At 38.5% G+C, this 144,179-nt stretch overlaps 1 protein-coding gene and 1 long non-coding RNA gene across 3 annotated transcripts; both read left to right on the top strand.

The window, feature by feature from the left end:
• The first annotated feature begins 35,112 nt into the window (after positions 1-35,112).
• On the top strand, positions 35,113-43,610 carry AMIGO2 (adhesion molecule with Ig like domain 2). Its single transcript, XM_039726999.1, has 2 exons — positions 35,113-35,252; positions 41,865-43,610. The coding sequence occupies exon 2, from the start codon at positions 41,938-41,940 to the stop codon at positions 43,501-43,503; it is 1,566 nt and encodes a 521-aa protein (XP_039582933.1). The 5' UTR covers positions 35,113-35,252; positions 41,865-41,937; the 3' UTR covers positions 43,504-43,610.
• A 754-nt stretch (positions 43,611-44,364) lies between these two features.
• LOC120510803 lies at positions 44,365-129,830 on the top strand. Of its 2 annotated transcripts, XR_005629592.1 has the most exons (6): positions 44,365-44,407; positions 66,939-67,104; positions 78,023-78,132; positions 118,005-118,042; positions 119,123-119,262; positions 129,142-129,830. It is a non-coding gene; the product is annotated as an uncharacterized LOC120510803 (long non-coding RNA). The 2 variants fall into 2 exon arrangements; XR_005629593.1 differs by lacking the exon at positions 119,123-119,262.
• The last annotated feature ends 14,349 nt before the right edge of the window (positions 129,831-144,179 follow it).

The following is a 144,179-nucleotide window of genomic DNA, read 5'->3' as shown; positions in this document are numbered from 1 at the left end:
AAGGACAGGGACCCATAATGCAGAGGCTACAACCAGTAAATCCTAACAAGAATGCCAGTATGATCTGAAGTGCTGCTGCAAAGTTCTTCAAAACCAGATCAGCCCATTCAGGCACCACAATAACAAAACCACAGCGACATGTGAAATGGCATGTCAGTCTCAATGTGTTATATCCCTTTTAGTCACTTCACTCCATGCTGTAGCCTAGGCCATCACAAAAGTATCTTTGAAATCCTGAGATTTTCCCTATCTTGTGAGAAAATAATAAAGCTCTTTCTTCTTAAAAATGTACATTTGATTCATTCGAAAAGATGACAATCTGAGATCTTGTCAGCAGTTTTCTTGCACCTAATTTCTGTAATAAAACAGAAACTTGTAGTAGATTTAATCTCAAAAAGTTTCTTAAGAAACAGAGGTTTTGTTTTTCAGGGGAACATATACGGGATATAAGGCTCTCCAGCAAGAGATATCTCACATATTTTTGAAGCTATAATCAATAAAGCCATATTTTGTTCCCAAAGGATTGTATGAAAATTATTTTTCTCTCTGTAATTCAGCACAGAATGACACACATTCAAATTCTGATGAAAGCCTTTATTAAGTGATCATCTCAAATTTATTAAAAGTTTGGGTTCAAAAGTTCACATGCCTGAGGATTTGCTGCATTTTTTTCCTGCCATCTTTAGGGTGCACTAATTTTAAGAATAATTAGCAAATTACTGGAAGCTCAGCATGTGTACAAAAAACCATGGGAGTTTATTCTCCAGAATATTTAGAAGTAACTTATTAATTCTTGATTCTGATCCAAACAGATTCTGTAAGAAGTATTTTATTGTGGATATTTATAATTTGCAGTCTGACAGTGCTTAGAAATTCCAATCAAGGACCAAGTTTTATTTATGTCATTGGAATGCAGCCCCTGCCCTCAGGATCTAGACTTCTCATTTAAAAGGCCAAGTAATAATATTATGTCCATGCAGTTTCAACCAATTTTAAGAAATAAATCAGTTCATTAAGCGGTGAAAGATTGCGCACACTTCTTACTCTTTTACTGGAAAGCACAATGTCTTCTACATGTCAGAAATAATTCATGGCATTGTATAACCTAAATAATGTCCTGCCTTTTTCCCATTAAATTAAATTGTAGAGCTTTTTTCCAGGCAACAGCAGAAACAGGACCTTTGTGAGTTTTAATTAGCTTAAATTGTCCAGTTGTCTTCTTAAACAGACAGCAGATCATCTAGATACCTATAGTGTCACTAAATAGCATTTGTATTTAACAGAGCATGAAAAGACGAGACACTTTCTACTGCTAGTCATTGCATTTCTGCAGTTGTACCTTTAGTGAAATATTAGACAGCATTTTGTGAAGTACTGTGTTTTGCTGACAATTGTAAGTTTTTCTGCCCATCAGCAGAAAAATTCAGAGACTGCATTGTCAAGCTTATGCGACATATCTGTATGGAGCTGGAGGCCTTGTCCATATTCATCTATTTCCCATCATACACAAATTTAAATACATCAGAAATGCATGTCTTCAAGTGCATGCCTACTTAGATATCATAAAGATGTGTGGAAAGTAACAGAATAGCCTCAATTATCAATTATGATAAAACTCAGTGCAGCTCTTGGGACCAGCTCAACCACATGCCACAGTATGAAATGCAGTTTCCTCGGTCTACTGTCTCTAGTTCAGGTACATGACTGTTATCTAAAACTAAAAAGTGGGGGGAAAATCCCAATATTTGTCCTTTTTAGCTATTATAAAAGGAAAGAATTGGTTTAAAATAGGATTTCTACTATTTAAAAACCCTCTTTATCTTTCCAGATTTAGTACAAAGAAGCAGCCTACACAAGGAACAGCAATTATCACAAAACACACTAAATAAATATGCACAATAAGAGCAGTTTAGGATGGATACAGTAATTGTCTCACAATATAGTCTGGTAAAAAATCTGATGTAGAGTGGATTTGAATGTATAGGAAAGGGTGAACTTTAAAAATGAAAAAAAAAAGAGATATGTTGAGAGGGGTAAGGTGGAGTTGACAATTGCTGTAGTAAGGAAAGAGGGACTATGCATCCTTTACAGGCAACAGTAGAAAAGATGAGTTAAAAGAGAAATGAGAAAATGAGTTTCACATTGTCTTCAATACAACATTTCAAATCAGTATAAAAGAGGCCTCCTTCCAGTAAAAAAGTTAATCACAGAATTAAGTACCACAATTTTTTTCTATTCCTATTGCTGTCAGTGGCAGACTAGCCATTGCCTTGTTGAACTGTGACTTTTTGCGATCTAACTGTGCCAGTTCAGAAAGCTTAAGCTACAGAGTACACCATCACAGGAGAACTCTGACATTTACTTCTTTTTAATACTGTTCTGCTACATACAGCTCACAGCTCTGCCCTGATGCCACCGAGCAAATCCATTTATATGCAAGTCTTATCACATTTACACAATAGCAAGACAACTTTCAAAGTTTAATTATTTTTGTCAGTTTACAATATGAAGCTTTCCAGTTAGTTTTTATTTCTTAATTTCTGGTGAATCCTGAACCCTCACAAGGGCCTTAATAGCATTTTTGTCCTTAGTTGCTTGTTTTGTCCAGCATCTTTTCACTTCTCTGCCACCATTCACAACATTACATGAGATGTATTGATGTTGTCATAATTCCAGTTATACCCACTCTGCAGAGTTTATGATTATCTTTCAAAGAAGTATAGTGTGATTTGAGACATCATTTGATAAGCTGGTAGGTGATTGACTTTAAAATTCCAAAGGGACCCAGCTGACTCTCCTACTTTAGGCTAAGATTTAGGCAGCTCCAAAAAACTCACAGCTGAGCGAGCATCCTCACTTTCCTCCAGCATGTTCTTCTGAAGTAGAACACCCTTGTTGAAGCCACCTCTTCTATAGTTTATGCTACTGTAGCACACTCTCAGTGTTCCTGGAGTGCATCCAGTTAGTGGCCTAAGTTCAGCTGATGCACAGCCACTCTCTCAGCTCAGGTGACCCAGTTGCCTATAAATGTGTTGATGTTAGTAACAGGCTCTTGCTTGACATACCCACAAAACAATAGTCTTCTCAAAGATATCATGCAGAAGCTACCACACAGTAAAAGTTGATGCACTCACATTCATTGCTGCTACAGAACAGGTTTTCACCCTAAAATAAATAATATTCCCCAGACACAGTGAAAGACCGAATTGTTTAAAATGTATTACTCCCTCCATAAATAAACAACAAGAGTCCTTTACATGACAAGACTAATACAATACTATTTTGCTTCTAGGTATGCCTGGTATCTCAGCATATGAAGCATCTCCAACAGTCCTTGCCCTAAATATATGTTTGAAAGAGAGAAAGATCCATGAGCAAAGTTTGTCAATAAATTTTGGGTTTTGTTTCTCACTGTTGTAGTTCATGTACACGACGACAGACCAACAAGTTGACAAGATAGTTCTGAAGGAACATCAACTATTTCTCCCTTCTAAGTTTATTGTATGTCTCGGTCAATTTAAGAATTATTATCCTGTTTAATTTTCTTCCTATCTGCTATAAACACACATAAATATTTAGTTTAAACAAGCATCTTCAAAGTGTCTCCTGGCAATTAGCAACAGGCCCTTCCCATACAAATACAGCTGGATGTTTTGAAATCAAGCATGATGAACTGTGAAAGTACAAACCAAAAAATGTTAGCTGCACATTCTCACAAAGCTGCATTTTTGAGGCAGTATTTCTACCCTCTGAAATATGAACTGTTTACACTGCAATGACTCTGGCAAAATGTGCACTCCTTGGTGGATGGCTGAATGCTCTCCAATGATGATTACAGGAGGAGATCTTAATATTCAGCCTGCTAGAAAAGAAGAACTCTGAAGGGTGAGGGGGTGAAAGATGAAAGGTAAAAGCAATTGTACTATTTTAGCTGTCTACAAGTGTTCATCAGGGCTCATTGTGATCTGTGGTGTTCATGACGAGTTCAGTCACTGGCGCCAGGACATTGCTTCATCCTGCCCATAAGCAGGTACTCACCTTTGGTCAGATGGATTTGTTCAACTGGTTGAACACCAGTTGACTGTATGTGATCAGTGTTATGTATACATCTGCATCATCAATCTCCTTGAAAGCACATTGGCATATTTGCAATTGATTTAAGGAGAACCAGAATCAGCAATTTTCAGGAAAAAGTAATTACTACTATGGAAACTTCCTTAACTGCTTTTTAGAAAAGAACATTTTTAAAAGGACATTAAATAATTAAAATCAAAGCATGGGTACTAAAGAAGTGAGATTATTTTACATTCACTGCATCAATAGTAGAAATAATTGCTTCTAAGCTTTGAGATACACCAAACACAAACTTTTTTTTTACACGTTAAACCACCAGAAGTTATCATTCCTGATTCTTTGGCTTTTTTTAACTGCACAGAAGAAATTTATGAGGAAATAATGACTGGACATAATTTTTTACCTCAACAAAGTTTATAAAATTCCTTTGACAATTGCACAGTATAATGATGCATAAAAAAAGTCATGATTAAGCAGACTGACTTAGGACAAGTTACATAACAGATGTTTTAGCTAGAGAAGCATATTTATTATACATCTGACAAGCTTCTGTCTCTACAGATCAGTACTTGCTTTCAAAGCCACAGAAAAATGATGTCTTAGTATGCAAACTGAGTAAGAAAAGAAAATTCTATATTTTGAAAAAAAATGTTCACTACATCATTTCAGCTGTCAGAGAACAACTGCAATTTAAAAACATAACAAATTGAAAGTATTTTTACTCTTCGGATACTATTAGCATCACATGTGGGTAAGTAACAGAAGCATAGTTTGTCATTGCACTGAAATATATATTTGCAAACAAGTTCTGTGGCCATTCCAGAGCCTTCCTTCTGATCAGGAATGTGCTGAGAGTTGCATGTGATCCTGGGAAGCAGCTGAGTCAACTCTGAAACAGGTCTGTCGATTACCAGTGAATTTTAAAATGTTGCATGACCATAACCACAGTGTTTGTTGGTTTAACTTAAGGCTGTTTTCCATGACACCAGGAGGCTGCTCCCACCAATGCTCCCCATACTGGATAGCAGGAGGAGGAAATCCACAATGTTTGCTTTCTAGAAATGTCAGCCCCAAACACTGGAGCCACACAGGTCTTAACTTTGTGTCTCAGCTTTAAGCCGGTTCTCCAGTTCTTTTGCACCCAAAGAGGAAAGCCCAGTGACATCAAGGCTGCATAAAAGACTGAAGTAGAAAACTCTTTATTTTCTCTGTCTATCTTACTGCTATGAAGCTCCCTACAAAAGATTTCAATGGATCACGTGTGGAAGGTTGGGAAAATCATAAAAATCTGAACCTAGCAAATAGAAATTGTAAATATTTACATTTATTATACTATAAAGGAGCAAAAGTTATTTTGTTCAACTGGAATCCACCCAATTATTGAACCATGGCATGTCTACTTAAATAATTGTTATCTTGATAATAAACATTGATATTAAAAGACATCCAAAAGAATGAACTTATATAAAGTTGCTAATGCCAACCATTAGATAATGTTAAGAGGATTTTAGCAAATGGAAGAGATGATTTCTGAATATGTCCAATATTAATACTCAGGATTTAATACCTACAACTTGTTCAATAAAAAATATATCATTTTTCAAATAATTACAGGCTTTATTATTGACTAGTTTTAGCTTTCCTTAACTGCAATCAGGAAAAGATCGGAGTGTGTATCTGGTTTTCTTTCAGGTTTGTTTTTTTTTAATGTTATTATTTAATAATTCAGCTGAGATGGCTTGAAATTAGATTTAACTAAAATTACATTGAAGTGGAACAATCATAAAACAGTATTAAAAAAAAGAGTTATGCCTGTTGATTTTCCTTTTATAAATCAGTTAAAGAGCCTATTGAAATTAAGGAGCAACTGAAAGTACCTCTGGCATAAATCGTCTCTGCTGACTTTAAATGGGGACCATAAACTTACCCCATTAGTATAGACTATCGTTGGTACAATGGGGATTAAAACAGGGAACCGAAAAGGGTGAAAGATGAAGGGGCCCCTTCTCTACAGATCATGGCAAACACAGTCATCAGTTCTTCTAACAGAAAATTAATTCCACCTCATTAACAATTACATTATATGTTTAGAAGGAAATCAAATATTGACTAAATTCACTTAAAGCAAGTTTCAACCACTCCCTTTCTTTAGTCATTTCAACAGCAGGCAGACATGGTGTCCTTGTTCATCAGCTACTGGAGTGTGTGCTTACAAAAGCCTGGTCTCGGTACCAGTCGCATTTTTCTTGTCTTTATCACAGCATGTTGGATTCAACTTCTAAGTGCACATTTTAAATGGTTTTTGTTTTTTGTTTTAATTTCCTGATTGCTTTTTTTTAAAAGCATCTTGTAAATATTTAGCCATGAGAAGCAGTTGTCATAAAAGTGCAACACATTACTGTGTAGTTGACTGAGGATATTTCCTCACTATTTCAGCGCAGCAAATTGTCAAACCAGTCTTGTTGGGATGAACAATTCTCCCTGACTCCCTGGGGTTTGTTACAGTGAAGCAAGACTGCACTGTGAAAGTACTGACAGATTCTTTCTATGCAATTAAAATAATGGAAACAAAGTGAAAGAACATCACAGGAAGCACTGTGTTCTCCAGAGAGCATCCCACAGCATGTCCTGTAGATGTCTGGTGGCCCACAGAGCACAGCTGAGGAGCTGCAGGAAGAGAGGTAGTTTTGTAATGAGCCTGCTTTACTTGCAAGTGACTTATATGTGCACTTCAAAGTACTTTTTGCTACCACATATTTTATGTCCTGTACAAAAGTGAGACAGACTTTTCTTCAGTTAAAATTTAACACTGAATAATACTTGTAGAATCACCATAATCCCTATGTTTTTCACATTCTACCAACCTACAAAATCACTTCACAACATTTTAGGACTAACCAGCCATGTAAAGAAGAATCATACTGATTTTTCTCAGATCAGGATAATAAACTGAGAAACTACAATAATTATAAAAGCATTATAATTACAATAGTAGCATTAATATTGATTGAAATATTATCAGACCTAGCAGTATTAAAACTGTTATTTTAATATGTCTTTATTAAATTTCCTTTCTTATTTAAAAGTTATCTTTTAGACTATACAGCTTCATTATCTGATTTACTTCTTTATCAAAATAAAAAATGAAGTTGGTTGCATTGCTCTTTAATTCACATTGAATAATTTTGCACACACAGTCAATTCACTGATGAATATGTTATGCACTTTTCTGATTATGGATATAAAAAAGATACAATTTATGTGCCATATTATGTAGGAGAGATAAAAGGAGTAGTTAGGCACAAAGTAAAGGCAGGAACTGTCTGTCTCAGATATGGGATCACTCACCACTCTTTAGATAGGCTTCATGGTGTACATTTGTTTGAACATTATTTTCCAAAGGGCACCCAAAACTGTTTTTGTTTGCTAAAGAAACCACCCTTAAATTTAGAACAATTTTGAAGAACACTGAGAAATCTGATGTTTTATGAGAGTTGTTTTTTCTCTTACAGATAAATGCCATACGTTTGAAATTCATGCTCTCTTTACTACACTCTGCCCTAAATGCAAGTCGGCAATTTATTTGCATTCTCAGATAATGTCCAGAAATAACTGGACTATCAGAAGAACTACTGATAAGGAAAGCTCTATACAATTTTTTTTTTTGTAAGTCACACATACAAAGGTCATTGAAATATTTTTAAAAGCCAAAAAAATATAATCCAATAAATAAGCATAGGAAAGTGGCCATCAGAAGCTAGTGAAAATACTTTATTTCTTTTTACTTTTTCTTGACAAATTAAAATAACAGACTACCTCAAATTACTTTGTTCTTAAATAGGACAGGAATATTAGTGTGGGTATTTTTATTTTATTTTAGTTCTTTAAGTATCAGTCATTTTTCCATATTTATCATCACAGGCATTTATATGGTGTGGATAATGCCTTAATGCAGTATCAAGTTGGAAACTTAAATGGATTTCCCATGAGTGCACAATACAAATCTCACTAAAATAAATGTACAGATCACAGTGAACATTGAATCAGACTCACGGCGAATAACCTAAAGCACACTAACTTCATTCATTACTATGCAAACCCTTTTATCATGTACATCTACATGTACAACTTTATAACTTCCAAAATATAGAAAAATGGTTATATCTTTATTATTATTATTTTTAGCAACATATGTTGCTAAATATTGCATGAAATCAAATTATTCATGCTATTCAAGGGAGCGTAATGAAACCATCCACCTTCAGGAAGAACTACTTTCCAATTACAAAAATAAATAAATAGAGAAATCATTAAAATAAGCTACACAAAAATGTTTGCTTTTAAACACAGTAAAATTAGACTGTTCTACCTTTTTCATTCAAAGTTGTTTTCCCAGCTGTGCCCTTAACTGTGTTTATGTTGTATTTATTTTAGTAGAAGAACAATTAATTTTTTTCGGAAACAGTACAACAAACAGTTTAGGCTTAAAAGATCTCCCCAGGGCTTTTGTTTAAAAAAAAACGCAGAAAGTTACAACTACAGGACCCATGAGCATACCAAAATAGTCTGAGTGTGGTGCCCCTGATACAGGGATCGTGAAGTTTAAATTGAGGAAGTTTAGAAAACATCAGATATATACACATGTGACAGAGATACGTCTGTTGAATCATAGCCCTTTAACAGACAGATTCTAACAGGATCTGAAAACTGATCATAAGCTAAATTCAGTTTTAGAATACAGGCATTCTTAATAAGAAGAATAATTTTAAAGAAACAAAATTATTTTTTGAATATTTTGCATTATTTTATTTTAGAGCAATAAGATTAAATAAGGTACTATTTTAAAAGAAAAATATGGGGATAATTAACATCTTTTAGTCTCTATTTTTATTATTTTATTTTTAGCATGACAGAAAAAATCATTTCCTTTCAGCCGCCTAAAAAGTAGCAGTGTAGTTTAAGTCTAGCCTCATTTCTTAAGTTCTCTTTATTGTTATCATCACCTTCACAAGAAGGTTCATCTTCCCTCTTCTGAAGAAAAATCACTTTTACTTCCAAAGAAAGCTGCTGTGCAATCCTCTAATATCAATAGCCAACATTCTGCAACCTGCAACCCCCTGCATAAAAAGTCAAGTAGTTTACATCTGTCAAAGCCAATTTAAACCTTTCCAAGGTATTTGGCCATTCTGATTTTACCCATCGACTTAGACTGTGGTTCCCTCTTGTATGTTGGGCACCAACTGCATCCAGAAGCTGTGACATCAAATGGCTGCCAAGGAGGAGTGGCAGCATGGGAGCACTGGCCATTCCATGGGCTCGGTTCTGTCACTGGATATCGTGCCATGACTGGTGTTTGGGGATGTGGGCCATAGAGTATAAATTATTCCACAGTTTGAAAAAACAGTCTTCCTGATCTTGCTCTTTCAGTTCAGAGCAATACAACTGTACCAGGCAGCAAGATTTTCCACAGTGTTAGAAACAATAGTACACATTGAGGAATAATGTAATTGTCTTTTTTTTCAAATTTTAGTTTTCTTCTTTGAGATGAGACCCAGCTGTCATATCTTAAGTTCTAATAAGAGTGCCAAGAATCTTCATGTTATCCAGTCAAAGCCAGATAATGAACTCCTCAGGAAAAATAACCTATTAAAAATGCCAATAAATAAATAATAAAAAGCTAATAAAAATCTGGCACTTCCCAACATACAGTTTTCACAGATAACTTTATCCAATTCAACTTTTTATTCCTGAAGCCTTTAGGATGAAATACTGATCCAGGAAGGCTTGTGACTGTGAGAGGCTGAAAAATGAAGATGTTTGTAATATCACAGACAATGAAACCACTGATCAGCATGAGCAAGAACATATATAAAAGAGAAAAGCAATGAGCTGCAGAATACAGCATGAGGCAGCTTTTCAGACACTGTTATGATCTCCAAAAGGACAGTTTAGCATGGTAGAAGTTCACTGAATGGTAGAAATACAATATCTCCAAAGTAATGACATCAAAATAATTTCTCTGTTTTCATGTAAAACAGAAAAATTAAATTAAGTGGATAAAAATTGTCTCAAAGACTATATCAAAAGAGTTCAGCTAGCAAATCTTTCCTCAGGGCTGCAGAAGAGATGAAATAATTGTCATTCAGTCTATGTTAACTGTGCACAGTGCTGCACAGAAGTTGAAAAAATGATGACACTTTCATCTAGTTTTACAATTAATGATTAACAGAGATTAGGAAATGTCACTGTATAAGACAAAGAAAACTTCTTCCATAGGCAGTTTTATTCTTTAGAAATTCCTCTTCCTAAATGGGAATCATCTGGAGCTCTTTCACCTTGGACAGTCAAGGCAGAGAAGAAGGTAGGTATAAATCCAAACCTTACCACTGATGTCCTGAGCCAAATGCTCCAAAGTGTTAAAAATCTAGAAATAGTCAAGTCCACCCTATTTCCAGCCTAAGGACAATATAGGTTTGCTTTATTCATCTGTTGGGAAGACAAATATTTAGGTGAAAGGTCTGCCTTTTATAAAAGCACACCTGCATGGGAAGGGATTGAAAGTCATTCTTACACTGTCAGTCAACACCCTTACCAAATGGTCATGTGCCATTTTCCCTAAGCTGACAAGCTCTCACAACAAACACTGTCTTCCTCAAGGGAAAACCAGACAGCAAAACCATACAATCATACTGTGGTCACTTGAAATAAATTTTAAAAAGGGAACATGTACAAATTCAGTAAGGATGGATAGGTTCTTGTTACTTTATGAGAAATCTTATTTGTTATAGATATATTTTTAAGAATATTAAGAGTTTATTTAAAGAATATTATTCAAGCTTGCTTATTTCTCTATTTGTTCAATTATAGAACAGGCCATAAGTATTTACAGACAGAAACACTGAAAACAACCAGTTCCTGGCAGACAAGATATGACTGAACATACTGCATGAAGAGTGGCAATATTAATCTTCACTGTTTAATACAGCAACCCAAAAAGGCCATCTGTTTGTCATTTGCAAATGTTTCATAAAACCTACTGAAGCATGTGGATGGCTTGTTGGGACTCTGATAAGAGACTGGAAAAAAGTGCCACATGTATTAATTAAATTCATTTCTAATTGCTTATCCTTTAGGAAATAAACAATACTGTTTCTGCTGAACATGAAACAAAAATGTTTAAAGATGCAGATGGGTGTATGGGCACAATCAGCTGCTTACAGAACACTTTGTAGAAATTTGAGCTTCACAAGTGAATCCCTTATGCAATTATTTGTTCTCCCTGTTCATGGTTTACATTCATTAAAAAAAAAACCAAAAAAAACCAAAAGATAAAAAACCTCACCAAGAAGAAAACAAACAAACCATCAAACCAAAAATAGGGGAAAAATACTGAAGAGAAAAAAAATGTTACTTGGTATGAATACCATGAATAAATCATTATTGGTGAAAGACAAAACAGACAGAAAGCTTTACAAAAAAATAACATTTTACTAAGCAAGACCAGCCTGATTCTTCCAGTCTGACTCATCATTTGGGCTTGATGAGGAGCAGCAGATCAAAACACACAATAGGGCTTCACTGCGATAACTAATGAAAAGGGAAGTACTCAGAATGAAAAACTAAATCAAGCCAATGGGTGGGCCAGTGTTCATGAGTCACATTAGCTCTTTGCTCCCCACAATTGTTTGCTGAACAAATTTCAGGTCTGCATAAATAGGAGAAACTATATAAAGACACTTGTGGTCCTAATCCAAAATGTATTATTTTTCTCTTGAACTCTGAGTCTTTGTCATTTCTATTATACTTATTCTATTATACTTATTCTATTTTACAGGCAACTAGCTCCCTTTCAGTGAATAAGGTTGGGTAATTAGCAGTGCTGTCAAATTCATGTCTACCAGGGACTTTAATTACCATAGAGGAGGCCTAGTTTCTTTAGTGGGCAACCAGGTTTGTGACACACTGTTGTGATCCAGGTTTTCTAATACTTCATTGTCAGGTTCTTATTATAGAAAGAAAAGTGCTCCTAAACTTGATATCTTAACTGATTTCTGTTGCATTGATTTCTATTTCTTTTTAAGAGTATCACAGTACCTCTCTATTTGAATAAATGTGGTCAAAACATTGCCCAACCTGTCTTATTACCTCATTTCTGAAAGAATGAGTCTCCCTACATTAGATAGCTTCTTCCATGGCCAGACAGATCTTTAGCCAACTAATTGTGATAAAACATCTAGAAGACATACCAGAGACTTTCTCTCCCACATTATTCAGCACCACTTCTGTCTGACAACCCCATTCACAGCATGTCTGGCTCAAACCCCAAAGCAGACATATTTTTTCAATTAATTGATGACTGTCCACAATATGTTTTCCACAGTTTTGATCTCGTCTCTCATTAGCAGAATGGAGCTTGATTAGCTTTTGATCCAGAGAAGCATGGTTTAGTCTGTTACATTTTCAAACAGGATCCATTATTAAAAACAGTCTTGCAGAATACTATCTGTGTGGAAGATTATATTTCACAGTTCTGGCAAAAGGCTTAGACACTGCCTGGCAATTACATTTCTGCAGCACTCTCACATAGACGTAAACTATTTTAGAGGTGATTAAGAGTATGTATATGTGATTACATTAAGGTGCTTCACCTGTTCCTGCTGATCAGATTATCAGTGATCCTTAAAAGAATATGTGCATGTTCTTAGTTGATCCAATGGCAAGGTAAAGTACATGATTTTATAAGTTCCACTATGTCAGATACTTTTAAAAATTCATGTGAAGTACCCAAAACTACATTCAGTCTTTCCCAAGTACAAATACCCAAAACCCCCACAGTAAACCACTTGCTTCTAAGTTACTACCCACAGCACATTGACTAATTCCTTTCCAGTTTAATTTAGAGATTTCCAACCCCTAAGCTCATCACAGACGCTATGTACAACTATTTTGGATAATTCCCAGAAACAGATTAAAAGACATGGCCCAGTCTAGGATTAAGCCAGTGTGTTTAAATACAGTTTAAAGCGATTTCAGGCTGTAAACCTCCACGGCTGAGCTATGTCATAATTCTGGCCAACAGGAAGGCAAAAGATCCCGTAACCCCACAGAATTTGATGGCTACTGATGTCCTGTTAACAGAGGTCTACCTCTCTGACAATTTTAAAGCTTTCTAATGTAAAAAGGTTTCTTGAAAATCATTTGTGAGATGAAATTATAATCTATTTTTCCACCTGATTCATTCCTCCTGGCATTTTCCTAAACAAATAGAAATGTGCTTTAGAGACCCACAGGGCATAATATTATAAACTACAATAAGTTTCAAGGAAAAAATAATGTCCTCTTGATCAAAACCAATAATTAAAGCATCTTTATCAGAAGCTGAGACAGTATGCATGCAATGTAAATAGTCTAAAGCATAGTAAGATGAGCAGTGTTGAAATGTATGATATTTTTACTTTCAGCTCATTGAAGTCTTCCATTGCTATTAATAGAATTGAGAAAAAGATCTATTTGATTGCCCCTACACTAGACAAGGAAGCCTGAATATTCATTACATACACAGCAATTTTTGTAATACATGATAGACATTGCCTAACAACTACCCAAATTCTAAAATAAATTAAAGTCTACACTAGTATGTTTTCAGAGTCTACATCAATGTGGATGCTGTATTACTATGAAAATAAGATTTTCATTCTAAAGATTAAATTTCACCATTTCTGCTCCTAACCATGCCTCTGTTCACTAAGGAAAAAAAAAAAAAAGAAAAAAAAAAAAAAAAAAAAAGTTATCAGGTGATAAGCCTTGACTAAATTTTTCCAAGAAAGATTAGAAAACTAGGAAAGCTGTTTTTCTTGTGGGAGACAGTATTTTAGCTAAGCATCTCATTCAATCTGAATAACTTTTCCAAATCTTTTAACTTGCATGTTTTTTCACCCTTGATAACATTTTCTGTTGCAAATGAGATAGAATTCTGTCAGTATTCTCCTCCTGTTTTCCTAAAGCCTGGGGCACTGAAATCTTTTAGGAGACCCATTGTCTTTCACTGTCTTTCTTTTCCTCTATAAAGGAACAAACTCTTTCTGCTGATACAAAGACACTTTCAACAAAAGCATTATTTTACCTATGATCAATATCATATTAAAATGTTTTGCTGACAAGAAATTTAGCTGCTTTTCCCATCCCAGTTTAGTATCAGAAAGATGGGTGAAGAAAGCTTCAGCTTGCAGATGGGAAAATCTTCATTTTTAGCTCCTACTTTTCCCTAGGGGGCCCTACCTGGAATAACTTCATCTCCACATTCTCCCTCAAAATTGGCTTTACAGCCCTGGTTGCCAGCTTTTTCATATTGCATCTGATTTCCCATGTCTTCCCTTTGTCTCCATTCCCATGTTCATTCTTCATTCCCAAGTTCATAGCTCTGACTCCAGCCCAAACTATTTCACTCCAGCTCAGAGTGGATCTGCTGGTCATGCTTCTTCTGAGGCAGCCCAGAAAATATTTGGCCTTCTGGGCACGTTATCAGGTCACGTTGAGCTTTTTGTCCCCAGACACTCACAAGGCCTTCTCCCAGGGCTGATTTCAATCCTTTCTCCTCACAGCCTGTTTCTGGGATTGCCCCATCTGAGGTGGAGGGTTCTCCCTACAGGGTGTGCAAAGGACAGAGAGACCAGGGCAGAAGAAACCCTGCCATAATCCCTGTATAATGGAGAATTTCTAATAAATTGTTAAAGGAACCTTTACAGATTGCTTTGCAGAAGCTTCCTTCTCTGGAAGGATACAAATGTAAACATTTTTTCAGAAAGAGTTAATGGAAACTTTTTAATACTTTCATTGTCTTCGCATAGAGCTACTGCAATTCATGCTACAATCAGTATAGAGCTTTGGGCAACTACCAGCTGCTGATTTCTGTGTCAGGTAATCTATTAGTGCCCAGTAGCAAACAGCATTTCTATCACAAATTCAGTGGAATTGCAAAAGCAGTGCTGATAATTATCAATGATAAACATATTGAGCCATAGAGTCCTACTTTATGTTCAGTCAAGCGTCTCTGATGCAGCAACAAATTCATTCTCCCCAGTGGTTCATGAACTGTATACAGAATAATAAATACCACAAAAGAATGCCAAGGTCTCTATTTAAATAACACAAAAGAATGCCAAGGTCTCTACTCAGGAAATTATTTACAAAGATGCTGCAGATGCTGTGGTGGCAAAAAGTCAGGCTGTGTACATATGCAGTTGGATTTTCTTGCACTGCCTTTGAAGTACTCCCTTGTGTAATCCTATTTTCAAGATCTTTGATAATTATATCCTTGCTCAGTACCTTTTACATATAGTTGAACATATACTCAGTGAAAAAGAAGTCTTTCACAATGTTTCTCCTGATTCAGCCAACAGCACAACCTGTCTGTCTCTGAGTTTTAGAGCTGTAGATATTTGGGTCCAAACTCACTTCACCAAATACTCACATGTTCAAAGAGACATGTGGCCACATAATCCTGCAGACTGGTTCCTAACATGTTTTAGCTTTACTTCTGGGCTTGTCTGCATAAGCTAGAAGGGGTAGGACTGAGAACAAGTATCAAATATTCTCCATCATGTAAGGATGAGTTTCCCTCTAACTTCTTTCTCCATCAGCAGGTGCTGATGAGGCACAGGTCCACATTCTAGAGTATGTATCCATTGCTTCAGGTTCCACTTCAAGGCTCAGAGAATGAATTTTTTCTGAAATTCAAGCCAATCTCACAGCCTAATTTTACTCTGTACCTCTATATCTTATTTTCCAGGGGGGTGCTCTCATTCTTGTCTAAGTCCCCAGAAATTCAGTTTAGCTCACTTACACAGTGGCCTTTGGAAGCAGCAGACTTTTATTCCACTGGGTTAGTCTGCTAATGGTTTGGGAAGTAATCCAGCTTCCAAAGGACAAGCACTAGATCCAGCTGTGGGGAAACAGCAGAGATGTATAGGAGGAGAGGTAATGAAGGAGGGACATGACCATCTCTGTACAAGCAACTAATAGGAAAGTTGGTGATAGATTCTTTACCTTAAGGTGTTTTTCATTTTCCTCTTGCAACTTTGACCTCTTTTGGAAATAAGTGAGAAGGTATAATAAAGCCTCCTTCCCCACAATCTTTTAGCTTAGTATAGAACCAACACAGAAGAAATAAAGTTTTGGATTTTTTTTTAAATCTTGGTTGGGTTTTTTTTGGGTTTTTGCTTTGGATGGGGGTTTTTTGCTTGTGTTGGAGTTTGGGTTTTTTGTATTTTTTCAGAATAGATGGTTCACTCTGCTATTTGTCTTTAATATGTTATTTTGTGCCTACCTAAAACACAGCTGATCCACAGACCACAAATATTGTTTAATAATAATATGCTTTTGGAAGCAATGATGGGGAAACAGTGTTGACATACGTGAATTAATTGAATCCTGTTTATTTTTTTTCTGAAGCACATTCATGGCTTTCCTCTCAGTTCTTACTGCAAAATATAGCACTAATTGAAATTTAATAATAGTCACAAATCTCTGTGTTAATAATAGGTATATTGGGAAGATTATTAATTGTTACTTGGAAGATACTTGCTAGCAATTCTCTATCAATGTAATATATGTTGTTTACAGCCAAATTTCAGGTGGTAGATTAATTCAACCTGCTGAGAACACTGCTGAGATGTGGAAAACCTTAGAAAAAAAGACTCCTACACAAAAGAAACTGCAAAATTTTGAAGCTGTACAGCAGTTTTCAAAGAGGTAGGTCAAGGAAATGCATGCCATTATTCCAGATACAAAGTACTAAATTAAATGCCTAAAAACAGAAGATGAAAACAGTGCTATGCCCCTATTACCCATCAGTCATACCAACCATAACAAATGGTAGTCATTGAAGTAGTACAAGTTTGTAGAAATTTCAAAGAAAGATGGAATATATTGGCTAATTGTCTCGAACAGAAAGTGATTGAAATTAGAAACATTTTTTTTTTGAGGACATTGTCTTTTTGCCCATGAATCAGATTATTTGGTTGACAAATGAAAAGTCAAGAAAGCAATAAATCTTGTCTTCTTCTTTCAGCTCAGAAAGAAAAATGAGATGGAGAGGATCTATTAAGTCTAAATCTTTGAAAGACTTGGCCTTCTGATTCAGTTCAGCTATTAAGTACTGCGAGAATTTCTTCAATGCAACAGAGTAATATAGGCACCTGATATTTTTATTGCTTTTATTAAGGAAGTGAAACAGGTTTCTAATTCAATAGAAAGGAATCTGGTTTTTTTGTCTAAGTGGGTCTTAATTTACAATCAAACGCTGCTTGCCATAACTTCTAACATGCAAATTAATTACTTAGTAATCAGTAAATATATTGTTTACATTTTTCCATATTGAAAACACATAATAAACAATTACAAATAATTGTAACACTGTAGGAGTTGTTCACCTGAAAGAGATTTTATCTTTTGTACCTCAAGATGAATCTCCAACTGTAAAGGTTAAATTTACTTGAAAGTCATTATTCAAATGAGTTTTATTGTGAATGCCATTATACAAAAACTAATTGAAATATAAATATGTGAAAAACATAAAAAATATGGTTTTGGGGTTTTATTTTTTAGTTTAAATATTTATGGGTTTTTTATTATTAGTTTAAATAACGATTTGTGATCACTGAATTATGTCACTTAAATTAAATTTTATTAACAGGCAGAGGGCAGACAAAGGCTTAAGTGTGTATGGTGATACAGGGAACTTATCACTAGACCAGATCTGAAAATTAAACAAGCAGTTTTCTCTGATAATCCAAATATTGAACGGCTGTTATGTAAATATTAGATGAGATCTATACATTATCTTCGAATAATAAAATCAAATTTACAAACATATAAAATAATTAAGAAACTGTGGTTTCATTTCCAGTTGCAGTTATGACTAAAACATATAAAGAGACAAATCCATTATTCCTTTAGTTACAGATCAGTTGAAATGTGCCCTACAATCTTTGTGATTTCAATGTCAGTAACCTACCAGAAGTTACAGTTTGTTGGAGATTAAATCAGTGACTTCAACCATAGCCTTATTCTAATTACACAAATAATGTAAGCAGTAAAGCCCAGGATTACACTTCTTCCTAAAAGTAAGCAATTTTCTGTTCTAATTCTGTTTTGAGCTAAGCTTGAATCAAACTATATACATGTTAGTCATATCCAGGATAAACACACAATTTCACAATCAAAAGAATTTTTTGCAATTGCATGTTCTGCTCTTTTTCAGACTTTGTTTCAGGAATGTTTATTATTCTTAAGCAAAGCTAGATCAATTTTGACCTAATCATAAAACAGAAATAGCTTTTTTGTTTATTACATGCAGAAGAACTTTTTGTTCCTACTCAAACATACTCAGCCTTGAAGCTAAATTTCCTAAGCAGAGATGGCTTACTGAGTGATGTGTTGGCATGATGTAGGAGAAAACCATTATGATGGACTTTGACAAGGACTTTTGTCAAGGTCATGCTAAATTCTTAGCAGCTTGGCAGGTCTTCATGTTCCATGCCTCTCTGTAAAATGCCTACGTCAAAGACATAACTGAAGCCAAAAACTCAAAAAGAAACCATACCAAATCAAGGTGAGAAAAAGCAGCGGTTGCTATAGATAGGATGAGTAAATATTGAAATAAACTGTCATGGAAAATGGTGGGAACCTAATTTTTTACTATTGATAAATTGTGTTTGAATACCTTGCTGGAGAACACACATTAAAAATAATTGTAATTGGCAGGGTACCCATGTGGATCTCTCTGCCTACTGGCACAGACAGCAGAAAAAGTCATTGCAGCCCCTTCTTTCCTTGAAGTGTATGGCGTAAAGAAATAGTTAAGAATTGAGAGTTACAGAAATAGTCCTGCTCCTGGTTCTCCCCCTCTTAAGTGAAATGATTTTCATTTACGTCACCATATTTTATCAGGCATTATGCGCCTGTCTGTATTCTTGGAAATTTAGTACTGATTGATGATAATTTTGCTGGTAACAAATATTAGTCTTAAATTTGGGAAATTAACATTTGGTTAGTAGATATTTAAAAGGAAATCAAGTCTTTCAGAAATAGTGTTTACCTTGAAATGAAGAGGAGGCCTGTTGTTTTCATTTCAGTGCAAAGCTCATTTAATTTAGTTAAATACTCATTTCACTCCAGAACAGAGACACCACAGCAAAACCTACTCAGGAAGGAGATGGTATTAGGGTTTTTCCATAATTAGGCTTTGTTTTCTAAAGTCTTCACCTCTTAATAGACATAAATATAATTAGATCACTTTATTAACCTTCAAGGAAAGAGCTGGCTACTCTTTCCATGAAGAAACCATGTGTTCATGGTTCTAAAACCCTTTTAGAAGTTATAGCTCCCACATCAAAATAGAAGCAACTGTTAGACAAATCTCTGTGAAAAATTGCATGGGAAAAGGCAACAAACACGTATACATCCAGGTTTTCCATTTAATTGATGTTATTTAGAATGTCTGCCATTATCCATTTCTGTTCCTAAAACATTAAATCTGTGAAACTAAAATAGTCATAGGACACACCTTCACAAATATTTTGCAAATCCGTGCATAAACACTGATAAATGAGCTGAGCAACATCACTATGATACTGCTCTTCAACACTCAAAAGGAACAAATACAGAGCAGTGCAAATCCAACCACTGTCACCTTTAGGTTGGATGTGACATACACACACATGATCAGAGTCCAAGAAGAAAAAAGTTTTTATTCTGTGTGTTCTCCAGCTTATATACCCTTAACAAAGCATGATCTTAAGTCATTAACTACATCACAATGACTTATTATATTCATTGGTACAAAGCAATTAGCGTCAATAAAATTGGAAAAAGTTTTACAGAAATTTAATAAGGCACATATACACATCTACTTATGCACATAGTCTAGCTTGCAAAATTTTTCATGTACCTTTTCTAATCTGTTTCCATGCTGACGGCCTTATCTTCTTCCTTGCTATGGATAGACTCAAAAATCATCAATTGTCATTTATTCTATTAACTCAGCTTTGCTTGCAGGCCAGATATCAAGCCCCTCCATAAACCACATTTAAGAAAAATTGAAAGATCAATTATTTCCTCATCCGTTCATCTCAAAATGCTGGAAGAGATCCAAAACTACACTGAATGGTCCCAGGATGTCTGGCACAAATCACCAAACAAAGCACTTTGTCCTCTAAATGCCCACAAGCAATTTTGTCACAAAAACAATTCCTTTGCAGTTCTTTCTTTATGACTGAACTGTGAAGAGTTGAGGCCATTGCTCCAGTCCAGGGTGCTCAAGTTTTTCACTTCATCTTTCGAGACCCTTTTTCTCTTCCGCAGGAGTAGTTGTCTCTGAGAGTGTTTTTACCTTGAAAAATTACCTGTTGCCCACGGGGAGGGCACATCCTTCTGCCAGACTTGAACCTTACAGGACTCCAAAGGGACTTTCCTGGCTTTGCATAAGTCTTCTGAAGGTTGCATAAGTCTTCTGAAGGTTATCTGGAGAACTATCAGTTCTTTAAGAAAAGGACTTAAAAAATGAAAACATACAATCTGATGCTATTTAATAACAATTATTTCACCACCAGAAATTATCAATCAGTCATTCAGTCATACATGTTTTTTCACTACTGACAAAAAGGAGGGTTTAGGTTTTAAGTACCGATGCAGTATATAAATATCATTGTGAATTAAGTGTATTAAGTGTTGGAGCACACCACATACTAATCAGCTTGAAATGAGTGCATTGGTCCCAGGTCAAACACAAACTCCCTACAAGCATAACTGTGTATCCACAGAAGTCCAGCAAAGCTTCAGATCCGATTTCAGAGTTCAGAAGAACATGAGCCTGTATTTAACCATAATGGATAGCTTACTGTAAAGCATCACTTTTATGTTAAAAAGTATCAAGTTCTTTCAACAAAGGAATTAGTGAGGCTTTTAATCTTATGGATCTTGCAGTGCTGCATTTCCCCTTGTCGTGGTGGCTCCAGTTTCTCTGCCTGTGACGAACTTCTTCTGCCTGTTACAGAGTCACCCACCTGCCTGAACAAGCCCTCACCATCCACACCCTCCAAGCCCAGCACTGGAGCTGGTTCCCAGCTGTGCTGTGCTGAGCTGCTGAGCAGCATTCACCAGGAGTCTGGCCAGCAACAGGCCAAACAGAGCAGGCAATTCACAGGTTTATTCCCAGGGAAGTTTTCCTTACTCAGCTGCAATAGGAACTATATCTAAGTAACCTAATAACGAAAGGTCTGTTCATCTGAGAAAATGTTATTAACACTGAACAGTAGAGTAAAACTTTGTTCTCATGGAACAGAGATACACAAACACAGAGGCAGAATTACTGAATAGCCTTCACTGCCTTGGAAAACCTGAAGAAAGATTCTGTGCTAATGAAACCCACATAAAGAACTACGTATTCACCACCTTACACTTTCAAGGAGAAGCCTAACAGCACAGTTTTTTTGCTAACTTCTTTTTCTCCATTTGTAGATGAATGGGAAAATAAGTAAAAATCACAAATAAAAACCAAGGCTGCTATTCCATACAACAGCTGACTATGCTGCCAATCCCACATGCCAGATGCTATACTGCCATGACCAATTCTGGTGCTGACATAAATATTGTCCATACTTGTAAATTTAAATTATTTTTGGATGTAAGACATATGCACTTTTTTTAACTTAGAAAGCTTAGACATACAATTTAAAACAAGCCATTACTGTTAATCAGAATATTGTTCCAGATTTTCAAACATTGTTAATTAATTTGTATAACAGGGATAGAGACAAAACTTGCTTTTTCCTTTTTTTTTTCTTTCCTTTTTGCAATGCTCTTAAAAAATCTTACCTAACTAACTGTATTACGTGATGTGCTGGGGTGGATGTCAGGATCAATTGTAAAGTTTGTTTCCCTGAGAAACTTGAGTTCTGCCAAGTTAAATCTTCAGGCTGAGTGGGGTGTCCATTAGGAGCAGTTGGTGGCTCATGCAGAGACAGGCTTAGCTGAATAAAAGCTTGGTTTCCAGTAAGATCTCCTTCCCATTAGATTAGAAACTGGTAAACCAGGAAAAAGGACAGAAGGCAGAAGAAAAAGTACATTTCTGCATGCAGCAAAGATGAGGGAAATACAGCAGAGATCTCTGTAACTCCAGACAGATGCTGCAGGCTACCCGTACACCTCATTTTATACAAGTCTCACAGAAAATCACTGTCAGAAAGCTCACAAAAAACTGCCATCCACTGCCAATATTTACACTGAAATCAACAATTTTACCCAATGTTACTAGGCAGTGTTGAGTGATTCAGAGGTTTTCCACTTATGACACAGCTTGTCAGTTATATCTGCCTGAGAAAGAGGCTCAAAGTTTTCTCTACTTGGACAAGCTGAAGTGGGACATGGGAAAGCATTGCTCAGAGAGGCTGGAACTAGGCAAGACTCTGAGAAACCTGATCTGACTTCACAGTTGGATTCACTTTTAGCAGGGAGGCTGGACCAGATGATTTCCAACAGTTTCTTCCCATCTAAACTCTACGATTACCTGATTTTTGGATAAAACTTGGGTTTTAGTAGTTTAGAGTTTAGTTCATAAGTTTTCTATGTGCAGTTAATCTATTTCCTACTATTCTTTTCCAATACCACTTTTCTCCCATACCCACCTCTAAACACTCCTCTTCCCTACTGTCAGAGAAGGATCTCCCTTCTCCCAGCCATTCTGTCCCCAGAAGTGATCCTTAAAAAAAAAAAACAAAAAGGAGATGGACTCCCAGTTTAGATGTCAGGTTCAAGACCAAAGAACAGTTTTTTCCCCGTTGTTCCATCCTAGCCTGGGGCATTTCCAGTGGCAGGCAGAATATTTAAAGGTATATTGTGTATTAATCTGCAAAACATAATTATTCAAGGATTTACAAATTGACTACTTCCTCACAAATTCTTGCAAAATGAGATGCTAGGAAAAATGCATCATGAATGTTAACACAGGAAACACAGGTTGTTCATTTTTCCTTTTCTCCCTAGACATATTTCAGAGCATTTAGAAATGTCTGAATGCCTGACAGTTCCTAATCAAGCACAAACTGAGGCAAATAGACAGTATGGGATGTTTTTGCTCCAACTGTGAAATATTTACAAGACTAGAAGCAACCAAAACCTGAAACCTACAATGAGAATTACTCAGTTACCTCAACAAAAAAAGGTGTTACCACCAATTGCAAAATTAATCCCCTGGTCATCTCTTAAAAATTGATATTACAAACCAACAAACTAGAGCATAAACTTACACGACAACATACCTGCTCTCTAACTTCCAAGTATCTATTAGCCATGTACTGTCAGTCCAAATTAAACCCAAAATCAAGTGTGGCTAAAATAAAATTTTGTCATGCCTTCATCTAAATAAAAGCTCTGAACAGAAATGGCAGTCTCAAACGCAGTGGTTTGGCTCAGGAGATGTTAGCTGTTACATTAATTTTGCCAAATATACCAAACAATGTGAGCTTCTATTTCCTTCAAAAACAACTGAACTATTTCTCCATAGTTGTGGCAGGGGTCAGAAAAACGTGAGAAAAGCAGATGACTGCTGGATCTCACCACCACAGGTGAATAGGCAAGGTTGGAGAATAGGATGAGTATTGGCTACATCTTTCCAGTTTCCCAGCCAAAAGATATATGGTGATACAAAGATCAAATAATCCTGCAGCTACTGAGGGCACTAATTAAAAAAAGGAATAAAGAGCACAGATGACCTGACATAGATGACCAGTAAAACTATTCATGCATACTGTCTGAGAACATGCTTTGATGTTTGGCTGGGTGCAAGCCACGTGTCACATCAAAAAACCCATAAACAAGAAAAAAATAAAAGAAGCTGTGTGCGTACAGACTGTTCAAGTTGAAATAGGCAGCAGTGGCTGAAGATGAAGAAAACAAAGTTGTTCTAATATAAAAAAAAAACAACCTGACGCTCAAAACTTACCAAAAAGGAGCTAGTACTTAAAACAGACTCAGATTCTTACTTGGGTCTTAATCTTACCATTGTCTCCACTCACACTAATGTTTGCAAGATCCGACTGGACACAAGCATGAATACAGAAATCAGTTCTAGGAAATGAAGAGAGAAATGTATTAATGGATTTATGTGAGGCCAAGAATAATCACAGAAGGTTCACAAATTGTTACTTCCTTGCAGCTTCTTCCAATGTGTATAATCATTATTATTGTATCGATGCCAAAAAACAGGGAGCTATATTTAAACTCCAAAGAAGGTATCTGGAGTTCAAAATGCTAATCATATTTACACAGAAAGGGAAGGAAACCTCATAATAATGTACATATGAATTTTATTGACTTATTTGTGTTCATTAAAAGCAGATGTTCTCTGTAGCCAAAAAAAAAACAACACAGGAACTTACCAGAAGAGAAAAGCAGACACGGTTGGTTAAAGCATGGCAGATATTTTACCCCACCATGTGTTGTTTTTCAAGCTTCTAGCAGTCAGATGGCTGATGGAAAATAAGCACAGTCATTTGTGAGGGCACAGGGAGTTATCAAATAATAAAGGCTTTGTCTGATAAAAACTGATTGGTTCTTGTGGCAAAAGAGCAGAATTCCTTCCAAAGGTTAGAATGGAATTTTTTTTTCACTGCTTGGAGTGTAGGTTTCCCATTTAAAATATTTTATTTACTAATGCAAATAAAATTTTGGGCTTTTTTTCTATATCCTTGAACACTGTAGTTCATATGGTAATAAACTTACAGAAAATCAGCCGAAGGCAGATCTGACATTCTGACATCTGCTTTATAAATCTCTTCCTTCTGGTTACTTGCTGACAAGAATGATAGAGATAAGTAGGTCCTGGGAAAAAAAATTTTAAAAAAACCAAAAAACAAAAAAAAAAAAAAAAAAAAAAAAAAAAAAAAAAAACAATACCAAAAAAACCCGAAGTCATTTGGATGCCATGATGACCTTAGCCTCAGATTTTGTATTTTAAATCTCTGGTAGATCTGAAAATTCTTATTAAAAAAAATATAGCCCAAGAGAGGAAAAAGTAAGAACAGTTCAAAGAACTGATACGGGGATGAATTTACCTCAATAAATAATAAATGGAGGTATGTCCTTTCTCTCCCACATATTTAAAGCTTTCTGAATTGAGCCAGTCAGAAGATGTCATTTACCAGATTTACCCAATTTTAACTTCAGCAATACCTACCAACATGATTCTGTTCAGTCTCACCAATTAAGTCAACCATAAATGAGGCTATAGTGGCTATTAAGTGAAAGTACTGGCTGAAATCAATTATACCATATGTACCTAACCATTAACAAAGCTGACTGCACTCCCCCACTCTTAAAGGCACTAATGGCAGAGCCAATGTACAGTATCTCCCACTTTTCCTTCTTCAGGGGCTGGGCACTGTAATTCCATCTCAGCTGTTTTCTTTCTAACATGGTGTCTCAAGGAAAGGAGGCTTGAGCAGACAGACTGTCTGTCGCTGTAGCTGTCTGTCTCCCCAGGGACTTCAAGTTTCAGCCAAACTTACAGAGGAACAGAAGTCTCATAATGTTAGACCAACAAGCTTCATAAAAATAATCACAGGATAAAGGAGAAGTAACAAGAAAATGTTCTGACTGTGGAAAGAAGAACCAAGGAAGTGAATGTGAGCTTTTTAGCTTTACTGGAGATTCCATCTGGACAGGATACCCAGCAGATGCTCTATTCATATGAAAATCTTCAATAGGAGTTTGTAATCAAGGGAAAATACAAAGATTGAAAAAAAAATTTCTTGTTTCAGGATTTGCAATAAATTATTTCTTTTTCAGAACATTGAAATGAGAATAGAAATAAACAGGGAGACAGAGAGGGTAAGTCTTTACCACATGCTCTCTCATGCTCCCAAACATTTCTCCTTTACTTAATGTTACTGGAGGTGGTGATTAACGTCATGGATTGTGGAAGCTTCTTATTTCAGCATAATGGTTTTTTTCCACAAATAAAAAGATGCTTCTCTCTTTCATTTATTGGGTAATCATTTTTCAAAATACTCTTTTCCCCACCTTAAAATCAGTTTCAAGTTCTAGACCTGTCAATTTGTTTTCAGATACATTTGAGGTTCAAAGTATAAGCTGTCTTGAAATACTTTCAGATTATTTTGAGTATATTACTTTTTCTCAGTTCTCCATTTTTCAAGACCCATGTGCTCAGATGCTATCAGCCATCCAGGTGTTTTGGAAATGTATCCCTCTTAGAAAAGACCACAACCTCAACTGAGTACATTGACAAGAATGCATATGTTCTTGAATTTACTTTCAATAAAAATGTATTCATTTATATACCAGCATTAACCACTATTTTGAAACTGGGATATGATCAAAGCCATAATTAAGTCTCATAACTTTTATCAGATCATATGCCTCAAAACATAGCCAAATTAAAACAAAAAAAAAAGCAAACAAAAAAAAACCAACAACAAAAACCACATTGTTTTTTAAATTAGTATTTCCCTTCTTACAAATATTAGGGTTTAAAGGGGACTCTCAGGCACCCCTTACTATGAACTTAGCTTAAAACAGATGCTGATTCTGACTTCTACCTCTGCACAAGACATAAGCAAGACTGAGACAGCAGGACAGGGAATTCTAATTTCTGCAAACACGAGTTTACTTCAGAGAAAACTGCATCAAACACCACCACAATAATTTCTGTCCTGAAACTGAAAGAAGAAAGGTTCTATGCAAAATCTGAAATGGGTCAGAAGCATGCTCCATGTGAGGGGTCACCCCAGCATTCCCAAAGGTGCCACACACAAGCAGGCAGTACATGGTTATTATGGAGATGCATATGGAAATACATTATGGAGTTGCTGCAGTGGACTGTGTTGGTTTATGGTGGTAACAAAAAGAATAAGCAGCATAATGAACATGAGTCTGCATACAAACAAACCTTACAGTCACCCTGCCTGCTTTCAAGATGCTTGGTAATGAATGATGGGGAATGTGTCCTTTTATTTTCAGATGATATATTGCCTAAAGAAATAAGCACAGAAGCTGCCTTCATGTCCAGGATTTTAGTGACAGTTCTGAACAGACTTTTCTTTATATCCTTTTTTTCCAAAAGTAACTAATATTAATGGATGGTTGTGCTCATCCCCATTATTACTGAAGGAAAGAGCAGTTTTACCTTGGATCACTATGGATCATAAAATCCTTTACAAAGAAAGCATTGTTCACCGAAGTAATACACATTTTTATTTCTTTCCTGCTTAGTTGTCCTTTGTTATTTGTCAGCCATTTGTTAAAAGCTAGCAGTAAAACATCTGATTTAAACAGGACACGGGCTGGGCAAAGGTGTCATAATGGTTAGGAGATTTGGTTTCTTCTTTTATAAAATATAAAAATTAAACATTGGTTCTACATCTCCTAAAGAGCATTTCTGTTGACTTGCAGCCATAACTCACAGTCATAAGGAGTTACAGATCTTTAACTCCCTTTTGAAGGAATTTGTGTCAGAAAGTGCCTGTCTTTTTCAGACATGTAGCTACACCCCCACACGCCCCCTGAGCAAACTCAAGCACTGATGTACTAGATCTGTGTCTTTGTGTCAGCCCGGAGAGCCCTGTGGCACTGTGATCTGAAGTTCCACACACTGATCTCAGAATGGAGACCCACAGCTCACACCTCAGGGAGAAGGAGATGCAGAAGGCTGTACAGATCTCCTAGATGGACTTTTAAATTGCTTTTATGTTTTTCTTCTTTTTTTTTTCTTTGCAAGGTACTACCTCCTGTGCTTTCTACCACTCTGTAATTCCAGTGATGTTTAAGACTGACCACTCATGATCTGCCTTTTTCAGCATGTGGGGTCTTGGAATGAGACAGAAAATGTGCAGAAAAGCACCATGAAAAGTATGAGGGGGAGCAGGACGTAGGAGCCAATTAAATGAGTCACACACTCAATATAAGATACTTCAAGAACCTTCTCAATCTCCTACTAGTGCTGCATAGGCACAAAATGGGCTTGAACTATAACTCCAGATAAATACAGCCACTCAAGTGCTGTATCCATGAGCAATTAAAGGCAAGAGTGAGGTTGTGCATCTTCCTTTATCTCGTGACTGATACTGCAAATCTAGAGTATTCACAAATACTTTATATATTGCTGTGGGGTAGTATCCATGTTTCATTAGAAAATCTACTTGCATTTTCTCTCTTTAGACAATATTTTACAGTTACTGTAGGACGTCACTACATTCCATTATAATGCAAAATGAATCTGGTGTTCTAAAAAGATTTCCTGCTTTATTTTGGATGTATGAGAGAGATATAGTGTTCCAAGAAATAAGTAATGCCTGAGGGCATGCAAAATCACCTTTTAAAGTCCATTACCCAGGTTTATTTGCATGAAGAACTGCATTTTAAAGGTTAAGTTACCTGTAATCATAGAAAAGCTACTATACTGCTTGAAAATAGACTGCTCAAGGCCATGACAAATTACTTTCCCAAATGTCCTTACTTTTAAAGGCTCAATTCAGTGAACCAATAATTTACTGTTAATTTGTAACATTTTCTCAAGTTCTGCCTACGGAATAGAAAATGAAAATAAATTATCCCGTAGTGCTTAACAATGCCTTCCTTGCATATAAATATGCTCCAAAGATTTGAATACTGCCTAACAAGGTCTTGGGGTGTTTTTGAGATCTGCAAATTCAAAGACTTACAGACCCTAAAAGTCCACAAGACACACAAAGCCACTGACACCTCAATTTTTTCAGACTTTGATTTCAAGAGCAAATCTATCTCAAAATAAGAAATCACCTCAGAATATTCTCTTTTTTTTATTATTATTCAATGTATGAAGCACACTTTTGGATGGAGAATGTCTCTGTTTAAGCTCTTTCAATGTTTTAGAAATTATCCAGGACATAAACTGCATGTTCAGTAAGTTATACACAAACTTCATGGTGCCAGCACACAGCAAGTAAAGTAAAGCAATTTGATAAACAGAGATATTTAAGATGTATCTGATGATATTTTTACCATCTTTGGTCATATGAAATCCTTGAAAAAACAAAGACATCAGGGAGGACTGCAAGTAACAGCAAATCTGCCAAACTGAGGAACCAATATTTTGAGTACTAAAGAGGCATTTGAGTGTAGAAAGGGCCAGAAGTTAGGGCTATATCAACCAATAAAAGTAGTATAAATATTTTATTCTGAAATATACACACTGCTAATGAGAAGCTCTACTTAACATTAGCCATTCTTACTCCCTTTTCAACAGTACTTACCAGCTGATTGCAATTCTAGAATAGAATAGAGGATAGAACGAGAAAAGATGGCACTGGTAGACAGGTAATGTCTTCAAAGATCCCCCCGGAGATCTGCAGAGCTGTGAAAGTGAAAACAGGGAGTAACAAAATATGTCTGGGTGACAGGAAGTCGGTTCTGAATGCCTAAATATGGAGAGTGAGGAACCACTTGTACAGGTTTGGACAGAGTACAATCTTCTCACATCCCCACACTGGTCTAAAGAATCATTTTATTTGTCCTTAGCGTAATAAATATAATTCATGCCATGTGGGAGTTAAAGAAAAAAAAAAAGAAGAAGAAGAAAAGAGTCTGATTCCTTGGAGACTGAGCAGCCTGGTGAGTAGTGTCCTGGTAGAACAGAAGAGTTGTTCTCAGGGTCTCAGTTATTCTCAGCTTCAAACTGGTTGGAAAGCAGAGCCAAAAGGAATCATGGAATGGTTAAGGCTGGAAAAGACCTCAAAAATCATGGAGTCCAACCTTTGACCAACACCACCAAGAAAACTAAACTATAGCACTGAGTGCCATCTCCAGTCTCTTTGAACACTTCTAAGGTTCACAATTCCACTCCCTTCCTGGGTGATGTTTAACTACTCTTTCAGGGAAGAAATTACTCCTTATGTCCAACCTGAACCTCCCCTGGTGCAGCTTGAGGCCATGTCCTCTCATCCTGTCACTGGCTGCCTGGTAGAAGAGATGAGCCCCCACCTCCCCACCTGGCTACAAACTCCTTTCAGATGATTATAGAGAGTGACAAGGTCTCCCCCAAGCCTCCTTTTTTCCATGCTAAACAATCCCAGTTCCCTCACCCACTTCTCATATCATGTACTCTCTAGACCCTTCACCAGCCTCATTGCCCTTCTCTGGACTCACTCCAGCACCTCAATGTTGTTCTTGAAGGGAGGAGCTCAAAACTGGACACAGGACTTGAGGCGTGGCCTCACCAAAGCCAAGTTTAGAGGGGCAATCACTGCCCTGGTCCTTCTGGACACGCTATTTCTGTTGCAAGCCAGGATACCATTGGCCTTCTTGGCCACCTGGACACACACTGGCTCATGTTCAGCCACTGTTACCAGCACCTCCAGGTCCTTTGTCACTGGGCCACTTTCTAGTCACTTTGCCCCAGGATGTAGCATTACAGGGAGTTGTTGTGACCCAAGTCAGGAACTTTCCTTCCAAACACTCCAGAAATTTCCTAGACTGCTTCCTCTCCACTGTGTTGAGTTTCCAGCAGATATCAGGCAGGTTAAAGTCTCCCAGAAGAACAAGGGCTGATGACTGTAAAGTGTCAGCCAGCTGAAGAGAAGATTTCATTCACCTCTTCATCCTGGTTGCATGGTCTATCCCAGAAGAACAAGGGCTGATGACTGTAAAGTGTCAGCCAGCTGAAGAGATTTCATTCATCTCTTCATCCTGGTTGCATGGTCTGTGACAGACTCCCACCAGGATGTCTGCCTTGGTAGCCTTTCCCCCTGATCCTTACCCATAGAAACTCAACCTTATCATCATCATTTTTGGTGGTTTCACTTTGGCTGGATGCCAGGTACCCACCACGCCACTCGATCATTCCCCCTTCCCAACTGAACAGGGTGACAAAATGAGATTGAAAACAATTCATAGAATAATACAAGGCAATTTACTAGAAAAAAAGCAAAAGTTTACATGCATATGAACAAAGAAAAAAAAAAAACCAACATTTTTTTTCTTACTTCTCACCAGCAAGCGTGACAAAATGAGATTGAAAACAATTCATAGAATAATACAAGGCAATTTACTAGAACAAAAGCAAAAGTTTGCATGCATATGAACAAAGAAAAAAAACCAACAATTTTTTTCTCTACTTCTCACCAGCAAGAAATGTCAGGCCACTACCCAGGAAGCAGGGCTGCAGGACATGTAGCAATTGCTCAGGAAAGCAAACACTGCAAATAATGACAGTCCCCCCTCTTCCTCCTCCTTTTATTAGCTTTTACACCTGAGCTGACACCGTATGGTATGGAATATCCCTTCAGTTGAGTCAGCTGGCCTAGTTGTGTCCCCTCCCAGGATCTTGCCCACTTCCAGCCTACTCATGGAGCAGGGAGATCCTGAGAGACTTGACTGGTGCTGTGCCGGAGCTCCTCAGCTGTAGCCAAAGCACTGGTGTGTTATCAACCCCTTTCTAGCTACCACAGCAAAGAGCAGCACTGTGAGGACTGCTGGGGTTAAAATTAACTCCATCTCAGCCAGATCCAATAACTATCCTAAGAGGGACTGCAACTCTCAGGTGACAGTTTTCTCTTATCATCTGATAAGAGCCTTAAAACACCTATCTGCCACAGCCATCCCTGCCAGCCTGCTTTTTGTTCTCTCCATCCCCTGAGGCACTGCAGATTCCCAGAGTCACACAGACAGAGCAGAGGACATGCTCTGCTTCAGGGCATGCCAAAAGTGTTAGAGCCTTGACAAGACCAAGCATGTGTGCTTGTGTTCCACAGTGAAGTCTAGACAGGATCCATGGCCCACGTGTTTGCTGCTAAGGGTGTGGCCCACTAGCTGTTGTCCAACTGTTTGGTGTGGACTTTACTGAAAATATTTGTGCCAGCTGAGGGAAAAGGACTCCCTTCAGGTACTCACAAATCTGTGTTTAAGTCCTTGCGCAACTTGCATGCCTGTCTTCTTCTGGGGGCTGAGTTCATGCAGAGGGACTGCAGGCCACCTCTTTCAGCTCACTGAAGTACCCTAACCCTCAGACTGCACTTATACTGCAAGAGAATTAATTCAGGATGGAGAGAGGGGAATCAAAAAAAGGGAATATGACTCTCTGACCCTTATTACTGTGTGATATCCAATGGCTATAATGTATGTAACCAGGACTTAAACTGGAAATCTTTATTCCTGCATGAGCACTACCACAGAGAAATCATGCCCTTGCCAGAAGCAGAGTGTAAGAGTAGAAGAGGATATTCCTTTCTTTCAGTACCCCCTCCTAGTTAATCTCTAGCCCAGTAATTACCTTGCTTGTTGATGAAGGTATTGTAAACTCCCTGTAGCCAAATGGCTTTTGAAAAAGTCTTTTAATGATAAATTTTATTATATAACTGTAATAAATTTGCTGGTTTAATAAAGAAACTTAATATTGAAGATACTAGAGGCATTTCTGTATTCGTGGGGGCTTTCAAGATCACATGGTAAATAGTGTTATTAAAAGACCTTATCAAGCCCCATCAGTCTGTCTGGCACTGCACAGGATGTGAAAGCAAGCACTGAAAAGCTTCCACTCCAACAGACAGTTCAGTGCAGGGGCAGGGAAACACAGGCAGGATCCTGATGGAATGGAAGGAGCAGACAGCTATCAGCAATTCTCTGCAATAAGAATCTCTATTGGTGAAGCCAGAAACCTTACATTTGTACGGATTATCAAAAGAGGTTTCACACCCTAATTAATGTACTGTCAGTTTCACACAGCTTGTGCCCATGTTTGATCAACAAAGACTTTGGAGAGGTACTGTTTTCACATCAGTGCTATTTGGTAGAGGAAATATAAATACCAATTGTTCTCATCCAAATTAGAATTTGAAAAGCAATCTTCCTTATAATTTAGTATGTACAAGTGACAGAAGTACCTTTATGTTGTGAAATATCACAAAGAATTAGATTGCATCATGCCATGTTCAAATTTGTCAGCGTTCAGTGGGAATGAAGAATTGCTGGGCTCACAACCAGTTCTTTCCAGACTTACAAGAATCCTGTGGTTCTGAACTCCTTTCAGACTGTTCAATACATTCCTTGATCATGATTTCTCTGCAATGTCTGCTTATTGGCAGATGACCTCTCTGTAAGCTGAGCAACTCATGAAAGGATGATCACAACTCTCATCAATTTTTTGAGCATCTGGGCCCTGAGATCTCCAATATAAAAAGCAGATCCCAGACAGCATTAATGAGAAAAAAATAAAATTGGAAATCAAAATTCTAATTGCTTTAAGTATTGGACTTCACTTTGATCTGGATCCTGCCTTCCCCAGAGCAATTATTACTAAGTCCAGATCTCATGGCTGAATCTAAATAACTTAGCTACAAGCAGAAGCACCTACCAGTCCTCCACACTTACTGAGGCATGAACAAGGTGCAATAAAAATCCTTAGTATTTTATTACCTCAATCAAAGTGTGCACAAACCTCAGAAATGGACAGTTTCTCCACATGGTAACACAGAAGGAATTTTCTTCCATAAGTCTTTAGGAAGAATTCAGGCTCAATATTTTCAGTTTTGAAAGCAGAGGAAGGAAGACTACAAAAGTGATTACCCTCTTCCTCAGACTGTATTGGTAATGTGATCAACTTAAATTTCACCCCGTATTTTGTAGTATGAAGGTCATCAGGAAAGTTTAATGGTTTAGTATAAATGAAGACAACATGCTTCTTTAAACAAATGAATATGCCAGCAGAGAAACAAATCAGCGTTCAATCGATAACCTCAAGATGAAAATTACTTCAGTATACAGCCTAACTGCATAGAAATTCAGCACAAAATAAGAACAATTAATAAAAAGCTGCTTTTATATGATAAGGTAGTGCTCCAAAAGTCTTTTAAATCAATAGCAGTACCACCTATATCTCACCAGGCTTTGATCTATATTGAATCAGATGTTTAACATATACCTTGTATTGTACTAAAGAATTTTAGTTTGCCTGTGGGGTGAATTCTAGGACAAAGAGCCTTTTAGCTTTATATGTAGCCACAAACCCTCATATTAAAAACCGCTTTGCTATGTGCCCTTAAAAGAAAAGTGTGATTGGCAGAAGCTTTAATATGCAAGCCTATTTGCTGGGAACTGTATGTCTGGATGACAATAAATCCACAATGTCTGTTATTTGCTAAAGTTGCCTGTGTTCAGTTTCAGTCTCTAAATGTAGGGTACTCTAAATTATGATGGAGATGTCGTGAGAAACTTGGCCGGGGGAGGTTAAAATTGGTGTGAAATAGAAGTAAATGTGTTCTTTTACTTTCAGCTGCAGCTTTGCCTCTTCATGATCTGGTCACACTTCTCAATTTGATTTGCAGCAGTTCTCCCCCAGATTCCATGGTCAGGAGAATCCCTCTACATGGCAATTAATTTTAGATAACGCCTTTTATCGTTTGATAGACTCCTCTGCTCTCAAAGCTTAGTTTACTGCGGAGCTTCCGTGGGGTTTGACCATTTAATTAACGGGAGGACGATTTCTAAGAGCTAGCACGACGCCTTTTACAATTATCCGCGCCTTAGGAACACCCCGCGGCTCCATCTCCGCACTCGGGGAGTTTCAATGCGTTTCTAACGAGGAGCCGTGTCTTCGGCTGCGCCCCCCCGCAAAAGGGGCTTCCCCGGGCCTCTGTCCCCCCGCAAGGCAGCCGACGAGCGGGCCGGGCTGGGCTGGGCTGGGCTAGGCTGGGCCGGGCCGGGCTGGGTGCAGCGCAGGGGCACAGCCCANGGCAGCCGCTGCGCTCCGCCCCCGGGGCACCGACGGCTCCGTCCCGCTGCCGCGGCCGGGCGTCGGGGCGAGCGGCGTGCGGTCGGGTCGGGTGCTGCGCGGCTGGGGAGAGCGGGAGGGCGTAGGCAGGAGGGGATAAAAACGCGCTGTGTCGCCGCTGTGACTGGGAGTCTCCCGCCTTCCCTGCTCACCCGCCGAGCTCGGGCCTCAGCTCCATTCCCGGGGGCAGCGGGCCAGCACTGCCTGCGTCCGCGGGGGAGCGCAGCGGAGCCGCTGCCGCGCTCCCGGCGTCCCGCAACTTCCCCGGAGCGCAGCGGAGCGCAGCATGCGGGGCAGGGGCTGGAGGCGGCGGCGGGGCCGGCATCGCGCTCCCCGGACATGAAGCGGCCATCGGAAGCTCCAGGTAACGCTGCCCGGCGGGGTGGCGGAGCAGACATCCCCCCGGGAGCCGGGCTATGACGGGGGCCAGCGTCCGGAGGGGCGGGAGTCGGGGCTGAGAGGGAGGCGAGCGCAGCCCGGCAGCGGGCGGGGGAGAGCCGGTCCCTGCCTCCGCACGGAACGGCGGCAGTGGCCGCGCCCGCCCGGGGAACTCGGTCAGAGACCCCTCGGAGCGGTTGTGGGTGCCCCCGGTCCGATGCCGGTTTAGCCTGTTCGGTCGCTGGGCTCTCCGAAACTTTGCCCTCCGCCGACTCCCGGTAGGAATCGGGCTGTAGCGGACAGTCCCCGCCGTGAGACTGGCAGGAGACACCCTACGCAAAAATCTATGCAAGGGCGTTTCTGTGAAGTTTAGCCCTCAGATAAATTTTTGGAGGCGGTGAGGATCCTTCTCTGGGCAACTAAACTTTCCTAAGATCTGACATTGCTTGGAGACTGGTTAGTGATACTGTAATAGGCACTGCCACTTACCATCACATTTTTTCTTAATTATTTGCTGATCTCCTTAGCAACTGAAGTAATTTGCAAAGGTTGAAGCTTGGTTGCAGCTTGATTTACAAAGTAACATGGCAAAAGGGATGAATTTGTTGTTTCACTGAAGCATATTTCCCTTGTACTCTCTCAGAGGGATAAGAGGTGCAGAGATGTTGACTTCTCATAGCTGGTACTGCTGTAAAGAGACTGTTGATTAGTCCATCTGAGGCTGTTGTATATGACACCCAGTTGTGTCAGTGTTTTCTTTAAGACCATCGAGTTATCATGTTTTAAGAAAAAAATATGTCTTCAAGGAAATTCAGTCTTTAGTGAGGGATTAGTGGAAGATTATAATTTTATTTGGCTAAGGTTACTAGGACAAATTAATCTCTAATTCAGCACGATTGAGGTCTGGCCAGATGCTGGCTGGAGAGAGCACTCCATTTGCCTTGCTGATCTCAGGATCAGCTTGCTGCAAATATGATGTAAAGCCATTTTTTTCATCACTATTAGGTCCTGCACCAAGCACAGTGTAGCCCAGTTCAGGGATTTAATCCAGTGTATCAAGACGCCTCCCAGATGTAGCTCACCAACAGTCTTTGCTGTTCAATCCATCATGTCACTAAATCTCATGGATTACAATGTTTGGGTAATCTGTGTCTGTTGAGTCAGAGATGCTGAGCACAGCTGTCAGGAAGATTTGATGCAGGGTGCCTTTTCCTCTTTATCAGAGTAGGACAAAGGCAGAGTAGAGCCTGGAGACTGAGGTGAGGTGGCTGAATATTTCCTATGACAGTATCTCACACATGCAAGGAATGCAAGTTTATGCAGACCTTCCTTAAAAATGTAACTTTTTAAAATACCAATTGCATAGGATGCCATTAGTCTATATGTAATTAATGGCTGTATCATGTACTTGAACAGGATTCATAAAGTTGGAGTCTAAAAGCATGAATAATTATACTTGTATAATGTTGTTGATATAATTTATTAAAACCCCATTCTAAAAATCGCTTTTGCTTCTGAGTTCATGAGGAACCTTTGTCAAATGTCATGCCAGAAAAAAAAATAGGGCTGTGAGAAAATGAACACCTGAGCCATCTTTTTTTTTTTTTTTCATGTATTGCTATGTTTAACTAGTACAGCCCTAATTCATCTGATATGTAGACTGGTATAGGGGGAGAGCACCTTTGTGGACATCAGGAGTCAGTGAGAGGTGCAGAGATGTATTAATGTCTTGTGGGGTGCTGAGAATGGGGCAAGACTCAAGAGAAGACAGTCACAGGAGATGTGATGCAAAAGAAGGAGGTGGGGGATGTAGAAATGGTGTGAACCTTCTGGAAGATGAACAAAGGTCTTTAATGTTTTCGAGTGCTTGATCTCTCTAGAAGCTCAACACTATTCCTGCAGTAGTACAGCAGGCAGCAGGGTTATGTGTAAATACTTGCATTTTCACTGTGCAGGAAGTACCAGCCAGATGTGGGACTATTTGCATCACCAATGTACAGGAAAATGCTTTACAGTAAGAATAACATCTAGCAATCCGATTTTTTTAACAGTGAAAAGACTAATAGTAGTGTTTGCAAAATACCATTCAGGTGAATTGTGATCTCCAGTCCAATTCACTGCTTAAATTAAGAGATGTGCTACATAAGGATTTTTAGCAAGGTCTCAAATGAACTGGGAGAGGTAGTTTGGTGTACAGATTCCATTGGAGAAACAGCAATAAGCCTGAAGGTACTTAGAGAGGATAAGAAAACTGCTGTAGATATTAGTAAGAGAGAGAGCCCAGAAAAAGGAGAAAGGAGTGTTTAGGGCATCAGTTGGTCTTCAAGTGATAACTGATGGTGAGACTGTATGTTGCCCAGCAGTCCCCTTTTCCACAAGCGGGTCTAAGTGCTCATTACTTTTAAAAACAAAATAACAAACAACCCCCTCAGAAATAAACAAAAAACAGGAACAAACACATTAGAAAGTTCAAACCAAGAACTGAATATTTAGCTTCTTTCGAATGTGATTGGTTGTAGTCAGTTTTGCTGTTTCTGACCACAGAGGATTTTCTCTATGATAGCAGGATATATGTCCCGCCTTTCTTCTTGAACAGTTAAGAAGCATGTGCACCATTACTGTTCAGATGAATAATCTCAGGGAGTAATGTGGTTTTGGCACTGAACTTAAAATATTGCATTTTAACGTCACAAAGAAATTATTTCTTTGAACAGAATTCAAGAGCAAAACTCCCAACCATGCCCTTCACTTTACTATAAATCAGAAAAGGTATTTACCCAGCCCATTCAGAAATATTGGTGAAGTGCTTGGCCAAAGTCTGTTGGCACACATTAGCTGATAGTATTCAAGAGCAATATCTCTCTTGAGAAAATATTCAATATTGAAATTCGTAAAATAAGACTTCTCTAAGACCTGAAGTAGTATTACTGGGATGAAACACAATGCCAGGTTTTTTAATAAAGGGCTTATTGTGGGCTTTGTTCTTCTCGCTACTTAACACATTACAACCCAGAAATGTTTATGCAGACATTTTGAGTAAGTTCAAATGATCACATACCCTGTCAATATTTATGTTGAACTTGCTTGGCTTTGCAGAACATCCTGGGTAGTTTGTGCAGTCGATATATGGAACACAGGTTGAAGAGCAGGTTGCAGCTCTACAGTCCTAATCTCCAAAAGAGCAAAAACCTGTTGGGAATGTAGGCACTACACTATGTATTGGGCATGGAAAGGAAGGCTTCTGCTCATCAGAGTACTCTCTAAATATTCTTGTGTGTTCTGTGGTGTGTTTAGGATGTCTATAATTTAGATTTGCCCACACAGACAAGTTATCTGAAACAGTTTTCATTTTGCAGCTCCAGTGAACTTTGAAAATGAACAATCCAATTTTTAACCCTTGCAAACTGTTTTTGCTCCTTAGAACTAAAAGGTATTATGTGATATACACCAGTGACTGGTCTGTGTCTTCCTATGGGATTTGGTTGCAGACTAGCTTGGAGTTTCTGGTGAGATAATTATAGGCATGAACAGAAGCAAACATGCAAGCTTATCTAGTGTATTAAATTTGGTAAACCTTACAAAACTGACCATTGATCTGGTACATCCCATTCAGAATATCTTCAGGACCAAAGTTATTTTCAACATGGGAGATGATTTTTTTAAGTGCCATTCACTTGTTGCAAGTGCAGTTAGATTAAAAATTAGGCTGCATAGCTTGCAGAATCAGGCTTTCACACATTAGTGGGAAAGGCAACCTTTGCAGCAACTGTTCATCTCCTGTTTTGTGGATGCTTTATAGTCCAGTCTTCAGGTTTGTGCTTTCCTGGTAATATAGTTTTTCAGATGCCTTGCTTCATACAGTAGACTAACTAAATGAGCAACTACAAAATATGTTTTTCATCTGCCAGGATTTTTTCATTGTGCCTTATGTCTGTATACCATACAAATTCACACCATGGTACGTAATTATTTTTGATGGCAGTTTCTCTAATGCTTCATAGGTCTCACCCTCTAGAAGAACTTGATCTGTTAATTGTTGCTATAGACTACTTAACTAGCAAAAATAACTAAGCAAGGAGCTTAGGACTCATTAAAAATAATCTTCAGGATTCCTAACTTTCCATTGAAAACCCAATGCAGTTAGAGGCTTCAGGAAACTTTAAAAGCCTAGAAGAATTTATGAATATTAAACTTTAATTCAAACCAATCAATTTATTTTTACAATATTTCTATAGCTAAAATCATGTTATCCCTTGTATAAACAAGGAATCCCTGTGCCAGATAGAGTCACAGCATTTTGACTCTCAGCTCAGCAGTTCCTCAGATCAGTCCTTCCCAAATTTAACATGCAGAGGTTCGTTATTTTATAAGTGCCAAGATTGTGGCTGTAATATGTTCATTATTTTGTAATAGCCACCAGTTCACATAGTTTGCCTGATCACTCAGGAATTTTGTGGCAAGGGCTAGGACAACTGCAGTTCTCAGGGATAAGGATTTATCAAGCTCTTGATGTAATCAACCATTCTTTTCCCTGTTCTTCCTCAGAACCTATGCACAGTGTCAAGAAAGGTTTGGGGAAAATTGAACAATCCTGTAACGAAGGACTGTATATAAAATCTAAAATGGAAAGAAAAATGTAATTCGGACACTTTAGTTTCGAACATTTGATTTGGCAGTCTTCAATTCTCTTCATGTTTTTCCTTTTTTTTTTGTGCAAACAAAGCCAATGTATATATAAGTTCTTGTGAAAAATATGTCCCATTCTCCCATGCTGCCTTCATATTTCTTCTTTTAATGGGTCGTTAGAAAGTTGAGCTCTTTAGTTTCATAGCACATCTTCTACCACTTGACTTAAGAGTAGATTTGTCAACAGAAGACAGCAGCCTGACAGATTGGCAGAGGGTTACAGAAGACGGGAATAAAGAACTGAGGAGGAGTGAAATTTTTTGCTTTTAGCATATATTAATTAACTGCATCGGTAGTCTTAGGTTCTTAAGTAGCAGATGTAAATTCTCTGGAGAGGTGTGCTATAAGGCTTACCTCCTGAAACTCTTGTTTGTCTTCTGCTTAGACCTCTTCTTTCTCTTTACACCCTCTCATCTGCTTTTCCAGTCTCGTATGCCTTAACTGACTTCTGCATCCTCAGACTGCCTCCTCCTCAGTTTCTTTAGTAACAGTGATGATGCTCCAGTAGCATCCACCTCCCCTGGTTTTGCTTTTCCTTCCCTATGTGTCTCTTACCCTTCTCTCTCTCCCCTTCTTCACCATCCCTTTGCCCTGCTGCCCTCCACCATGTAGGTCTTGATTTTAATTTTTTTGCACTCAAGGCTCATCTTTTCTTCATCCATCTTGCATCAACAGAGAATGCAATTTCTTCTTTTATTCTCCTCCTTTCCATCTGAGGCTGCTTCTTTCTCCTCATCCCACTGTCCACAGGCTCCTGGCCATAGCCACTATCAGCAGCGCAGAGCAGGCATTGCAGGGTTTGCCCTGCTCAGATACTGCTCCACCCTGTGGGTGAGATTGGAGAAATGAGTTTGAGGACAATAATGTGGGGGCTGAATAGCACATCTGAACTCTGAAGGGTTGATGATAATCAATGCAGATGAACTCACCTGTGAATTTACTGAAAAACTCTAAACAGGTACTAGGAAGAGCAAGAATCAACAAAAATGTTTATTGCTCTGCTATATGTGTACAGAAGATGGTAAAAAGCTTATCCCTTAGCACAGAATCTCTACTGTGCCAAATCTTACATCCCTGTTTCAAACAATACTGACTCTAAATATTCTCCGAAAATATTATGGTTGGGGTTTTTCTATCTACATACAAGCAAAATATTGCTTTCTTTACTATGTTTTGAGAAGGAGCTGACTCATCCTTATTGAATGGTCCCAAAACTTGTGCCTGAGGTAAGCACTTAGTAGATTTCTTCTTCGTTACTTATATGGCCAAGGTAGAAGAAGCAGAATACAAAATATTGTTATTGAACAACTTTAATAACTTTCAAAATAGGCTGTTGCTACCTGAAGCATAGGTTACTAAATTAAAAAAAAAAAAGTAGGAAAGAAATTCATATGACATTTAAAGCTAGAAAGGCTGAGAAAATTCTTTGCTTGAAAATGTGTGACATTTTCTGATTATAAAGAAAAGCATGTTGTAACTGCTTCCCACTTGACAAGAAAAGAAACATTTTAGGATACAGCTTTTTCTTTCTTCTGCTGGGAATTCTATCTGTATTGGTTTGGAAACAGGTAGGGGATGCCATTGCCAAGTCATGCTCCACAGAGGAACATTTCCAATTTTTTTTTTAAATGAACTGTCAGAAATTGCTTTACATTGTCAAAGACTGAAGAATAGTTGCATTCTTTTTGAAGACAAAAAATACTGTATCTAAAGTATATTTACACATGAATGCAGAATTTCGTGTTTACATAAAACAATGATAAGTTTACATCACCGTGGAACTAGATTATACCATTAATTGTATGAAACCCTAAGGATTAACTCCCTGTATTTTTCAAAAGGCATAAGAAATCATGCAGAGTATGAATGGTAAATGTTAACATGCTGTACCTCTGTATCCCTTTTTTGACAGCAAGGAGTGCAAAGCTAACTGCACAAGTGATCTGTGACAAGGAGCACTGGGAGACAGCTAAAAGACAGTGACAATGTCTTTAAACTGGCAGACACTTCCTACTCGACTTGGAGTTTTCAAAGCAAACTGCAAAGGACTCGCATGCCTCTTGGTCTTCACCATGAGTGTTTGTGGCAGTGCCCCGGGGATGTGTCCAGCAGCCTGCATCTGTGCCAGTGATATCGTAAGCTGCACTAATAAGAACCTCACTCGAGTGCCAGGAAATCTTTATAAATGTATGAAAAGGCTGGATCTGAGTTATAACAGAATTGGGATTTTGGAGTCTGAATGGGTCCCAGTGCTGTCTGAGAAACTGAACACTTTAATAGTCAATCATAATAGCATTAGCAGCATTAGCACTGGAAGCTTTTCCACAACCCCGAATCTGAAGTATCTAGACTTGTCATCCAACAGCCTGAAAACACTGGGCAGCCCTGTGTTTCAGGAGCTAAAGGAGCTGGAGGTTCTTCTGCTGTACAACAATCAAATAGCACAGATTGAGTCCTTAGCCTTTGGAGGATTGTACAAATTACAGAAACTGTACCTAAGCTACAACTTGGTCTCGCATTTCCCACTGGACTTATATGTTGGAAAACATAAACTGACAGACCTTGTGTTGCTGGACATTTCCTTTAATCACATCCAGACGATGCCTGTTCAGCGCCTGAGTTCAGTGCCAGCCAAACAACTTAGTGGAATTTATCTTCATGGCAACCCATTCTATTGTGACTGTGTCCTGTACTCCATGCTAGTTTTCTGGTATCAAAGGCATTTCAGCTCAGTGGTGGACTTCAAAAATGAGTACAGCTGTTTGTTGCAGTCAGACCCAAGAGGTCATAATGAACTGCCTTTCCTGCACGACAATGTTATGAATTGCTCTGAGAGTACCGTCAACAGCTCTTTCCAAGCCTTTGGGTTTATTCATGATGCCCAGGTTGGTGACAGGCTGATTGTACACTGTGACAGCAGAATCAGCGATACAGGCACACAGTTTGTTTGGGTTAGTCCAGACAATCGACTGCTGGAGCCAGACAGGGACACCGATAACTTCAAGGTGTTTCCTAATGGCAGCCTGGAGATAACAGATGCCCAGCTAGAGAACTCAGGGCTGTATTCCTGCATTGCAATAAATAAGAAAAGACTACTAAATGAAACCATAGAGGTCAGAATAAATGTTAGCAATTTCACAGTGAACAGGTCCCACGCTCATGAAGCATTTAATACAGCTTTTACCACCCTTGCTGCCTGTGTGGCCAGTATTATTTTAGTGCTGCTGTATCTCTATCTGACCCCCTGCCCGTGTCAATGTAAGGCAAAAAAGAAGAAGAGGAAGCTGAACCAAAGCAGTGCCCACCCATCCATACTGAATTCCGCACTGCCGCAAGAGCTGCCAGCCGACGAGAAGAAGGCTAGCACTGGGAAACGGGTGGTTTTCCTGGAACCCGTGCACGAACCAAAACAGAGTCAGAATGGGAAAGTAAAACTGTTCCCCAATGACAGTGTCATTACAGAGAGTATCTTAAAAACTACTCGAACAAAATCCGACTCTGACTCTGTCAACTCTGTGTTCTCAGATACACCTTTCATGCCGCCAGCTTAGTTTGCTGCCTGTGTTTGTATCGTGCAGTTCCATTTCTGAATACCTCCTTTGCCTGTAGCAAACCATCAGGACAAACAAATAAAAAGAGATAAAATGTTTTAAAAAAAGGTATGTTTTGTCAGTCCTTGAACTGCGCCTCCTCTCTGTATGGGCCATGCAATGGTGATAGCTCGTTCAGGAAGAGCAAACAGCTTGTCATTATTGTGAATGTTTTTAATGCAAGCTGAGCCTCTGTTTTATTCTCTGGTCCACACACAGCAATTTCTTGTGCATGTTTAGAGACACTCTCAGTGCACACAGCTGACTCTGCAGAGGCAGGGGCTGACCCCTATGCAACACCCAGTCATGCTGATAACTCAGCTCTTCTGAAGTGTGCACAGAAACAGCTTATAGCTAAGGAGAAAAATGTCCAGACTTCCTGCAATTCCTTTCAAAAACTTATGAAATCTTAACGTAAAATCACTACAGGAAAAAATTCATTATTTTTCTTGGACTGCTTGGTACAAAAGGATTCAATCTGCCGCCAGAACACCTAGCAGCACTGGGTAAATGTTTCTGGCTTTCAACTGATAACATATTTGCAAATAATTGCTTGAAAACATTAAATGAGGGGCATTGTAATAATTTTATTCAAAACATAATCATGAAATTACTTGTGAAATATATTTGTATTTGTTTATAAATGTTTAATGTAATGAAAACAGGTAGCTGCCTTTGCAGTTGCCTCAGTCAAAAAATGAAAGTTGCCAAGTATGAGGACATACAAATCAGCAGTAACTTTTTAAGCTGTGATATCTGGACTAATTATAACCAATTGTCTTAACCTCTGCTGCTTACTGTATGCTTGGCATCACATGTGGTAAACAAATCTGCCAGTCACCAGGGCTTCTGCTTCATCTTAGGGGTAAGTGACTTCTCTTCAAAGATAATTGTGAAACCAGGGAAATTTTTCAATTTTTTTTTGCATTGGCACACAGTTTCCAGAGCCTTATTAAATTTGATCCTAAAGTTTTTTCTTAAAAGAGGAAATGCAGAATTTGGACAAACTCATGAAAATATAAAAGACTTTACTTACTCTAAATTCAGACAACACATTTTACCCAGACTTGGCCCTTGTCTGTATTATACTGCTTTCTTTCTTGCATGTATTACAGTCAAAGTTTATGAGTCTGGTAAAACTGACCTGGACTTGTTATGCAATATAGGTTGCAAAAAGCATGTATTGTAATGAGCATTTTTTTTTCTATTAGCTTTTTCTTTTTCTATTATATGTGCCCCTTTAATTTTTTAAGCTTGTTTACCTTGGGGCTGGGCTGGACTTTTCCAATCTTCCTCACATTGATAAGTAGCAACTTCAAAGGAGCTTCTCAAGTAATTACAGCTTACCAAAGACAAGTAAATGGAGCATGTCTGTCTCATTCTATTTTGGGGGAATATAGTGAAAGGGTAAAGGATAAACTAAATCAGAATCAAAGGGCTACATGGTATGGCAACTGTAATTTGTTTTCAAGCAGCTTACTGTAACAGCCACTTGCCATTTTTTGTGATTTATTTTGAGAGGCGTGTCAACATGCTAAAGCTTATATCTGGCTGAGCCAAAGCTATTGATTTGCTACGGAGAAATCCTGATGTAGCTAATTGTTTGAAGACAAGCTATCTGACAAGCAGATTAGTTCAGGAAACAGTGTCTGTGTATTGTGTACAAAATATGTGGAATTATAAAAAAGCTGGAGTCATTAACTCAGATTCAGGGAAATGGAAAATGGAAATTATTTTTTTAGGTAGAGGATAATAAATATTGAGGAGAGGAAGATGAGCAGAAGTCTGGGTCTTTTATTTGTACGTTTATCTGTGTAAATTTAAAAATAGCTTCTGCTGTCAGGTAGGTTAGTGTCCCTTCATAAAGCTCTTTCCTTCTTTCATCTGTGTATATGCAGTAACTCAAAATCTATATTTTTATATACCAAGTATGATGGAAAAACAATGTCTTTGCTAAAATCAGGTTGAGTCGTCTGTCACTGTGGCAAAGGTTTGACATTGTCTCCTTCTCAAAGACTTTTTTTTCCCTACAGTTTTACTAAGCTGCATGATTTCCTACTATTTCATATGTATGGTTGGTGAGTGGGTGAACATCCTCTGTGTTGTGGAAGGAGATGATGGGTTACCCAGGGCCAAAGGGTGAAATGGTGCTGAGGCAGAGTGGGAAGCAGAGAGACAAGTTCTCTGCAGGCAGTTGTGCGGGTCAGTTACAGCTCTGGGCACATGTTACGCTCTGTTGTCATACATCAGGTTGACTGACCCAGATTTCAGTCTTTACACAAGAGCGTGGATGGTCAGTTCCAAATTGGGCAGAAAAAGAAAACGGTTGTCAGTGTGGCTGGGAGGCTGACACACTTCTCCTTAGCAGCTACAGCTGAGCAGGTGAGCTCCACTGCCGTTTCCAGCACAGGGCAGTGGGAGTATCGCATATCGAACTCACCAAGCATGTTAAATCTCTGTGGTAGCCCTAAACAAAAAAAGGTAGAGATCATTCAGCCTTTTGCCCTGCAGCAAAAGCATGGGGATTTGTGGGATCAGAGTAATCCTGACAAATGACTGAAGAAGATGAGCATTGATCTAAACAGCAAATATTCACTGTGACTATTAACTGTCTGTATTTTACTGACTCCTTCAAAGTGCTCACAGTTGAAACCATGACTATGAGCAGGGTGGTAAAAACAAAGCTTTTGAAAGAGTGGCTTTTTTGCTGCTTCTTTACATTATCATAGCCTCATGAGTTCAGTAGATTTAATGAAGTTTAATGAAGATTTTTAATCATTAATGAATGTTTGTCTATAGCACCAACACCATAATCCACAGCCCCAGTCGCCTCTTGCCTTGGAAGGCTGTGGAGAGCCAATGCAGCTCATCCCTTCCTCTCCTCCCACAGCATCGGGAGCTCAGGGCTGGGAGCAGGAAGCCAGTGCTGCCATCCAGCTCTATGGCCTTGCAGCACCCTGCTTGTTGCATGGGCAGAAGGGGCTGCCCAGATGTCACACCTGCAGCTCCACTGGGGTCTACTCTCCTAGAAAGGCTTTCTTGACAGACCTGTCTTACAACCATGTCTTCCCCATTGACCTGTGTCCTGGATTTCCCATTGATGTTTCCAGCAACCACAAAAAAGCTGAATTATTTTTTTAATGCAGAGAGAGCGCAGTTCTGTGAGGTGTTGAATGCTCTGGCACCAGTCCAGACACATTCTTAAAATGAGTTTGCAGTGAGGCAGAGGTACCAAGCTACTGGCAAGAATTCTGTGACTGGGCATGGGGTCACTCACTGCCTCTGCAAGATGCCTGGAGTGAGGTATGCCCTACTCTGATGACCCCAGGTGCTTTTTCTCTCCCTTGTCGTCTTTCCAGAGCCTGAGACGATGCCATACAAGGGCATAGGCAGAGCTCTAAGCTTTAGTTTAACACTGTCTTTTTTGCGGGGGCTCCTTTGAATAGATGTCCTCCACTGCTTTAAAGATGGTAAGCAGCTTTTCTCCTACTCAAGGGCCTATTACATTGGTTCCAGCTGTCTCATGGATCAGAAATAAGAGTAATGCCTGCAGACAGCTCTGGGAAATTATGTCCTTACCTCTGTCTGTTTCCAGTACCACATATGCCTGCAGGCATCAGCTTTTGTGGAGTGTGTTGGAAACAAGTCATGTAAAGCCAGCATGAAACCTCTCAGGTCAGTCTGGAGTGCAACAGCAGCTGCACAGCCACATGGTCCCTGTGCTCTCTACCTGTAGTGGCCAGAGACAGGTAAAGCTGCTTGCTGGTCATCTCTTCTGACCTTGATAAGATTCAGTGTCTGACTGAGACCACCTCACTAAGAACACATACAATATCTGACTACCCCTCAAAGACACTGAGCAGCTGCCATCCATGCTGGAAGCTGAGGGTGAACCTAAGTGCTTTCCTGACAGCGACCTTTAATCTGCAGTTAGTTATGTTAGCCAGTGCTATGTGCTTTTAGCCCCATAATATACCTCCTGCTTGCTAGGCAAGTGGTGCTCCAGGTTAGTAATGTGTCTGTCTCCTTAGCATCACTGCTGCAAAAAGTCAGATTTCTAAGAACTGATAGTTCTTGAGTGTCAGAGAACTAACAAATTATATAGCTCATTCTTCTCAACAGCCAAAACCCTAGGGCAAAATTGCAATTAAACCAAGAACTTTAATTAGGATTTCACAAGATGATTTCTTCCCTCTAGAGTAAATCAACCTCCTTTGGAGTGCTTTTATTCCTCGTCTGCAGCTTATTCCTATGCACCTCTCATGTCTCTGAACTGGATGAAAATAAACCAACCTTTGTGGGCCAAATCATACTGTTGTGGTCATCTCTAAAGTAGTGCAGCAGTGACACTCCCCTGTGGACTGCAGCCACTGGCCATCCCGCCCAGCACACACTCCTGTTCTCGTCTTCACGGCTGAGTCGTCACCAGTTGGCTGTGGCAGGTGCAGGGTCCTTTTCCAGCCTCTTCCTTCCTAGTTTTCAGCTTAAGGACTGGCTTCCTGGAGATTTCTGGATGAACTGCAGAATTGTTGGAAAGGATTATTTGAATTGGTAAATTAAAACAACTACTTCCAAGTGGATTCTAAATCATGAGAGCTGACATTGGTAAGTAGTGGCTTAGGATACACATTCAATATGCAGATTTAGAAATTTAGATTTTATTTTTGCTCTTTCTGGTAAACAGTACATGAATCATTAAACACACAAAAAAAGAAAATGCATATTTAAGGATTTTTTCCCTCTCTTACTCTTTTTTTCCATTTGTCCAGTAGGGCTGAGATATGAACAAAAGAAGAAATTTGACATTGAAGAAGATAAGGGCAAGAAATAATTTGAGCCAAAGTTCACTTGCTATTTTAAAAGAGGGCTGATGTCTTAGCTCGTGTCTTCAGTGGGTACATATTAAAAATTTTAAAACAATAATAAACCATTTATTGTCTAAGTACAGATTTAATGGGTGTTTTGGAGGTTCTGTATGTTAACACAGAGATTTCTGGCAGTAGTAAAGCTATGAAAGTGATCCATACAAAAAATCAAAGCATAAGAGTGTTATTAATAGTTGTTTCTTCACAAGGGGTGTCCCAAATTTGCTGAAGAGGTCATTTCATAGATAAAAGGATCATACCTCTAAAAGAAATGTCTAACATTAACAGTAAAGAACTGAACAGGTGCAATGGAGAAAGTATTTTTCTGTGAATTACTGGTTTATGTTCTGATTTTGTTTGGAGGATTCTTTTCCATGTATGAATGTATTTTTCTTTCCTTTGCAGAATAATGTAATTAACAAGAATAATATTTTGTCATTTAGTTCTCCTAATGAAGTCTATACTTAGTAGGGAAGGCAAGGAGGGTCAAGAATTATGTAATCAGCTTGACATCACTGAGATGTCAGGAAAAGTTAGTTGTAGATTTAAGTATTCTTTGATCAAACATGAGATTATTCAGGCATAAACCTGTGGGTTGTTTTAATTTAACTGATATTATCTGTCTCATTTGAATAATTCAAAATGGCATATTTTAAGAATTTTTAAAGGAGAAAGACTATTCCTGAAACTTCTTGCATCAACTTAACTAAATTGATACAGAAACCATCAGTGATGTGAAACAGCTCTGTTAGCATGAAGTGGCTCTGGTATATAGGCAGACTGTCCAGTGTGTATGAATATTTCTCATGACACCAGGAGTCAACTATATTTCCTAGGCAAGCTTGAGCCAAATTGCATCATACAGGCCTTTCCTAGACAATTGGGAAGATGTTTTCCTCAATGAGATTACCTTAACAAATTCAATTGCAATCCCCATTCAGGCCTTACTGCATATCCCGTTTTGAACTCAGTGCTTTTATTTGCACTTTTGAACTATGCATGGAACATAATAGGCTGCTACAGCACATATTCCTGATAGGGACAGCGGGAGAGGGAAAGAACAGTTGAGGGGGAGTGACCGTGCTTGCTTGAGAACTGCATAATATGGTACACTGCCAGTTTCTCTCCTCAAGGGTTAATAGTCCTAAATTCAAAATGCTCATCAAATCCAAACAAATTTTAGACACCCTCTCCAGAGGGGGTGGAGGTTCTGATCTCTTGAGAGCCTCAGCAAGTGCTGCCTTTGCATAAGACAAAATGTCCTTTCACAGCAACAAAAGGATTTCTAGCACTTTCCCTGGTAGCTGAGGTGATGTCAGCAATAATAGACCACAAAATAAATCAGCTCTGATAAGCACTGCTGTTGCCCGGAGCAGCTCAATTAGCCTTTTGCCTTTGGAGCAGAAGGGTTTATAGTACCAGGTAGAGCCTCAGACCAGGCTACATCTGACTTTTGTCCTCCTTGCTGTTTTACCTGACACCAAAATCAGAGAGCCGCTAGGTTCGTTATACATATATATATGTATTTTTTTTAATTTTTTTTTTACAAGTACTCAGAACAAACAAAATCTTGAGCCTTTTTCCAGGCAGTCCACTATTGCCTGTAAAAACACTGGGGGAAGGGAAACAAAGCTTTTCACCACTCAGATATGTAAGTCAAGGCTGGATCCCACTGAAGGAGGTGTTTTGCAAAAGAGCCTTGCAAAAGCAGAGGATGTACTTGATTCTCTGACCTTGTTTTGCTAAGCAAAAGTTAATATGTTTGAGCTATTGCCTGAAATAATTTAAAATCTTGTTTTTAAAACTACTTTCATGAATGCAAGTGAGTGACATTTGTTGTTGCAACTCTATTAGCTGATTTGTAATTTGGGGATGAAAGGATTATGTTTTCTCTCTTCTCTTTCCCTTCTTGTCCATAAAAAGATAATGCAATTATTTTTCAATGCATGTGTGTCCCCTCCCATTTTTATTTTCAAGCATGGATAATCAGCCTATATAATTTAAACAAAATTATCATGTTGCAGTGAATGGTCTCTCTCTGTTGCAGTGAATGTGATCCGTATTTTCTGTAGAGATAAGCCAATTTGTTGATTTTGCTGTCCTGTATATAATTTTATATTTTAAAAATATATTTAGACATGCTGTTATTATTGTTGCTACATTTGTGGCATATAATTTTTCTAAAATTTCCTTTCAATTACAGATTTTAAAAATCCAGTAGAATGTCAGAAATCATGTGATTTACTGAAAACAGTATTTTTTTTCCTTCAACACTGTAAGGTTTTGTCTCTTAGCAGTCTCACGTAGTCATTCACACCAAATGCAGAGTCAGAAGGCTCTCAATAGGACCTGCTTCATATCAGGTGTGAAAACAGGCTTCTTCCCTTCACATGGCAAGGAAAACATTTACATTATCAGAGTGTAGGAGATACATTTTTATCACTTATTCACCGAGAATTTTATTATAGGTTGTTAGGGTGGCATTATAATTTCATATTAAAGAAAACTAATTCTCATTGGTGCTTTGTGTGGAAAATTGCTGTTCCAAAGTGCTGTTGGCTGGACTGCTTGTGATGAATTTCCAGCTCAGTCATGTGTCTGTCACCTCATCTAAGTGCCTGAGAGTGATAAGAATGCACATGGCCAGCTCTCCAGCAGGGCCAGACCCTGCTCCTTTTGCATTCATCAGGGAGAAATTGTTGGAAAGCGTGCCAGAAGAATCAATGTGCTGTGTACTTGGCACATTCATGGTGATTTATAATTGCTTCATAATAAAGAAAATTGGTAGAAGGAAGTTTTAAAATTCTCATAATTGTGGTGCATAAAAATGTTATAAAGCTATTCTATCATTATTGTGTCGTTTTCATAGTCTTCAAAAGAACCTGTAAATCTCTCCCTATCCAGCACATACAGTAGTATCCAATTAGGCCTATACAAGACACCATGGTCACTGGTCATAACTCAGAGTTCTGGGGACATTTCCTGAAGCTTTCCTACAGATTCTGCTCAGTAAAGCATAACTTGCAAAATTTATGCTGATCTACAACATGGATTGAGGACTGCACTTGCTGTCATTATCTGTGTGGATATGTCACCTGCTCTGTTATGCAGGGTGCATTTCACAGTGATGATGTGTGAGGGGGCCCCTTTTTCTTATCAAAACTGTTCAAAGGCAGAGTGAAGACCAGGCCTCAGAGGAGTGCTGTTTTCTTGCTGCCCAGAAGCAATGAGCTTCTTTTGTGGAGAGCACAGGCTGCAATTTGTTAAAAATAGAAACATTGCAATGGGAAAATTTTGCCAGAAGAAGGATGCTACCCTTTGAGTAAAGGTGGGAAAATAATATACAGAAGTCAAAAGTCAAAACTGAAAAACAAAAGCGGTACCTGAACTTTCACAGGAGCTCAGGCTTTTGAAAATATATTAAATTTTCATACTGCCTTAGTAATTTCCTCCTGCTTAGAGAACTGTTGTCTCAATAATGCAGGTGCAGATTATTCATCCCAGAAATAACAAGAACTTACATATGGACAGAAAAGTACCTTCTGGTTATCTTTAATTGTCATCATGAGCTCAGGCCACATTGCTCCCAGTAGGTAGACCATGTTAATATTAATCCATGATTTCCCAAAGAAGCAGTGGATAACGACTGATAAGAGTGGCAGGGGAGTAGTAACCTCTACTCAAAATTTTTGTAAGTTTTTGTGGTTTTGAGTAGATTCCCTGTCTCTAAGCCATCACTTGTAAGATACTGAAATACTGGAATTGAAGTAGGAGTGTTTAGATTTTTATTTTTTGCTCTGCAGAAAATGAAGTAACAAACTTAATTGTGCCCTAAAGACAAAATGTAACATTTTCTTCTTTAGAGATGTATTTGCAGCAGGGTATGTGTACTGCTGTCAGCTTTGCCAATTAATATTTTACCCTTGTAGTGGGAGGAGAAGAACTGACACAGTAAGAGGGGAAAATGCATGTGTATCTCTGGAGACTAAACATAAAAGATGACAGTTGCTCTATATGGTTTCCTGAACAGCCAGTATGGGAGATTGTGTTCTCATGGAAGGCAGAAGAAACACAGCTCTTCTAGACCAACTGCACACTGTCAACAGAATGTTCAGATACCACGTTTCAGGTATTCCAATACACTCATACACAGCAAAGTAGGATTAGCCTTATCTTTCTGATAAGGAATGCGTCTTTTTCCCAGAGCATATGAGAGGAGTTTGACCAGGCTTATAGGACTTTAAAAAGGAGCTTAATGTATATCTAGAAAGCTGTAAGCTACTATTTCTGATTACTGATAACCATTATGGAATGCTGTGCTAATGGTATTTTGGCAATACCTACTTCAAAATCTGACTCTAAGCATCTCTCTGGAGTAGCTCATTAGTAGCTGCAAAACATTTTGATTCCTGGGACAGGAATTATAGTAGCCTTTAGCATATTAAGATCTTTCCACACCTTGGATTCTTTTTGCATATTTCTATGAAGAACAATAAGCATGCATTGTACTTTAAGGAGCAAACACATTACAGGTAGGTATTTATTAATATACAATGTCTGTGTTTTCAAAGAGATCATGACATTGTTGCTATGACTATTGCATTTTAATACAAGAACTCCTATACTGTAGCCTCCTGTCATCTGCTTAGCTTGAAGAGAGATCTTTTCCTCCAGAAGACAGTTTAGAGCTTCAGAAAGCCTTTCTCTCGGCACTTGACCACACAGGAAAATAAATGGGAGATTAATGTCCTTTAGCATACATTAGCGTGCAGGAATGTTGCCATAATGGACTATTTGAGTCTAGCTCTGAATCCTTTCAAAAGGCCATGCTTGTAGTTGTGACAAGCGCTTGTCTGTGGTATTCACACTGAAAGGCTCTCCAGAAACTCACATACGAAGCCAGTCCTTGAAGCTGAGCTGTGGGCTGTAGTAGCCAGAAAGGAGCCTTACTGATCAGTGAAGATTGGATGCCAGCTGACCTTTCCAGGCTGACAGAGAAATGCTGATTTTGGCTTTATGGATTTGAGGCCTCTTATTGCTGAGGAAATGTTGTCATCGCTGACTGCTCCATGGAGTAACAGTGGAATATTCCTGACATTAATCTGCTGACACAACTGGAGTTTAGGCTTTGCTTTCTGTCAACTGTACTTCCTTCTTCAAATAATAGCAGCATCTGGAAGTTTTTTTGGAGGTTTCTTTACATTTTGCTTTTATTTAGCTTCCACATTAATTCATGAATATAAGCTAGACTTAACTCCACTGTCCCTATGCAACCTCTTTTGCCTTTATTTTCCTCTCCCTGCCTCATGGGCCTTGCTCATGACCATGATGAGGTTGTGATGTGCACATGTCAAGAGGTCCAAGAAGGCCTTTTAACCCTGAGGACTCCCTGCAAAGGTGAATAATATCCAGGTAGGATTTGACAACATAAAACACATTACTCAATTTATGGCGGAATTTCAAATTGACTTTTGGTATTCAAAGCATGGTTTCTTGAATGTTTCAAAAATCCTCTGAGATTATCAGTAATCTTTACATGAACAATATATATAAATATACTGTGTCTGTGAGCAATTTTAAGTTTCGCAGCTGAAGCACAAAGGCACTTCAGTTTTCTATCATTGTTTCCAATTTAAGAATCTCAGTAACAAAACCCTCTAATTTAGTCACCCACAAACCAGCAATCACTACATCAGTGAGGTTGTTAAAGCTAGAAGAGAAGTGAGCTAAATTTTAGAAGAAAGCACAATAAGAGAAGCCTAGAGATCAGTAAAAAGAAGTGTTACTTGAGTTTCTGAAATACATAATCTGAGAGATAAAGCACATCAGGAATGGAAGGAGCTATATCAAACATACAGTGATAAACTTACAGGAGATAACTTAAAATATTAGGAGCAAAGTGCATTACAACTGCATCAAGACCTTCCTAAGAACCTAAAATCAAAAGGAGTCATACAAAAGTCAAAGCATAATTATATATGAGTTTAATAGGAATGGAGAAAGTTCAGAGGGTAAGGTGTTAACAGCATTTTGGAACATAAAGGTAGCAAAATTACACAAAGTAAAATAAGTACATGAGAAGCAAAAGAAGGGCAAAGTAAAGGTTCATAACCTCACAGACAATTCACAGAGTCCTGAAGTCTTCACTGTCTTCACATAAAAAGATTAATTTCCGATCAGATACTTAACTATATTGAATTTAATGTAAAAATGGAAGCATGACTAGAATAATGATAAATTAAGTTAAAAAATGTCTGGATAAGTGTAATTGAACCCATCAAGTCCTGATGACATTCAACTTCACTCCTTTGAAAAAACATGAAAAAATCTCTGAATTGTTCTGTTATCTTTGAAAAGTCACAGAAGATGGGTAGATCCCACGCAAGAAAAGCAAATACAATACCTACCTTTAAAAACAAATCCATCCACAAACAGGGAATTGTAGATTATTCAGTGCAACACCAGTTCCTGGAATTATTCTAGAAGAGGTGGTTAGGTAACCAATTTATAAGTGCCTGGAACATATTAAAATGGTAAAAACAGCTGGCAGATTTGACAAGAATGAATTGTATTGACCCTGCTCACTGCTGACAAATTAACTGGCCTTGACTGAATAGTAAGGACAGGCTTTTGAGCAAAGGACAGTGAAACAATGGGGGAGACTATTGACTGATGCTGCTGCAGCTTTTTCTTTTCTTTCGCTGGAGAATTTTTAAAAACAAGCTAGGCATACAACTTTTGTGAAAGTTATTGGCATCTTTGGCCTTTCTTCAGTGTAGGGTATTGTACTGGAAGAGCTGCAAGGTTTTTCCAGGCCTGTAGTATTACATAAGCAGTGTTTTTAGGTCCCCTTTGCCCCATGACTTGCATTACATGTTTTCTGCCCTGAGTGCAGGCTACTGAAGATTGTCTGGGGTAACATATAAACTCTTTTATTAAAATTGATCTGAAATTGAAAATGTTCATGTGCGCTTCATTTTCCTTTGGAAACTTTAGCAGAAAACAAGCAGTAATTTTCCCCAGAAGTTTGTTTTGATTTTGCTCCTTAAGTTTATACAATAGGTACTTCTGAAATCTGCTCTTTCTCAACAGTACCTTTGAAATAAATGTCATACACAGGATGACTGATTCATTTGTTGCGGGAAAATCTGTGGCTGCTCCATTGCAGAAGTGAATGTATTTTTTTCCCAAAATTGCCTTGCACTAAACTTGAGCATGTTGGAAAAATCTTGTGCCATGCTACTGCTTTTGACGCAGCTCCACAAGCAGTGTCATTTGGGTACACTTTTCAAATATTTCCAGGTCACTGGACCACAATATCACCTTAGCTGTAAATGCTGATCATTCAAGATGAGTCTTTCTCTGTTTCACAGTTTTTATCAGTGCAGGCAGGTTTAACATGGCCTTGGAAGACAGAGATATCTTGGGACTGGTAGACTAAAGTTTGCTTTGCAGTAACCATAGTCCAGCATGAAAGAGAGATGTGGTCAGTGGGATTGCTGCAGGATTTTCTATTACTCTGCAAGAGGAAACTGTACAGTCTGGGTTAGACTTTGGAAAATGAGAGAGGTCTGTTTCACCTCTCCAAATGTGGGCCTGTCACTAAAGAGTGCCCCAAAATGGAAATAAATAACTATTCCCCACTCCCCTGAATTTGTGCGAGTGTAACAAGTTTTGAAAGCCAATGTTGTCTCTTCAAAGGCAGGGTTGCCTTCACTGTGCATTATATATCTCATTTGTCTGTCTATTATTTAATGGTGTAACAGCTAGTCAATATTTCAGGTAGTAAAATACTTTATCCCCAAGTGGTAGGAAATCCTTACACATTTCCAGTAGCACATCCTCTCAGAGGAAACATTAATCTGCTGAGTGAGCAAGGCAGAGTCACTCCACTAGAACATCTCCTTACTACTTTTGCTGCCTGGTCTTTATTATAGATAGAAACTCTTTAAGAAAAAATGGAAGCTACTAAAATATCATTAGTAATGGAATATAAAAGTATTCAGGCCTATTGAAAGTGTATTTTGCTGATTATATCTTAACAAAACCAGAATTAAGCTCTGAACAAGCTTGGGATGTTAAACACATCTTTAAAAACTGTTGTTTTATCAAAAGAATGAGATTTTATTAAAAACTAATTGGCACATTTGTTTTGAAAGGGGGACCTCTTAAACAATACAAGGTATATGTTAGCCTCATACAGATTTAGGCTTGATTGTGCTCTTTCAGATGGTTGCATCAGAGCACCAGAATAAAAATTAAACTTAATAAAATTACAATAAACTAGATTAAGAGCAGAATTAGGGCCCTAAATATAGTCAGTAACCTCTTGAGGTCTGAACAGCAAAGCAACAGCAAGATGGAACTTTGCACAACTAGTAGCATCCATCTTAATTCTTACCCCAAGTATGAAACCTGACTGAGAAATTTTGGATTTCCTACATTATTTGTTTTCTATTAAACTGTAGTATTCTGGACTATTCAGAATTCAGCCATCAGAATTATGAGAATGGGCTCCTAAATAATTTATTTGATGTACTTGATGGAATAAAAATAAGTTTTAACAGCATTGATCTGAACAATTTCTTTTTATGTAACATAATGTTTCCCATCCTTTAGGTTAGGGACACTTGGCACTTGTGAGACTCTCAGATAACTTTGCAGGGAGCTGTGTGGGAAAACTGGAGATGATAAAGTCAACTCTGGAGAGCACAAAATGGTGCAAGCTGTGGACAGCTGTGGACTAGTTTGTGGTCTAGGCTTCTCTTTTGACTCATACTGAAACTAACTCTGTATTTTAAGCAAGGAATGAGCCTTTATACTGAGAGTATCCTGTAACTTGAGATTATCTGTGTGTCTTCAGGCAGAGCCACTGAGTTCATCTATGCCTTGATGTTTCCCAGATAAAACGGGACTCAGGCACAGTGTTTTCTCTGTGTGGCCCTTGCTGTCTATCTTCTTACTCCAGGTGTTAAAACAGAGATCTGGAATAGCTGCTTCCTGGTGTCAGGTAGATGTCTGGGAGGTTGGGATCTAGACAAACTTTCAATTTTCTGTGCTGTTGCAGAAAAGCGTAGCAGTTTCCTCAGGTTAAACATGATGCCAGTCTTGGATCCCATTTGCATTAGTAAAGTCAAATAAATTCATTTCAGATCATGCAGATTTAACTGAGATCAGACCCAGCCCTTCATAAATAATCCTAATTGCGGCCTTCCAGCACCCAAAGGGAGCCTGTGAGAAGGATGGAGAGAGACCTTTCACAAGAGCATGGAGTGACAGGACAAAGGGGAATGGCCTCAAACTGAGAGTAGGTTAGGATTAGATATTAGGGAGAAATTCTTTACTGTGAGGGTGGTTAGACACTGGAACAGGTTGTCCAGAGAAGCTGTGGCTGCCCCATCCCTGGAAGTGTTCAAGGCTAGGCTGGGTGGGGCTCTGAGCAACCTTGTCTAGTGAAAGGTGTAACTGCCTATGACAGGGGGATTGGAATAGATAATCTTTAAGGCCCCCTCTAACTCAGACCATTCAATGATTTTATGATTATATGACAATCCATGCTCCTGAGGCTGAAAGTCACCTACATTTATGCATATTGGATGCATCTTTCAGACAGAGAAATCGTACTGTGAAAGATGTTTTGCTTCACTGAGCAGCATTTCCCAAAATATTCCAACTGCCTCTTATATTTCACAGATGCAATTTCCATTCTATTATCTTTTCTCCTACACATTATTCTAAAAGAGTTACACAAGGAGAGAAATCTCATCACAATGAAAAAACTACTTGTGATCAATATAATGTGTGCACTGATTAAGTTCCCTGTGGAGTCCTCAACTCCATGTCATTTCTCTGAACACTAGATTTTGCCTGTATATCTCTGATGCAGCCAAGACGTGTAAAAATTAATGTAAGCTGACAACTTGTTATTAGTTACACATCTGAAGAGTCTCAAGTGGATAGGCGCTTCCTCCTCAAGTCAATTGTGACTGAGGCTTGCTAATTGACTCAAATCTTCCTGGTGTGTGTACTAGCATATTAAGGGGCAAATGGTGGCTAGAGCTAGGGCTTTTGAGTCATATCATGCCAAAACAATTCTCATTAAAGCCACCTGATATCATTATATTTCCTCCAGCCCAAATCCTTACATAATAAGAAATGCATTTCAGAGCCAGTCCCAGCTCTCTGCTCTGTTCAGCGGCTGACAGAGCTTTTTTTGTGAGCTGGAAGATGTGATTGCCACCTCCCTGTGCAAGAAACACAGCAGCCCACAACTGTGCCATGCCCAGAAGGAGATGGGGCACATCACTCCATCACAGAGGGTGAGAGGACACAAAGGAGGGGCTTGGAGGAGGGAGAGAGAAATAGGCTGGGGGAAAGAGGTAGGAATGCGTAAAGGAATGGGAACAAAAAAGTTAATTATAGAGTGCATTGCTCAGGTGTGAGCTAAGCCATCTCCAGGGCACAGGAAACTCCAGGAATGCTGGTTGAGGTGCTTGAAAGCCTGATGGAGCTTGGGTGTTGTTTTGCTGCACCAACTCCAAAAGGACCCAGTCTTGTGTTGTTCGGATGCACTGTGCAAGAATTTATATAGTTGTTATAATCTATTTTGATTTAATATCATTTTACTCTGACAATTTGAAAATGTATAACACTAAATAGTGGGAAGTACATATTTCATGATACATTAAGCATACAGCAAATTGAAATGAAAATAAATAAAACCAAAGACTTGTATTTCTGCATAGCCAGCATAAAACATTTTGGTATGATCATGGCAGTTTTATTGTTGCCGTTTTTTGCTTTTGTAATTTATTCACTTTTTGATACATTCTTGATAAAGATCTGTTCTTTGGAGTATTTCCAAAAGAAAATTATTCTCTAGGAAAACCTTTAGTCACCTTTATTACAGTTAGCCACTGGTAACCACCATCAAACCATTATGGCTAAAATAAAACACATTCTCGAAGGAGTAAATCTGAGGCAGTGAGAGATATGGAATAAAATTAAATGTTTAATGATGATGATTTCATCTCTAACTCCTCAGGGAGAAAAAAGCTGAGTAAAAGACCCACGTGGGAAGAAGTGGAGGGAAGGTGAATAAATAAACCAGAAGAAAAAATGTAGGGCAATTATTTTGTTGAAAGCAAGTCTTTTCTTTTAATTACCATATTGAATTATATGAATATTTTTCTTTATTATAACCAGAAGGCTTCAGTAAATAAAATAAAAACAAGACATAAATAGAAAACATTCCCAGGAGCACTTGTATATATGGAACAGAAATGGGAGCAGGTGCCTGCAGTTTTTGTATACAACTTCAAGCGTAACCGTAACACAGTTTAGTTTTAGGTTTTAAGGACTGATGTTGGCTATATATTTCCATAGGAATGCTTGTATCTGTGACACTGGAGTACTTGAGAGCTCCTTAAAAATATATGGGGTTAAAATATTCCAATCTTTTCTTCTTACCATGGGCTAATGTTACATTCCATTCCAGAAAACAAAACTACTGGCATGACCTGGTATTGGAGCACAAGCAACAGCAACTGGCAAGTAACTTCTGGCCTGGAGCCAAAGAACCACAAGGTTACATCTCTACATACACCAAATCAGTCTCTGTATCCTCTCTTTAAAAGCACCTGACATTTTCCTAAGATTCTGAGGACATCTGAGAAATTGAGCAATTGAGCAATTTTTCTTTGTCTTCTTTTCTCTCTTGCAGACAAACTTTCAGTAAATTATACACTCAGTCCATGAAGATGCAGACTGACTGTGATTTCAGAACGGGCTGAGTTAAAAGTGTGTAAACCTGGAGTGACAACTGCACAGTCAGTGATGTTCCTTTAGATTCAGAATGGTTCAGCTGAGATCAGATTCCAGCCAAACTGACATTTATGTGTACAGAAAATGTAGGTCTCCTTCCAAAGACCTGCCACTGCACATATGAGGGATGTGTGAGGCAGAATTCCTGCAGGATTCCTCTGTATCACAGGTTGTCAGGCATTCAAACAGTTAATTTATGGTTACTTTCTGCGATTCTGCTTACTGTGGTTCCATAAGTGGAGAACATATGGTTTACAAAATACTATCTCCTCTGAGCTACATCCCCGTGATTTCAGCTAAGGTCAAGTTTTACAGATTAAATATTACCCTTCTACAAAGTGTCTGCCTTATGTGTCTTGAGATCTGGAATTTAAAAATAAATCAGCTTGTCTTAGTCCCTCAAAACATTTATCCTTTCAAAGAATGTAGGCCATGTGCACAGGCTGGAGAACCATGTTTTGGGATGTGGTTGTTTAGAAAGGATTTGAGGTTCGTGAGAGAAAATCAGTCATACTGAGGCATGAGTGACTGAGCTTCATTCAAAGCACTGGGTTGTCATAATCCTTACAATTTCAAGTGGGAATCCCAAGTAGGAGCATGACAGTATGTTCCTTTGAGCCAAGAGTGTCCACTCGTGGTGTCCTTTCATTGAGAGTAGTGTTAAGAAATTCAGAAGAATTCAGTTGAGAATAACATAACAAACTATCGAAGAGTGGTAAGGAAGGGGGGAAAAATCATTTAAGAAAACCTTTAAAGGCTATTTCCAGCAGCTTAGTGTGCTTAATTTAATGAAACCAAGGTTAGTAATGTCATGAGCACATCTCAGAGAATTTATTCCACCTGATCTTAACTGATCTAGTGTCACCTAGTGTAGGTCACCTCTTCCAGGCCTGCTGTGTAACTGAAGGAAAGTGTCATCACCCCAGGATGCTTTTCCTCCAGCAGAAAACAAATGTCCCAAACAACCTAGATAAATCATTATCTGTCTGCATGGGCCACAAGGGGAAAGTAAATGATTTATTCAGACTAGACACCTGATACTGAGACAAGTGAATTAAAAGGAGATAAATTCTCACATACACTGCATCTGAGCAAAGCTATGCAGTAGCTTACTGGAGCAGGCCAGGGTTTAATGAGATCTGTCTGCTAAAAGTTGAAGGTGGACTAAACCAAGCTATAAATAAAGCAAAGGGCTTTTAAAACACTAGAGAATTTACTAGATTTACTAGAAAATGCAGCATATTCTTCATGACTGATCATTTTAAACACAAGATTTGCTGGTTTTTTCCACAAGACGCTTTAGCTCAAAAATTTAATTTCACAGATGTCTCATTAATTTAGTAGTGAGATTCAACTGCCTTAAGTTAGGAATCTAAACATATATCATTTACAGCTCAAATCAGCACCTCAGGCCGAGGTCCTTTCATTAAAAAAATAAGCTTTTTCAGAGGGTACTGTTTTCAATCCTAAAAACAGGCAGAGAATTGTTTGCCAGAAGAATCTGTCTCTTTCCACTGTTTCTAAAATGTGTGCTGTACAATTCACATTGATATGGGACATTGAACTTCTGTGTAGGTGAGATGGTTTTCATACTGGATGGTTTCTCCCTGGTCTGACAGGTCATGAAACTCTGACCAAAGTGACAGTCAGTGCTTTCACATCCAGTCATAGTTTGTACATCTTACTTCTCACTCATGCAGAGCTTGTCATACAACACCACAGAATTCCCTTAATTTCTCCTATGCATATAATTGTCTTTCAGTGCTCTTATATATATATGTTGACTGTTAAAATACAATTCTGTTCAGTTACATGACCATGTGGGAACAGCAATATTTTATTTATTGATTCGACTCCAATGCCCATTCTAAGAGGGATTAACTTATTTTCAGGTGTTTTTATGGAAAATAGAAAAAACTAAGCTATTCCCAGTTTTCTACTCTAGAAAGTCTAGTAAAGCAGGATAAGCAGGACATTTTTATTAATGCATCCTCACCTGCAGGAGTTCATTTGAAGAATCATCAGGCCTCTGTCTAATAGCGTAAGGACAAAATAATGATTATATATTCCCAGTCCACCATTAGAAAAGTATTTGTTTCACTTCTATCCTGAATAATTTGAGAAGAACGTGTGGAAAGAATGCTCTTCCTGTTCTGGGTCTTGTCCTCTATTGTTCAGGCCTTTGTTTAGAGGGAATCTAAAATGCCACTGCACAGTTATATCTCACCTTAATGCACTCAGGCAAAATCTCCCTCTCCATTCTCCATGTATGCTTCACAGACATTTTTAGAGGCACAAAACAACCTCAAAATGCCACCTTGCGGAAAAAAAAAAAAAGGCATTGGTAGCAGATATTTCTTCTGACTCTTGATTGACAAGAATATGACTCTTTCTGAAGACTCCAAATTGCCCTTTATCTTCATTAAAGGCAAAAGTGGTTTCAGAGTTCTTGTTATTGTAGAAGGCTTTGAGTTCATGCATTGAATCAGTGGCAAAGTTGACAGTGAAAATAAATTGCCCTTTATCTTCATTAAAGGCAAAAGTGGTTTCAGAGTTCTTCTTATTGTAGGCTTTGAGTTCATGCATGGAATCAGTGGCAAAGTTGACAGTGAAAAGCTGCAAACTATCCCCCAAGATCACCCCCACTCTATCTTTCTTGCAGAGATCCTCAGAGAGAAGGACTGGGTTTTGCAGAGAGAAGCAGCACAGTCTATGCAGAAGAACCACATTTATGTCTCTGCTAAATGCTTTATGCATCTGCAGTGCTGGGACCAGATTTGCCTCTGCATGCCAATTTTTCAAAAGAAAAGCCTTGGCTTTTCCAGATTAGTGGTGGGATATGTTTCAGCCAGACAAACAGATCAGATACGCTTCCATCTGTACTGAGCCTGGACATAAACCTTTAAAAAAATGTCCCTTCACAAAAACTTCTGCACAAATTATAACAGCTCTCCACCCCTGAGAAACCCTAAATATGGGAAGAACATGGTCAAATGTACTCTGAGAAAATCAGTGACAAGCATCACTAATAGAGCAGATCAACACACGAGTTGAGTGCCTCGTCTTTGGGGCCATAGGATGCTCGTGCTCTGTGGAACAACTTGCAGCAGAAAGGCCAGGTATTGACTCTGGCCCTGTTTCCCAGTGGAGGCACTGGCAGCTTACAAAATGCAGAGGCTCAGCAATAGAGGAGAACAAAAGCATACCTACAGAGAAATTCAGCAGAAAACCCCCGCCATCTCTTCAGCTGATGGCTACATCTGAATTGGTTATCTAGATTCCCTGGATAGATGATGAACGGAAGCATTTGTCCAATACCAGTTACATGCCCTACATGGCTCTTCTGACTACAAAGTGCATCCCCTTGACTAGCTCAGGCATAGATTCCTGTGAAACCTATCCCAGAGAAATTGTCCGACAGTGCAAAGCCACTAGGGCACAAAATTACCTGTGACAGAAGCATTAGGCCCATCTTCTATTCTGGGTGCACAGTTGTGGCTGAAACACACTGTGTGGCCTCTTCACAGTTAAAGAGAAGGTTTAATCCTGCTCAACAGATGCACTTCCCTGATTTGAGGCTTGTCCACAGGAACAGACTTTGGCGGTGACCTTTTATGGGAGTATATTCAGCCACAATAATACAGTGCAGAGGGAAGTGCTTACAGTAAAAACCACAGATGTTCATCACAAAATGTGGTTTCATCAACTACAACATATTACAAAAATGTACAAGGTCTTTAAATTGCAGAAAAGCTTATGCATTTCAGAGCCACTGAAGGAAAGTTCTCATGGTAGAGAATATTCCAAACTGTATAACCTGTGAAGTCATCACTGTTACCTAAACTTGACATTTCTGCTTGTTTTCTTTGTGTTCTCTTTTGCACAAAGCAGGCAGCTGACAAAAATGTCAATTCCTTCCAGTCGTTGTGAGTCTGAGGAAATACATTTGGAACTGGTTTATGTCCTCTAAATTACAACAATAACATTGTGTGTGGGTGTGGGTGTGTGTGGGTGGGTGAGAAAAAATTTAAACTATCAAGAGCAAGACTAAAAGGTGACAAACTTCTAAGAAGAACAAAATCCCATGTTTGGGTTATCTCAAAGCCAAACATAGCTGAAACAATTCTCCAGAAGAGCAGAATCAAATGACAAGGAATAAAGCGTAATTGGCTCAAGAAGTCTTATCCATGAGTAATATAAAACTTGCTCATAAACAAGTACTATAAAATTTGTGATATCTTTCTTTCAAGGAAAGTAACAGTCAGAAAACAATTTCATGTTTTTTAAGTGAAACTCACACATTAGGCAAATTTTCACCTTTGTGGACCAATAATCTTGGTTTTAATTGACTTCTTTATCCTAGCTTCAAATAATAGAAGATTCACTGCACCGTAAACTATGGATACTGGCTACATTACTATGACATGTGCTATTGCTCTGGCTTGCCTCTGTGTGACATGTCATAAATGCACTAACTATCAGCACCGGATTTGTCAGGGAATTGGAATAGGCAAGGGGGGAAGTGAGCAAATACTCTAAGTCTGCCACTGTGAGTAATCACAAGTCCCATCCACTTGCAGGGGTGATCTTGGGCTGTGTTGTGTTTTAGGAACAGCACTCCCTAGTTCAGTGCCCCCTTACAAGGAGACTCTCCCAAATCAGATGTCCATTGCTTGTTCCGACCTACAATGGGAGACACAAAAGGCAGAGATTATGGGCTGAGATAAGAACAATTTACTGGAAACAGCAATGAGATAAGAAAATTAACAGTCACGGCAGCAATATAATAGCAACAGTGTACAAAGAGAGGGTGATTTACAAGCAGAATACTCACTAAACTGAGACAGTGGTAGCTGGTACATCCACCATGTTTTGCCATGACTGGAAATGGTGCCCCTTCCTCTCAGAAGTGTGAGAGTTGTTTCCCCCACCCCAGACATGGTGTAAGATGGTATGGGGTAACACTGTGTTTGCCACACTCACATGGCTCCAAACTACCCTCTCAAGGGCTACTGGGAAAATTAACTCAGTCCTTGGCTGGAACTAGGACAGCCTGCAATCCATTTTTAGAAACACATAGTGCCTAGAACCCAACTTCTAGGCATTCAGCAGCAGAAATGTGGGAAATACTGCGGGGTTCAACATTACCTTCAAGACCACCCTTCTCAGTGGACCATAGTGGCATGGGAGGATGGAGGGCACAGAAACCCTTCCTTTTTGAGATACTGCAGATCCCTCTGATTTCAGGAGAAACACTCCTAGTTGCTGGAGGGAAGCAGTCAGGCCTTCTTTCCTCATCTATGGCTCTGGAGGAAACAGCAGATGCATCTCCAGAACCCTCAAAGACTGGCAGAGGAGCATCCAGGAGAACAGCCCAGGGCATGTTGCCCAGCAGCTTCCTGTCATGCATTCCAGGATAGTCTCCTAACAGTGATTGGGGCTGCCATCTGGATGGACACAAATGTGGATTTTAGAATGGCCACAGGTTAACATTTAGAGGAAACACTGACTTCCACTCTGTGTTTATTCTGGGGATACAGATACTTTCTGTCCTAGTTATTTCTGCTTTTCACACTTTTCATGGCCCCTACAGAAATGTTTTCTGGCTCTGCAATACTGTCAGTAGGCAGGGTCATCTCACTCGTTGTACTTGTGTTGTCATTTTTTTTCTAGCACAGATAGAAAGTCAGCAATGTCACAGGATTTGCATACAGCTTGCTCTTCAAGCATAGCCTTTAATAGAATCACAAAATGACTGACATGCAAGAAATTATTAGAGAGAACATGGAAATATAGCCACCAAATGCACAGGTCACTCACTGCAATTTGATAGAGGGCAAAACTCACAGTGCAGTACCAAGTTCATATGATTCACAGCTAATTCAATGACACCTCTTACACACAGGAAAATTACAATCCACCACAAGAATTTCCTGCCGTTTCTATCTTTTTGTCTTAATAGTCTCCAATATTTAATATTCCAGCTACACAGCATTTAAATAGTTTTTAAATAGCCTCCCCATTCTCAAAGCAAAGATTTTCAGCCTTCCCATGCCTTAAAGTCACTTAGTCATAAAGAATTGTCACCCTTCTCATAGTCTCAGCACATCCTGTTTGTCCAGCTACAAAGACAGCAAGGAAAACTATGAGCTCATTAATTCTCTTCTCAAGTCTGAACCAAAAGAGCAGTCACTGAGCAGGAGTAACCAGCAACATACCCTCATGATGCACACAGCCTATTGCTGATTTGGTGCTGGTTGTTTCCTAGGAGCTGAGCAACCCTGCTGGTACACCAGAATTTTATAAGTGTCATTTTTTAGTAGCTCCCAAATAACTCCTATAACAAATATTCACTCAATCAAGCAATTAGATTGGGAAAAAAAAATGTTAGTATTTTTTCTATGTAGTACTAGAGCTAATATTGAGAGATTTTTAAACAAGCATTTCTGATTTCATTGCAACGAGCAATGTCTGCCACTGTTATGGCCACTAAAATGTTTTGACTACCATGCCTCATTTGCAGCAACCATAAGTTCAGAACTGAAATACAAAGCAGGAAAACAGCAAATATTTGAATGACTTATTGGGTTCTACATCAGCATTTTCATGTTTCCTCCAGTCACTGCTAAATGACCACTCCTCAGTTCCAAACAAAAGCTAGCTTTTCATTGATGCTGACTGCTTCTTTTCACATTAAATGTGTTTCAGCTACACCTCTGTCATTTTAGACACCCTGGACAGATCTACATAACCTAATCTCCACACATCTCAACCCACTGTGCCCTGTATCCTACTGACCAGACAAGAAAGGCAAACAACCATTTCTATGCAGAGAGACAGTACAGCCTTGGTGAATGTGGGGGACTGTGAGCAGGTAAGTTAATGACAGAATTCTGCTGATTCTTCAGGAATGATTTCTTCATTATTTAATATCATCTCAATGATTAGAATGTCATTATTGTCAGCCATGGCTGTTAATAACTTGCTGTTGCCTTACCTCATGGTCTGCTTTGTTACAGTATCAAGACAAAGATTTGCCCCATCTAATTTACATGTTCATCACACAGTCTAAGCTAATCAGCTAGGATTTTCCATAACCAATGAAGTATATCTAAAATACATATCTAAGTATCTTTGAAAAACTTGCTCTGTGATGGTGTCTGTTTCTCTCCCCTTATATGAAAGACATTAAATGACTGTCTTTGATAGCCTAGTTCCCCTGTGTGTTCTTAATTTAGCTTTGACAGCTAGAGTTAGGCAAGACAGATTTCATATTAAATTGCCTTTTAGACTTACATTCAGTGACTTATTATAATTAGCATATGTAATATAAATTCTTCCTGATTTCCTTCTAAAACTATTTATTTTAAGCCATGCATTGCTCGGTTAATTCACACATCAGAATTGGTCTTTCAGAGCTGTGGCACTTCACTGAAACATTGTTACTGAAACAATGGAAATGAAGAACAATGTATACAGCAGATTCTCATATTCTAAGATAGATAAAGCAAAAATGTGCATTAACCAACTTTTCACAGAAAGACCAAGTGAAACCACTGGATAAACACCTGTCCAGAAAAATTATTCCAAAGGTGACCACCATGAGCCAAACTCCCCATTCTCCCTCATTTAGCTCCTCTCACCAATTTCATTGCTTCAGATTACAATTATGTAAGAAATGTTTTCACAGTATATTTATTTCCAAAGTCCCTTTATTACAAGGATTTGTTTTCTCTTATTTAGTGCTTCCAGTTTCATCGCTGAGTAGAACACAGAGTATTTGTAGCTATGCAGGTAGCAAGGATCCCTGCTAGATCCATGTTGTATTAACCCATCAACATAAAAGGGATGAAGACCACCCCAAACCAGTCCAGCCCCAGTCTGCCCCACTGCAGGCAGCTAAGGGGAGAAGATCAACAGCAAGTCAACCAAAGCACACAGATGACTTGTGGACATAGCACATTTAACAGAAATGTTGCATTCTTACATAGTTCTATCCAGGACAACTTTGCATCTATCTTGGCTCAAACTGGATCTGAATGCAATCATTTTTGAAATATCATCATTACATTACTTGAAGGGGCACAGTAAAAACAGGTTAAGACTATCCTGGGTCTAGAGAATATGGGGTGATTAAGTCCTATGGTCTTTGTGCAAGACCTTAACCCGCATTATAAATATACAATTCCTGTTGCAAATAGCAAAGTTAAACACGTTCTTTGCAAACGGCAGCAGCTGGACCATGGAAAGGTCAGCTGTGTGTGCAGTGGGTCTAGCTGAAAGGTCACAAGAGAGGCAAATAACGGTGATCTTTAGCATGGTCCACACCATTTCTCCCTTTGGAAAACACACACTAAGTCTCTCTGGCCAAACCTCTCCACATCCTCCCTGTGTGCAGAGAGAGGAGGATGAAGGGTCAGTGCACATCACTTGTGGCTCTCTGCTAGGGGCTGTGCTCCAAGAGGTCTTCTGCCAGTACAGGCAGAGAAGAGACAGAGAGCCCAGCTGGGTCACATTGGGTCCACAAGCACATTACAGACATAGCCAGTCTATCTTTCTTAATGCTTTTCTTGGTTTAAGTAATTTTTGTTAGTTTTTTTATTAAAATTGTGTATACTACCCACATGCACCAAGGCTCTGAAATACAAAAATTTTCATACACATATGGAAAGACAGGGTGTTTACACTTACTGTACTTTACCTCATGCTCTGCAGTTAATCATGCTTCAGAGCAAACCTCTTAAAATCTAACATGATTTAAGAATGGAAATTATAAACTCATAGGTAACTACTTCAGAATTGAGACTCAATTAGTTGATGCTTGTTGACCATATTTTTTCAAATATGAGGAAATAGCTGTAATTGCACACTAACCTATAAATAACAAAGTTATACATTAAAAATAAATAATATTTAATAAATAATAATTATCAATGTTATGATCATTGATATTTATATTATTATATAATATTTATAGTATATTATTAATAATATAATAGTAATAATCATTCAATTGATAGATAATTAACTATTAACAATAATTAAACTACTAAATTATTATTAATGAATTAATAATTAATAATTAAAATTTTAAATATTTTCCAAATAGTTTTCTAATTGGTGGGTTCCAGGAAATTTCACTTTGCTGTTAAGAAAATATAATACCTTTGAGAGTCCGGTTCTGTACCTTTTAGAGTTCAGCTCTTAATCCATGCATTTCTTAATCTATTTCTTTGCTCCAGAGAGGTCTGTCAGGCCAAGTCAAGCCAGCCTTTAGAAATGATGATGCTCAGTGAAGCGGGGCAGGGAGCACCCATGCAAACTCCACTACTGGTGGGAATGGGTTAGGGGTTGAATTCTATATGCATAATTGTGAACTGGTTTCCATTTTAAGGTAGACAGAATTAAATAAAATATAAAGGTACCTACTGTATAATAGTGTATATATAAAATAAGGTAGAATGGTTGCACTGAATCACAGGAATTTATAGAAATAGACAAAAAAACAAACTCACCTGCTTAATTTAAGAACATCACCAATAAAAAAGAAGGCAGAGAAAAACATTTATATAAAACTTGTTTAAATGCCACCAAGGAACAGTGTACAATAGACAAATTTAGCATTTTGCCCATGAAAATATTCTCCAAATTAGCTGTTGATTTATTCCCTGTGGCATGTTGCTTGAGAGATTGGAAGGAAAAGTCTTTTATTCTCTAAGGATTATTTCCAGCATCCCTCAAACCCAGAGGCTGAGCAGAAGGCAGCTGAACTGGAGGTGTTTTTCTGCCCTTCCCTCCCATGTCTCAGGCTGCTGCCCCAGCACCTTCAGCTGCATGCACGGGAGTCGTGGTGAGCTCCAGGCGTGGCCCTCGGCTCTCACTGAGGTCCCATCCCACTGCCAGCTGGTGACAGAAGAGTCATTTGTCCTTATGGCCCACACTCAGACAACAGACACGCAGCTACCACACACAGCACAAGAATCAGCTGGACATGGATTTCAATTTCACTGCACCAGAGGGAAAGAAACCCATGTTCTTTCTATGAACTCCTCTCCTCAGCAGAGAGAGCCACCCCCCATGCAATCACTGCTAGACATTTTTTTTATTCAGTAAGCCTCTCAGAGATAAACAACTTTGCTATTAGTGCATTGCAATGAAAATAAAATCCATGGCAGATGGTTGCCAGTGAGTCTTGTTTAAACACTTCACATAAAAAGGGAATGGCAGAGAGACACAAGTGTAAAACAGAAATTGGTGGAAATTAACAATGTTATGAATTCACCTTTGTCTTACAGACCCCTTTAACCATGGAAAACTCAAGATAATTGAAGATTTGCCCCTTTCTGTTTCTTCCACTCTAAAAATTTTGTTAAAGTCTATTTTACATACAAAATATACTTTTTACTTCCGTAAAAAAATGTGAATAAAGAAGTCGAGGAACATGAAATAAATATATACATGATATGCCTCCTGCACAGGAAAGGAAATAGTAGAGAAATGTTTTTTTATTATTATTATTCTTAAAACTTATTGTAGAGTTGTAGGGTTATTGAAAGAGATTATTACTGTCATCTTAATCACTAAGGATGAGCTATGTTGTTTAGACACATATTCTAAGAAAAAAAGCCTGAAATTGGAGCAAAATGGAAGGATAACTATTTTTGCAAGCAGCTCACACAGACTAATTTCATTGAAGATTAATATATTTTAATGATTTATTTTATATTTAATTGAAAACAAAAGCCACTTACCTCTGTTATAAGGACTTAATGAAAGACAAGAATATATGGTTTAATACTCATGTGTGTCCCTATGCACCTTTAAGTACCAAGTTTATTTCAGTGTTTTATTACCAGCTGTCTCAGTGTTCCCACAAGTAATGGTCAGCCCAGCCAAAAGCTGCCTGTGATAGAAATTGTGAGGAGTCCCAGGCTAACAGCATACAGTGTATCAACACATTCTCTTTTATGAGCTTTAAAATGGATTTTTCCAATTTCACAGTAAGTTGCTTTGTTCTTCTACTATGGAGATGAATAGAAGTGCTATTTTTGTACCATGTTATATAATTTTGTCAAATATCTTCATTAAACTAGATCAGTCCTACTCTTTTCAGAATCTACTACTTCAGTTTTATTTGCATCTGTCAAATAAATTTGTAGATATTGATCAAAGATCTCTTAGAGCACCTTTTCTTCCTGTAACTCCACCTTCCAGCACTGAGGACAGAAAAAGCACATGACAAGATCTAGGAGTATTGTTCCTTCATTTCCCTCTTCATCACCCCTCTAGCTTTGTGGTGGGGAAATCCCATCAAAATACCCTAGATACTCCTCTGCCTTATATTTTTATGAGAACACAGCAAGATTTGGAGAGACTTTCCTTGCACCATGGCCATCTCTGCAGTGTTATTCCCAGTGAGGATGTTATCAGCCTTAGGCTGTGGCAGTGACCATCATAATCCACTTCTAGCCCCAGACCCCTGCCCACCAAGGAATAGGATGGGGCAAGATGAGGATGTATGGCAAAAAAATTATGGCAAAAATTTGTGACAAATGGTATGATTGTAATCAATGACCAAAAAAAATGAATGACAAAACAAAAAAGTTAATGGTAAAACAATGAAGGAATGAGAATGCAAAACAGATAATTAGGTGTACAAAAAAAAGACAAGATCCAGATTGTGAAAAGTAAAAAAAAAAACTATTTACAGAGAACAGTATATTTCTCACAAAGCCACAAAGCACTGCATTCTTGCTTTATTATCCCAGTATATTTCTCACAAAGCCACAAAGCACTGCATTCTTGCTGTAACTATAAAATTTATTTGGATAATAAACCCAGACCAACTTCAAACTACATAACATGTCGTGCAACTAGCACTTGTTTTGAGGACTCAAGTTGGAGAAAATCAGGGTGGAGTCAATGCCACTGAAACAGGGTCTCTGCTGGGTGAGTTTCTACTCCAATCAAAAAAGAGCAGGAGTGCCTGCCAGTCCCCACTACACCAAAAGGTACAATTTTAATTCTCCAAAGGAGAATGATGCTCTAAATGAAAGAAAACTGATGGGGAAAATTACATATCTTTCAGGAACACTTTTCATTAAATTGGGTTTTTTCCCATAAAATTTGTGTGTGGTTTTCCCTCCTAGTGCTATCCAAAATCCTGGAAAAGCTGGAAAAGATGACAGACTGTCCGTTCTCTAAAAGTGATATTTTCCTTGTACCAGGGAATTCTTTTTTAATTTTTTTTTTAACCACTACTAAAAAAATGAAGCAAATTAAGCCAAAACTTCAAGGTAAAATTTTTTGCCACCTTACTGGGTAAAGTTATCAAACCACTTCTTTTTTTCTCTCAGAGAAAACAGGAGTGTTTATGCTACAGCTCTATCATTACTACTTCACCTTTAATTATGTTACCTTCAAAATCAGTGCAACTGTTTTTCTACCAAATACTTGAATACTAGCAGGGGTTTGTAATTAACTTTTCTATGCCTTTTTCCCTTCTCAGTTGTGAATCTAAGTGTATTGTCTTTTAGTCTTCATGATGATATAGAGTGCTATCACCTAATATGATCAGCTAAGAAAATAGTCTATTTTACTTTTTTAACTCACTAGCAACTACAAAATGTAGTATTTCCTGGCAAGAATAAAAACTGAAATATTCTGAAAATACTGCAAAATCAAGGAGTAGAATTATCTGTAACTGAACAGGATTTTTTTTCTTATTACAGAAATAAGTCAATGTGCTTTCAGTGCTGTCCATTTAAACTATGTAGTGATTTTATGAAATCAAAGGAGAGCAAATAGTTTCAGTTTGGAAAGTGAAGTGTTTTAATTTGAAAAATGTTGAAATTAACCATTGTGGGAAATGGTTTTGATTATTGTTTCCAATCTGCAAAATAAATAAAAAAACCTCACAGAATGTCTCAGTATCTTTTTACTTTCACTTTTTTCCCCAAGCCATTTTTCTACATTTTTCCCTCAAAACATTCCCTGTAATTCTGTTCCTATATTCTTATTCTTATTCATACTAGTCCTTATTCTTTCAGACCTACTCATTGCTGATCTCTTTTACCCTCTGGGTATTGAGGGAAACAGAGAGTAGATATGAATGCCTAATAAAAAAGCATGAGCTTAATAACGTTATCAAGAAAACTAATTAAATCTGTTTTCTAACCTTTCTAACCCAGCTCTGTTTTTTGTAAAACAATGGTAAAGGAAATCAAAGGTAAGCTGATGATAGTCCCAAATATGGCTTAATCAACTACTGCAAGAGAGGTTTGAAAAGTCCATGGTCTGTGACAGAAGATTTCTGGGCATTTTCTGTTCTAGGATAAACATTTTTCCCCAATGTCTCATTTATCAAACTGCTGAAAAATGATATTATGCTCTTTTTCTCAAGTTATAAATGTATTACAATTGACATTCTGCCAGAGAGAACTTTAAACCCATACATCTTCAATATAGCTCAAACCCCCAAGCTTTCTCAAATAATTTCCACTCTGTTGAGCTATCAAGTCTATTTGTCTTTTGCATTTGTAGGTGATCTTGCTCCTATGTTGTTGGGCTCATAACAATGTGTCAAAGCAGACAATAAAAAGTTCTACTTAAAACTGAGTCTTTCTGCCAGAAGCTGGGACTGCTGTCATAGCCACAAACACCCTCAGGGGCAGCCCATGTGCTCGGTACCATGAGAAATGTAAACTTTGCAAACTGCCTTAGGGGCCTTGCCAATTCCTAGAAAAAGCATTGCTCAGAGGTTGGGAATAACCCTGTGGCCTCCACAGAAAGGACTTGGAAGGTGATTTCAAAGACCACAGCAAAGCATAATCAAGGACATATGAAACAGATCTGTAAAAGCAAATGCCTGCATTAGAATGTTTTGTTTTCTAGTTCTACACATTGATACAACAATGATATCTTATTAAAATCAATGGAGTTTGACAAAAGAATTAGAATAAAACATTTTAACTAAAATAGTTTATACTTCAGTAATGTGTGGGAGAGATTGAAAGCATCAGTATCTTTCTGAACATATAAATGTGCACTCTACTTTTAGCAGACTACACTTTGCATTTAAATTATTTTATCTACTTCAGTACTTTGGGTCTGATTCCTCTTTTATCTGTTTTTATTCAGTGACTTCACTTGAATAAAAATACAGATTAGGTGGCACTGAAAAGTATTGTGAATTTCTATTCATTTTTCAGAATTTTGACATCAGAATATACCTCATATTTCTCAAGGTATTTTCAAAGTGAAATGAGTGAGAAAAAAAAATTTTCAGAGACTTTCATAAGAGCAGACTCTTGTTCCTTGTTATTCCCCATAGCAGCATCCTTTTTGCGATTGTAAAATCTCACCAGTTTTCTTGGTTTATTGTTTGTAGCCCTATTATGTTTATAGAAGCCATGGATTTCATTAACTCAGCATACAAGATATACTCTTCTTATTTTTTAAATTGTCTCTGGGCAAATAGTGCTGTTCCTGGGGGAAGTTGAATTGTTTGTGTTGAATCTGTAATTCCTTCAGCTTTGTACTGTAAGAAATACAGAAGAAAAATCCTTCTTTCAAGGCTGCTTTTACTGCCTCACCAGGCTAGGACGAGGGGGCATAATGTGGAGTAATTTTCTCCCTACTCTCTTTCCTATTTTAACTTGTATTTATCCATTTGTTTTACTACTTTCTTCAGGCAAATTGTGGTGGTTGAAGGCAAAGGGTTACCTGATGCTCTGAGGGTAGCAAAGAAAATGCCTCAAGTGCTTGCTAGTGAAGTTTCTACTCCCACCAGGGGAGTTTGGGGACATTCCAGTGCTCTGTGAACTTGGTTAACCTCAGTGCATCCTGTGGGTGAGTGCATTTCAGCAGTGCTGCAGGTGCTGGTGATGCCCCCAGGGACCAGAGCTCTCCTGAGCCCTGGGAAAGCAGCTGAGTGCCTGGAGCAGGAGGCAGCTCTCCCAGTGCTCCCAGTTTAACTAAGGGAGGAAGGCAAGCTCCTCCACACAGGAAGTTGTCAAAGAATCTCAGTTGTAAAGCTGCAGTGAACTGCTGTCCCAAAGCTCAGGCACTGCCTGACAAGGCAGGAAGCCCAGTGACACCAGGCACTAGACACCATGTGTCCATCTTCCCTCATGGGGAACACTGCTTTCATTTAGGTACATATGGATTGACCTAAACACTGCTTGATAGTCTTGATAACATGCTCCAAAAGCCTCTAAGAGCACTTGCAAGTTTTTTGGTTTTTTTTGTTTTTTTTTTCAATACATGCCACACATCTCATCAGGGGCTGTTTTCAAGGGTCAGCCTGAGAGATCCCAGCAATTTTTTTGGTAGCACTTAGCCTAGGCTAGGCAGACAACCTGCAGGCACGTGCCACTCCTTGGATTCAAAGTGCCCATTGACTTTTTCTTGTGTCTTTAGTGAGAAAAGGTGGACAGAATTGAAGTGTTTGTCAGCCTGAAGAAGAAAAGGCTGAGGAGGGAATGACAGCAGTCTTGAAAAGTTTGCCCAATGATCAGTGTAGCAAAAAGACATTAATGGGAATCTGGGGCCATTAGTTGCTAAAGTTTCACTTAGTTGTCAAGGAACTTTTTCTAATAGTAAGGATCACTAATGACTGGAAACATTGCCAGTAATGATTTAGGCACATTTAACTCTGCCTAGGGACAAAGAGAGATTACATAGCCTCTGAAGATCCTATTTTACTATTAATTCATTTAGACTAGGCATTATGGCTTTTAATGTGCAGCCTTTCAATCTGGATGTATGCTTTGTCCATACTGGTCTTTGGCTCTATTTCACTGTGGAAATGAAGAAATTTATTTCTCAGTCTGAAAATCATAAAGCCTTTTTCAGAAGCTCATGCCTGCATATAAACTAAGTAGCACTAAGGCTGCTCAGCCACAGCCTGTCCTGGCTCTTGTCAAACTGCAGAAACACAGAAGACCTGAGGCTTGAGATGGTCTAGTGCAACCCCCCTGCTCAAGGAGGGTCATCCTGAGAAGGCTGTCCAGGATCATGCTCAGAGTGATTTGGAATATCACAGAATCACAGAATCAATTAGGCTGGAAGAGAGTGAGATCTGGGAGACCACTGGAGGACAACTTCCATCTGGCTACACCCTCCTGTCAGGGAGTCGTAGAGAGTGATAAGGTCACCCCTGAGCCTCCTTTTCTTCAGGCTAATAAAGAACGGATGCTCCACAACCTCTCTGCACAGCCTGTGCAAGGTTTAATCACCCTCCCTGTAGAAAGGTGTTTTTCTGTATTCTGAGGGAGTCTCCTGCATTTCAGTTTGTGTCCACTGCCTCTGGTCCTGTCAGACCTCTGAGATTAGCCAGCATCCCTCTTCTTTACTCTTGTTCGTCAGATATTTGTACTTGTTGATGAAATTTGTCTGGAGCCATCTTATCTTTAGGCTTAATGATCTCAGCTCTCTTGGATGCTCCTCTGTGGGAGGCTCCCATTCCTTATGGTCCTTTGCTTGACTTGATTTCTCTACATCCCTGTTTCTCTTTTACTTGAGAACCCAGGCCTGGACCCAGTACTCCAGGTATTTCTCACCAGTGCTGGAGATAGTGACAATGAGAGAAATAATAAAAAGAAACATAAAGTGGATCTGAAATTCAAGGAGAGAGTAGTTGTTATGAGGCTATCACAACTGTCCTGCTAACTGCATGGGATCAATCAATAAGATGTAGCTGTGATGATATCATATTTCTAAAGTTGCCTTTTGTCAGCAGAATATGTTATTATTCATTAGTCTGAAGGAGGGTGAGATAAATTCCATTTCAGAAAATTTTCTTTTTTCTGAGGATGCTAGTCTTCTCTTTTTTTTTTTAATTAAATGAACTTTTTATTTTTTCCTAAACTTCTCAGCAGCGTTATTAAAAACAAACACAACACAAAAGACAACCATTGTTTGAAAGGAATTCTTGCTCCTCATTCAGTATTGAATGAGCCGTACAATCAGCCACTAAACTGCAGTATCTTGCCCAGAGATATTTTATACTGCATATAATACCACACTACAAGAACACCTTCCTCTTCCTCATCCAATTAACACACTAGATGTCCACAGAGCTTTTTACAGTGTTTTTAAACCACTTGCAATTGAAATGACACAATAAAAGATGAGAGCTGATTGCAAAAGAATACAGAACAGTTCCTAATGAACAAGAAGAGTATCCTGAAAGCATATAAAGCAAGTCCTTTAGACAATCCCTTTTTTAAATTAGACAGGAATGTTTAATTTTCTTGCAAGGATAAAACATGCTTAATTCTGTCGACCCAACATATGAGCTATAAAAATAATATATATTCTGTCATCCTATCTGGCTGTGTCCCAAAACACAAAGGGTTTTAAGAAAGGTACTTGGAACTAACACATGTTTGTTATGAACATCCCTCAAGACCCAAAATATGCTTATGAAAGGAATTAAAATACTATAAAGAATTCTGTCATTCAATTTATGCCCTCTTCAATAAAATTAAAAAATAACATTTGAATTAATGAAAATTCAAACCACTCCTTAATAGAGAGCTTTATTATGTTAAGAATAGAACATTCACTCATAACACAAGTGAAACATCTGCAGTAGGATACCAAAAAAGAAACCAGAGAAAATTAATGAAAATTCAAACCACTCCTTAATAGAGAGCTTTATTATGTTAAGAATAGAACATTCACTCATAACACAAGTGAAACATCTGCAGTAGGATACCAAAAAAGAAAGCAGAGAGTGTGTTAATCTACAGCCTGAAGAATGATGTGTATTTTAAATTATTTACCAGAGCCTCCAGAGTCCCAGGCTGGGAAAGGGACCACCTTTGGAGTAGCTGAACTCTACCTGGGAGTTGCAGTGTCTCTCAAGACCCTATATGCATTGGAGTCTGCCTCCAGGGTAAGCTTTTCTCTCCCCAAGTGCCACAGACACTGTACTTGGTAATTTGGCACAAACAAATTCAAGATTCACATGATGACACTGACAGTACAGGTAGGATTCATATTGCCAAAAAGTAGATATATATAATATACAACCCATGAAGTCATCTAGACTTCTTTTGTAATTAAGAGAGATAAATGAATATTTCTCAGACTTGACATGTATAATATATTTTAGTCATCTACCTTTAGATTTAGTGAACCATTTTTCTGGAATTCACTAGTCCAGCAGACATAATTTGTCTCAAGTGCTACTTCTTATGCAAAGTCTAATTCGTTTCTGGAAAGGCAAAATTATCTCTAAAGGAAAACACACAGTTTATGCCTCATTTGTATCCACTGGCAGCCCTCAAAAAAGCAAGGCAGCGTAGGCACAGTGCATTAAATGGATAACAGAGGTCACTCTGAACAGCTACTCATTAGTCTGGGATGGCAGGGCCACTGATATGATGCAGGTCGTTTAAAGCAAATACCAGTAGGGCCAGCCCACACTGCACTATGCTTCCTTATATGTCACAGGCATGGTATTTTGGGGAGGTTTCTGGCAATTTTAGTATTTTATCCTCTCTGGATTGTGGAGTCAGTTGCTCTTACTGTCATTCATCAAATCATAAGTGTTTCAGCAAAAGTCATAAAATTTGTGATGACATTTTTTTATTTCAGTGCCCAACATTTCAAACTCTCCCAGGACAGAAGTGATTGAATGGTTGGTCCCAATGACATATTCTCTCTTCATGTGATCCAACCACAGTTTCAGTCCTGAGAGTGCTGCCAAAAATTTAATATCATTTTACATGTCTTTATCAAAATGTCTCAGATCAAGACCGTGGCACGTGAGGTGGCAGGCTTATTTAATTAAAGAGAAGGGGAGACAGTAAATGGGAAAAGGGAAAAAAAAGGAAAAATTTCTGGATTTATTTTTAAACTTTTCTTGTGTCTGAACACCTTCAAAAATCTGGTTATTACTCTGGACTGCAAGGAGACAGAGCACAAGGAAGTGCTCTTCTTCAGGATGACCAAAAGCCAGGAAGTCCTTTGGCCAGACATCCACAAATGCAGAGCAGAACAGCATTGCTGCCTTCCACATGCAACTCTACAAGGAAAAAGAAACATTGTTCAAAAGGAACATTTTCTTGTTTATTAAATAACTCATCCTGTTTATAATTCACACTCAACCGCAAGTGTAACCCAGGTACTTCAGTCCTCCACAACCAAAAGACAAGCTGTGGAAGAAAAGCTTAAGGTGAGGTTTAACAAACAGCAAACATCCTCATAGGGGATGGTATGAAATCAAAAGCCTCCTGTGCTCTCTCAGAGAACCTGCTACATATACCTCTGTCTCATAAAATAGAAAAGACACAGGGGAAATCCAGCTCCTGCTGAGGAGATACCCCTTCCACCAAACTGCAGAAAGCCATGCAAGTCCTTAGTGGATAGAAGTCACTGGTGATGCTATCCTTCATGGTATCCCCCTCCCCAAATCCATATTTTCTTGTGATTGTGTTCACCCTACACATTCCATTGAGAATAGCAAAATGAGAAAGCACAAGAGTTCTGGAAAACACGTTCACGGCTGTGTTGTCTTTTCAAAAATGCCAAAGACAATTTTTTAATGTGGACTTCGGGGCCCTCTAGTGGCATTACAGAAGCATCAGGGAAGAGGAATGGCATCTTTCCCAAACTCAGCCCCACCACTTTCAAACCAAAATACAAACCATAATTAGAGTTCCTCCTCCTTTTCTTCCAGCAGAATTTAAAGTCTTCCTTAGGCTGTGTCTCTGCTTTTTCATCAACGTTTTCAGTGAAGTAGTTCTAAAGTGGGTGTTGCTCTTTGCCATCAACCTTGTAGAGCCCAAGGCTGATTGTGGTCCCAAGAGGTATCCTGAACTGCTCTCATCAGCGGGAAAAACACTCCCAGTCTGTCACAGATGTGGCAAATCTGTAAGCTTTATGACCTCTCAATGCTCATGATTGCTTAATGCTCAATGCAACAAGAGTGGGACATAAAATTGGCTTTCATCTTATTCTGCTTAAGTGCAGTGGCTTTTTTGCAAAGTATACAATTATAGCACAGCTTTTCGAGTCCTATCTTATTCTATTATTCCAAAACCTGGGAACAGATCAATAACCACTTTGAACCTCTCACTGCCATCTATGAAGATGGCCCAGCATGTAAATTAAGCTGTAAGGCTGCTCTACAGCCAGAGAAAGAGCACTCTTCGTTGCCTAAGCCCTGGAGGGATGCTGCAGCAGGACAGCACTGTGTCCCCTCAAATGTCACATGACCTGAAGTCCGTCTCAGGCTTTGCAAAAAAAGCTTCAGCTGAAACACAGCACCATATTCCGCAGTAAAGTAAGGGGTTTTTCAAGTGTTTTCTCTTAAAAGTGCTTGATGTTTTGCAAGACGTGAGTGGCTACAAAGAAGATGGAGACTTTCTGCTTGCAAGGAGTCACATGGAAAAGACAAAGGATAATGGATACAAGTTCATCCTGGTGAGATTTTGATTAGATACAAGACAACCATTTTTTAGAATGAGGCAAATCAGTCATTGGAGTAATTTCCCCAGGAAAGTGATGGATTTCCCAGTGTTGGACTCTTAAGAATAATGAGGGTGCTGGGACATACTGTCTAGAACATGCTTTTGCTGAGAAAGGTTGGACAAAATGATCCCTGAGGCCTCCTTCCACACTATATTCTACAAAATCTGGACAGCTGACTCTTTGTCCCAAAATTTTGGAAGCCAGATTAAAGATTATAAAACCTTTTTAAGCACCTGGAACTGCTATAAAATAGTAGGAGAAAGACTTGAAGGTACTCAAAGAGCTAAAAATAGAGGCAATTTCAGTGCTGCTAAGCCAGAATGTTTGAAATTTATGGTCAATGACTTCCACTGTATAATAAGATTTTTATTAGACTCTTGACAGCGTAGAAAAGGTATTAGGAGTTTCTTTTTACCTGATTTCTGATCTTCAACCTCATGTATAGCATTTTATGTATAAAAGTTTCTTTAGATTCCAGCTAGAAACCTATTTTTATGTAAAATTGGAGATTTCTCCCTTAGAGCTCCAGAGAAAAGCAGCTTCTAGGGAGGGTTCACAATAAAATCACAATTTGCAGCAGGGCAATTTACTGCTGCAGTCTTACTTATATACAACTACTGCAGATGTTCTCAGGTCTACTTTTAATAAAGGAAAATTTCATGCCACATTTTTGTCCAGTGTCAGAAGAGATTTTAGAGCATATACAGGTTAACAAATAGGAGAAAGGTCATGTTTATGCTGCAGCTTAGTTCATGGGCTGCTTTCAGCAACTGTGATAGAAGTCCCCAAAAGTCCCCCCCCTATTGTGGTCAGTGCAGAGGGAGAGGGTTAATTATGAACTAAATCTCTTCAGCTGACCAGTGCTATGACTGTCAGTAATCATTATAGACTTGAGACACAAGATTTGGCAGATGTGACCCTACTCAAAGTTGGTGCCTCTCTCATGGAAGCCTGATTTCACGACTTGGCAATGTTGTAAAGAGGATGCTCGATTCCAGCAAGCTGCAGGTGGCAGCAGACAGTACATATGTACAGCACAACATGTCAAGCAAAGGTTCCTCACCCCGGAAGCAGTCTAGCTGCCTGACAACAATGTTTTGTTGTGTTAAGTCATCAGGAGGAGGCCAGTGCTGCAGTAGGACATTAGTACTGTCTCCGGTAACACTTACCTGTGCAGACACGGTATCATGCTCATCCTCACACCTTAAGTGTGAACTAGCAGCTCAGATCTCCCACAGGGGAAAAAAAAAGTTTATTTAAATGTATCTCCTGTTCAAAGCCTAGTTTCCTTTTTGTCTTGTTGGTTGGGGAGTTTTCACTTTCCTGATTTCACACAAATTATCACTTTTACTTAGTTAACAAAGCATGAAGGCTTGTGCAGACTTGCAAGTTAAAGCAGATTAATGCAGATTGTGAATTTGCACTACCTCAATAGCTATTCCTGTATAGACAAGCCCACTGCTGTTATAGGCTACCGAGAGCAATCCCCAAATCTCTCATAGGATTTGTGATCCCAAGATCATGGCTAAACCAACCCAGTGTACCTCTAGTGGGCAGTCAGGAAAGGACTTTATAAGTGCCCCAGATTCCTTTAATGAAAGAGAGATGACAGGGGGTAAAAAAGGGTAGTGGCCAGATCATTTGAAATGCCTGATATTGGCTAGAGATCTCAGGGGCGCACTTCCCTGGTGCCTTCAGCAGCAACAGCGGCAGCTGTTCTCCGCACTCCTTTCCTAAGAAAAACCTGAACAAAGCAGGAGATGTAACCTTACATACCTTATATTTGATTTGAAACCTGAATGCACTTTTCCTCCCACATGCTGTCATACTGAAATAACAGCTCGTCTGTGAATCCATTTTCCTTTGTGTTCAGGTAGAACATTGTTTCTAAATGACCAAAGTGGAATAAAATGTACCATGAGGAGCCCAAAAGCATCAAATTAGTGGAGAGTAATGTGCAACATTTTCAATTCCTCTAACACTCAAAGATAAAGAAATGAATCAGTGGGATGTTAGGAAGTGTTGTACTAATTGACACTTCTACCTGACTGTGGCATTTTCTTTAGAAGTCACCCATAAAATCACAATGTGCCTGCTCAGTACTTGTGGCAATGTATTGTAACTGTCATAGTGCTTTAGGTACTTCATCCAGAGTATGCTGCAAGTAAAATTACTCCACCTGCTTATGATCTTATTCTATATTGTTCCACATTTTTTCTAAGACCCTAATTTCCTTTGTTTCACAAAAAGATGGTGCAGTAATTACTCTTATTGAAGACCTATAAATGCCACTGTTTTATTTTCCTCTTCTCAAAGGTGCCCATGGCATTTAAAACTATACCTTTTCAAGTGCCAAATAAAAGTAAGGGGAAAACCTAATAAGGAGGAGGAATTATTATTAGATATTTAGCATATTTTTAATAATGTCCAGTCTGTATCTGAATTTCTGGTTGAAATTTCCATTGAAATAAATTAAAATTCTCCCTTTGACTTTCTATTTCTTTATTTTCTTTTAGAATCCTTGTCCAAAATATCTAGTAATAGCCTTTGGCAGTGAGAACATAACTAGTCAGTGGTTGTGTGTTTCTAAATATTCCTTTGTTTTTAGAAGTTAAATAATTTGTATTCTGCTAAGCTCACTACACAGCTTCCTCAGACATGGTTTTCTGGTAGTTTCTAAGCTTCAGCACATCTGTAATGCTCTGCTGCAAACCATAACCTAAAGTCCAGTCACCATGGAAATACAGGAATGTTAAGGGAATGTAATGGAAAATAACTCTAAAATATATTTATATGTCACTACACATTCATTGGACTAATGTGTTTACAACACCGAGCCAGCAACTGTCAACATCACCTCTGTAGGAAGTTACACATGAAGTGTGAAAAGGAACTTTAAGAAAAATCAAAGATGAAAAAAGAGCCTGCAGAAGAGTCATATGTAGCAACTATGAGAGCTTTCTTTAGGAAGAATTTAACAGAGGCATTAAAAATAAGCAAGAGTCAGGCAAAAATTGAACTGAACTTTCCTGTTTGCTCTTAATTATAACATAAAGTCTTGGGGAAAGAATTCTAGCACTGACCCATAATAAATAAACAAACAAATTTCTCTTTATCCACAGTAAATTCTAGCAATCAACTGGAATTTGTCAAAGAACAATAGTTTGGGATGGAGTAGAGGAGAAAGAATTAACTAACAGTTCTGGTGAAGTAGATATTTGTGAAAGATTGTTAATAACGCATCAGAAGAATTTATGTCTTTGGTCATAAAGTAACACTATTTTGTATGGAAAGAGCATCTGTCTTAATGGGAAGATTTTTCTTTATTGCCCAGTGTCACGCTCCTTCCTATAAAGGATGTGTCATGAGCTGGCACCAGGACCAGAGTTCTGGGGGAGATGGCTTCACTGGGATCTTCTAACAGGGACTCTTGATCCCTACACCATCAGGGACTGAGGTCCTCACACAAGTACAAGGTAAACCTGAGTCTGTGTATCTTCACATCACCTCTCTAAAATAAAGAGATGAAAATCTGAGGCACGAAAACTGAATGACTTGCTCAAAACCATCAAAATAGCTTCTGGACAGTGCTGAAAGGCTGTTGTTTAGCTCAGATCCTCAGAGGTCTGCCACTGGATTTATGTGTGCACTGAAGAGAGGCAGTAGCTGCAGCTTATCTGAATGCCAATGTGCTCCACAGAAGGCCTCCCTTCCCCACTGAAGACTCCCCTCTTCATCCAGACTGAGAGCATCTCTATCAATTCTTTGTCCTTGCATGCATTTTCCATCTCTCTGCCACCAGGCAAGCCCAGCAAGCATACCTGCACTTAGGAATTAGGAAGACCAGTCACATCCTTTGAGAAACAGGCCTCTATCACTTGCAGCGTGGAGTTATTTGCACTTTTACAACACAGCTCAAACTGGATTTACATTATAAATTTGAAATACAGGGGACAAAGACCTTCCAGCTTCCTTAAAGGAGTGCTGGAATAGGAATCTGTCCTGTCTTTCTCAACTGTTACAGTGATATCTCTGTTGCTGTTCCTTAAATAGGTGGTTGTTCTCAGCATGCAAATAGTTTCACCAAAATAAGCTGGGGCAATACAAACACTTAAGAATTCTGTGTACAAACTATGTTTCCCCACTGGTTACATTTTCTTCAGTCACTGAAAATATTTGTTTTCTTTCCCTCCATCTCCCTCCATGTAGTTAAGTAATTGGGTTTCCTCTTGACATATTCTGCACTGCTTCCACAAAAACACACCTGGGAACCTCATGTGGGATGTTATTTTTCTTCCTGTGTGATCTATCAGTCACACTAGGACTTCAGCTTGTACTTCAAATCCTGATAAACAAGAACTCAGCATTATAAAGTGGAAATCCATGTTTAAAAGGTACATTCCAGTATAACTTGCCCCATGGTGTTTCAGCTCAGATTTCTCTGTCCTCTAATTTCTCCTCCACTTTTTGGTGTGTTCTTGATAGCTATCTAGAAACCACATGACACACAAATTCAAGAATAGAAACTTTTGAAGATATAAGAGAAATAGGAAATGTCTCATTGCAGACATTTTAAACTGTTTCCCAAGAGTTAAGAAAAGAACTTAAAATACAGACTCATGCGCACACAAACATAATTTTAAATGTTTGAATAACAAGCCTTATGTTTTGTGCCAGGAATGTAGACTGGAGCAGAGGGATTACAAACTTGAATGTGTGACTAAAAATATACATACAGATGGGAGGGTATTAGAATCCATGTTGCTTATTTCAGAACAGATGGAGACTATTCTGTATTACAACTATTATTTGGGGAAAGCACTAAGCTGTGCAATTCCCAAATTTCAATGTAACTACAACAAAGCAGGCAGTATTTTTCGTGTCGGTTATCAGATGGTTTTAGAAGAAATAAGTTTTTTTTTTAAATGCAGCTGAATGATATAAATAGTTCTGTTGCTTTTTTGCAGGTGCCTAAGCTTTGGAAAAACAAGTACCTTAATCACTAGTTCACTCCTTGTACTTAATATGACAGTCTAGTCTACTCTCACTTTTAAAAATCTCTTTTGAAACACTGTTCCCTGGCTCAGGGTTTTCTTATTAGTATTGCAGAGTGATTTTAAGGCACTCAAGCTGATATGATAACATTAAGATGCAAAAAAACTCACAAATATTTAGTTGGCCAAATATCATGGAAAACTTCCTGGTAATTAACTCATTTTTGATCATTAAACAATTATGCATTGGAAGAAGTGGGAACATCAGCTCATAGGGCCTAGTTTGTCATGAGACTAAGATAAATTATATAGTAGGTTACTGCTCATTCTAATTTCAGTGATACACCAGTTACAGTTTGAAACTGAGCTTCAGTGCAGAGCTCTGCAGAAGTGTTTGAACTCTAAAGATTTTTACAATGGTCTCTGAAAGAAACCAGGCTATAACAGAATGGAGAAGACAAATTCGTTTTGGCTTAAATCAATGAAGGAAAAGTTGTAGGAAGTTGTAGTGGGGTGGGTGTTGGTCTCTACTTCCAAGTCATGGGATGATATGAAATGGCCTCAAGTAGCTCCAGGGAGGTTTAGGTTGGATATTAGGAAAGTTTTCTTCTCTGAAAAGGTTATCAAGCATTGGAAGCAGCTGCCTAGGGAAGTGACAGAGTCACCATCCTGGAGATAGCTGCCAGAGATGCAGGTGTCACACTTAGGGGTGTGGTTCAGTGGTGAGCAGTGGTATTACGTTAACTATTTGACTTGATGGTCTTAAATTCTTCCGCATCCTAAACTATTCTATGATTCTATTGTCAGGAGAGGAGAAATGGCTTTTACTGCAAACTTAATAACCAGGACAGAAGAGGCATTAAGATTGGTTTATTCAGGGTTTGCCATTAATCAACCCATTTTAAAAGCCAGTAAATGTTGCCCTGTTGAGAATTTACTCATGAGGCTTTCTGGTTTACAATTATTTTTTAAGTTAAAATAAATATGCCTGGGTTATTTAATATATCCCTGTTATTGGTATTATTAAAAAATAATTTAAAAAATAAAATTGTGCTTGAAAATAATGAACATAATTGTTTGGTAGCTTTTGCAATATGACTGCTCTTGAAGTTTCTTTATCAATAGGTTAGCTTAATCATATGCTGGAAATATCTTTAAAATTTAATACACCTCACCCTAAACAATAATCTGAAAATGCACAAACATAAATTATATATCTCAAAGGAAACATTTTCTTTGTATTGTAAATTCCATACAACTATTTTTTATCAGGTGGAAGACAACACAAACAGAATTTACAAAGGCCAAACTTGTTGTTTTTAATTTTTCATCTGCTGTGACTGTCTTATATTTTTTAAATATCAGAAGCATTTTACAAACAGTACAGTGGGCCATTTTCAACAGTTCAATGGAAAAATTAAATATGGTTAGTTGAATTTCTAAGGAAACCTCTGATTCTTCTTCTCCATTGGCTTGAAATTAAAGCAAATCCAAGACAGTGGGATGAAATCAGTTCACAAAGAAGGACTATTCACGCATTTTCTGAGTTTGATAAGGGACTACCCAGTCACATATTATCAGCCCACTGTTGTATCTAAGCGCAGGTAAATACCTTGTCAAATGAAGTTCTCAGAGAAGAGGTGGAAGGACAGATTTCCACCATCCCAGGTCCAAGACTGAGCCATACAGGACTGCATATATCAGAAGGAAACAAAAAGATGAATACTGTTGTCCCATTCTCATTTTAGTAAGGGACTCAATCAATGACTTCCTCAAATATCATCACATGTACATTTCTACGTATTTACTGTATGGGGACACCAATATATTGATTATTGGGTGAGATATTTATGCAGTAACAAGAGCTGCATTTGCTACCACTTCTTGCTGTCTGTTCTATCTGTACCTTGTCAGGATCTTACCAAGGGTTCTGTCTTAACTCAACTAACTATCTTATTAAAACTGCCTTTTTTAAGTTACTTCTGTGTCAAAAAAAATACTATATTTTCTATCCATAAACATGTTACCTCTATACCTTTCAGGAAGAAGTATTGCCTGTGTTGAAACTTCTTTTTTCTTTGCTATACAATATTTTATGCAGTATACTTGTTCTGACTTTTTTCACCACAGGGAATTCCCAGTATACAAGAAATTATTTGGACTTCAAAACTACCAAAGGGAGCTTATCACTCCTACTTTTCTGTTAGTGCAAGGTCTGTTATCAGCTCTGCAATTAAATGTACTATAGACAGCCAAAATTGTATCTCATGTGCCTATATCATCATTTTTTAAAAATTAACTTTCAGCAGTATTTCTGAAAGATTTCTTTCAAAAACATGCTGAGGCAACCAGTTTCACATCAAAACATGCAGAGTAAATGAACTGTCCATATGAACTGAATTTGCTATAAAACTGATTTTTTTTCTCATCAAGTTACAGTGTCTCTTTTCCAAAAATGGCTCCTCCAGCTTGTGTCTTTCCCATCCTGCTCCTTGGCAGGTATGTGATAGAAGCAATAATATAAAACAGTTCACAGGTATTTAGCATCTCTTTGCATTCACAGACCCAGCTGTACTACTTGGGAAGGCAGTCTTCTGTTCCAGCTACTGCTGCAGCCAGAGTGAGAAAATTAAGTTGTGCAGCTGATGGAAATTGTTGTTTGACCTTTTGGGCATGAAGAAATAAAATAAGTGTTTCTCCCCAGTTTTCCTTTCCCTGTGGAGTTCCACATCTGAGACTTTTCCCAAAGTGAGGTGTTTTTTACTGTCTTGTCATCAGCTCCTTCTTTATTTAAATCAGAAATTAATGGCTTATCAAAATTGCTTGAAGTCCTTTGGGGCCTGTGTGGCTGAGCATGCTGCCAGAATAGCTATTGAAACTCTGAGGAGGTTAAATTAACTGATGACAAAGATTTGAGACAGTGACTGTCTGACTACCCTGGCATTCTGGTCTCTGTGCAACCATAGTTTGTCTCTTCCCAAAAAAAGAGTGAAGAGTTCCCAAGTGGTTATTAATATAGCAATAATCTGTGCACCTGTCAGATATAAGGAATATGGAACATGGGAGTTATTGTATAAGGGAAAATAATTCTTAGCTGTACTCTTAGGGTAGAATGAAACAAAACCTAGACATGCTGTGCGAGTGTCCCCTATGCCCTGACATGTTTTTTCATCACTTTCTCAACTCTTCTAGCTGCTGGCTGGTTATGTCAGACTTTCTCCCTGGATATTTTAACCTTCCTCAGAGTAGCCAATTGAATTCCTTGTCTGGGATGACATTCCCATCCCACAGCAGCCCAGTGAGGAAGTGATGAGCTTTCCCTCAGCAGCGCTCACAGACTTTGCAGGGAAATGGTATTTTTCCTTTGCAATGCTTTCTCCAGCAGTCAGGACCAGTGCATTAAAGGACAACTACCATGAGCCTGGCAGCACAACCAAAGAGGTTTGTGAAATCATGAGAACCAGAAAGTTTTGTGGAACAGCCTGAACAAACATCTGTTGGGAGCTCTTGAGGCTACACTGAATCTCTCTTGATGTGGGTGAAGACTATTGTCATACAGATAATGCTCTCTCAAGTGCCATTCATGTTCTACTTTTTGAGATTCCCTGATATTGTATAAAAATACAATCAAAAGAAGACCAGGATAACACTGAAAATAATAAAGCCTAAGGTGTTAAACAAAAACTGGATCTCTACAGGCATTCTCCTATGAAGTCAAAAAACTTCAGCCTTGAGCCAGCCTCTGCTCCTGGGGGACAAATTGGAAGGTCTAAGAATTAAGGATCATATGCATGGACTGTCTTCTGCTAAGAGATTGCTAAAATCATCTTGTGTTTGTGTTCTGAGGGCATCTTTCTGCTGAAATTATGAAATAGGATGTAAAATTTTCTTTATGCTATACCACTAGATGGCAAACTGGCAGTGTGATACAGTCCAGACTGCCTATCACAGACATCTCTGATTAGGCATATTGCAAAAAATGCAGGCCCATCTGTATGCAAATTAACAAAGGCTTGGTGATATAGAACAAAGAATACTTCAACTTCCATGTTATTCATGAGGTTTTTAAGTCTGGACAACATTGGAATCATTGTTGGAATCATTAAAGGTTTCTATGGCAAAGTGTTAACACAGCCTTTCCCTTTTTACCTCCCAAAGCTGGGACTAAGCACAGCTGAGTGTCAGACAACACTGTAGTGGCTTCATCTGGAAATAAGTCTGGAACAAGATTGTCACAAAGCCCTAGGAGAGGGGCTGTTCCACCAGACTGAGACGTGTGGAAGAGCTTCAGGAGTGCAGTCAGACACTTTCCGGAGTGTACATTTTGCAGAGGCACTAAGATCTTCTAGCATTCAGCTCTTAATCAGAGTAAAATTTCATTATTTATATAAAATTATGAATGTACAAACAATTATTTTAAATCTAAGAGACCCAGGAGCAGCTGCAAGGAAAGAAACATTATTTAACATTTTATTTCCTCTTCACCATACACCAGTCAGCACTTGTGATCACAGCTGCTGGAGAATCATATAAATTGGCCTTTTGATCCCATCAAAAGGATTTATTTTTTATAATAAATCCAGGAAGATGTCTTCTCTGTACCTCTGGCCATGGACATGGAGGAGTAGTTGCCCCATTTGCCTTTGGGATCAGGATCAGCTATGGGAACAAGCTTGACAAGGTTTGCAGATTTCTGCCATTGAAATTGCTGATGCTGCTGCTTTGTCTGCCTTCCTGTGGAAGTCTGCAGGGGCAGAGCACATTTAGAAAAGTACATTAAAGAGAGGGGAAAGGCACCAAAAACTCTCCCAAGAGCTCTTAGTCTTTTCCCCAGTGCTAAAATGAAGTCACCTAAGGATGTAATTGCTAACAGCTGGTTTTCCAGCTCAAAAAAATCTCTTAAGTTACAGAATAAGCACTGAAAACACAAAATGCTCTGTCATGCTACTAAGATGTGTGGAAAATTAGTAGGAGTGAGTGTGCCCACTCAAGCCAAAATGCAACCACGTAATGACTCAAGGACCAAACAGAAGTGTCTGCTGGGAGAGATGCAAGTCACTTCATTTGCTGGGACATATTTAGTCCCTTGCATTTGCTTTATACAAGATGATTATGGAATCAGGTATTTTCTTGAACACAAGTGAGGATCTGCAAACTATGTACAAAGAAGTTTTCCTTTCCTGTGCATCATAGAGTCAAAACCCTGAGAGCACTCCTTGTCATAGTTCCCAGCCTGTTTTTTCCACAACCATCAGACCCAAACACTTCCTGAGCTCTCTCAGGGCCATAGCTATGAACAAATCCTTTTCAGGTTCTTGCTTGATGCCAGTTGACAGAAACAGCAGTTAATCCCCAATTTTTATTCTAATTACAACTCCTGCACTAACCCCAGTGCCCATGTGTCTCAGCATCTGTCCAGACTTTTGTACAGTGCTGTTTTTAGGGATTAATTTCCTTCATTTTAGCTGCCATCACACATGAACATGGAATCAAGACCTCCTTTTGCAGGACACAGTTTGAGCAGGGTTTGTCTCAGGCAAGAATCCTACCCCCAGCATTCACAAATTGCCCTATGGCTCTTTTCATAACAGCATATTAAAATATACTGTATTATCACTGTTGTTGATAAAATTATTATTAGTTTTGTATGTACTTATTTCTATTTTCATTTTATTCACATCTGGAAGATACAGAGAAAATCAGTAGATATATGCACAGGGTTTGGATACATTATTTTTTTTGATCTATAGCAGTATTTAGGTACATAACTTTTTTTTTGATCTATAGCAGTATTTGGAGTGCAAGAGAACTTCTTAGAAGTCACAACACTTCCTTGTAATGCATTTTTTATGCTTGGCCTGTGTATTTAGATCTTAAATCATTGAGACTAAGTCTCACACTGTAGAATAAATGTTTTTATCATGTCCTCTGTTGTGTAGAGTAAATTCTAAAGTGTTGAATTCACCAGGTTCTGAAGGCTGTTCTGGGCAGCTCCCACTGCCTATTTTACTTAAGCTTGAGCTGTGGAAGGGGAAGGCTGTAAGGACTGGCGGGCACATAGGATATGGCACATGGATTATTGGTCAGAGTTTGGAGAAATGACACCACAGTTCACCTCTGCCTCCATCCAGCAGAAGCAGTTGTTCAAATAATCTTTGCCCTCTCTGCTTGGCACATGCTCTCAGCCCTCTGTTTTGCTCCTGACCCTTTCTTTTCAGTAATAGAAGCACCTTAGGCTCTGTCAGGCTCCTGTTCATCACCTCTGAGACAGTAAAATCACTGTTTAATGCATTTTTGAGAGAGCACTGGAGCTGACTCAAGTTGTCACATACACACAAATAGCAGACTGCATTAACTGAGCTTTCAGCTGCAGTTCTGAAAGCAATGTGATTATAACAGCTTTAAAAGACAGGACAGTCTGTAATTAGCAGAGGACTTTTCCTGGTAATTACATTAACCTTTAGTTGCATATTACTCAATCCATCACAGTGTTATTTTTACGGTCCCCTACCAAAGTATGCCTCTGTAGGATTGTGAACCTGTCTCGGTCAGTGGAAAATTCCACATCTTTGCATATATCCTACAAGGGCCTTGCTTCAGTAGAGTGCCACCCCGCGCTGTGCCTGTAACATTTTGCAAACAATGACCTCGCTGGCTGGAGGGAATCCAGCCTTGATAGTAGCACTTTCAGCCATTCTTTCCTTGTGCAATGAATGAAGAATGAAAAATGCAGCTATTCATGGAAGCAGATTTGTCTGATAGTAATGACCTGGGTACTAATGTAACAGTTTGTCACACGATATGTTCTGTATATTGTTTTTTCCCATAGTGTTTGTTTGCCTCTGTGTTTTCCAAGCACAGAACTGCATAAAGTATTCAACAGAACTCTAGACATTCAGAGCAAAGAGGGACCATGTCTATAACAGAAAACAACTAAGCTGGATCAATATGCAAACATTCCTCATAAAAATCCAATTAAGAGATTAGCTGCACAAATACACAAAAGTTCATGGGAGGTGATCTGGCACTACAGATTCTTCCTTTGTTCATTTAATCTGATTAAGTTCATTCCATATAACTGTAGTCTACAGTGCAGTAAAATACCACTGTAACTTAGCTTAGTCCAGGTACTAGTTAAAAATTTATGAGTGCAATTAGGAAAAAGAATACTACTATCTCAGAACAAGATGAATGATCAAAGCATGAGAAAAGTTATTTTTATTAAAAATAAACTTAGAAGAAATAAATCTTTGTAAAATTTTGTCTTTTGTCTTTTGTCTAATTCTTTCAGAATTAGTAATGATGCAGATCTCTGAGTAAGAGAAAGGAATATCCACTGAGATACTCCTGTAAACTGCTGAGAAGAGAAGCAATCCTTACTGATTCAGATCATCAAGCTGTGTGAACACTCTCTGATTTACTTAGGCCCCAGTTGCCTACCAGATAAATGGGTATATGACTTCCTTTCCCCCAGCCTACTTTTGTGTTCAGACCAAAATATTCTTGGGGCAGCAAGTTAGTTAGGTTGGGTTCTTGGCATAACTTCCATGTGCCAGCATAAACCTGTGATAGCTGTGTCAAAATAAAAAGGGGGATTCTCCATAATGTTCATGAGAGCATCATTCTGTTTCTGTTTTATCTTTGTTTTATAAATTCCCACTTTTTGGAAGTCTCCCATTCTTGGAGTGCAATATGTTCCTTCTTGAAGCCCAGGTGGCCCATTTCTGGCACCCAGAGCTGAATACAGAGGTTCAAATGCTGACAAGGGATGGAAAGATGGGCAGGTACACACCAAACCGAGGGTTCCTCTGAAAACTAGGATACAGAGACTGTGCAAGACCAGAGCTGAATACAGAGGTTCAAATGCTGACAAGGGATGGAAAGATGGGCAGGTGCACACCAAACTGAGGGTTCCTCTGAAAATAGGATACAGAGACTGTGCAAGAGATGCACCTGGTCACATACCTGATTCATTTCTCAGTACAACCAAAGGAATTTTTCATGCAGCCACTTAGTTCATTATTAAAAATACCACTTTTATTAATGGACTCCAGTAGTGATAGTATTCCTTCTCTACTAACTTTTTAGTTTCTCCACTAGCTCATTCTTTGGCATTCCATCTATCTTTTCTTCAACTGAATGGATACTTTAGTTAAATGTCCCTCTTTTATTAATATTCTTAATATATTTTTGACCTGTAATTTGAAGTCTTCCTGGATGCCTTCAAAATTAATTATAAATAATTCCTATTTTTTCCATTCAGTGCTTAGCATCTCTCAAAGTGACAGAAATATGGTAATCAAAGGTAGAGTACCTCTATCTCCCACAGCATGGTAGGCTGAAGAAAATATGGTAATTTATGGGTGGAAGTTATGTCACCTAATAGCAGACCCTGAAGTCAGGTTTTTAAATTCGTGTTTACTGGGGAGGATTAGGCACTTCTGGAGGATGACTCAGCTGTGCTGTACTGAACATCTACACTAATATTAGATGAATTGCATCCTAGGAATGCTTACTCACATTTTAATGACTATAAAAGGAGTCTGGAAGAGTAGTTTACAGTCATCTTCATCGTGGACATCCAGAATTGACTAGCAGGAATCCCATGCTGAATATCCTAAGTTTCAGTAATTTCAGGAACACACCTACTCTTGCAATGTAGGAAGACCCATAATGCAATACAAAAATCTCAGGTTATTCAGCAACTTTTCCAAATATTTTTCTTATTAAAGCCACAAACTCATTGTCTGCTTCAAACTTCTGATGAGCCCAATACTTGAAAGCTGCATTATGTCAGTTCTTCCTGCTGTGCAGTCACACACCTCGAGATAAAAAAGGACCTCCTACTGCTTTACTGTCTGAGGCAAAAAAGGCCATTTTGTGCTATTATGACTACATGGAAGAGGAGTAGAAACTCTGGGGGGTGCCCACACTGTGGCATACCCAGGTCATGGAATGACAGCTTCCATCTGGAGAGCTTTTTATATCCTACCTTTTCACAAACTGACTGTTTTCTCCACCAGCCTGGTTATGTAGAAGGCATTCTTTGAGTTTTAGTCCCAGAGAAAACACCTTCCAGAGGCAACAGAAAGTAGAATTCTACAGACACCAAGTCAGAATATCTAAATAACACTCCCTTCTGGGACTCTTACTTGGTCTTTCTCAGACTCTGGATGGAGAGTGAGGAGATTAGCTCCCTGAGGCTGAAGGTGGTTTCTCATCTCTGTGGGAAAAGGTCCTTGAAGCAGGAGTAGTCTGTGTTTGATTTATCAGCATTTTGTCTTCCAAACCAGAGCCCCAGACCTCTGCAGCCCTCATCTAGGCTGCTGTCTAGGAAAAAAGAGCAAGAGTGAGCTGTCACCAACAGCTGTGAGCAGAACCAGAATGATCAGTAACTTGTCACCTAAATCTTCCATCACTGGAGAAATGTCTTCATGTGGTGAACCTCTGCTTCCATTTCTGAAATCTGAACCCTTTTAGAAGGGTTTTGATGAATGTTGTGTCTTTCCCACCAGTGTATTTAATCAGATCATTTTTCAAAGTTAAAATAGCTCAAATTAGCTGAAGGTTAGATCAGGTAGATAGATAAAGCACTTTAATTTCTCAAAAATGCTTTCTCATAAAAAACAATTTGAATCCACAGTGCTTAGATGAAAATCTGGAATTTCCAAAGCAGATACAAATTAATCTGTGGTGCTGCTAATTACTTATTTAATGTTCTTCCAGAATTTGGTAGAGAAGTTTATTTTTAATTTCTATCTTTATATGAAAATGACAAATCTTCACCCAAAACAACAGCATAGAAAGCCACCAGAAGACCATATGTTTGCAGAGTATCTATGAAATACTACAGGATATACACTGTTAGGACAACAACAATTGAAAGGCTGGAGACGTGGTGTTGTGATATCCCTCATTTCCCATCTCTACAAACGTTTTGTTATGACTGTGAAGGGCATCAGACTTCATGGTTTATATATAATGACATGCATAAATAACAGCACAGCTAGAAAAGGGCATCCATGGGATAAATTTGGGCCTGATGGAGCAACAGGAAATTATTTCAGATAGATGTGGCTGATAACAATAAATCTTCACATAAGGTCCATACAAGGTCCCTTGTCTTTCCCTTCAACTTTTTTAGAAGTAAGAAAATATTATGTTCTAACCCCTAACACTTCCTGTAATACATGGAGTTCTAGCACAAATGCCTATTTTGATTTTGTTCTCAAATTTGTTTTTCTTTTAACTTCAAACATGCATGGAAGGTGCTCCAGAGCACCACAGTTTCACCAGGTTTTTTACATGTAAAATACATTTTAGTCAGTTTATCGCTTAGGACATTTACATCAAGATCATAAAATAAATGTCATTATTCCACACAACAGTCACAGGGATACAAACTTCATCTCCAATGATATGTTTTACTTCTGGTCAAAAAGATTAAAAACCTTTTTCTGTAGGTCCTAGTTGTTCAAGCCATGTCAGGGAGTACCAAATTTTTACAGCCTTGTTTAAAACCCAGTATCACTACTGCCTCTGGTTAATTTTCAAAACCTAGTCACCATCTGTTATGACTACAAAGAACACAGTAAAAGTATTCTTTTAATTTTTTCCAAACCTTCTAAGTGATTAGCATTAAGAAGTAAATTATCTTGTAGTCCCAGAATACTGAACTTCACTGCTAAAATGGAAATTGATCATGGGAAGTCTTACTACATATGGAAATAAACATTATTTGATCATCAGTAGATTTTTAAAAACAGATATCCTCTTTAAGACATTGTAAAATCGTCATATATTTGTGGTGGGTCTCCAACTTTTTGTGTGGTGCTACGTTGCCTGTGTAAAAACACTCGTGACCCTTTAAACAAGAGCTTACTCAGACAGCTCTTTCTCAAATCCTTGTTCAGCTCCAAGGTCTCAGCCCTCAGCTTGGTCTTGCAGCACATTTCAGTTTCAGTGCCAAGGCTGCCCAGCTGCCTTGCAGTACAGGTGAGCTGAACCAGAGCTGCTGTGTCTGCTCACTGCAGTGTTGCTGTAGTCTCTTATGTAGCAGGGCTTCCAACAAGAATTTCATATGGAAAAACATATGTATCAAAAGCAAGACTTGAGTGATTTATTTCCCCTCTCCCCCCTACCCCCAAGATGTTTCTAACTTAGCATTATTATTGTCTTTGATGTTTATTAAAAAATAAATATTCAGTTTTGGTGTGCATAGTTAGGTATTTAATATTAGTCTGTTTTTCAAGGGCACAAATTTTTAGCAAAGGCAAGACTTACTACTGAAAATGCTAGTGAAAAAAGGTTATTATTTTTTTGAAAATTTTTTCACAGTTCTAAGAAAGAAAAATATTTTAATGGAATAAAATCATAATTATGATGATTTTCATAAAAGGAACAATTGAAATCCAGAAATCATATTTTAAAAAAACTGAGTAGGGATAAGTTTTAAAGGTCCTTAGATACCAATGATGAAGAAATTAGTTAAAATAGTAATTTTAATATCTCATGCTGAAACTTATTTACTGCAAAACCCTCACTCAAAACCACCAAAGTTCTCACAGTTTCATCCACTTTTGTTCCCAGTCCCATTTTTATGTGTGTGGTCATATTTGATACACCATATGGCAGGTGTTGCACAACTCCTGGTGGACAACAGAAGTAGGAAGACATCGCTGGAACCTTTGAGGCAGCAGAGCAAGGAACATAACCTGGGAAGGAGGGCTGTGTTGACTCCCAGTGCTGGAAACACCACCAGCACAGCAGCCAAGTTGTAGATGCCCACACAAGCACATGCCAAATGGAACCTTATCTCTCCATTGTACCACACACAATTTTTCCCCTTTATCTGTATTTTTATCTGCACGCTAGGACTCATTCAGCTTGTTAACAAAGAAAATCCTTGGATAGGATTCAGATTCAAGCTTCTCTTTTTTTTCCCTCCAGACAAAGCCTTTTTAGAAGTGTGTAGGCATTACAGAAGACTACTCCTTTTTCTAAATTTCCACCGAAGTCAAATCTCTTTGTACTATACAATTAGGCAGCACCTGCACTTCAGGCAGACTGTGAGAGTGTAATTCATCCAAAAATGAGAACAGGATGCTACCATCGCCTTTGGGGAATCAGAACACGATTGTACCCTAGGTCTTGAATGTATATGACAGCTGAATTAAATAAATAGCTTTAGATAAATAAACAATGTTGTCATGTATCTGCTGATTAAGTTGTACAGTCCAAAGCTAAACAGAGGTTAAGCATTTCTAGTTTGGATAATTCAAAGTTTGTATGCTTTAATTGCCCACCGCTAAATGTATAGTGTGAAACTGGGTTCTGTCCATCATGTGTCATTGCATTCCTGGTTTGGGGGTTGATACAGAATGGACTGGTGGCATCTGCATTGAATTTGATCTTGCTGCATTTTCTCATTTAAGATGGAACCTCTCAGAAACCTGAGGGTAAGAAGTGGTACAAAAATGCATTAATATAACAATGATGTGTCCCAGCAATAGGCCCCTTCTCTAACCATGCAGCCACCTGCTTACAGGTTATTATGACAGCAACAGCAAAGGAATGTCAGAAGAACCTCAAAACGACCTCTGTGTCCCTATTCTCGGCATGTACTTGATAATCAAAATATCAGTAAATTTTATCACTCAGCAAATAAAGATTTTGAAGCATTACAGGGGTCAGGGTGGTGGTGGTCCAGACAGATAACCATATATGCTGTGTCTTTCTATCACATGAAAGACAACAGTCTGATGCTTTTTTGTTTTATTTTTACAAATAAAAGGGTTTTTAATGGCTTTGCACAAGTAAAAACTAGGTTATTCACAAGTTTCTGAGAATATTTTTGTTCTTTTCCAAGTCACTTGATAATTAAATGCCATAGGAATGTCTCAGAAGTATTGAAGTTCAAAATCCAATGAAAGATTAGAAAGGGCAACAATTCCTTTAACCAATTTTTCACTTCCTGTAAATTCTTTTACTATAATTTTAGCAATTTTAATTAAAAGAGATTTGAAATTGTTATTTTAAAAAGGCAACAATTCCTTTATTGTCAAAAGTGCCTCATTCAGCTCTTCCAGCTAGCTATGTGTTCATGTATTTGTTAAATTAAAGCCACAAGAAACAGCTGTATATACAGAAAATATTATCTTACCTTTGATAAAAGATAAGTTTCCCAGAAAATTATCCAGTCATGAAGGTAACAATAAATGTGGAATTTCCCAAATCCTGTGGCAGATCTATCCCAATAGTGCACAACAATATAAATGTGTCTCTGTCATTATAGGTTCTTACCGGATACAGGAAACAATTTTTCCCTACCAGATCAGAACTGGAGCAAGTTCTCTAGGGAAGCTGTGCTTTGCATCCATTCAGGTGGTTAGACCTGACTGGATAAAACCCTGAGCAACTGGTCTGAGATCAGAGGTGATGCTGCTCTCAGTAGGAGGTTGGACTGGTGACTTCTGATCACCCTTCCATTCTGAGCTATCCTGTGATCTTATGACACTATAATCCCAACATTAATTTCCCTGTCTCCAGTTTACAGGCGTTGGTCTTAATTAGGCCTTTGTCATCTACTCGGCTTACCTCTGCTGAATTACATCTCACTGGAGTGCTCACCCCCTGGCCACCAAGGATTTTCTCACTCCTGCCTCTGCAGCAGGAGATCTCCAGGCTCCCAAGATGCCTGTTGGTGAACTTTGGAAAAACTGTCACCTGCATCACAAAATAGACCAGAGCCACAGACCTCCTTCACTCCTTGCCAGGCAGACTAGCACAAATGAATTTTACTAAAAAAGCACACCACAATTTCCAAGCTGCCCTATGCCCAGCTGCAGCAACTAATTGCAAAAAAATACTTGATGATATTGTTTAATTATTAAAAAAGTTCAGATATCAAAGCTAATTCAGATACAGGATTAAGAAAAAGGGATTCTTCAAGACATGATAGACAATCATGTTAATACATGACTTGCTTTCATATTAAAATAGAAATGGTGAGTGAGTTTTGAAATTAAAATGTTGGAGTTGTGTATCACCTGGAATGTGATATATATTTCAGATCCTTTTCTTAAAAATTGCAACAGAATTCAAAATAAGTGATTTCTTTCAATTAAGAAGCTAGGAAAAAATCATAGTAGAAAAAGTGGAAAAAATGCGAGAAAAGTTAATGTGTTCTCTTTTATCTGTAACAGACATTCTTTAATGTTGTGGAGACAGCAATTAGGCTAAGTACGTTAAATCTAGTGTTTAATAAGATTTTTAAGAAGTTAGGAAGTCTGGAAAGAGATAAATAAGTCTAGAGAAAATATCCCTCTTTAATGTGGTTACCCTTGCCACCTATTAAGGATGTGACTTGCAGTGACCAAGCTCTGTAATGATTTCAGTGTGATACAGAGCATCATTGGAATGAAAGAACTCAATTGTTTGAACTTTGGGCTGTATAGTAGTCCCTTTCATAGTGAAAGTGTGTTTAATGCATTGAAATTAGTTGGAAGAGAGAAATTGTCCCTGTTCCCATTTTTCTTTGCTATTCACTTTAGAACTGGAGATTCTGCTGCAGTATTCAGGAAACCCCACTTAGAAAATGGGCAAAAAAATCTGATCACATTAAAAATACATCCTATAGTCAGTGCATTGAACTACTTTGATAACTACACGGTTAACATCTGCATTTCCTGCTGAGAGTGTAGTAAAGCATTCCATGGAACTATTGCAAGGCACAAATTTTCTGTGTAAAGTTTTACATTTCAATCAGGGAGAAGGAAGAAGTAGAGCTGCTATACATCACGCAGGATGAGATCAGCAATGCTGTAGAAAGAGGAAGTTGATATATCCTTGCCAGAAAACATGGATCAAAATCTGATCAGGAAAAACTCTAGTTTAAGAAAATATGAAAGAGAATTTATTCACCTACTCCTTCCCACTCAATTTCAGTGGTGTGAGCCATCATTTCAAGAGAAGCACCATCATTATTTTGGAAATCTTCTGACTCCTCCACGGGATTTTAGGCTCAAGATCACAGTCCCAGTTAACAGCACAATGTTTACTTGGTTAGATCTCCTAAAAAGTCATATGTATCTCCTAGGTCAGAATGACAAATCTTCCTGTTCTTCACTTGTAGTTTTACCACATGAACTGAAAAAAGACTTTGAGGGACAAGGGCTCGAATAAGGCTATCACATGGGGACAAGGTCCTGCTCTTAGATTTTCATCATCTCCTTGAAAGTTTTGCAGGATACAGCAGATAAACAGGATTTCATACAGAAAATGCTGATTCAAACCAGACAGAAAATACACCCCTTTTTGTTACCATGGGTACAGTTGAAGAGCTTTTTTTTTCCTGTAGTGCCACACCACGGAGACCACAATGCAAAGAGCAAAAGGCAACAGAAGAAAGAGTAGCTATGTCATCCAGACAACAAGACCTACCACCCCATCTCCTCAAAATCCCCAAACAACACCAGCACCAATGGTTAGTCTCTAAATGGCAAATTTAATGGTCACTATTAAAAACAAGAAAATAATCTTCAATATGTAGTGAAACAGAGCATATTTCATAGTTGAAAGCAACCATATGCTGATTCCTAATAAGCTGAACTTAAAAACAAAATATAAAATGTTGTTATATAAAATATAAAATATAAAATGTATTATATAAAATATAAACAAAAAAAGCTCATTAAAACAGGAACAAGACATTTCTCCTCCTTTTGTATTTCTGATTGGCAACTCAGTATTTCCTCATTTTCTAAAACTAAATGCTACAGCAACTTGAATTTTTTTTTGCTGACTTTCTCCAGGGACATGAAAAATGCTTTTTCATTGATTGACTTGCTTATCAAAGAGTTTTCATGGTGGCTGTTTAAAATCTTGCTTCTTCAGTCTATCTCATCAGTATTCTCCCCCTGTACTCGGCACTGGTGAGCGGCACCTCAAATACTGCGTTCAGTTTTGGGCACATCAAATACTGTGTTCAGTTTTGGGCACATCAAATACTGTGTTCAGTTTTGGGCACCTCACTACTGGAGGGACATTGAGGGGCTAGAGTGTGTCCACAGAAGGAAAATGGTGAAGGGTTTACAGCACAAGTCTTGAGGACATGCTGAAGGGACAGGATTAAACAGTCTAGGAGAAAAGGAGTCCCAGGGGAAGCCTTAGCGCTTTCTACCTGACAGAAGGATCTAGAAAGGGGGGAGACAGTCTGTCTGTCTGTCTGTCTCTCTCTCTCTTCTACCAAGTAATAAGTGATAGACAAGAGGAAACAGACTCAGGTTGCACCAGGGGAGGTTTAGATTGGGTGTTAGCAAAATTTTCTTCACCAAAATAGTTGTCAAGCATTGGAATCAGCTGCCCAGGGAAATGGTAGAATCACCATCCTGGGAAGTATTTAAAAGATACATATATGTGGCATTTCAAAACCTGATTTACTGATGGACATGCATTAACAGTCTGACTCAATGATCTTAAAAGTCTTTTTCATCCTAAAAAATTCTGTGATTCTACTGTCAGGACAGGAGAAATGGCTTTGACAGCAGTCTTAACAAACAAAAGAGAAAATAATCTTACTTGGATCATAAGGAGTTTCACCACAGGGTTAAGGTCTTAAAATTTTTGTACTGTGCTGCTAATCTGGAACAGGTTCCCTCTTGTTTAGACAATTGCTTCATCTGAAAATCTGGACAAATCTCCACAGTTACATCCACAAAAACCACCAGACACCCAAACCCCAACCTTTCCTCCCCTGCCTCCCACCACTACCACAAAGGGACAAACTTTACAGGTTGCAGAGCACTAAAATCATGAGCTCAACAAAAATTCAGGAACACAGCAAAATAATGTCTGGTTTCAACACCATGCCATGGACAATATTTTCCAGTTCTGATTTCCAGGGTTCTGAGCAAGAGTCTAAGAACTGAAAACTCAGCTATAATGATGAAGACTTTGACAGACATTTTCTGGATGACAGCTTTAGAAGTATGCTGGATGACATTAAGGAGCATTCATATTATTAGAAAGGTATGAAGTACGCTCCCAAAAATCACTGCATTTCTTTTTTACACAAATTCTGTAGCTTTATGAGTGGGGAAATCAAAGCTTTGCACAGTAAAACTATTTTAAGTTTGAAATTCAGCATAGAGTTTGTGTGGGAAAAAAATGTTGCACAAAGCAGGTATAAAAAATACTATTCAAGGGGTTTTTTGCCCAGTATAAAAGGCCTGGTTAATACTAATGCATTTAAAAAAATGTTGCACAAAGCAGGTATAAAAAATACTATTCAAGGGGGTTTGGCCCAGTATAAAAGGTCTGGTTAATACTAATACATTTAGCCTATGAGGAAGTTAAGACAGCAGAGATCACTATTTCTATAACTTAAAGCAGAATAGCAGGGTAGCACCAATGATGAACAAGCTTAGTTAAAATGTGGTTCAACACTTTGCAGTGATTCCAGGTGCTCTGGCACCGTGATGTTCAGTGTAAGAGCCTCCTGTGTGCTTAACTCTCATGTGGTTCTCAATCCTACCCTCCTCCATACTGGGAACCAGGTAGAGGACAAGGCAAGGCCAAGATGAGCTGAGATGTTCTCTTCTAATTTATTCAGGGGTGTCTGAAGAAACATGGCAGAGCAGCAGCTCCCAGTGAGAAGCTGCAGCCATTTCCTCATAAAAATATTGTATGATGATAATTCCAGTAAAACCCAGGATACAGCAAGTCAGGGTATAGGATATATCTATATAATCTTATACCTCATGACTTTCCTACAACCAGTGCAGAAACACTTTTCTGGCCCGACTGCTTGAATTAAATTCTACTTCCTTGTGTTTAAGTTATATAAATAATCTGAAACCAGTGTTGCTTCTGAGTCATCTCACACTGCAGTTGGGTCAAATGAGAACAGATAAGCAGGGAAAGATTGACTCATTACTCAGGTATGGGGAATACCTGCATTAAAGTGACAGAAAACATGCTTAACCCTAATGACTGTTATTTATTCTCCTCACTCTCACCAATCATGTGAGGAGGAATAAAATCCAAATGCTAATTTTCAGCTAATGAGAGTAATGCTTTTTTACAATATTCAAAGTTGGGTTCTTTTTTACTTGTCTCTTTGACACAACAGTGCAAAAAAATAGTTGTTTGGAAGGCAAGGGGAGGAACAGCAGTTGAAAATGATAGATGGAAAGGATTCTTCTTCAAATATGAATGGAAAAGCAAATTTCATGTCTAAATTGCCTATTTATGCCAAAAATAATGAAAAGTGAAGGGATCTTCAACTATATTTTCTTTAGCAATGCTGCTCTTGAAAACCCTAACAGAAAAAAGACTTCTTGTTTTGACCACACTAACTCAGCCACAGCTTCCTCCAATAGATTTCTTTTATCCTTCCACACCTCCCATTAACTCAGAGCTTAAACTTGAAACGTTTATTCACATTGAATGGCCTTAAGTGATCATATCTATTTTGAGTGAACCTTCAAGAAGGAAGCTGTGTGTCAGCTAAGGTTTCTAAAACTAGCCATGCATGAAAAATTCTTGTGTGAAACCAAGTCATTAGGCCGTATCTCATCATGTACCAACAAGACTGTCAATTCATTTCTGTTTTCACAGATGTTTTGCAGTTGTGTCATACTTACCCTTTAACCATTATTTCAGAGCTCCATCTCAAAATGAATCCCACAGATAAAAAGCAAGGTCTCATTTTCAGTATGGATTTTGAAAATGCTAAAGACTTTGTCTAAAGAGCACAGAATTAGGGAAAACATATTATTTTAAATTGTTGGTCAAAATTTTAAAAAATTGAGGTGTGAAACATAAGAAAGGGTCATATTCACTGCCTAGAAATAACCCTTGGCATTTCAAATACAAGAAAGCAACTGTCTGTGTATCTTTAGCAAGTGCACTGTAAGCTTCTTGGACTGAAAGAGCTGGGAAAGTTAGGTGTTAGTAATGTCTTTTTACATATGTTTCAATACCAAGTTCATTTTGGTCTTGTGGGCCATATCTACACTTGGAGCTAAGGCTGAGCCTGTAATTATGCCAAGCCTACAGCCACAAACTTATTCTCCTTTAATCCCAGGATTTATGCCCAAATACACATGTATCTTAATGCTAAAATTTCTACTGGACTCCTAAGAACAAAGTGCACTTCTACCACTCAATTTTTTTGAGGGATATCTTGAATGTACTGATGGAGTGCCCAATCTGAAAAATTCACTAGTATTTTTAAACCTTTGAAATGATGCAAACGAAAAACACTAAACTTTTTCAGTTATTTCAATTGAATTTAAGAATTATTTATGAAAAACAGAAAACAAAAGACTTTATAAAGTGCACAGAAAGTTTGCTTTCTGAAATTCAATTCATTCCTTTCAGGTACCTTATTTCTACTTCCAGGGATCTCTTGATGCTCTCTAATATGAAAGAAACTAAAACTTTGTTTTAAAAGCAGAACAAAGAGAAAAATAAAAATAACAAATTCAGATTAATTTTCTGCAATCAGAACTTTTGAAATTTCCTAACTCCAGAGGGGAAATCATGTCTCAGACAAATATGCATTTTAAAGGCACAGTGACAAGAAATAGAAACAGAAATAAACAACAACTTTGCAGTACTAAATAATTATGTCAGAGAATGAAATAATTAATTTCTTCCTCATGCTGGCCTATTGGAAGACAAAGTCAGTAGGTCTTCTTCCAAGACTAAATTGTCATTTACAGAGTAAACCTGGATAGTTAAACTGTGTATTAGAAAACCCGTCCCCAAAGAAAAAGATCAAGTTTTGCAGCATTCCACTGAGTCTTTAAACATGAACTTATGGAACAGCAGGAAAAAAAGTCAAAAACCTAGATACACCAAAGATTTTTCATAAGCAAACATTAGCCAACCTTCTGTTTCTCTGCCCAGTGTGGAACAGTCATAAAGAAAATGCAAAAAACCCAGTGATGATAGCTGCGGTTTTATAATGGAATGTTGTGCATCATATCTCATTCGGATAAAACCAGTGATTTTTGACCTCTCCTGTCAGCCTGACTTGCTTCACCTTCTCCCCATCTACCAGATTAGCTGTTCCACAAGAACATAAATCTTATAATATGTCCTTTTGAATTTAGTGATAAAAAGTGCATTTAATATTATTGTACAGTTTATAATTATTTCTATGTTGAAGTGTTTCAAAGTTTGAGTTAATATGAAGTTAGTATCTGTCTAATACAAAATATCCATACTGTTCAAAGTTATTTTCTGAGGAAGTTCTTCTGAAGTGATTGAAGTGCATGCAGTCCTTTATTAAGCTTTGCCTCAACATCTGATGGACTTGAAACTCCTGAATTAGTAATTTTTACATGTAGAATTTTAACAACATTTCCTTATTCACTCTTTCTTAGGTCAGGTTTCTTAACCTCTATAGTCTCATCCTTGTCTAACAAGGGCTTTGGAATAGAAACAATTATACTCCTTCTCCCCCTGGCCTACCACACATAAACTCATATAAGAAAATCTTCAAATCTAAGAGTCCTAGGAGCAATGCCCTTCTCTATAATATTCTCTCATGTATTTCTTAATTTGCAGAATTCATTGTCTATTGTCAATGGCACAGTAGATGGTAGACCCAAAGACACAATCTCAAACCTGAGCTTGCGCACCCTCGGCTTTTCTCTGCATCTTTGTTGCTTTCATCTCTCAGCAGATTCCTAGGAAGAGCAGGTTGTGACTGACATTTTAATAGCTGTCTTTCATCACAAAATTTCACTGGGGACCCATGAGAAATTATTGTTACCAGTAGGAACTAATAAAGGCCAGAACATCAGCCGCTAGGTTCAGCTGGGGAAACTGCAAAAATACAAATTTCATTCTGAGGTAACTGCTGATGAGAGATTAACTTTCTTATAGCACTGTCTAGAAATAGTGTAAGACCTCTTCCTGTCAGATCCTTAAACTGAAGTGCAAAAACTCACAGAGATAGTGGAAGAACTTCTCTCCTAAGGCAAATGGCACGCATTAACATCAATGAGGTTTTGCGCAGCTAAGACAACAGAGAGGACCCTGTAGGCTGTCCTAGTAAATGTTTAATAACTGTAGTGTAGATGGGGCAGTCACTCTTTAGAGGCCTGTGGCCTCCACAGTTTTTATAATTTTATCCTTCTAATTTCAAATCATGTCCAACCCCAGATTTTGTAAGCATTCATAAAAATGAATATGGAAAGCTAAATTATAACCTCCAGGATTTTCAGGATCCGAAGTGGATTCTTGATCAAAAAAAATATTTTACCTTGCTTAAGGGTAAAAAAACATATTTTACCCTCCTTGAGAAGTCATCTGCCCTGTGGACATTAATCTTTCATCTCCTTTACAGGAGGTGAAGCAAAGCTTTCATTCATTTTGATTTATTTTCTTGTGTCTTTGTTTGTTGTATTTTTTGTGATAAAACAAGGAAATTGCAACAGCCACAGCATTTAAGGAACCTTTTCAGAACTTTGAAATTTCTGCAATGTATTGATTTTTATGAATGACTGTCCTCAAGACATCTTGCTCCAGATTCTTAACTACTCAGATAATGACAAGGACTCAAGGACTGGACAAGGTGATTTTTCGTAAATATTTAACATCCACTGCACTTTATAAGAATCTTGCAGAAACAGTCCAATGACACAGTTCTGTGAATATTTCTTGTTATTAAATTTCATTTTTCTCTGCCCACCATATTTTGTGTAAATATAAGTATTTTTTCATATCCCTACCTCAAATATAAGTATTATTGCTTAAATTTTTTTACACTAATCACTGCACATCCCTTAAGTCATGCTGAAGGTTTTCTCAATACTTTCCTGAACGATCATAAGGAAAAATTTATTATGTTGGTTTATTATGTGATCAACAGTGCCTGGTTGCTTCAAGGAATACAACAGGAAAAAAACTCTAAAGAAAAGTAAAAAAAAAGTAAAAAAAAGCTCTGCTCCCTCCTCCTTCACCACTTTCTTTACCTCTTTTGCTCTAGAAGGTAATGAAACTCCTCAAATATCAACTCTCCAAAAACTTCTTAACATAGTCTACATTTTTTTCTCAGTGATTAATTTCTTAAAGTATGATAAGAGCACAGTGAAAATGTTGGCACTGTCCAAAATTGTTAGTGTCGTAATTTGGCCTGGCCAAGCTACAAATAAGATTGATAGGTAGAAGAGAAGTGAAAAAGTGGGGGAGTCCAACTGCAGCAGCACAAGCAGCCCAGGCACTCTGGTAGGAGGGACAGGGTGCAGGAGGAGAGGAGGAGCCCCCATGTTGAATCCACACAGCACTGGGAGGCTGTGGGCAGCAGGAAGAATGGGTCCTGTTCTGTGGTGTGGGAATGCTGTGGCAGAAGGCAGCGGGAGAAGCTGTGTCTCCCACAAGAGAACAAAGCATGTGTGTATGTAAAGCTCAAACAGAAACTGAAACCACAGTTTGAGAATGGGCCAAGATGAAAGAGCCAAATTTACCATTTGGAGAGGGACTACGTCCCAGAAATAAAATCATCAGACTCTAAACAAACAATGTCTGGACTTCAAAAATGTCTTACTTGGCATCCAATAAAAATAAAAATAGGCCCAAGGCAAAAAAAAAAACAGGGGGGGAATCTTAGTATTAAAATCACAATCCACAAGAGCAGGTGTTCTTCAATAAACTCTGCAAGTCAAGACAAAGAGATGTTGGAAGGTGATGCAAGAATTTGAACAAATTATCAACTTTGTAAGAGATTGCAGATAGCATTTCACCATGAAGAACACAGAAAGGAAGATGCATACAATAGGAATGCTGAAGTCTTCCTGAGATTGTAACCGAACAAAAGGAACTGAAAGCAGACATAGCTGAAGAATGTGTCAATACAGTGAAAGCAAATGAACATGTATTTATATAACATGTCTAAGGCAGTACAGCACAAGGACTAGACATTTTAACAGTGAAAGAACATGAAACATTCAGATCTTACAAAGTGTGGTTCAGTGGAATGCCACAGCAAAAGCACACAGCAATTGGCTTAGAATGGAGCTGAAGTTCTTGTTTTCACTGAAGGCAAAAGCTGGAGAAGAATAAGAATAAGAAGGAGCTATTCAAACTAAGAAAGAATTTATAACATCTTGCATAAGGCACTAGAATAGATCTGGAAAAAGTGGTTTATGTCTCCAAGAAGTTGTGCCTCACCCTAAAGGTACAAAACAAGCTGCAGAGAATCTTGCCTTGGTACGTCACAGAGTGGAGAAAAAGAAAAGGGAGCCTTATACTGTCTTAGGTGAACTGACTTCCAAAGACAACCCTTTCCCTCAACAAATAAAGAAAATGAGGACACTGAGTACTCTGCTTCATAGCTAAGGTAGCTGCCTTGAGTAGCCCAAAATTTTGAATGCCTGCAGTATCTTCCCCCATCTTCCATGGACATCCAGGCTAATTAGATGGCATGACAAAGGCAGCTCCATCATCATTTTAAAAGAAAGCATATACATCTTCATGGAGCATTAAGTCCATTCTCAATGATTTCTTCTGCTGCATTTTGAAAGCTGCAGCAGGACTGAGCATGTCATAACAGAAGGAGAGGGGTACCTACTTTCTGGCTTCTGATTGAGCTGAGATTTCACCTAGATGTCAAATTGTTCAGACCATCCAGGAAAATTATTCAGAAATGTAAAAGATATTCTCGGCTGTCCAGACAAAATGCAAGATGATCTTGGAAATTACTCACCCTGAGAAGTCAAGGAGCAACTGAGCATCCTCATCACACAGTTTGGACAAAACCACCTAAATTCTGCTTAGCCAATTACTGGAATTTGGCCTGATCAAATGCACTAAAAGTAAACACATTCAGGTTTCAACTAGATAGAACTGCCAGGACAAATGATCCTGTCCACAGATTATCCACACCTAATGCATCAGCATGGGTCTGAATGGTGAGTTGAGAAAGTAATAGATCATACTTGTTTTCATTCAGCACTTCCCTTGGGAGACATTGTCTGCATCTCAAAAAGCAACTGCAGACTGTGGAAATTCCTAAGCCCTGTATCTCTTTCCCTGATGTTAGGGTCTGTGAGAAACCAAGGCCTGGAAAATGGTGAGGAAAATATTGACCTTCCCAACTTCAGTTTGATACTAGGTAAGAAGAAAGCTGGAAAGAACACCCAGACCAAAGGTCTGCAAAGATCTCCCATGCCCAGCTGTTTTGACATAATCACTGTTTGTGTCTCAGACCATGGTCTGAGTTGGTTCAGCTCCAGGTGTTTCACCTGAGCCATCTGGAGAAGATTTCTCCATATTTATATTCTAAACAGCTCAATGTGCTAAAGTTTACATAGATGAAGTTTTGATCTTTGTATTTATATAACAAAAAGCATGGCAGATGGCTCAGAACAACTTGGGAAAAGCCCAGCCTGATGGGTTAATGCTAAATAAACAGGGCAAGAAGTTAAGTTTAGACAAATGAAAGAGAAGATGAAAAGTTCATTAAGGAAGTTATGCAAAGAGAAGTTACTTTTCTTGGGAGTGCTGGAAATAAAAAGTTTCCTTGAAATGGTAAACACCCCAGGAAAACACATCTAATTAGGCTTCCATGGTCAACAGCCTGCAAGCACTTCAGACCAAAAAAGAGCAGGGGATGAAAGTGATGGCCAAAAGCCTGAGACACATTACAGTTATTAGAAAAGGGCTGAGCATCACTGCACTCACACAGAAAAGAAGGGCCTGTTTGTGCATTTATTATGGGAAGTGCAGTCACAAGGCAGGCTCAGGATGAAAATAACAAGTCATAGATCTTTTAGGCTGAAGCTGGCTCCTGTCCTGCTGGTCCAGAACTTGAGCACACTGTGTTGATATCATTCTGCAGTACAACACTTGAACATCGAAGACAATGGCAGCATTTCCTTTCAAGCAGAACAGACCTAAAGTGTAGAACAGCATGACATTAAGAAAATTCTATACTCATTTTAAACATGGACTGTAGATGTCACTGTGCCATAGGAAGACATGCATTAGCAGTAATTATCCAGTGCAGTAATATTAGGACAGTAATTTATGCAGTCTATCCATCTGAATTTCCAGACTGTATTTTCCCAGCTACACTGGAGAAGGGGTCTCTGTTCCTGCTGTGGAAAGCAGAGGCTACTGCCCAGCTGAGACTGCAAAAGCAAGGAAGCCAGCAGGGATGGATGCTGTCTTCAGACATGCTGTGGGGGCTGGGAGCTGCCTCCCCTTTGGCAGCTGGTTTGGGATGCTGCTGTGTAATATGTGAAGATCTTGAATAAACCAGGTTACTGATGAGTACTTAATGAGCAGATACACTATAAAAACTGTACTATTTTGTGTGCTTCAAGTAATTTAGTGTCCAAGCAGTCTAATTTCTCCTGACTCAGACACCAAAAAGACCAGGAAATGAAAGATGCTTTTGAGATCTGGAGCGCAGTCAGATTCAGGGTAAACCTCCTCTGCAGTGTAAGTGACATGTGACTGCAGCACAAGCAGATATTTTCCAACCATTTTGATGCAAGTAGCAATGACACTTCTAGACAGTTTTGGGGTGTGGAAGTCCTGCAACATATCCATTCTGTCCTGGAGCTTATAATCCAGGATTTAAACTGCCTGCAAGCAGCAGCAGAATAAGAGGTGTCTGCCTCCAGGCCCTGCAATCACAGCCTTTCCAAGGAGACAGTCCTGCTGACTTATTAGCAGAGAACTTTAGACGCTAAGCAGCAGCATCCCTAAACAGCTGCATACTGCTCTTATTTAGGATGTTGGGCACAGGCAGGCCTGAATAGAAAGCCAGCATGTTCAGCAGCATTTTTGGTACCAGCAGGGGCTGTCTGTCTGTACCACCCCAAAACTGCCTTCCCAAAGTTCCCCATAACAGTTCATTGTCTTGCCTGAAATGCACTTCCTTGGCAATATTGGCATCCAGACACAGCACTGCTTTTGGGCAGCTTATCCAAATAACCAGTGGAAACCATCCTGATGGAAACCCCATGGAACAAGGCTGCAAAATGTGCAACAAGAAATATGGTGCACTGTGGCTCAGGGTAACAAGCCAGCATCCAGATTTGGGATGTCAGGGAGAGGGAACATAAAAACTCTTGAAGTCAGCAGCACTATGATCCCCCATGTGATTTAACTGTAATGTTGCTAGCTGCTGAGGGACTGTTTGTGGTGTCTTAAAACCTGTACACACCACTAACACATACAATTGCTATATTGTTGTCCTGGTTATTCAGAAAAATCTAGGAAAATATTTGAAAAAGGATAGGATGGAACAATTGCAGTTAATGCTGAACCTGTTTTCCACTGGAAAATGTCTTAACTGTCTGCTAAATTCTTGTTTTAAGATCACAGTGACACATGGACACTGGGAGTCCAATTCTTGTGTTAATTTAGAAAAACATATCTTCATTTCCTTTTGTACCAGTGTAACAAGACAGTGAGATTTAGGGGCCAGAAACTGACTTTCCCTAAACCAGCACTACTGATTTGTCAGTCTTGGCCTATATTATCTTTCACCTACCTAACTCTTGGCTGTGCTGCCAGCCCAACAGCAGAAGCCCAAAACTTAGAAGAAAACACAACATAGGCTGACTAAACACAGCCTGCCAGCCTGCTACTGCCCCTCAGCCTGGTTCAAACCAGCATTATATCTATGCCAGGGTACTGTGCCATTCCTGTGGATGGTGTTTAGATGTAGTGCTCATGCAATCTAAAGGCATTTTAGCGACAAGATTAGGGTCAACCTCCTTTTATGTTCATTGGAGTTGAACAGGGAAATGTGCAGATATTTGTAGCATAGATTTTGTCCAGAATGTGGAGGGAAAGGGTAAAAATAGGATATTTCTATGGAAATTAAGCCTTCCCAATATTTTTCATGTAATTCTACATGTAGTTCTGCATCCCTTTATAATGACACTGCACAGACTGGCAGTAATCTTGGATCATTCATTAACTACACTTTTCTGTCCTGCTATTGACCTGCTGGATTGTAACTGCAGCAGTGCATGTGTGGTCCCCAGAGGGGCCCTCTTGTGAGGAAAAAAATCAGAGAAGTGCCTCCCATCCATCTTGATTGTAATTGTGAGCAGAAGGCTGTGCAAAGTCACACAAACTAAATTTGTTTCCACTGACTCATGGCTGCCTCTGGGAACTCTGAGCAAATGTAGCTGCTGAGCAAACTTTTAAGCAGCTTGGTTGCAGGTTGATCATAATTACTATCAGAGAGCCAAGGGATGCAGAGCTTTTATGAGGAGTTCATATACAATATGTTTAGTAGCCCAAGGGGGAGATTTCCACCCAGTGATTTTCTCTGCACATCTGTTCACTTACCTCCTTTTTAGCATACCTATTGCTATTGCTAAGTCCTATTTCTCCTGAAAACAAAGCAATAAGGGAATCTGAGCAATACCACAGAACCAGAACACTCTTTGATGCTATGGGAGGAAGAGATTCAAAACTGTATTTACCTCTTTGGTTTTTTTGCGTAGTTGAACCTATAAGAATCACAGGCAAAGCAATTGTTTATCCCAGATTCAGGAGGGCCTTGAAATCAGATTCAGGACTACACTGCCAACTTCTTATTTTAGTTAGGGTTATTGCCTTTTTTTTGAAGTCTCACGTGGTATCAGCCACTACTAGGTCCTTCTGAACAGAGCACAGAACCACGGGGTCATACACCTAATGCAATGTCTGCATCTGTCCCATTGGTTAGACTTATGCTGTGAAACACCAGTGTAGATCAAAACACACAGGCATGTCAAGAGGGAGAACTCCTGACACTGTAATTTTTTGTTTATTGTATTATTACAGACACCATTCACTTTCTTTAATTTTTACTAAATCAGTGTGAAACATGGTGGATATGAAACATCTCAGTCATAGAATCATTAAGGTTGCAAAAGACCTCCATGATCATTGAGTCTTACCTTTGAGTGAGCACCACTATGTCAACTACATCATACACTAAGTGCCATATCCAGTTTCTTGAACACTTACAGGGATGGTTACTCCACCACTTCCCTGAGCAACCCATTCCAACCCAAACCATTTTATGATCCTATGAAAGTATTTTATAGATGTCTAAGTCACTTTACATTGACATTCTTTTTGCTTGTATTATGAATAGCAACATAAATCTCTTAAAATAATTTCATATTTATTAAAAATATCTGGGATACACCTATTTCTAGGAAAACTGATTAATCTCTGTACATACATATACCTTCATAACATCCTTCAACTTCTTTGAAGCAGCACATAAGAAGTACAGTTATTTGCCAAAGTGTGTCACCTTCACCTCTGTCATACATAAAAGATTTGCCAGTGACAAAAGAGCCCCTTAACCTCCCAAATCTGAGGCAGGAAGATCTATTCTTCAGGACTTTGTCATTGCAGTCTTATTTTCCATGTAAGAGCTTAGTACAGGTTTAGTGATATTGAAGCCTGCTTTCCCTTGTCTTCTACTAACCCATGCCAGACATTCTCAAATCCTAGCTATGCTTTTCCAGAGCAAGGTGATGTGGTCTCTGTAGCTCGCCACAGCACAAAAAGGTCTGAGACACCACTTTTTGAAGGGTAGCAGACTCTCTTTTCTGGACAAAGGAAAAAAAGGGCCAATGACCAAACTTTTGAATGGTACTAACTAAAGTCAGTTCCCAAAGACACCTCATTAAAATTCCTTTGAAAGTGTGACATGGACTAAGGTTTCTCTTCATCAAACCCTGCTTGGCATTCCTTGGAGGCATATACAAATATCTCTGGCAATTATGTGTTCTGTGACAAGATCTGCATTTGGAAAGAGTAAAGTTATCATGTGAGAGGAAGATCTAATACTTAAAATTCTACACACTCATAATGAGCCTTTATCTAGTCTGGTATCAGAGATGTCAGCTTAAGAGTTAATTAAAAGCAAAGCAATTGCACACTGCTTCACAACACCTTCCATTGTAGCAGTTGCAAGTCTGGAACATGCTTAGCTGGAGTTTACATTTGTGCCAGGATATTTAACAGGCACTGGTGAGTATTTTAGTCATGAATTTGTCATTATTAAGTATTTTTTATTTATAGTTTCTGTGACCTCCTATGGGAATGAGTTCCACATTTTAGTGACACTTTCCATATGTGAAAAAATATTCATCCATAACATTTATATAGAAACTCACCATCCGCAGTAAAATGAAAATAAAACTTCTCCTTAAAAGAGAAGCCTAATGTTGTGCTGCAATAAGATTGGTAATATTTCCTATTTTTCATTGATGCAAATAACTCTCTATGGTTTATAATGTCAAAAATTAGAAAAGAATGCAACAAGTGCATAGTTTCTACTGAGTAGCTCTCTTTTATTTTTGATGCCTCACACTGGTGTGTTTGTATCTTTTCATCTGGAAAATAGCCATTACAAGAGGTGTCCAGATGCAAGAGGAGCTTGTAGCCAACTCACTGTCAGCTGTGGGCAGGCAATGGCCCAGCAGGGGAGAAACCAGCCCAAAGGCAGCAAAGACCCTGGAGGTCCATCACCCACTGCAGTCCCAACACCAAACTGAGGCTGCTGGATTGATCCTCCAAGTGCAGCACCACACAAAAACACCTGACTTGCTTCCATATCTGGCTTGGACCTGGAAATAATTTGGGGGTTTTATGTGCAACAAACTCTAATAAACATCCTGCAGAAGCTCAGCTAAATGCCAGCCTATGGACTTGTCAATGAACTTTCACCGGTTCCTCATCTTTCTGTTCCAAAGGGTTGATGTGCTTCACAGGAATGTTCTGGGCAGGAACAACCCAGCCCCTGGAGGGCACGATCCCATCCAGGTAATTCCCAGTGCCCAGGGCTATTTGTAGCAGAAAACCCTTACAGCCTATGGCATGGGCACTGCTGGGCAGTGCCCAGATACCTCATCTGGGCTGGCTCCTTGAAAACACTCAAGTGTCTCCCCATGTATGCACAGGTTTAAGCACTTGTGGTAAGCGTGAGATTCCCATTTGCCGTGCAGCAAGTGCTGGCTGGATATGCTCCTAGCAGAAAAGCAATGCTCAAACCTCTTGCTAAGAGCTGGAAACAGACATTTTAGTCTTAATGCTTAGGCCTTCTGCTACTGACTTCTGACACGGGCTTTGGCTTGTTCTGTGGACCTCAAGTGAACCAAAAGGATATGAAGGTAAAAATCTGAAACAAAGGTAAATCTGAAAGAAAGCCATGTTTCAGAAATAGGAAGGCTACAGAATGGCCATTTCTGTCAGTTTTTGCATTGTGCACTCAAGATTGTATTGTTTAATGTATTTCTGAGTTGCGACAATGCATTGGAAGAGCTATAAAATCCCTGGAATAAACAAAACAGCAATTTATGGGACAAACTGATGAAACAGAAAAGCCAATTTTTAGTGCAGGAACTGAGTTGAGCACAGTCTAAAGAGTTCTCCATCTCAATCCAGACTGCAGACAGAATTTCTAATGTGCTGAGCTCTGTACTTTTCTGTTTTGGCAGTTTGTATGGTTTGTTGTTACTTCAAATGTTTTTGTTAAAGATTGAGAATAATGAGACACAATTTTCTTCCCAATGGACCATGACACATAGTGGTTAAATCTGCAAAGAGGAATGTGTGCATACTGCCAGCAATCCAGATGAGGTCAGTGACAGAAGTAGGGGTGAGTGGGCAAAATACATACCCAAAAAAATCCATTAACAGTTTTTCTAATTAAATTATTGTGCTCTTTAGAATGAGAAGCTAGCCAAGAAAAATCAATGGCTGGTTGCCATTGTTATTTTCTAGAGTACTGCTGTTAAATACTCACATAAAAGGAAAGTGATCATGACTTCAGTAACTGTTCTTGCACAAGACCACAAACTCACTTAAAGAAAACCAGTTGTTTTTTCTTAGGGGTAGTTCAAAAGAGCCAGTGAGGATCTGGGCATGTTCCTGTATGTATCAGTCTCTGTGCACCTCTGGTTGTCCTGATATTGGCAGTCTCCACAGGCACCACCAGGCTGTGCCACACATGCAAAATCATTTAATCACCTGGCACAGGTCTGGAAGGTGGCTCAGCACCTCACTAGGGCACTCAGCAGAGCTAGAGTCAGGCATAAGAGTTTTGGTATGCACACCAGCTCCTGTCAGCATCATACAGTTGGGGCACATCCTGATGTAGTGTTTAATTGATAAAAGCTTCAAAGCTTGCCCTTTGCATAGATGGACATTACCACTCTTTCAGGATTAAGGTGTAGAGACAAGAGATGGGCTTTGGTTGAGAGGAAGCAGGTGGCTAACTTCACAACAGAGATTCTCTGAGGGAGAGGTGCCTCTTTTTACTGTTTCAGAAACATTCAGCTCTGAGTACAGCATGACAGGTCAGTCTATTCTTCTTTCCTCACCACTTTAGTCTAACGTCACTAGTTAAGCCTATTATTAAAATTGCAATGACAGATCTTCAAGATTTTTGTTTTCTTCTTGTCTTTCAATAGGAGAAAAGATAATGAAGGTACTAGACACATTATTCAGCAAAGTGACTGCTACATCATAGAGACCCATGTCAGGGTTTGTGAACCACAAAGGAAATAAGTGAATGTAGATCCACTTAGGCTGTTTCCTCAGAATTCTTGGTCACCATCCCAGACCATTATCATTTCACAGGACATAGCAATGATAGTTGTCCTACAAGTCTAGCCATCTGTACATAATAAAAGTTCATATTTTAAGCATTTCAGGACAGATCCAGTGGAAACCACAAACCTATTTGGTTTCTCTCATAAGTGCCAGACAGCAAGCAGGAGCTGAGGATACTTCAATAAAAAACTAAAAAGTCTGACTTATCTCTTCTGACCAAGTATAACTTGTCTCTAGACAAGACAGAGTTTTCTCATGAGATCAGTGGGAATGTGTGCTAAGTCTAATAACAATAAAGTTTCTATAAAAGAATGAGAGAGACAGGTACACAACTAGCTGCCCAGTGAAATACTAAAATTTCTCTTTTTCTTTTTTTTGGTAATAAATGGTGTCAAATCTCAGGGCTGGTTTTAAGAATAAATTTTTCTTCTTCCTTCAGTGCAGTGATTTATTGCATCCTTTAACAACATGAGTCCCTTAGTCTTGGCTCATGTGCAGTATGTTTTAGTGTTAATGCATTTTTAGGTAAATACATCTGGAACTTTTGATTTGTATGATATTAGAAGCACTTGACAATGCTGTCTTTGTTTAACTTGTAAAGGCCATGTCCCAGCTTGAAGAATTCATTCTACTAGATCCACAGAAATCCTGTTGCCTTCACAAAAATAATCAGTGTTCTTTACATTCCTATCCACAGAAACAGTATTTTTGGTGAAACAGGTTCCTGAACAACAGGTAAGTACAAATCCTACTTAAGTCTTTGTTCTGAACTCAGGTCACTAGGACATTATTAGCACAACAGTTTGCACGTGTTATCCCTCCCACTGTGGTCCAATCAATTCTGTGAGAAGCTGTGCTGAAAATAACAGTGGTTTAACAGTAGATAATCAATTTATTTTGGGGTTTTTGCTAATTATGAAAGCTATAACTTTTTTGGCATTCCAGGCTGAGCAGGCAAAGAGGTTACATGGTGTTTTATCCAAATCAGAACTGAGATTTCCACTTAAAAACATTTGCTTTTGGTATTTCAATGTGAAAGTTATTCAGCCTTCATTTCCAATAGACCTGGATGAGTTTGGTTTCTCATTTCCTGCATACCATGTAGATTTGAATATGTCACAGCATATATATAGGTGCTCAATCTCCTTTTCTCATGTTTATAAGACTAATTATGTCTTTGGGCTGTAACATAGTCAACTGTACCTTAACTGGTCTTTTTCTTCTATTAATTAATAATTATGATTAAGTTTTACAAAGAAATAATTTGTAATCAAATTGGCATAATAGAAACTGAGAGTTATTAAAAAACTTGGCAAAGTGTCCATTTTGGTCTATTAATTCTGCCAAGTGAGTTGATAATAAGATTGAACTGGATTTGAAAGATTAGAGAGACTTGGCTTAGAAGGATATGAAGGTTAGTTCCCTACAGCTTTTTCAGCTGCTTAAATGGAGACAGTATTTGAAATTTTGTCCATAATTTTGTGATGAATTCTTTCTATAATCTTCTTCTGGGGGATAAAAATGGTGCCAAAATTTTAAAAAAAAAATTAGCTGAAGACTTATCATTTTCCATCAGCTTTGGATGGTGAAATCAACCTGCACACAGTCCCAAAGTTTATTAACACAGAAGCTTATGCGTCAGGGCCTGAGGGATAACTGATCAGGTGGCCCACATGCTGCGACAGTGTAACTCAGACAACTCAATTTTAAATGTTTTTTATTTTGTGCTGCAGACTATAGGCAGAGGAACATAGTAAAATTAAATCAAAGGAATCAGTGCAAGATGACTTGTGGCTTCTTGCATTGATTTTGCAGAAATTGTTTCTCCCTGTTTCAAGTACAAGAGAAACTGCACAAATAATTGAAAATAGAAGTGACTGGTCACAGAAAGAAACAGATAGAAAAAGCAGGCAAACACAACCCTGACGAAATCAGCAGCTTTCTCAGACCATCAGGTTTGTCTCTTTGATGAATGATAAAGCCCTGTTTTCAACTTCGAATGCCTATTTCTAATGTATCATTCATAAATCAAAAAGTCTTTGCAAATTCAAATGTGTCTGCAATTTTTTTAAAGACAGATTAGAAAAAACACTTGTGTTTTCAGCAACACTATTACAAGACATTGCATGAGCCCTATAAAAATGTCTTACAATTATTCCATAGTTCCATCTTTATGTGCATGCAGTTTTTCCCTGCACTTGTGGCACCCAGGTTAAACATTTCTATCATAAGCCCAAAGCAATGCATGAAAGCAAACAAGAGCTGTCAGTCCAGAACATCCAGATATATGACATGGTACCATTCTTCTTAGGAAAAGGCTTGGGGACAGAAACAGTTTAAAGCCATTTAGTCATGGAATTTACTGTTCAGATATGGAACAGGTTGTGCAGAAAAGCTGCAGATGTCCCATCCCTGGAGGTGTTCAAGGCCACGCTGGGTGGAGCTCTGAGAAACATGGTGTGGTGGAAGGTGTCCCTGGGAGGGTATTGCAACTAGATAATTTTTAAGGTCCCTTCCAACCCAAACAATTTCATGCTTGTATATTTCCTGAGGTGTAGATATTTTTTTGTCTCTTCTAACAAAATGAGCCTATTTCAACAAGCCTGGAAATTCATGCTTGTTTCTGGGCCTTCTGAGGGCAGATGGATGGAAGGACCTCCAACAGGATTTGGATGTTATTCCATTAAAGTTTTGTGCTCTCCATAGTGTGAAAAAAAACCCTGATGATTCCCCTCAACAATCAAAATCCTGTTAGGATGACAAGCATTCACTGTGTCTTGAAACCAGGAGGAAGTTACTGTAGTGGCTTCACAATACTCTTGTCTTGAGGATTAGGCTCTCTGGAAGAAACATCTCCTTCTAAGGGGGCTGGCATTCAATAAATCTGAATGTTGAGGGTTGAAACAATCTACCCTGGGAGCTGCTGGATAATTGGTCTTTGCCCCCTTTCAGGTAGATGTGTAATACTCCTCCCTAATTCCCCTGCCAGAAAGATGAGCCAGGTGTGTGAAGAAAGATGAAGAAGAAATATGAGCTATGGCAGTCAATAACCTGACATGTGAAGGTGTGAAGGGAGCCCACGCAGCAGCTGTGTTTTCCCCCCAGCAGCCTTGGAGAGTGCAGGCTCTTTCTGCCAACCCCACGTCCTGGCATGACCCAGGCCGGGGCTTGTAGGCATCACTCAGCCTTGCTTCCATCAAGGAAAGCAAGGCAAACTTAGCACATGAGCTCCCATTTCCCTGTCCAGCTGGCTGGACACAAAGCCAAGCAGACTAGAGGAAAACAAGTATCTGTGCACCCTGCTGTGAGCTGAAATGGAGGACATGAATCAGGCATTGTCTTCCCCCAGCTGTGGCAAAGTTGAGTCCCAGAAGAGAAAAAACATGGGCAATGATGAAGTAACATTGTGAAGCTCCTTTGCCACACCTGTCAGAGCTATCAATGTTGTTTTGTAACAGGTTTTCTTTTCTCCAGAAAGCATTTGCAGAAGCCAAGAGTTGTACGTTCTAGCTCTGCTCTTGATCCCAGGTGTCACCTCTGCATAGCCTTCCTTGAGATTTCCTTAGATAATGCCTGTCTAAACCTCTGGATGGGACACATCATCAAGCTACTATGGGGCAAAGGACAGAACAGGGGACAAAATCAGAGCAAAAGTTCTCTGTTTTCTTTGGGTTTCTAGTGCAGACAAGGTGCAAGAAGATACATTTCACCATCTTGCCCTGATGTGTACTGAATTAAAAAGAAAGGCCACCAAAAGGTGACTTAAAAATATAACTTAATGATCCCGATTTAGGTCATGGAGATATTCTGCAATCATAACAAATCTTAAAATAGGCTGATATATCTGCTGTTCAAGATGGAGCACAGTTGTAGAAAAAGGTACAAAATATTTTATTCATAAGTCTAGCAAGACTGGGAGCTCAAGCCGACTGTGCTGACCTACTTTTCATGAATACCAGATCTCACACAGCTGTGCTGCTTGTCTCAAAACCAGTGGTACCACAGATGAACCTGCCATTCTGTCCACTTCAGAGTAGTGAGTTAAACATGATGTTTAGCCCCAGTGTTTTCTTCTTTGTGTTTTATTTGAATTCATTGCAGTGATAGAATGATTTTTCTTTGTTTTTACTATCTGGTTTTGGTCAGAATTGCTGGCTTAATACTTGCAGAATGTAAAAAACACCCCTCAGCATGAAGCATTAAAATAATGTTGCTGTCTTTCTTGGAGCCTGGAATCATACCTAGTGTAACACCATTACAAAAAAAAATGCAAAATACATATTTTTGTTCACTGTGTTTTAAAACCATGTTCTGTCAGTGATATACCCTTTCTGTGGTGGAATTCAATATCCTGATGTTTCCAACCGAATAAGTCTTTTTAGTATTAATTTATGGATACTCAAATTACTGCCACTCATTTGAAACCTCTTACAAAAAGAAATTTGATATTCTACAGGTCTTTGTATAATAACCAAAACTGAATTTGGCACTCCTCTCCATTTTTCCTTTCTTCTAAGTAAGAGCATTTTTCTGTATTTTTATTCATCTCTGAAACACAGAGATCTCATTTTCTTTTTTATTAATCTCTGAAACATAGAGATCTCCCTTTCTTTTTTTTCTTTTAATAAAAAGCAGCATGCTATGTGTTATATGCGCTAATGAATTGGCGTTTATAAAACAGAATGTATACTGTATCTAAGACAACTGCTATGAAAATGTCTGAGTTGCTGCACTCTCTAAATAGAGCACAATTATGGCATACGGTTGGAGTGCTTTTATCTGTACTGCCACTGCTGGAAATTTAACTGTGTATGTGACCTGAATATTTAGAGCTCAGTGGAAAATTCCATGAATGTGGTGTAGCTTCAGAGCACCTAACAGCTGTTACAAATATTATACCCATTATACAGCATTGCTAAATTATACATATGAAGCCCCTCTCCCATTCTGGGTGTATTCTATCACTTCTGCAGTATTTTAACAGGCCCTTTGAAAAATGCAATGACTAGTGCTAAGTAGCTTGCATAACAATTCAGTGGAAGTCTTTCCTGTCTGTATATTCATAATCCTTCCTGGCTGGGTGCAGTTAATTTTCAAACCCAAAAATGCAGGAAGAAACTATATCATGGGTAGACCACATTTACTGTGTGCTTTTGTTTGCTTAGTTTGATATACATGTTAAAAGCAACTACTTAGCTGAGCAAACACAAAAAGAGAAGGAGCAGCTCTTCACAGTGTTAGAATGTTTCTTATTATAGTAGTATGGAGCAGAGATGTAGTATATCCATGGATGCTGCCTTTCACTCTTCGTTACTACAGGACTACACGGACACTGAAGAAAATTGTTGTAGCAGGAACTGCAGAAACAACAGAGAGAGTTTATGAGAGCAAAAGAGAGATTTTGTAAAGCATTATGTTTAAAACAACACAGCAGTTTAACTAAGATTACACAGGCTGCAGACTGGCTTCCTATCTAGTGATTCTTCCTCCCTCCTACTTACAGTTCAGTTCCTCCTGTTTTTATGCTGCTGCAGCATATTAAAATACTCTTTTCTGTAGAGAAGAGAAAAGTGCTAAATGTGGTGCACCCAACAGCCAACCTGCTGCTACAGCACTGCGCCGGCTGCACAGGGAGACAGGGCAGGTGAGGAAGTGTTAGCTGACATCCACGTAGGAGTCCATGACTGCCAGACTCATCTCAGCAACACAGAGGTATTAAACTTAGTGTAAAAGTAATGGCAGTTTCTCTACCTAAAAGCAAGGTCAGTGTGGCAAAGTAGTCTACATGGGGAGGAGCCAGGAAGGCTGTAGATTCCAAGAACTTGCCTATCACTGAGCAAGGCAAACACTGCCCATGTCACTCCTGACTGACAGTACTTGTGTACTTGGTTTCATAGTCTTCCATAAGTGACACCATCTCTCAAGGCCATCTGTTCCAGCACTTCTCTGTCCTTGACCTTCTAAAGTGGGACTTTTTGTCAAATGTCTAATGGGAATCTTTATTGTAGCAGCACATGCCCATTGCAACTTGCCCTAAAGGAGCAGAAACAGAACAGATTGTTCCCTTCCTCTCTGCAATACTGCCTGTGCACATTGATCCTCCCAGTAACCCTTGCTAGTATTAATAAGAATCATCTCCTCGATTGATGGAATGGCAAGGATATTGCATGTGTGTCTCTGTCAGTAAAAAATGGGAGAAAGAGAGAAGAACTAACCAGCTGTCTAAATCAGGGTAATGGCAATCTGCCCAACATACTAGGGTATGTCAAAGTAGAGCTAAAATAATCCAGCTCCACTGAAGATCTTGCAACATTCCTACAAGGAAACAGTCCTTGAGTACTCCTGATCACCGGGAACATGGTTGAAGGAGACCCTTCTTGTAGGAAACCCAGCCCTAGCCCTTATGGATGGGTTAGTTCTGTTGGTTAGAGCACAGTGGTAATGCCAAGGTCATTCACTTAAGAGTTGGAGTTAATGATCCTTGAGGGTCCCTTCCATCTCTGAATATTCTGTTATTCTGTGATTTGTGCAGATGAGACTAATTACAAACACTGCCAGTCAACAATTTCAGGGATATCTTTTTCAATCAAATCCTGTTAAACTCATGAGATATAAAGTCCAACTAAAATTTAAAAGAGGTAATGAAAATTATTTTATTTATTGGTTCACAGCTTAGTACTGTGGCCACCTCATACTTCAATACAATTGCATCAGATAATTGCACTACTGAAGGCTTCACTGCATTCCCTGGCTTCTTTGAATAATGCAGAGGCATCAGAGCAGGTTAATGTCATTGATTATCTCTGTTCTTTAAATGCTTTGCATTGTCTCCAGGTCTTTACCAAATTTGCTAATGGACCACAGTTGTTAAGTCCCATTTTGAGGGTCAGAGTCATGGCAAAGGTAGGAGTCAGACAGCACCATACTCCACAGACATGTCAAATAATGTAGTCATATCCAAGAACCTTGGGAGAACCAAATCCAGACAAAGTTGAATTTTACTTCAAAAAAATTTACTTACAGAAAATATAAAATTTTTGTGTTAAATGAAAAAACATATTTGAGGATATGACAGGGGATCTTTAATAAAAAGGAAGGATTCTGAAAAAAAAACCCAAACTTTTTTGTGGTACAACAAAGACTCTCTAGCACAGGAGACACAAAATATCCCTGACCACTTAAGTATGATTTGTAATGCCCTTGTGTTGTTAGGAGCTTTCTCAGTTCTATGGGTAAATTACGCAATGTCATTAAATGTAAAGCAACTCATGCAACTTGCTGAAGCTGCACATAATTAAAATGCAATAGAAATACTTTAATGCAAGAACTTATAGTCATTCTCCCTTCAGGAGAGAACAGTGTGTTTGTGTACTGACAGACAGAAGCAACTACCTCCTGTGCACAGGGAGTGCTGCTGGTGGAGCAGGGACTGAGAGCAAGGCAAGGATCTGCTTCCTACCCTTCCTCACACACTCACATCCCTCCTGAGATGACCCAGGCAAGGAGCCTGGGTGCACCGAGGTCTTACATGCTCTGAGAAACCCTCAGTGGCATAAGCAAAGCTGGTGACTCCATTCCCCACATCACACTGGGCACAAACCTCCCAAGGGGCTCATGGGCAGATGGCAACATGGTCCCAGGGGTGTGGAGAGGCTGGGCCAGGGCTCAGCGTGGGCCTGGGAAGGAGGCATTGTGCCAGTCCCAGCTTTGGCTTAATGAAAACATCAGCGACTTTGAGAGACTCTTTGTGCTCCCTGGGATTTTGATTTAAAGGCTCACATCTCTTTCAGTCCAAAACAATTAGCATCACCTGCCACCTATTTCTTTCTAATTGTAATTTCTGATGTAAAGCACCTCCCATAGGACTTCAGTGACTTCTCTAAATTTCACTATTACTATTTTTACATAATCATAAGAGTCTTGAGATTGTATTTGAGGCTTCTTGTTTAATTCATATACAAATCAAAAATATTTTCAGTGTCAGGCATGTCACTGTCTTTTTATCACAATAAGTTAATAACCTCACTCTCTTGAGAAACTGAATACAAATCCTGGTCTTATAGCATATTAGGTTGGCTTTCCTGGGATTAAAATTTTGACTTTATCTTGAATTTACAACCTTACTTTTTTCAATGTTGTACCCTGTTGCTACCCTTTCTCCTGAGGGAATGCTGCACACTTCATCCAGAGTCACTGAAAATTATTGAAGAATCATGGAATCGTGGAATGTTTTGGGTTGCAATAGACCTTTGAAGATCATCTAGTCCAAACCCCTGCTATGGGCAGAGACACCTTCCATTAGACTTCGCTTCTGAAAGCCCCAAACAGCCTTGTCTTGAACACTTCCAAGGATGGGGCATCCACAGGGTCTCTAGGCAGGCAGTTCCAGTGTCTCATCATCTTCATTCCTTCCTTAAATCTAATATAAATATATTCTCTTTTATTTTGAAACCATTAATAAGATCAACACCAGAGGCTACAGAAACCTTACCCCCAGCAATGACATCATTAATCATTAATCATTAATTAGCATTACCCTTTGGGAAGCACTCTTTTGCCAATTCTCGCAGTTTAACTGCAAATCTTTGAAAAACTCAGATCCTAGATTTGTGGGACAGGGAATGAAGCATTTAACAAGAAAAAAATGTTTTAAAAAGGGAAACTATAATGGGCTGAAATACCACAATACAGATAAAAATTATTTAAATGGTATTTTAATGCACTTCTGATTTTAAAACTAAAGTGAAAATTTTGCTTCCCTCTGACTTATGATACTAATCACAGTAAACAAATCCTAAAACTTTTGTGTACTTAAAATTCTAATACCTTGTGAAAGAAATGCAATTGGCAGCTACCATGGCTGTATTTGGAGCAGTACATGGGGTCATTTTGTTTAGGTGAAGGATTTTCTTTCATTGGAGAGCAGAAGCATAGTGGGGTTTCATTGCAGTAATGTGATAAATCTGGGATTTTCACCAAACCTCCTATCCTTATATTCTCCCTGATGTATTTTATAATGAGAAAAATCTCATTATGAAGCTCTAGAACTCTTTTGTCCCCCACCATTGTTTTGGTTGGTGTTAGAAGGGAGGATGACTGGCAGGAGCAGGAAGAGTTAAGGCTCCCAGTCAATACAAGGCACATGAAGTACTGTGGATCCAGCCCAGCCCAGTGGTAACTAATGGCCATGGAAGACGTAAAACAACAGCTATTAAAGCAGCTGGTGCCTCCCATCAGTTCTCAGTGCAAGTCCTAGTGACACTGAGGGGTGACACCTGCCCTGGTGTCTTGGAGTGATAGCCATGCTTGTGGCCAGGCTGGAGCTCCTTGAACTGGTGCTGCTGGGTCTGAACTCAGAGTAGACAAGCAGAATGAGGGCACAGGGTTCTTGCACTCTTGTCACAACCCCTTCCCCCTGCAGCAGTAGCTGGCCATAGCAGCTGTGGATTAGGACCCCAGCATTCTAGGGGCTCCTGTAGAAGGAGTGACAGAAAAGTGGTAACAGAAATCGTAGCACAGAAGGGATCCCTGCACTAATGACTTTCCAGGCTAAATATCCACCCTGTACGTAGACAGCTTCCTTTCTCAGGTTACTTATCTCAAGACCTTTCCTCATTAGAATCATTGTCAGACATTTAAAAAGATAAAAATTCAGTTTCATCTTTGTTGTCTGGTTCTTATTTCACGGCTCAAAATTCTATAGGATAGAAATTGATCCATGGAGGTTTTTCTGCACTTTTTGGTTTCTATCTATGTTACGTTGTAAGAAGTAAAACATGAAACTGAGTCAGCACAAAACACAAAGGCAGCAATTCCCTGTGTTGCATGTATTTAGCAAGAATAAACAGCAGATGTCAGCACTAATCCAGAACTTGAAATCACAGAGTCACAGAATATGCATGGAATTTAGTCAGACCCTGCTTTACTGTTCTCAGAGTGCATATGATTAGACTGTGAAAAAACTCATCAAAACTTCTGCTTGGAAGTATATCAATATTTGAAGAACCTCAATAAATTGTGTGCATCACTTCTACATGAGACCTCTTAAGTTCTTTAACTAGTAAGGGAGCATGTGTCTGTAGGTAGGTTTTTTGGGTTATTTTTTTGCTTCAACTGTGCCCTAGAAGACCACTAATTCCATACACCTCCCTAAAAATTTAATTGTTTTTCAAAAGTGGCTTTAGAGGAAATAGTTTGGTAAATGGCAAACACAAAAGTTCAAGAGACACCTAAGGAGTAAGTAGACCTCAAGAGAACCAGAAGCCTCTTGGTACACTTGGCAGTGGAGGCTGCAGTTTAGCCTTGATTTGGGGTAGAACAGAATGGGACAAGTGAGTGAAATGGGTGTAAGAACACAGCTTCTGTGGCCACTTGAAGAAGACTCCCTATCTGTGAAACAAACTAGTGGTAATTTTCCTGGAAATGAAGCATAATTTAGCTGTGCAAGTACACACAAACCATGTGCACCTACTTGCTGAACTACATGAAGATGTGGGAATAGGAGAACAGAATCCTCCTTGCCTAGCCACCAGCACTTTGAGGTCAGTGCATGATGGATTCCTTCTGGGGGACATACAGCATACATTAACACATTGCCTCCCAGTCCCTGGAGACTCTTTAACCTCTTGAGAAAGGAGAAAAAGAAACATTTAAAATGTGTTAGAGATTGCACAGGTGTTCCTGCTAGCATGAAGCTCAGTGAATAATTCAGGGTTTTGACCATAGCCACTAGAGATAGAAGAGCCTATGCAATACCTATGATAGAACCCAGGATTGCTCTTTCTGATATCTGTGGTGGGATCCCTCAAATCTTGCAGCAATCTGATGTCTGCAGCAGATCATCCCTGATAAGGCTGCTTCTAACAAGAATCTTTCAAAAGTAGGAAAAAATACTAGTCAAAAATAGTAGCAATTTTTATATCAGTGCTTAGAAATATGTGGGTTTCTTCTGTCGTGGGTTTTTTCCTAACCTTCTGAAGCATGCTCCATCAAAATCAAAATGTGACAGACTTAATGGATTTATTATCTACAACTATAGCTTTGTCTCCAAGGATTGCATGTTCCTCAACTGACATTGAATGGAAGAGGACCAGAAATATACCCAGGATCAATTATAAAAGTAAAAATAGCTTGGCTATTTAAAATCATATTAGTTCTCATTACAAAAGCAAATTGATAGGTGTTTATGTTATGAACTTAAAAAACTCAGATAGTTCCTCCTGAGCCAAGAGTGAAGTCTCAGTCTGAACAAACTGGCACATTGCCCATAGCTACCTTTATTTTTCAGCAACCTCCATCACATTACATCCATCTGCCTTCCCTGTCATTCTGTGCTCCCTGAACTTCTTTGCTCTGTTATTAAAAAAATAAAAAAATAAAAAAGAATAGGCCGTTTTTATTAACTTGTAAAACAATTTAGTTTGATTCATCTTCTCTGACCAGAAGAACAGAAGAGGTCATCAATCTTAATTTCTCTGTCAGCACAGATATGTCAAATCAGAATTAAGTGGTACGAAAATTGTTGAGGGAGAAAGTGGAAAAAACAAGACAAACAAAATAGAAGACAGTTCTCAGAAGAGGAGAAAAGAAAAGGACTGCTGCTGAGCTGTTATGATGCCACCAGTTGATGCTCTGTTAGGCTAGAAGCTTCATTTTTCACACAAAATCAGAGAAACTGTGATACCTGAGAAGGCTTGCAGGCTTTTAATAAATTCAGAAAAAAAAACCAGTAAATTAAATTGATTCTCCTGTGAATTAACAATGCTTTTATCTCCATTTCTATAATACCAAAAAATTTCTTCTTTGAAATAAGTTGCATACTCTTTTCTTTGCAGGATACTCCAGTGGAGGATTACAGTCCTCTCCGGCCTTCACCTGTGACATGCTCTCCCCAAGGTGTCTTCTCTCATCTTAAATGATGACTGGCTCTTTTCCAAACCAAAGCACAGAAGACTGAATTTTCTACTATTTTCAGCACTTTCTTTATGCACAACAGATGCTCTTATGCATTACCCCAAGGAATAGTATGAGCTCTGTTACACTGTGAAGATGAAGAAATTTCGGCATCTCCAAAAGTAAAGTTAAATCATACACTCTGTCTACCATAAATGTCCCACTTGTAGACTTCTGATATTAAAAATATTAACAAAAACTTCAGATGTTTTGTATTACCTCTCCAGCAATGACAGAATAAGTACTGGATTAAGTTTTGTTAGCTCAGAAAGTGGTTAAAATTCTCTACTCCTTGAATTCCCTGCCAGCCAGAAGGAGCACTGAACAGCTGATGGATGACCTTTCACTTACCTCACTGGCAGGCAAGATTAGCTCCAAACCCAATACAACACAACGGCCTGACCACGCATACACAAAGGTGAGCTTTATGGAAGAAACTTTTGTAAATACTAACAGGTAAGTGAAAAGAGGATTTTTAGCCCCTGAAGAATGTCTAGGAATCTGGGAGACCTTGAGGACAACAATACAAAGGTATAGAATGTAGAAGGTTCCATCTTGCTGCATGTCTTCATATCCAAAGTAATTTCTTCTCCCCATTCATCATTATCTTTTCTATCCCATATGGACAAGGCTTCAGCCAGATCTTTCTCACCAGAAATGTACCTCATTCATGCACTGAGGGAACAAATAAAATGCATTATCTATTATTTGAGGGGGAGGAGGGGGACATTTAAATGGGGGCAATGTTGTTTTTTATTTAATTAGTGTTGGCTTTATGTCCCATATAATTTTGGTCCCTCCAGTCGTTTCACATGAGAGCAAGCAGCTGCCAGAAGCTAGACCCTGCAGAGCACTTCCTCTTGTCCCTTCCTTTAAATCCCCCCAGGGAGGAGAGGACAGATGTTTCTGGTGCCCACAGGGACATTCAGATGAAGAGACCCCAGAGTCTATCAGATGTTGCTGACAGTTTCCAGTGAATGAATATAAATTAATATAAATATGACAAAAACGTCATCCTGGTGGAATGGAGCAAGAGAATCACCTAATGTAATGAATGCAGACATTTTCAGTTCACTGCTTGCTTCCTGAAACTGTTCTGGGCTACTAAAAAGTAATTTATATACAGAAGTGTAGTGGGTGCTAAAGGGAGCTTTCAAAATGCAGAGGTTTTATGAAGGTAGAGCTGTAATTTGTGTGCAAACAAGTGAGACAGGTCAAATTTTTTCAAGCACTTCTATAAACAAGGCCATTCATGAAATGCTGAGTGAATAGGAAGTAGGTGGTTCTCTCAGGAATGCCATCTTACATTTTCTTTAAAGACCTTCTGACCATTCTGACCAGTAGCTCCTTTGTGTGCCTTTATTCCTTATCTGTGATCCCATCTGTCACAAGACCTTCTATGTCCTTAAATATTACCTCTTATGTGACCACTCCAGTACAAAGGAGGTTAAATATTTATGTAGCGCATAACTATATGCCAGTGGGCAGAGTGAGTGAATAGGAGAATGCAGGCTTGTGTAGTTCCACAAAGGCATGACTTTGGAGAGAAAAAGATGCAACCTCTATCTGCCTACAGGGATACCACAGTTTCTTATTTACCACTTTACATCACAGAATCATGGAGTTAACTATGTTGGAAAAGAATTTTGAGATCATCAAATCTAACCTATAACCTAACACCACCTTATCAACTAAACCATGGCACTGAGTGCCACATCCAGGCTTTTTTTAAACACCTCCAGGGACAGTGACTCCACCACCTCCCTGGGCAGATGATTCCAGTGCCCAAAAGAGTTTTTTCAGAAAAGCAGGATTGTGCTAACCATCTTTTTCGGATAAGAACAGACAGACATTGTTTTGATTTTCAGGACATTTGACAGGTTTTAATTATCAACATTGGAACATATTCTAACAGGGGATTCTTTAAGCAGCCCTCTCAGAAAAGCAGAATTTAGCTCATTCATCCATTCAGAGAGATAAAGTGCTAAAAAGAATTGTGTGTTCTATCTAGTAAAGACTTATAATTTCACACTCTTTGTCACAGTATTATCATTTATACTTTGTTTTAATAATAGATTGCTGCAAAACCATGAGTAGTTCTTAAATATTTTGCTTTTTCCTTACTAGCTGCCCACTGATTCAAAGACTTATTTAAAGAGAGATTGATTCTTTTCCTCCCAACTCTTCGTAGGCAAAAATTCATAATCGTATCTGAGCACCCCACACGCATTCAAGAATTTTGTTGCACATACTGCCCATGAGAATGCAGCTATTGCTGTCCCCACCTTTGTATTTGGAGAATTAATGCATTGAAGGACTGAAATCAGATTTATTCTAAATACCTATTTTAAGAGAAGGAGGGTGTGAATGTTATAGTTGCAGCTCTGAACAGTGATTTTGCAATAATTTCAAGTCAAACACTTCAGATATAGCCTCCAGGTCCCTTGTGACCCTCTTATTCCTCTCCTCCTGGACTCATGAAAAAGCATCCTTTTCTTCAATATCTTCCCTGCCTTCCACTCCTTTTGCTGTGATTTAAATCCAGCTTCAGAAGAGCTTTTGGGCAGCAGGGAATTGAGATCTGAACTGATCAAAGTTTAATGGAGAACTGGCTAAGTAGGGATCTGAACATGAACTTCTCACTTCTTATAGAGCTATTATAGCAAAAAACAACCACCATCTCCACCAATACTTAGACTTAGTTGAATCTGAAGGAAGTAAGATAAGTTCAAGTGACTTCATGGAGGGTCTCTTCATTTTTGGACCCTAAATGCTGTCAAAAAAAAGGTGTAGGTGATGAATTAGTCAGATAGAAAATCATGGGCATACCCAGGAAGGGAGTATTTTCAATGTACTTTCTACCTTGTGTATTTTTATGTGTTTATTATTTACTTCATTTCATGCTGAATTCTGTAGTTTTTAATGCCTCTAATTCAACCTTGCTCTGAAGATACACCTCTGCCTAACTGCTGCATATTTTGTGGTATACCTTTAAAAATATTTCTCTCTTTCTGTGTCCTCTTCTTAGTACCCCACAGAACTCTGTCCCACAGCTTCCACCCTGTCTGGTTCCATATCTTTGTATGCATTCTAGGACATATTTTGGTTCTTGACCAACAAGAGATGGTCTCAGCAGATCCAGTTGTGATGTCAGGACAAGTCCTTCTCATCTCACAAACAGCTTGCTTTGCTTACCCAGAAATAGCAAGAGTCAGTTTGTTCCCAAGAGAAGATTCCTCTTCCACACAGGAGTGAATATGTCTTCTGTAATATTTGATCCAAAGCCACAGGTGGTGCTCTGATCTTAGAATGCAGCAGATCTGAGAAGCAGTCTACAGCAATAGCAGCAGCCTTGGATGCTTGAACATTGATGAAACATGCCAAAGAACTTCTCCCTTTTCAATGAGCTCTCAGCAGGGGCCATGAGTATGCCATCCCCCTCCCCTGTCTCTGGGGCAGTCATTTTCCATTTTCTTGAGCACATCAAGAGCGAAACCAGAAAATCATTGTACACGTCTTACCTTATCAGGTGTATCTACCTCACCCCAGCTGCTGACATGTCCAAGTTTCCCATCCAACTTCTTACCAATACATACTTCTAGTTATTATTTTAAAAATAATATCTTGCAGAAGATCACTAACCCATACAATGCCCAAATCTAATCAAGTACACCAAAATTCTGCTGAAGTTAAGACATAGGACCAAAACTGCTGAGAAATTAGAAAGAAACCCAGCCTGGCTTGGCCAGAAACACTGCTCAGATCTGCCATCTCCTCCTTCTGCACCAACACAAGCAGCCTGTGAGCCCTTCCCATAAGCCTGATATTTGCATCACAACACAACATTCCTGCCTTTTTTACATCAGGTGGCCAGAGTCCTTTGTCTTACCAGTGTGAAACAAACTGGGATGAGCTATGGGAGCAGTGTTACCTCCTGATCTCTGGTACCTACTGTCCCAGATGCTGTGTCTGGGAGCACCCCCATTCCTGCCCAGCAGCCAGATGAGGCTGTAGGGCTGATGCACGTGCTTAGTGCCCCATGTCTCTGCCCCTCACAAAGGTGCAGATGAACTCAGAGGTTTCCACTTACTGCAGCTTCCCTGCCTTGGGACAGCCACAACACCACAACCACAGTATTATAATTACTAACACATTGATCTGCTGTTTTCTTCTTCTTTTACAGGATCCATAGCCTCAGAAATGCTATAAGATAACTCAGCTATTGTGTTACTTCTGATATTACTTCTGATTGATCTATCACAATCTGCTGAAATAGGCAAAACTATCCCATAGTTACTGATGCAACTGAAATCTAGTTCATGCATATAACATTAGTACTTTAGTGCTTAATTATAGAGAAAATCAAACATTAGGCAAAAAGTCATTAAATACCCAGATAAAGAAAAAAAGAATGTCCAACATATCTACTTCTTCATTAAAAAAAGCAACATTTTTTTTTTTTTAATATAATCATCATATAAGCAAGGGGGCACTGTAGCCAGTTATGCTCATGCTTTGCATGATTGATGATTTTAATATTTTGATGCTTGGTTGACGTTTATAACATTTTGACGCTTCTAATTTTTACATCCTTTTTATTCATTTGTGGACATTCAGGGCAGGGTGGGGGTTGTATGCTTTTAAAAACATTTTGAAAACAAGAATACTGGCCTAGAAATTCTTGGAAAGAAGGCAGCTGTGCCATGTAGAAAGGAACAGCTTTGATGTATTCGAGGAAGAGTTCCTGCTGAGCTGGCATTTTATAGTTTGTTTCTGTCCAAACCGAACTGCTTGTGCTGATTCATTAGCAAAGGATCTGCTCTTTGCCAGATCACACTTCTCTGTGCCAATCTGCTTTTGCCAGGCACCAGCAGTTCCTCTACATTGCATGTGCATAGCTTCTCCAACACAGCCATGTATTAAAGCCAGTGGCAAAGGAATACCAGGATTGGTTTTGCCTTTAAAACAGACTGCTTAAATGTATGGAAATATTTGTTAGAGTTGCACCAAATTCCAAAGATTTTCAAGACCTGCAGTTTGCATGACAAACATGCCAAAACCTTTTTTCAATTAAGCAATGTAAGCATGTCTATTTCTGCATCAAATATGCAGAGTGTGTTTTGGTCAGATGCAAAGCTGTCTTTGTGCTAGATGAACACTATTTCTAATGTGAAACTCCCGACTCCTCTTCCATTGTTTTGCAACATTTCTGACTATCATCCTCCATCTTCATTTTGTTCACCAGTAGCATCTGCCCACTCTTTACTAAAGCTTTTATTTCACTCAGGAGTTTCCATGACTTACCCCACCTTAGGGGCCATCTTAACAAAGATGAGATCTTTGTGTTTTGTAAAATCTTATCCTTCTATATCCTTCTGAACCCTAAAAGGGAGAAACTGAAACTTCAAATAGAAACTCTGGTTTTGAACTTTTAAATTTACATCAGGGTCCAAGTTTCCTGCCATCTGCCCTACTGGCTGCACATGATATTTCCTTTACCTAAAAAAAAAAAAAGCTTATTTTCTAATTTCTAAAAACAGCTTAATTTGGCCTTAGCAAACTAATGTTTTCAGTATTTTTAAAAAGAAAAGGGAATCTTTGATAATGTCACCAGTGTTACAGAAGTGTTTCAAAACACCTTGGTCATTAAAAGATGCATCTTGCAGGAATTACAAGCAGGAGTAGGATCACCAACTGCAGTGATGGAAACCTACAGAGAGCCAAGACATGCCCTGCCAGAGAGGAGAACCCAGAGCTGCGCTGGGCAGCATGGACACGGAGCTGCCATCCACAGAAAGGAGCTGCCTCCCCACGGTGGTAGCTGGGCCTGAATATGAACCTGTCCTCTTTCTGCCCTTGAGCTTTTTAAACTAACACCTTTTGCCCCACCATTGGAGTAGTATAACATTTTGGAGGAAAAATACCACATGCTGAATGTTATCTGATAGTTTAAACTAGGAGAGGTTGGAATGGTTTTAGTATAAAAACGTTGTAAGAACACTGGACGTCCAGGTTAACTCACCAAACTCACCAAACTCACTGCATTTTTAGCATGGATTACCCAGCAAGGCTTCCATTAAACAAACTGATTTCACTACATGTCTATTTTGCATCTCTGGAAGTATAAGTGTTCATGTGTAAGCAAGCTGGATGAGACTGCATATGAGAAGGCACAAAAGTCCATGTTCAGTGTCTTCCTAGATCAACGAAACAAGCCATTGTGGAACAAACCAGGCACCTGACCTCCCAAGATTAAAGAGCTTTTCTTGGTCTAGTGTTTGTTTGTAAAATTATGTTAACTTGTTCTCTTAAATGTGTGCATAAGACAGATGCATGTTTCAGTATCTGGGTGATACAGGACTGCATGACGTAGGGGCAAGGTGATATTTAGCTAAGCATTAGAGATGTGAGGAGCTGATGACTATCTCGAAACATGTGATTTACCATAGCAAACAAGGGACCAAAAGGACACATGACTATGTAGTTTAGCTGCTGATTATGACAGGAGCAGACTTTGAATTCCTGTTCTAAATTCCAGCACCATTTCTGCACTCTGCATCATCAGTTAAAGTAAAAAACAAGTCATGGGAAGGGAAGCTTGAGTCAAGGAAGGTTCTCTGTCCACCAAGGCAGCAAAGTTCTCCTGTGCATCCTTGCTCTCCACTCAGCTTTCTGGGAAGCCTATGAGTCTAACCAGCAATATAGTTCCACTCAAGAAGAGAAGTGAGAGGCCAGGAAAAGGAAAAGCTCTAATGTTCAGTCCATGGCATCTAAAAGCTGAATATGATGACACAGAGATCCTCCACGCTTGATTTTTTCTGCAAACTTCTGGATAGCTGAGGTTTTCCAAAAATGGTCATTAAGTTTAGACATTTTTAAGTAAACTACAAGGCAAAAGCAGATATCTTTCAGGGTAACCTAAGACTAACTCCTTCCCCTTCAACATCTATGTGGAGAGACTACAGTATATCAAAACTGTCTGTAAGTGGCAACACAATACGTACTATTTGTTCCATTAGTTACTCATCACACAGGTAGACTCAAGATAATATGCTTGGCTATACTTCCAAGGTCTTCTGGAGGCAGGCCTCAGCTTGCTCTTCATATGTTTTGAACAAAATGAAAGATGTGTGGGTGCAATTCATGGTCAAGCTTGACAGTCTATTAGCTTGTGCCACATAGCTCCTGCTCAACTCATACAAATAGAACATTTGAAATAGCTGTTATAAGTTAAAAGCAGATGGGACCTGAATCTTCAGAAATGTATTCTATACTTTCCACTTCATTATTTCGAGGTGCTGCCAAATTGCACAAGTAGATGGCAGTCAAAGTAATGATGGGCATTTTCACTTGCTCTCTCCTCTGACACACATATCACACATACTTGCAGAGCAAAAGAGAGAGATGATTCATGGCAGTGGAATTTGTATGAAAGAATTTCTCAGCATTTGCTTTGCTTTTTTATTCTCTAAGGTCATCAGTTCTTCTAAGAAACAAGTCATCCCTGTTTTGTTCCTTGACACATCAAGGAACTTAGATTAACCTTGAATTGAATAGAAATTAAGGATGAATTATGACATTTAAGACATGACTAAAATAATATTTGTCTTTTAAACACTAACTGATTACAAAGCAGGACTGAGATGTTAAATGACTTCAAGTATTTAAATGCAAGAAAATGCATAACCCTCAATATGTGTCTCCATCTGTTAAACCTCCTTCTTTCTCTTCATGTAGTCATCCTGATACCTGGATACCTTACATTACGGCAGAGTAGTCTAAGGGATGAAAGAAAAGAAAACGATTGCTTGTCCATGTATATGCTGATGAACATATGGGGAAATTTTAAAATAACCACACGCTTTACATTTTCTCAGCAGAAAGGTTTCAAACCCTCAAACCTGGCACTTTGAAACCTGCAAGTATTCATCAATTATTCAGGTACCAAAATATGTAAATTTCTCTTTTATATAATTTTGAAATAAATAAGTTTATAACATGCACTAAAAATTTGCAGCAGTTAAGTCACAGTTATTCATTCCCTGAGGAATGGGGTTACCAGCTCTCCATCTTGATTTTCATGAAGTCTTCATATTTCTTGTATTTTTCTGACACTTAAAAATATGCTGTCTATGCTACCTTATTTACTGTGAAATTGATAGCTTGCATCTTCCTATCCAGTTTTTTCTCCTTCTGCAACAAGACCATGCGGATAAAATTTAAGGTCCTCTAAACGTCCCTTACAACCCAAACCACTTTCTGATTTCATCATTCTGCAATTCTATGATTCCATTATTAATTCAAAGCAACTGCTATATGCATAAATTTTTGGACACCTTTTATGTTAAAGAATAAAAAATAATTTTATTTTTATTTTTTTAGAAATTGTTTTATCTGAAAACACTTTATAAGTTTCAATGCTTTAATCAACATTAGAAATCTGCTTATACATAGTTGAAATCTCTTTGAAGTTATTTCAATTGATCTAGTTTTCTGTAATTTTAAATGCTATCAAAATGCAATTTTTCAAGAGATCACTGATAAAATCAGAAATTAATGGTGACAAAAATCAATATACATTGGGGAAAATTTTGCATATGAAGACTCAGAATTTAAATAATTTCCTTTTCTTATGCAACTTATAATGTAATGTTTTGCCATACTGGAAACTGCAGCTTCCTTGAAGTATCCTTAGCCCCTTTGATGTCATCTTGTCATTTCCTTTACTTTTAGTGTACATACTTAATGTACTTTACTATATGTTCCAAGTTGATATTATTTGTACTCTCCCATGCCCATGATCTAAGATATTTTTGAACTGCAAACTAGAATCTGAACTCCACATATAAATTGAACGTTTAATTTTCCTTTTCAAACTCAGGGTCTCAAACATCTTCTTCAGCTTCAAAATCAAAAAAGTTTAATTCATTCAATAATTAGTAATAATTATGATTTAACTATGTTTTAGGTATATCATTTACTTCTCACTCAGCATATAAATATTTCCACAGTGATGAGTAAAATATGTCATCTCATATTTCACAATAAATAAAACCTGAATAAACATGGGCAAGGTAACATTTGCTGATTAATTTAACAGACAGTGTCTGGATTTTAAAATTCACTATCAGTCATTAATTGCAACAAAAGTTTTACGATCCTTTGGTAAACAACTATGAATTAATGACAGCCACAAGGCAGGGCATGTATTCAAGTTCATGAGGTCATCTCCTTTTCTTCTGAATCTGGTTGCATTTTGTTCTCTAGCAAGCCAAGGCAGATTGATTGCTATGAAATACTGTACCAGTCTCAACTCAGAGAAATTGTAACTAGGAACTGTTTTAACTTATCACTAGCTAAATCTCTTTTTCCCCCATGTTGTAGGTGGAGACTCCAGCATTTTAGTGCTTTCTGCCCAATCACATGGTGCAGTCTGTGGCAATTTAGCCAGACAGGATGTTTGACTTTTGTTCTATCATTTCATTCTGAGATTATTTAACTCTTCCTTGACATTGCTGTAACATTGTGGGAAATTTTGAAACCATGTAATTGCTGAAAATAAAAAGTTATATTATTTTTCTTTTGAATTTTTCTGAATAAATATTGTAATTTTCACAGTACTTCTAGGTTCACACTGAACCTCAACCCATTATTAGCTTCAGCCCATCTCATACAGCATATTCTAACCATGCTGGATTGAAATTGTTTTGTCTGTGGGCTCAGAAAGGGTTATACCCTCATTAAGAGCAATAGGCTACTTCAGAGAAGTGAAAACTAAAATGCCACTCAGGTGTCTATATCCAATCTTTTCTTCTCCAGTCCTTTATCCTTTGTCTCAGATTTCTAGAGCTGTCTGACAAGAAAGAATATGGACCTTCCAGGCTACTGAAAATGGTGGTATAAAAACAAAACAAAAAAAAAGCCTACCAAACCAATAATGAATTTAAGTTCTTCATATTCTTACTTTCATTATGGATTGTAGCTCAGGCAGAACTCATCAGTCCCAGTCCACACTAATATTAGACTGCCCAATACTCTCCACTACCAACCTGTGATTTAAGTTCCTTATAAATGTTCTCCAATTTTATTTGGGCTGGATTTTTTTCATGGCAGATAACAAGCTAAGATGGACAATTTATGTGCCTATACATAACTTCCATGCTTCAACTGCTAATGAATGATCAATATTAAGAAAAAAAATACAACCTGATAAATTTCATCAAATTTTGAAATAAAATCTAGACCTTTAGCAGTGGGCTTGTTGGCCTGGAGGAGCTACCATCCATAGGCAGCCAAACAAAAACTTGTGGAAAAATTCTTAGTGGGAGCAGCAACAGTGAATAGAGGAACATCATTAAATATTATGAATATTTATAAAAGGGACATGGCCTAAGAATTCACTGGCATTCTTGGTTCTTGTATTTCTAAATCCTTTGCATGCCAGAACTCACCACCTTATAATTCTGTTAAGAGAAATTTTGTGTGTATGTGGATGTGTGTATTTCAGTTTTAGTTATAAAGTAATCTTTAAAGAGAGATCTGGAATATAAGGCTACATAAACTCAAGAAATATCAGTCATAAATGGATTGTATAAAATTTATATCAGCAAAACAAGCAAGATTATTCTGGTCATTTAAACACCTTAGTTTCAGAGAGGTTTGTGAAACGGGTTGTGTAAAATAAGATTCTCTCTTCATCTTGCAAATTTTTCCTCATAATTTAGTATAAAACATATATCAGATGATATCATTAATGTAAAATATAGTACACTGTGTCCTTTCCTAGGAAACAGAACAATTATGCTGAGTCCAGCCACCAATTAGTCCAATCAAATGCAAAGCCAGACAAATAATTTCACTTCTAACCATGAAATCCTGTGTAGATTCTGTTTTTCTTTACAAATTAATTATTCCAACTTGAAATATTTAGAACTGCATTATTCCTAAATATATCCAAATTCAAGTCTAGTTCTTACTGAGATTTTGCAATAATCTGTTTAAATCTGAGCTTTAAAATTAATAATTTTTAAAATAAAATCTAAAATATAAACTATGATGATACTACTGTTGACATTTTAATGTTTAATATAACTTTTGTGTGTATTTAAATATTTATATATATATACATAATAAAGCACTGTTGATAGCTAGGTAAGTAGCCAAGGCAGATGAGAAAAGTAGACAGAACTTGTCCCTGTCTTTGGTACTAAATTTTTGCCAGAGCCTTTGCAATTTACTTGCAAAGTCTGCATAGATTTTTGGATGTTGTGATGATTGCTTGATAGCTGAGTGTGGGGTTCCAGACATTTTAAAATATTAGCTATCATAAATTATTTTAGATCAGATTGCCTAATTTTCTTCTTATTTTCCATGCTCATACAGAAAGTAAGAACTTCTTCATTCTCTTCAGATTGGTACTTTTTGGAATGTCACTATAATTCTCTTCCCTTGACTTGGTAACACCAATAACCTTGTTATTTACCTTATGGTTTTCCATCTTCTAAATCAGGCAAACATTAGTAACTGTGGCAGGGGTTTTAACTTAGCTGCAGTAAACCTTGCTCCCTACATCTGGCTCTGCCCAGCAGTGAGCACCTTGCTCACCAGCTAGCACACCTCCCATGAATGCACTGGGACATTGCAAGCACCAAAAATCTGCCTTTAATTGGAAAGAAAATACCTCAGGCTGCAGCCCAGACCACACTGGCTGCTTGAGCCAGGCCTGTGATAGCGTGTGAAGGGGAGTTTGCTGGCCATGGACCTCAGGCTAGGGCTGCCTCAGGCAATCAGGAGTCTGAGTGTTGACGCAAGGGTAGGGGTATTTTTCTATCCCATTAGCACATTTAGTAACATTTTATATTACTTCTCAAGGAATTGCAAGGTCAGGACAGGTCAGATGTTGTTTAATATGCACTGAAACTAGAATAAATTAACTCAGATACTTCTTACTCTATTCTAGACTAATATTAAGATCTCCTGCTCTTAAAATACAGTCATCAGTCTTTGGATATGACACTGTTTAAGGACATTTAATATGTGTAGTTCCTTTAGAAAACAATATTTCTCCATGCTTAACAAAACATTCCTGGAACAAGAAGTCATTCTGCATTTCACCCTTCCAGCATCAGAAATCAACTGTGCTTGCTGCATGTGTGTTTTATTTTGTTTGGCTCCATTTTTCCCTTAGTGTGGAGATCAAAAAATTGAAGCCATTCTGTAAAAATAAGACCTGTGTGAGTTGAAAGGAAAAAAAGAGGGGAGAGAATGGGAAACATTTCATTCTATATGAGTTGTACCTAACAGTTTTATTAACTGTGTGCTTCAGATGTTTTGCATTAAAACTTAATATAGAGAATGCTGAATGAGTGCCAAAATCAAGGGCATTGTTGGATAAGTGCTATCACTGTGCCCAAGTTCTGATTTATCCCTACATAAAATTGCTTGCCTGCAATTAAAGGTTCATTATTCTACCCTAAGACATAAGTAAACACTGATAATAAGGATTTAAATTGCCATAATGGTTTCTATGAATTCTATCAATTTTTGTTTTCTTAGTTTTATGCTTTTAACAGCCATTATGTAGTGATATTAATATTGATAATTACTATGGGCATATATTAAATATTCTGTTTTAGTCTCATCCCAGTATCTGCCTGTACTTACAAGAGCCTGCCTGTCTTCCACAGTCTGCTCCACCATTTTATTATTGTACTTTTTTTTGTTCTAGATATCCATCTCTCTTACTTCTCCTGCCAAGTCATGCTATCCTCTCTCTTGTCCTGTGGCTAACATATATTTTTACAGGGTAAAACACAAGAGGGAAGAAAGGAAGGACTGAGAAAGGAAAGAAGAGACTCCTGGAAAAAAAAGTATGCTGATTTGCCAAGTGAAGGGATGATGATGCAGCTGCTGGAACATACTGGCTTAGAACACTGTGACAGTTTGTTATCTATTTTTTGTTGTATTACCACATAGCAGCAGCCTCATAAGTTTTTCCTCTTTCAAAACATCTCTATTTGGGCTCTGAGGGTGAAATGGCCCTGAAGGTTTGAGCTAAAAAAGTTGAAAGTTTTTATGTAGACTCATATTAATGAAGCCATGCTTTTCCAAAAATAAACTAATTTTAAATTGCCAAAAGGTTTAAACTCTTCTTATTGACTTATTTTTCTCTGTTTTTGTTTTTGTTTTTTTTTAATTTCAAAAGAGATGAATAACCACAAAAGTAAAATCGTAAATGCTATTTAATCAAATGAGCAAAGTGTAGCAGCTATTTATCAATTAAGAAATCAAGAGGTAGAAAATACCAAAAGTTCCAAAACCTTAATTAATTTTTCTGGGCATGACTATGGGTGATTTGGTGAAAATAAATAATGCTGTCCCTACACCACGTTTACTGAGCTGCCTGCACAGCTCAAGCAGAAGCCACATGGAACAGCTCTTCCCCTCCCATTGCCTGCAGGAATAGCCCAGCTTTGTCCATGGGACAGATTAACATTTTGTGTCCTCACATGCCAGTCTCCTACTGAGGCAACATTATACAGGATTTTATGGATTTTAATACTTCTAAATTTTAGAGCTGATTGTATACTACAGGACTTCACCTGCTCATTGTTAACTATTAATCATCACTGTAGGATTGTTTGTGGGGATTGTCAAACATTCATGCTCACAGGTACAATCCTTGCTAAAATTGCTCTACAGTGTGGAGACATCAACATTTGCTTGATGCAGTTTTCTTTATGCAACATGTATTCCTACTGATTAAAAGCATTTATCTCCTCTCAATTTTATATCCATTAAATAAAGAGCAGTAATTGAGTGCATCTTGCCTGTATTCCCAAAGTGCATTTCACCCATGTGATGGACATAGTGTTTCAATGGCCAGTTCTAGAGCTAAGAAGACAAGAAGTGCCATGATCCAGGTGTCCCTGTGCCCTTGAATCCACTGTTCTGCATATTTTCTGGTATGTCATATGGATTATTTAATTAAATGAGCAAACGCATTTGTCCTCAGGAAAAGTGTATATTTGCAAGTAAAATGCAACACATTTTTATGCAGAATCCAATTAATTTCTGAAGGCAATTTGTCTGCATATTTGGGTTTGGGGTTTTTGAAAGTTGGCCTAGTTAATTATGGTAATCCAACAGTATTACTCTGTCTTCACTCTCATATTAAAAACATACTTCTGCTTAAAGAAACTTCCTTTTATTTTTCTCCTTGGGAATGTATGTGGTTTGTACTGGATCATAGCTGGATATTTGTGAGTCTTGGTTAATTTTTCTTGTCAGTAGTCTTGAGGGGCAAAAAGGGATTTAATCAAATGATTTTACATTATCTAGGCAAGAATTAAGTAACTATGTTCATATTATTCTTATGAGGACTTCATTAACCCCAGCAACAAAATTCATCTGAATGAAATGTGCAAGATTAAGCTTTCTGATTACTAACTAGTTTGTGTGATATCAAAATGGATGTCCATGTAGGAAGAATATTAAAAATTGAGCTAAGTATAGAATTTTGATTCAGAGGATCATTCTTCTAATTTAAGTGACTGATAACTTATAAAATGCAAAGGTTGTTTCTCATAATGCAATCTAGATGTTCATCTAATTCAAAAAGAGATTTATCAGTTAATATGTGAATTTTAGCACTTTTTCCCAAGAAGTGTCCTTTGATTTCCTTTATGCATAGAGGGTTGCAAGCTCAAGGCATGCAGTGACATGAGCTTCTCCATTAATCAGAGACAGACATGATTTGCAGTTGAACCATCTGGAGCAGTAAGACCTGGGACGGGGTTACAGAAGGATCCACACAACCCTGAAAATTCAAAACTAAACTGAGACTTTGTCCTTTATTCATCAGATATCACAAGTTCTTGCAACAGGTCTTACATAACAGGTCTTACATGTTCAGCAGATG

The sequence above is a fragment of the Passer montanus genome, unplaced genomic scaffold (assembly GCF_014805655.1).
Source record: "Passer montanus isolate IOZ18808 unplaced genomic scaffold, ASM1480565v1 scaffold6, whole genome shotgun sequence".
NCBI classification, from domain to species: Eukaryota; Metazoa; Chordata; class Aves; order Passeriformes; family Passeridae; genus Passer; species Passer montanus.
Note: the sequence above shows the minus strand (reverse complement) of the source record. Positions and strands in the feature narration are given on the sequence as shown.

Bases quoted from the DNA above. Each gene is read 5' to 3' on its own strand.
- AMIGO2 (XM_039726999.1), top strand. From the start codon at position 41,938: ATGTCTTTAAACTGGCAGACACTTCCTACTCGACTTGGAGTTTTCAAA.